This window comes from Podarcis vaucheri (assembly GCF_965113315.1).
Source record: "Podarcis vaucheri genome assembly, chromosome: 9".
In the NCBI taxonomy this organism is placed as follows: domain Eukaryota; kingdom Metazoa; phylum Chordata; class Lepidosauria; order Squamata; family Lacertidae; genus Podarcis; species Podarcis vaucheri.
In genome coordinates, this window is record NC_138767.1 from 33620686 (window position 1) to 33761247 (window position 140562).

Sequence of the window (140562 nt, forward strand, 5' to 3'; positions counted from 1 at the left end):
GGGGGTGGAGATTGTGATAGGATAAACACTAGATACTTTAGGCTTCTCCAATAAAGCCATCTATAAGCCTGAAGTCCCCTCAGCTGAGATCTGTATACAGGGCCAAATGTAAATCTGGGGATAAAATACCACTACTTTTTACTTGTCCCCACAAGCAGACTTCGAATGATGTACCTCTACCACAATGCTAGATGTAATATCACATAGTGAAAGAATCATACTTATTCAATAAACCAATAACAATATAATCATTTTCATTGTGAAAGCAACAACTGCCAAGCCAATTCCCCTATCACTGACAGTATACAGTTGGAAAGACTTCACCATACACCATATAATTTATTACTGCTCAAAAGAATTGCTTCTAAGTTTGGTCTTGTAAATTTCCTGGCTGAGGATCAATATCACTTGTGTAAAGCTACAGTTATTCTGTATAACTACAGTGTAAGCCCTGTCAGAAAATGTTGCGTGTATACAGCCCTAGGGATATCTTTGAGTAGCACTTTTCATTTGGAAAGCCATTTTTGTTGTGTGTATGACTTTTGGAGTGGCTATCCAAATCATTTCTGTGATGCTGGGTATACTGTGAAAACATGCAGTGAAAGCCATTTTAAAACACAATGAATATTTTCTGTCCCTTCATTCAGTGGTGTTATGAATCATAGAATCATAGAATTGGAATTCCAGTCCAACACCCAGTAATACAGGCACCACAACTAAAGAATCCCCAACAAATGACAATCCCACCACTGCTTAAAACTGTCCAATGAAAGAGAGACCACCACTTTCTGAGGCAGATTGCCTTTAAAACAAGACATTGTGCAGTAGATTTTCTCTTTACCTTTCTGTATTACATGCATGAAACTGAAATTCAAATAAATCCATTGTCCAGCTAAGAGATGGAGAACCTGTGGTCCTCCAGGATGTTGTTGAAGTCATCCACTTTACTTTTCAAAAAAGAAATCATTGTTTACTCCCCAATATGCATACTTTTTGTCACTTCATGTCTAACATACCACACATATGAGGAATATTCAGAGGAATGGTCAGACACATGTGGATATCCCATAGAACAAAAGAACAATTATTACCACTTTCCTCAATGTCAGTGCAGTATGTGTTTTTTTTTACCAAAGCTCCTCACATCAAATGCTCTGTTGCAAATGAATGCCTTGTTCTGTGGTTGAGATGGAGAATGATATTCATAGTGGACAAGCATAGCCATGAAATCAATTGTTGGAGGATAAGCTCACTTATCAGTGACCCTATTTCATTCTGCCTATCAAACTGCTTGCATTATCCTCTGTCTGAGTTTTTCATGCATTTTGGTATAGCTATTATAGAGGAATGAACTAGTTATGGCTTATGGTAATATGGCTGTCTTAGTTCAAGCAAGTGAAAAAGATACTTTATCTTTCTAAAATGGAAGGCAGAAGGAAATCTTTATTCCCCTTCACCGTGAACAGATGTGGCAGGCGCTGGTCTGGAATAAATTTCCTTTCTCTTTTGTATTGTCTTATCAACCTTGAATTGGTTTCTAGCAGATGATCTGGCTGTCACTCTGGAGCACATCTTTTTATTGATGAAAAGGAGAGAAAGTCATTAGTAGTAATGCTGGTGAAGGAGCATGTAATAGAAGAAGCACAGAATGAAAAACACAAATAGAATATTAAATCCAACAACTTGTAAAAATTCATGTGTCGCTGAAAATGAGGTTGCCACACAGAGCAGTCAAGATACTGGCTTAAAAATCTGGCTTCAGAAAGAGTTATGGTAGATCCAGTCAAGTTGAGGAACATTTCCAGACTTTTCACTAGTATTGTATTCTCCTGTGTCATTATGTAGTCTTCTGCAGAAAGCCTATCCTACTGAACCACATTTCATTCACTGTTTATTTCCATTGTTCTGTGCAAGTAGGGGCAACCTGTAGCCTTCCAGATATTATTGGACTGATCAGCCCCAGCCAGCATGGTCAATGATTATAGGTGATGGGAGTTGTAATCTGGCAAGATCTTCTCATCTTTGCTCCATAGTGAACAGTGGGAGGAAAGAGGAACTTGGCGAGTTTCATAGCATCTGCAAAAATTAGAAATGGGCATGGCTTCTGAGAAGGTGGTACCTTCAGCCCATTGATTTGTGTTGACTAGTAAGATGCTCATGAATTACATATTCCAGAGGGGTGGCACTGACAATTTTTAGGGTATGAATGTACAGGCTTAAGGCCAAGTGGGTGTCTTTTCCTTAGAATTCATTTTTTGGAGGTAAAGTCCCATCATCTGCAGAAGCTGCTAGCTATTTTGCTGCATGCATTTGTGAGTATGTACCTTGACATGTCATGTTACCCTTCTATTTCTGTACTGGGGATTATTATTTATTATAATCAATTCTTTTTATGACCTGTTTCTGGTGGTCATTGACCTAAATGGCAATTCAACAACTCTATGAGCCCAGCCTCGTGGAACAGTTGAAAGAGCTTTCTGCAGGCCTTTGTTATAAATCAGATTTAAGGTTAATCCTTAAATTAAATCCTTGCAGATATAATGTGGAAATCTAGATTTTAGATTACCTGATTTCTCCCTTTAAAAAAGACATGGAGGTGTCAGTTTTTAAAATCAAGTAGTGTTACTGCTTGAGCAGGGGGGTGATACTTCTCTCTGTTATATTTTACTGGTCTAAATAGTCCCTTGAAGCTGCTATTCTCTTTTGAATAGTAAAAACTTTATTATAATGATGATGCTTTAGTGCTTTTGGTAGGTGGTTAAGATGGGGGGTGGGATGGATAAAGGGTAAAACCCCATCACCATCTTTCTGATAAAAAATAGAGCTCCCAATGGCTGCTTAGGGGAGAAATGGAGATCCAGTCCCTGATTTCTCAGATCACTGATCTGCCATGGTCCTTAGAAGTTTATAGAAGTGAGTCAAAGAAAGCTATGGAAGTAGACAAGGCTCCTATAGTCCCTGAGACACATATAAAAGCAGAATAGCCTCCTTGGCTGAAATCAAGCCTTAAAAAAAAAACCTCTTCAAAATGTGGATTTTGGAGAGCATAGTCTAACATAGAATATTTTAAGTGCAAAACCTAAAAAACTATTCCTTAGATTTAATTTGCTGGTTACCTTTAAAGAGCTGTAGTAGGGAAGGAGCTATAGTTTTGCTTCTGACCACCAAAGGGTCTCCTTGAATTTGGTACCTGTGATATTCACCCTCCTGTGAATTTCTGGTGGGGAAATTTAACAAAGATTAACGACAGGTTGGGAAGGGGAGGGGAGGTGGTGATGAGTCACCTGTCTCCAACAGATGAAGAAGCAAGTAGCCTGATCCTTACCTGGTTTGTTCAGAAGTAAATACTGCAAAGCTCCTTGCAACTAAGACTTTGACAAATGTGTTGAGGACTGAAGCACCTGTTACTTTTGGACTATGTGTTCAAATCAGTCCTCTCACACATTTAGTAAATAAACACGAGATGAGAGCTGGATCATGTCCTCAACCCATGCCCCTACAATGCTTATGCATTCACTGGCAACCATGCCTATGGGGCTAAACGCAAACAGATATGAGAAAGTAAGGCACCCCCATTTAAGAGGCAACTCTGGTCAATAAGAGTTCCTGCTCCCTTAAAAGAGAAGTATCTGTGTACGTCTGTATGAGAGTATGCCTCTATGCTTTCTATTCTATTCTATTCTATTCTATTCTATTCTTACTAACAACAAATGTCTGCCGCCTGGGAAGGGGCATAACTAGTGGACTCTTCAGCATTAGAGATGTGACTTGCAAATGCAATTCCTCTCCCTTTCCACATGAGAGCAATTCATCTGAATTGTGGGCAATTCTGTGTGAGGGCAATTCATCTGACTTTTATAATCTGTAAACACTACATGGCTGAGAGGTCTTCGGCTTATTGAAACCAGTGAGGCTTCCCAGGAGTCCAATGATGCTAAGATACCAATGGAATCTGAAGATAGATAAATGGATATGAACTGCTGCATAATCCATGAATCAAGTTTTGTGCTTAATCACAGAAATCACTTAATATTATTTATCCCATTCTCTCCATTCTCTCTCTCTCTTTCCTCTATATTTCTAAGCAATAAATCAAATAACATTACAAGTAAAACCCAGTGTAGCTGAGCACATTGAACAGCAATCAAAATCCCTTATATAAATAAATGTGCCATAAAAGGAACCTAAGAGAATATTGCTAATTGAAAGCAAATCATTCTTTCTTTTTAGATTAGACATCTGAGATTGTATGTAACACTGTGATGTGACATTTAGTTTAGGATTATAAATGATATTGAATTCTATCATGGGGTCACAGGCACCACATTATTATTTTTTTTCAATTTCTAATCTACGAGCTACCCATTTTCTCTGAGATTGGACAGGTCCAGTCCTATTAAGATTTTTGACACAGAAGGTCAGCAACTTCATCCATATTTTTTTTTGTTATTTTTATTGTGCTTTTGTCAAAAGTTTCTCAGTCATACAGGAAAACTGAAATATCCAATAATAACAACTTTAATGGTTTTCTGCTCATGAGGCATGTTACACTTCTCTTCATTTTTGACTTGCTCTGTGAATAAACAATGGTCTTTTAACCTCTTCTCCTCTAGCCTAACTAGGCAGGGTATGGAAGGGGAAACTTTGTACATGAGAATATTTCACACACTTGCATCATGTGTGCTTATTGAGTGCTTATTAGGAGCAACAGTTTATGCAGGACATACATTGACCTAATTCAGCAGGGAAAATAACCTCCCATGATTGTTCAAATCCAGCAGGCAGGATACAATACATACAGTAACCCCTCCACACACACACACACAGAGAGAGAGAAATAAATATTGTTCCCATTTTGTCCCATTACTCAGAAATGGCAATGTGTAAATAGGCAAAGAACTTTTAGATGTGTGTGACAGTGAAAACTTAACCATGGCTTCAAGATAAATATTCACAAGAGGGAGAACGTGTGAATGAAATCAAGGACAAGAATTTACTCTTGGCTGCCTTTGATAGTTTCCATCAGTAGGGTTTCCATTCACCATAAAATATGGTTTGCCCTACTCCTGTTCCATTAACAGAGTTTTGAAACTTGTCATGGCATAGCTAGAAATACAGGAGGCTGACATATACTGAGTCAGACCATAGGTCTATTTAGCACTGTATTGTCTACAGCAGGCATGGCCAAACTTGGCCCTCCAGCTGTTTTGGGACTACAATTCCCACCATCCCTGACCTGTTAGCTAGGGATGGTTGGAGTTGTAGCCCCAAAACAGCTGGAGGGCCAGGTTTGGTCATGCCTGGTCTACAGTAACTGGGGGCACCTCTCCACGGTTTCAGGCTTAAGCCTTTCCAGGAAATACCTTGAGATATGGAGCTTTAACATGGAAATTTTTGCATGCAAAGCATATACTCTACCACTCAGCAATAACCCTTCCCTTTATTATAGCTAAATATTAGCAACTGATTACAGCAGCAGTCAAAACTTCCAAACACTGCTAAGGGAGCGCTGCTTAGAAGTTGGAAACTCACTGCAGAGGGTATGGGCAGGACAGGACAGGACCTGTACACCAGTTCCAGATTGGACCAGATGCCATTCTGTGACAGCAGTGGGACAAGATTGAGATTCAGCAGACCATGGGCTGCCTCAACTCCACCCTGGCCTCATCCCTTTGCGAGGCTTTCTTCAATCCTTGCTGGCAAAGATGCTCCCCACCTATTCAATGGCTGGTGGGAGGCTGACTCAACCAGTGGACCTCCATGCAATCCAACCTCCCACAGAATAAGGGGGAGTCTATCATCAGTGCAATACAGAATCCTTGCCCTTGTGTACTATGGAATCTCCACAGCTGCACATCCAGGTCTACTGGTTTCCATTCTTATCAAATTTCCTATCCTGTTGAGTGATTTGTGGCTGCTTAGAGTCCTGAAAATATAGCCTCTCTTGTTAGTGTTCAAGTGACTGGAGAAGCTGCAGTTGAAGAACTTCTTAAAGAAGGGGGAGGAATGGGTCTGGAAACCTTACCTGATTCTTCCTGAGTGCCACCCTGCTTTCAAAATCTTTCTAACAGGCAGGAAAATATCAGTTTGGTTCTTTACGCAGAGAGACGAAGGAAAAGATACACTATGACTTCTCTCTCTGCTTATAGTGCTGTGTGATTGCCACACAATCAGAACAACCCACACAGCTGGAATACTGATTAATAAATGAGAGGCACTGGGAGGAATATATTCCAATCACTCCGCAGAGTTAGCAAAACGAGAGGAAATTGATGGAATAACTTTAAACAACAGGGAAATTTGAGGAAATTACAATTTGCTTATGGATATCCTACCAGCACACACAAAAAGGGCAAAACTTGTCCAATAAATAATTCATGGCGGAATATTTGCTCAACCCTAACTGATTTTCCCCTCTTTTATTTCCGTCATGAAAATAGAAGCACTTCTTATTAGCATAGAATTGAAAATGTGTTTTAAATTAAATTACCTCACATTATGCATTCTGCAGTTGACCGTCTCCCTAGGATGGGCACAACACCGTTTTCCTTGTTCTGCAGCTGTCCTTCCTGCACCACATTGTTACTATTGAAATATACTTTTGTTTTGCATCTGCATATGAGGAGTCAATCAAAAACTATTCTTTGACCTGGGTGCCCTGTCAGTTGGAGGTGGGGGTGGAATATCATTTCTTCTGCAAGCACTGTGCAAGCCTTTCTCTGGTTTTGCTTGCTAAATTTTAGTGCATAGTAGTAGTCACAGAACAAGTAAGTAAAAACTAAAGGGCCCCTGGATGGTTAAGTCCAGTGAAAGGTGATTATGGGATACGGCACTCATCTCGCTTTAGGCCGAGGGAGCAGGCGTTTGTCCACAGACAGCTTTCTGGGTCATGTGGCCAGCATGGCTAAACTGCTTCTGGTGCAACAGAACACCGTGACAGAAGCAAGAGTGCATGGAAACACCATTTACCTTCCCACTGCAGTGGTACCTATTTATCTACTTGCACCGGTGTGCTTTTGAACTGCTAGGTTGGCAGAAGCTGGGACAGAGCAACGGGAGTTGACCCTGTTGCACAGATTTGAACCTCTGACCTTCCAATCAGCAAGCCCAAGAGGCCCAGTAGTTTAGACCACAGCGCCACCCACTCCACTAGTTACAGAATAGGCTGGTGCTGACTCCCCTTTCTTTTGATTGCAGAGTATGCATCTGTACTTAAGTGAATGCTTTATTATGGGAATGTAGATGAACCTCTGATTTAGAAAGACCCCAAAGCCAAACAGGAAACTTTTATATCCCTTTGTGCTAAGGAGAGCCAGTGGCCATTCTGGTTGAAGTTTTAATGTCGAGGGAAATGATCTAACCTTAATTCTATTGGTTACCACATAGGACGGTTGTGCTCAGAATTTTGGAGAGCTGATTCTTGATCCAGGAGGTCCTTACAATGTTTAAAGACAGAATAAATTTGTGTTTTTGTGTGTTCATACAATGTTCTTGAAAGGTATTGATCCAAAATGACCAAAATAACCAAATAAATGAATTATTGGTGTGCTCATGTTAAAGTTTTGAGCACGGTAACTTTCTCCAATAAAGCATTTCAACATAAAGTCCATTTCCTTTCTGTTCTTCAGTTGTCCTTGTAGTTTTGTTCTTAACACAAAGCTAGCTGGTTCTCCCTATAATTATACTTGTTAAGAAAAGAAACCTATTTTTATCCAAACACAGGCTAAGCTTAGAGCTGTGCAATTTCATGTTTCAGAGCAGAACTTTAGGTTAGTTTGGCATAGTTGTTGGTATACATAATTAGCACCTGAGCACAAAAATTGGAGCTAATTGAAAATGCCACATTGAAGCTTATTATGCTTTTCATGGATGAGATTACCATATGCTCTAGAACTGATCTGTTGATGGAAATAAAGATAGCTAAAAGTGGAGATTTCTGATAAATTATAAATCTTTCCCTTGATGCATATTCTCCTATGCATGTGATAAATCTAATCTGGTGGGATATTAGGAATAGTACTGCATTGGCTGACAAAACACATTGCTGGGAATTGCACCACAATACTAAACAAGCAATTACTCATAGATGCTCTGAGAAGCTAGTTGTCTGCCAGAAATGGCGCAGGTAGAGAGATGTGTGCTATTTTTGTAATCTATGGCCTACTATGTTACCCACAACAGAGACTAATAGCCTGAAAAAAGATGATGAGCTCACTAGACAGCAATACACTATGGTATGCAACTTTTTGTCAATATGGCCACCCACTTAAAGCAGCAAATAGTAACACAGGGGATAATCAATGACCCATCTACTGCAATGTGATCTTCCAAACATTAGGACGATTACCAAAGAGATTCACGAAGTAGGGACAGTGGTAATATTGCTACAGTTAGCGGTAATATATATTGTAATAAAGTTTTTTTGGGGGGTGATCGACTGAGCTTCCCATGGAACATAGGAAGCTGCCTACCATGCCAGACTATTTAACATTTATCCCAGTATTGTATACTCTGACAGCATTGGATCAGAGTCTGGCATTGGGGAACTGTGGCAGGGCATCTGCCTTACATTCAGGTTCCATCCCCAGCACCTCCAGGTTGGTGTCAGCTACATTCCTTCACTGAAGAGGAATGAGAACACTGGCATAGAGAAAGAGCAGATAAGAATGGAATGCAGAGGGGGAGGGAGAAGGGGCAAGGAGCAGCCATAACTTGATCTCTGGGCGCAGGGATAAGGGAAGAGCCAGAGTGAAAGAATTCAGCTTATCAGCCCAGACAGTGACCCAGACCCAGGAATACCGGTACTGCCCTCTCCAAAATCTCGTAAGATCATGAGACTTTACGAGAAGCGTGAAAAGGAAAGTAAGAGAAGGTGGGGGGTTTTCCTGTTGGGGGGAAAGGGGTGGGGCTTAGTTCCAGCTACTGTGCTATCTGAGGATGATGGCGATTAGCTGAGTTCCAACCTGGTTTGTTTGTTTGAACAATAAATCTGAAATAATTAACTGCCGGAGTGGTCTCGCGTTTGTGGGAGAGGCCCAGGCCATTACACTTGGGCAGTGAATGACCCCTGTCTGAAACCATAGAAAACTACTATCAATGCAAACAATGATAAGCTTAATAGACCAATCGCCTGACTCAACATTAGGCAGCTTCTTATGTCTCAGATCTGGGACTTCCACATAACCTGATCCCAGAACTTGTTGCATGTGAAGCATGTGCTCAGCAGCCCTGATATGATAGAGCCATAGTGCAGAGAAAGCACAAGAGTAAAGAAAGAGCCAATAGAAGATGCAGGGGATGGAAACATTTGGCATTGGAAATGTGGATTTGGTCTTCAGTACATGCCCAGATGGAAGTTTTGAAGAGAGGCTAAGTGTACAGATCTCTCTCCTGCAACCTGTGTAGGCTGGCATCGCCAGTCCATGTGAGAGGTTGCTCGCCCACCTCTATCTGCAGCACAGATTGAAGGGGTAGAGGATCCTCACTGGCAATCTGCATTGAGTAGAGCAGCTATGTAAGAGCTCAAAAGGAAGTATGTCACAGTTTGCAGAGGCAAGTTTTGGTGCTTCACACACAGAGTTTGGAATAGAAGACTGAAATAGAAAGCTGTCATGCAGCATTTAATATTTTAACATGGAAAGGCTGGAATATGCCTGATAAAATAGCAGCAACAACAAAAACATGGTAGTATGCTGTTCAAGGGGTGGGGAAGCATATCTAAAGATGGGCATATCTAAAGTTGCACATTGGATCTCATCCATTTTCTTTATTAAATTTGTCATTATGGAATATTAAAGTTCACTGAGAAATTTCTGCACTCAGCTTATACCTGACCTTTCCCTTTGTCCTAAGCTATGTGTTAATTATTGGATTGTCCTTTACTTAATAAAGGACTTCATCCTATCTACTCAAAACATATCCAGAATCCTCTTTTAGGGTCTAGGAACCTAGATAAGAAGACTGCTAACTGCAAGGCAATATAGGATATTAAATTTCATTGGTGCATTCATCCCTCTGTCCTTAATATATTTTTTTGCTTTAGGATATTAGATATTGTTGGTCATTGAGATATAGCTGTACATTTTATTATTGACTCTTTCCAGTTTTATTTAAATCCTAATCTCTTAATCCCAGCCTCATGGGTGCACAACATGAAGCTCCACCTCATCCTTCGACAGCCTGGTGACTTCAAGATGGGACTGATGTGATTTGCAGTCCAGAACATCTGCATGGCACTGACCTGGCTAACGAAAGCTGTTCTGCTTTGTGCACCTGACTCACCAAAGTCAGTAGGACATAATATGGCACTTTTGAATTTACGTGGGGATACACACATGAAATACAAAGGTCCATAAACTAAAACAAATTTGGGGGGAAATCCTATGTGAATTAAATAATCAGATGATTAGAGTTTACTCACTGATATTTTGCAGGTTTGTTATTGTTGCTGTTTTAACTATGCCACAAGTAGACAATGAAATTATGAAGTGTCATAGACTCTACAACCTTTCTCTGGAAAAGGACACCCTGTGTCTAAATTCAAGCAGCTTTCTCTTATTGTCGTTTCTGATCAGCTTCTTGAGAGCCTCTGTATTCTGCAAGAATCAACAGTAAAATGTTAAGTGTTCAGTCATTAAAAAATCATTTGATATTCATTGAAACACTATTAATCATCACACATTCATTTGGCATTCATGGGGCTGTCACACGGACTTCTCTTGGAGTTCAGTTATAATATGCATTAGCTAATGAGCATATAAAGCATTCCTGAATCAACATAGCAGCACAACATTTTTCTTACTTGCATTATTCATGTTCGGTAGATTTTAGGGTTGCAATAGCTGAGGCATACTTTTGGCTTTTCTGGGGGGGGGGAAATTGAGGCAGCTGCTATCAATATATTTACTTATGAGAGCCCAACGATTCGTGTGTTAGCTAACAGCTGCCCTGCATGCCTGGAACTTTGCCATTTCAATGTGTTTCTGTTGTCAGAATTGAAGCAGAATGTACAATGCAGTATAGGTCTTTAGATCCATGAGTGCCTCTTTGTGGGCAGTCTGCTGTACATCATCAAGCTACTGATGCGATTTGCTTCTAAGTAAGAGGCACTTGCTTTCACAGTGCTAAAGAAATCTTTCAATATTTATGAATGTAGCAATCTGGCTTAATTGTGAAGAAGAATGCTTGTGTTTGCCCCCAGTTCTCTGATAATATAAGAAGCCTGATGTCCTTCATTATGAAAAACACATTCTGGATTCAGGCACATGACCCTTCCTGCTTGGATGTATCAACTGAATGTTTAGTGGTGACCTTTAGAAGCTGCCATTAATCCTTCATCTATGAATGGGGGGGGGGAATAAAGGCTATTGTGCTTTTGCTAACATTTTCTGTAACATTTTCTCCTCTTTGTCTCATAGTGTGGCCGTGTTCCAGGAAAGTGTGCAAGTATGGGTGTTTCCAGACTGTCAATATTTTGGGGTGGAATTCAGACATATACCAGCAAAGTCAGGTTCCATAATTAAAAGTTGATTTAGAGCTCCTGTACAACAGAACTACTTCCCTGCACCCCCTCCCCGCAACCTTGTCCAGGCAAAAATAATTCCACACTTCTTGCAGTAAGGAAAGTGATAAGTAAACACCCTGGAGAGTATAGGATAATATTTTCTTAACACAACATCTCTGAACCTCCCTGCCAAAAAAAATATTAATATATATATCGGAATGAACACCCAATAAATAGCACATTTTGTCTAAATCCCAACTTTTTGCAACCAAATCAGGAAGAATGCTCAGTTAAATAAGCCATCCGGAACCAGCCTAATTCTACCTAGCTAGTAGGGCTCAGTATTTGGTTCTCATAATGCCTAATGGACAGAAAGCATTGTCATTTTCTCCAGGTTGTAAAACCTTTGCAGCCCATGCATCAATCAAAAGAAGCCAGGACAATCTGGTTCAAAATAATTTTAATCACTACTTACAGAATGAGCTGGTGCCCATTACCTTTCAGCTCTGCCTATCTTAGACACTGCAAAATAAATAAATAAAAATCCTTCCAGAAGCACTTTAGAGACCAACTAAGTTTGTTATTGGTATGAACTTTCGTGTGCATGCACACTTCTTCAGATATGCACACGAAAGCTCATACCAATAATAAACATAGTTGGTCTCTAAGGTGCTACTGGAAGGATTTTTTTTATTTTGTTTCGACTACGGCAGACCAAGATGGCTACCTACCTGTAACTATGGAAGGCACTACAAGGGAAGGCACTTCAAGGGAAGTAATAGTGCCACTGTATTCTGCTCTGGTCAGACCTCACCTGGAGTACTGTGTCCAGTTCTGGGCACCACAGTTCAAGAAGGACACTGACAAACTGGAACGTGTCCAGAGGAGGGCAACCAAAATGGTCAAAGGCCTGGAAACGATGCCTTATGAGGAACGGCTAAGGGAGCTGGGCACGTTTAGCCTGGAGAAGAGGAGGTTAAGGGGTGATATGATAGCCATGTTCAAATATATAAAAGGATGTCATATAGAGGAGGGAGAAAGGTTGTTTTCTGCTGCTCCAGAGAAGCGGACACGGAGCAATGGATCCAAACTACAAGAAAGAAGATTCCACCTAAACATTAGGAAGAACTTCCTGACAGTAAGAGCTGTTCGACAGTGGAATTTGCTGCCAAGGAGTGTGGTGGAGTCTCCTTCTTTGGAGGTCTTTAAGCAGAGGCTTGACAACCATATTTCAGGAGTGCTCTGATGGTGTTTCCTGCTTGGCAGGGGGTTGGACTCGATGGCCCTTGTGGTCTATTCCAACTCTATGATTCTATGATTCTATACATTGAGCCGCATGAAATGGAAGTCCATTGACCGTATCTGAAGAAGTGTGCATGCACACGAAAGCTCATACCAATAACAAACTTAGTTGGTCTCTAAGGTGCTACTGGAAGGATTTTTTTTATTTTGTTAGAACCTGCAGACACAATGAATCTTATTTTAGCAGAGACAGCATTATGTTTGACTGTCAAGAACCTGGCTTGAATTGTTAATGGGAAACCTACTTAACCTATACAAAATATTATTCTGCCTACTCAAAATAGTCATGATGTATTTGACATCAAGAAAACCATACTCACCAACTTGGAACACCCCACAAAAACTCTCTGCCCACTCTAAGATTGTTGCTAGTGCCCGGACTACATTAAATCAATCTTTCTTTCTTTCTTTTTTAAAGCTTTTGAAATAACAATCTGACAGAATATTGTATGGAGGTTATTAAAGATAAAACCTCAGAAAGATGACTTTGGAAATATTTATTATTACTTTGAAAATACACATTCATAGAGGCAAAGGGTAAAAATATAATTAAAGTGTGCAGGCTTATCTGTGTGACCTGGGCATGCTTATTTTCTTGTCTCGTCTTAAGCATCACAAAGACGCCAGGAACTGATCCTCTGCTCTTTCTTGTTCACAGGCAGCATTTTGTGTTGTTAACAACTCTATTTGGAAATGGCTCTTGATCTCAAAACAAAATGTTAGCATAGGAAAATAAGAGAAATTAATAATAATTAAAACAACAACAACAACAACTGCCATATGGCTGCATTTTTTGGCATGCAGAATAAAAAATAAGACATTTCTAAATCTTTATTCGCCTGAAGAGATTCAGACTGGGTAAACCTTCTAAACATCTGGGCATTGTCTAAATTGGGGGTGGGGAACCTGTGGCTCTCCCAGTCTTCCTGAGCTATATGTCCCATCATCCCTCATGACTGACAATGCTGGACGAGGGTGATGGGAACTGGAGGCCAACAACATCTCAGGAGTCAGATTTCCTGCTCCTGATTGAAATTGTTCCAGCTCTCAGACATGTTAGTGAGTACTCCTTTTCACAGCTTTGGGGACTGTGTGAAGGGAGGGAACTGAGATAGTACCTGCTATCGTGACTCCCGAAAGCAACATTTCAGAAGTTTTATGGAACATCGGAATAGACCCTATGTGCATGTCGCCTGCGCAGAAAACCTATACACATTCCATTTTATGCATATAGCTCTAATCAGAACATCAGATGTGCAATCTCAATTTACACCCCAGCCTCCGTGCATTTGTTGGAAGTGCAAAAAGTGCTGCTGCAGTTTTATTTATTATTTGGAAGATTTCTATGCCACCCTTCAGTTAAAAACTCCCAGGGAAAGCGTACCAAAAAAGAATAAAAACAGCAACTATATAAATACTCCAAGAATAAAACAGCAGAAGCAGAAATTAAAACAGAGGCATAAAAAAATTCAGCAGAACAAACACAGTCATAATCTAAGCAAATTTAGATTATATAATGAGATGTCCAGTGAGATTTTTTAAAAAGTTGGCCTCAAAATAGCACCAGAGCTCATGCTACGTGTAACTCTCTGAAGAAGTTATTCCAATAATATTCTCTTCAGGGCGCAGTATCCAGAATGTCCCTCTTCCCAGTTACCTATCACCATCATTTTGTAGTCAGGAAAAAGAGAGGTCAATGAAGAGTTTACTCAAGCTCATTGGGTTAGGGGTTTCATTTTCTTTGTGTGTGATAAAGCTTAGGTTTCCAATTGAACACAGTTCTAAGAAAAATCAATACATGCACTTTGACAGACACAGGGGAGCTATTGCAGGAACATATTTTCAAGGTATTGATATGGGAAGGTAGCACAGTGCAGGTAGTTTAGGCCTACACAAATGTGTGACCCACCAGCCATGGAGGACAGATGTGTCAGATCATCACTGTATGGTTATGTAACCCAAGGTGGGAAAAGCAAATAAGAGGTGACATGATAGGGTTGTCATATGTCCGGAATTTCCTCGACATACTAGAAATATTGCACTCAAAAACAGTGTCTGGGCAGAAATTGGTAAAATGTCCAGGAAAATCTAGATGTACGTCAGCAGTGGTTTTTTTGCTGATTTTCTTTAAAAACAGCTAAAAAACAATTTTGCCGATTTTGCAAAAAAAAGTTCAACAACTTTGGGCAAAACTAGAAAAAGCTCAGCAATTTTTCACTTTTTGAAATATGGAAATATGGAAAGTATGAAAGAAGTGTATAAAACATGGCAAGGAGAAAGTAGAAACTTTGTCCCCCTCTCATAACACTGTGTCAGGCTTCAGTGAATTCCAATCCTCTCCCCTCTCGTGGCAAACAGCCAAGGAAGTAGACAAGGAAGCTCTTACCGAGTCTATATTCAATCTTCACAGTGCCTCTGTATGCTGCCTCTTAGGTTAATGGTGTTGGTCCAACAGAAGAAGAGGAGGAGGAGGAGGAGGAGTTTGGACTTGATATCCTGCCTTTCACTCCCCTTAAGGAGTCTCAATCTCCTTTCCCTTCATCCCCCACAACAAACACACTGTGAGGTGAGTGAAGCTGTGAGACTTCAGAGAAGTATGACTAGCCCAAGATCACCGAGCAGCTGCATGTGGAGGAGTAAGGAAGTGAACCCGGTTCACAAGATTACGAGTCCACCGCTCTTAACCACTACACCATGCTGGCTCTTCCCCTCTCCCTTCCTAGCAACAACATGTCCCCTTAAGGTGGCTGCCAGGGGCTAATTGTCTCTGAGTCCTTTACTTTTTCACTTTCAATGCATGCCGGGTTCTGGGAGAAGGGGGGTCAGAAATGCTCTCCAGTGATAACATGTCAGCTAGCTCCGTGAGCCAGTGTAGTGTAGTGGTTAAGAGCGGTAGTCTCGTAATCTGGGGAACCGGATTCGCGTCTCCGCTCCTCCACATGCAGCTGCTGGGTGACCTTGGGCCAGTCACACTTCTCTGAAGTCTCTCAGCCTCACTCACCTCACAGAGTGTTTGGTGTGGGGGAGGAAGGGAAAGGAGAATGTTAGCCGTTTTGAGACTCCTGAAGGGGAGTGAAAGGCGGGATATCAAATCCAAACGCCGCCGCCTCTTCTTCTTCTTCTTCTCCTTCTTCTTCTTCTTCTCTGGCTCTGTCTCCCCCTTCTCTTCTCCCAACACCTCCCAACTCTCCTGTTCACCTGTATCTGCGCTGTGACCTTCCTCAAACCACTGCTGTAATTCAATACTGCCTTCCTCTTTTCTGGAAGGTTCAGGAGGAGGGGGGGCGGTCTCCACCATTCCTCCTCAGTCTCGCCCCCCTCAGTCCAGTCCCTGACACACTAGAACGCTGAAGGTGCATGTTGGAAGGTTGAGGATGTAGTTAAACTATGGAATACCTTCCCACAGGACTATGATGGCCACTAACATGGAGGCGTGCATTATACAAATGCATAGAAGACTATCAATGGCCACTAGCCATGGTGGCTATGCTCTCCCTCCATGGTCAGAGGCCGTATTCTTCTGATTACTACTTCCTGGAAAACATAGGAGGGGGAGTTCTCTTGTGCTCAGTTCTTGCTTGTGGGCTTCTCACAGGCATCTGGTTGCATCAGATTGGTCTGATCCAACAAGCTCTTTTCATGTGTTTGTTTGTCTCTTTGGAGTATTCCAGGGTAGCAACATGCTGAGGCACAAAGCCTAGAGATCATGATATGTAGTTATCCTAAGAGTTGCTGCATCCCACTTCCCATAAATCTACCTTAGCATAGCTGAAAATAATGGTTACCAGCAGAACATCCTGCTGCAATCCTGCTACCCCAGTCTGCTCTCGACAAATACTTTGCATGCTGCTCATGCCATGGATTGGAAAAAAGGTATATATTTTGTGAAATCACAGCAGCATCCTGGAAATGTGGTTTTTCTTGAGCCCATGCTCAGATCTCTCTGGAGAGAGGTGACAATCTGCCTCATGCCTGCCATCCAAACTAATCCAAGCAAAAGACAGTCAATGGCAGCCAATGGCAGCCCAAGCAAGGGGCAACTGGGTATATGGGGCTGACAGTAGGAATGCCAATTAATACATTTCAAAATGTTCCAGTCCTTTCAGAAGGTGCTGAGCAGTTTAGGAAAGTGGACCATAGAGGTAGAGCTCCAGGAGAGCTGAGCAACTGAGGCAGACTGGCATTGATGAAACCTTAGCTCCAGCCAAGGTAAACTCAGACTTCATGGGGCCTTTGGTGCAGTGCTGACAATGCCCCCCACCCCAAAGCAGTCTCACCTACTGGGGCAGGCCTATGGAGGAAAGGGAGAGGCCAAGGGGTTAGAGATATCCTGTTCCCAAAAGCCACCAAACCCTGAAGCCAGACCTGTTGAATAGGAAAAGTTCTCTAAATCAGGGAAAGCCAATGTGGTGCCAGCTTCCACCAGTCCCAGCCAGCATGACATTTGACCACATCTGCTTGCTCAAGTCAATCCTGCTGAATTCTTTCAATTTCCCCATCTCACTGCAGCCACCATCCCGCCCTGCCCCGTCCCCTTGCCCCAGCCTACTTCATTCCACAGGGTCAGGAGTAGTTTCATGGGGGCATAGGCACTGTAAGGGAAGGAAAAAATAGGAAAGTCTCACTGACCAAACAAAATTTCACTCAGTCTTCTATGGATCTAACCCATATAATGCTGATTATAACATTATATTGTGACATCTCATGTTTAGCCATAGAACTCTTAGTATTACCAAATGTAACTTTACAAAAATCAAAATGCATTGTTTAATATCCCAAATTTTGCATAATTTATATCAAAACCAGTGTGTGATAAAATGATAGTCTATTGGAGATAGTGAATGAATCATTATCTTGGGTTTCCCCCCCTTTAAACAAAATCAGAAGAGGGATATATTTGAAAAAGTGTTGTGTATGACTACCATCTAGCTGCTGGCATTTAAAATGTATTCTATTAATCATGAATTGCTCAGACACAATCAAATGAATCTTCAAATTCTCAGTCTCCTGTGTAGTTTATGCATCACTTAAGCAGATTTCCCTTGCTTTCGCCCTAACCTTATGATTTCTTGTTTCCCCACCGTTACAGAATCAATTAACACTTTGTGTGCCCTTTCTACTTCTCTAATGCACTGTAGGCAGTTTAGAAAGAGTTAAGTACAGAACTGACACTCTTCTATAATACGCAATTGTCTAAAGTTGATATAATTCATTTTTACTCAGAGGGAGGATTATAGAGCCACATTTTTTATATAGTGGAATTATATCTTTTAATAATACAAGCAGATGCAAAAGAAGAAAAGAAAGAAATCCCACACACTTCTGTTGTTGTTTTCTTAGTGTACCTTACTTTCTATTTTTTTCATTAATTAAACGTGCGTTCTGTACCTTAGCTATACATGAAGTGAATACATTTAAAATGAATTTGCCTCTTGGATAAAACACAAACTCTTTCCAAATGAAACATTTCAAGGTACATTTGTGGGTGTAATTTTCTTATGTGGAAATCTTCTTGCCTAGAATTATTTTGTATATAATTTTCTTTTTGAGTCTTTTGTTTGTGGATGGCGGCTAACAGATTGAGGTTGAATCCTGACAAGACAGAAGTACTGTTTTTGGGGGACAGGAGGCGGGCAGGTGTGGAGGATTCCCTGGTCCTGAATGGGGTAACTGTGCCCCTGAAGGACCAGGTGCGCAGCCTGGGAGTCATTTTGGACTCACAGCTGTCCATGGAGGCACAGGTCAAATCTGTGTCCAGGGCAGCTGTTTACCAGCTCCATCTGGTACGTAGGCTGAGACCCTATCTGCCTGCGGACTGTCTCGCCAGAGTGGTGCATGCTCTGGTTATCTCCCGCTTGGACTACTGCAATGCACTCTACGTGGGGCTACCTTTGAAGGTGACTCGGAAACTACAACTAATCCAGAATGCGGCAGCTAGACTGGTGACTGGGAGCGGCCGCCGAGACCATATAACACCGGTCTTGAAAGACCTGCATTGGCTCCCAGTACGTTTCCGAGCACAATTCAAAGTGTTGGTGCTGACCTTTAAAGCCCTAAACGGCCTCGGTCCAGTATACCTGAAGGAGCGTCTCCACCCCCATCAGTCTGCCCGGACGCTGAGGTCCAGCGCCGAGGGCCTTCTGGCGGTTCCCTCACTGCGAGAAGCAAAGCTACAGGGAACCAGGCAGAGGGCCTTCTCGGTAGTGGCGCCCGCCCTGTGGAACACCCTTCCAGCAGATGTCAAGGCGATAAACAACTACCTGACATTCAGGAGACATCTTAAGGCAGCCCTGTTCAGGGAAGTTTTTAACGTGTGATATTTTATTGTATTTTTGGTTTTTATGGAAGCCGCCCAGAGTGGCTGGGGAGGCCCAGCCAGATGGGCGGGGTATAAATAATAAATTATTATTATTATTATTATTTCACAATCTCTGGGGCTACCATCTATAGACATAAATGTTCCAGTACCCGACTTAAATTTTCCTAGAGAGATGTGTGGAAAAAATGAGAAATGCAGTATGAGTTGGACTGCATTTGCGATATTCTTTTGTATAATCCTATCTCAGCACTGCAATCACCTTAGGCAAGCCACTAGTTTGCAGCTTCAGTTTAGTTTCAGCCTTTCTCCTTACATAAACTGAATATGCAGGACTACCTTACAAGAATGATGTAAAAACAGTGGCGTAGCATGGGGGGTGCAGGGGGGGCTGGCCGCACCGGGCACAACATCTGGGGCGGGCGCTCGCACTCGCAGCTCTCTGCCCCTGCTAAAATCCACGGGTTAGGGGGTGCAAATTACTTGCCTTGCCCCGGGTGCTGACAACCCACGCTACGCCACTGTGTAAACATTACTGATATATTGGACATGAACCGTTTTAATATAGGGTATATAACTGATTGGTTTAATCCATGAGCAGCTACATAAGATCAATAACAAACACAGACTTACTGGTTAAAAGACAACACAAACAGGGAAAGGGGTGATAAGGGAAGAGTCAAGCAAGCAAACTCAGGCAGCAGTTCCTAAATGGACCCGGTTGCTGAGCAGAGCTGATGGGACAGGCCTCATCTCTTCGTCTGCTGCAACCAAACAAAATGGCTAACACTAAGTGACAGTTGAAAGATGGGAAAAACCAAATAGAGCTGGTTTCTCAGCAGAGCCAAAATACTCATAATGAACCATCACATTCATTTCTTCAGCTCTCAGCTCATCTCTTCTGTGAAGCCGTTGCCTTGGTGTCATCCAGAACAATCTTGAAAGGTTCTGGGGTTTATCAGGGAAGAAAAACCACTGCTGCATCTGAAGCCCTGCCAGCTCCTAACAGTCCAGACAGACCCAAGTGGGCAGGTTTGCATTTCCTGCTACTATTCAGCAAATGGATGGGCAGATGATCCAGGGATCTTCCCAGAATAAGGCCCCAAAATAGGACATTTCAGGGATAGGGCATAGCAGGATTGGCATGGGATCCAACCTTTGTCCGCTTTGGTACACCCTTCGCCTAAAATGCACTATTTCAGGGACTTCTGCTGACAGGATTCCTTCTGTTGAGTATTTAACAATCATCCCATGCCTTTGGTAGGTACACTGTGGCCTTCTGAGGTGGAAGATCTCTTCCCCTGGGTGGTGGAGCCTGGTGGTAGGGAAAAATCAGCAGTGTAGATTGGGTGTTAGGATTATGCCTTTAGTCCAGCTCCTTAACTCAAACAAATGTGACGTACATGCAGCTGCCTTCATCTGTTGTCAACGTCGACCCACACTTTCCTACTCTTCTGCAGTTTGTTTTCTCTTTGTTCCTTCCATTTCCTTCCTTATTGTCATTAACAACGCACTGTCTAAACTGAGATTGTAAACTCATCAGTGACACGCCTTTTGTTTATGCTGCTCCATAAAGTGCCACTTACACTGATGGTGGTATATAAAAAGTTAAGCATGCCTGTTCTTCTCTACTGCCTCTTCTTCCAATCCCACTAGGGGAATTTAGTTCATAGCTGTATGTAGTGTGTCCAGGCCTCTAGGAGCTGAAATGGGAAGTGTGCCCTAGTCAATCATCTTCCTACTCCACCACATTGCATCAGGTTGTTGACATTTTTAAAGGGGCAGCTGGTAGAACAGCTGCATAAATACAGGCCACTGTGTCAGTCTGCCATCCTAATCAGATCACACAATCAGTGTAACACCACAAAACACAATGTTGCAGTGGAGTTTCAGTTATTTTGTCTCTTCTCAATACATTGGTTTGAGCTGCAGGATCAAGTGTTCTGGATTTATTTGCATTTCATTTAATAATGATTTATAGCAGCATGTGGCAGCCTTAGTGATTCCTTTGTCCTTTTTTTTTTTCCTTCCCTGAAAAAAATAAATGTCTATTTCTTCTGTCAATGCTTCAAATTGCTAAGTGGTCTAAAAGGCAAAGAGCATATTTGATTTTCAGTAAGGTATTTTTCTTTCCCATTCCCATAGCAAATTGCTAATGACAATTTCCAGAAAATGTATTCCTTACTCACTAACCTATTGTTACTTGTGTCTTGATCTTGTGCCTTTGTCAGACAGAATTCATCAATAGCCAACATTCTTAAGAGGATGATTGTAATGGATGAATATTGCAACTGCCCAGTGCTGTTTTGTATTTATTCTATTTCAGAGAAACTGTCTGTACCATCTTCTAGAACTCGTATTATGCCAACAATCCAATATTCTTTATGTCCGTAAGTCCAATTGAAGATACCAATTCATATGCATATAACTTTGTTTGTTTGTGAGGGATGGGATTTCATTTTACATTACTAAAAAGCTAGGCTTGATGTGGAAGATTCATGATAAGGAACTCCTGCAGTGTCTTGAAGTTTTGTTTTATTTTATTCATCAAAAGATCCACTTTTTGCCCTTCCTATCTGCACTTCCCCCCATTCTTTCTCTCCCATTAATGAGAAAATGAATTGTCTTCTTATGTGTAGGGTTATGCTTACCTTACTTTTGAGGTGTCCAAGCGGTGTCTGTGAGTGTCTTTTATTTCATTATGCATATCATCTCACCTGTTGCCTGCACTCTGTAGCCTTCCTGAAGAAGAGTTTGGATTTGATATCCCGCTTTATCACTACCCGAAGGAGTCTCAAAGCGGCTAACATTCTCCTTTCCCTTCCTCCCCCACAACAAACACTCTGTGAGGTGAGTGGGGCTGAGAAACTTCAAAGAAGTGTGACTAGCCCCAGGTCACCCAGCAGCTGCATGTGGAGGAGCGGAGATGCGAACCCGGTTCACCAGATTACGAGTCTACTGCTCTTAACCACTACACCACACTGGCTCTCTCCTGGGTGCCCATGCTTCAGTTAAAGCCTGGGAAAATACATCAGGAAGCAACTCCTCTTATCAACGGCAGAGGAAGCTGCTCGGGCACCTGGGGCGGTGCGCTCAGGGGCTGGGCAAGCCTCCAATAAGGATGGGGCGCGCTGCAGAGCCTCCAGAGTCTGCCTGCCTCCTCCTACTCAGCCACCCTACAGGTGGGGGGTGGGAGGCAGTGGGCAGATCGCTTGGGCAGCGCAGAGCCTGTACACACCCAAGCCACCGTGTCTCTCCTAGGAGAAACACATAGCTCGGGCGTGCTGCAGGCCCTGCGGTGAGCGCCACACAACACTTTGTCACCCCATCAGTGGTGACACCCAGGGTGACCCGCCCCCACCACACCCCATTTCCTCCGCCCCTGCCTCTTATTGGGCTTTTTCTGATCAGGAAGTGTGTACAGTCAGATCAGCTCTACACAGAAATGTTTACTGCAGGGAAAAATACACCTACTTCTCTTGGCCACCTTCCAACAATAAGATATACTAAAATTCCACCAAACTGCTAAATAAATTCTGTGGTGCTTGTTCCTCCTACTCTTCTTTATATATTTATCTTTTGATATCAAAAGAAGCTTAATAAAAAACCATATGGTATTTTGAGAAGCATTAAATACAGAAGGATCTATTTAATACAATTCTTCAAAACAGCTGTATGATGCTGCTAATTATAGAAAATGAAAGCTAACCATGGCAGAGCCTGCTCACTGGTCTCCTGTGTTGAATTGATTCATGTCTTTTGTGCCCATCCCCAGAACAGTCAAGTGTTGAAAAGCAAAAGTTTTATTTTTAAGAAATCACTTTTGCCAACACCTATATGGAAGTGAAAAATTAATACTCAGAAATTCAGTGTAATCTAGCCACAAACACTTCTTTATGTAGCATGGGTCATGAATAGTCGGACACGATTAAATGACTAAACAACAACAAAATAACTTTATGAACTGGCTCCCTGCAATTGCTACTGACACTGCAAGGGACCTTGTCAATTTTACTTTCAGTTGGCATGCAAACATAAATTGGGTGCAAAACTCATCTGTTGTCTGGCCTAACATGATCACATTTTAGCACAGAGAAATATGCAGCAATACAGCACATAGTTACACGACAAAAGACAATTAACACCTCAGTCCTAAGATTCCAAGGAAATGTGTTGATAATCTCAGTCTTGGACCATGAAAGAGCATTTAAGATCTACGTGTATATTACAGAGCTTTTGTTCCTTTAGCCGAAAGAATACCTTGAGCTATATCTGTCAGGCCGCTTTTGAAACTTAGTAGGGTTTTTTAAAAAAAGAGTTTGCAATGTTGTACATGCGTGTAAAGGCTCATCAGATTATGCCTTTTTATACATTTTTTTTCAAAGAACCAGTATGTGAAGCAACTCCAGTCACAAGGAGCACTTACATACATCCAGCAGCTGACACATGACTTTTACAGACACTGCAGCAAATGCATGGGCGTTGTGTGCTGCACCAGCATGAGTGTGGGTTGTGGGTTGGCTCCCCACTGCCTCATGTGTGCATTGTACATATAGATAACATGAGAAATGGACCACTATGACCGATATGTGGACCACTGTTAGTAAATAAAATGTATTTCTGTTTCTTTTCCTTTTATGTGGTGTCCTGAATACAGTGGTGCCCCACAAGACGAATGCCTCGCAAGACGAAAAACTCGCTAGACGAAAGGGTTTTGCGGGTTTTGAGCTGCTTCGCAAGACGAATTTCCCTATGGGCTTGCTTCGCAAGACGAAAACGTCTTGCAAGTTTGTTTCCTTTTTCTTAACACCGTTAATACAGTTGCGACTTGCCTTCGAGGAGCAACTCATAGAACGTGGTGTGGTAGCCTTTTTTGAGGTTTTTGGTGATTTTTGAAGCTTTTCCAAAACTTTTCCGACACCGTGCTTCGCAAGACGAAAAATTCGGTAGACGAAAAAACTCGCGGAATGAATAAATTTTGTCTTGCAAGGCACCACTGTATTTTAATCCCTTGAAATCAAAATTTTCTCAAAAAATAACAACAAAATATTAAGCAGGGGCCCGGGGGCCGGATGCGGTCCATTCGCCTTCTCAATCTGGCCTGCGGATGGTCCGGGAATCAGCGTGTTTTTACATGAGTAGAATGTGTCCTTTTATTTAAAATGCATCTCTGGATTATTTGTGGGGCATAGGAATTCATTCATCCCCCCTCCCCCAAAAAAAGTCTGGTCCACCACTTGGTCTGAAGGATGGTGGACTGGCCCATGGCTGAAAAAGTTTGCTGACCCCTGATATTAATCTTTAAACGCTAAATTGCAAGAGCACTAGGATGTTCTGGACCTCTCTGGCTGGCTATGGCCAACAGAAGAACTGCTCTTTGTTGGCTGTCCCAAGAAAAAGCCATTTTCTATTCCTGCCACATGGGAATAACTTGTGCTGCAGAGTACTGAATGTACTTGTTCTAAGATACAACATAACAATAAATTCTAGACTAAAATTAATTAAACCAAAACCAAATACCTCATATTTCCTTTCTTATCCACAGAGTCATTCTTATCCATATGCCTTCCAGTGATAGCATTGGTTTACGGGGCTGTTAAAATCCAGCACAAATTGGTATTTCAAAATGTATTATGTGGAACACCAGTTTTGATCAATCTATTTAAAGCGTTATAACTCTATACCTAACATGGCAAAAGATTTTGCTGTTTAGGTTGCACTCTGTGTGGATGAACACTTCTAAAACAAGAGATGCAAATTTAATCAATGGATTTAAAACTTTACGCCACTTGAGGCCCTTGATGAGCTTTTAATCAGCCTAGCAAAGTGAATGCATCATCTAATTGTTTTTCATCTCCCACCCTCTAAATGAAAGACAAACAGATATTGAGGGGGGAATTTAGGTGCTATTCACATTTTTATTTATAATTTCTCCTACTCTGTGCCTTCTGCTTTTTAGTAGCATACTGTTTAAAATAGGGGGAGGGAATATCCTTCCAAAGTCTTCTTTCAAATTCAAGTATTCAAGTGCTATATTGACACTTCTGAGTCATGTCAAGGGACACCTTTTTGTACCCCTAGGTTAACACAGTTGTGCTGTCTATGAAAGAGGTTTCTATTTTTCTGACACATTCTCAGGGCACTTCAGAATTTATTCAGATTATTGGTGGGTACAGAGTATAGCTTGCTTTATTGTAAGCTGGCAATAGGTTAAACTCCATTCTAGCACCCTGCATTCTCCCTGGCTGCCTATTCCTCCTGTCCTGGAAAAGCCCCATCAGATGGGTTACCTTATAATGCATTATAATGTCTTTCCCTGAACTTTAATTGACAGGTAGGAAGCCTGCGAAGCTGCTTACAGAATGTCTGGAATTAGTGTGCTCAATGATGTTATTTTTAAGAGAAGTCTTTCTCTTATCTTTTATTGTTAATAATTGCTGATTTCTTTAAAAGTACGACGACCTTAAACAATAGGTAACAATGAACAGCTGTTAGGAGCACATTAAGCGGTCTTCCCATTTTCCTGTGCTTACAGGTAAATCCATTGGGAATGTCATGGAATTTTCAGGAAAAGAGAGCACCCAGGAAGGCTGCAGGGTACCGAATGGGAAGAAATGACACTCACAAAACATTGCTCAATGACCTTAAAAGTAAGCTTCACATAACAAAGTCTTGCACCTCACCCATAATTAAATTTCACTGTTTAATCTCCTCTTTTTCTATTTCTTTCCTCATTAACTGATGGAGAATAGTTGGAAAAAAACATGTGGCAGAAAGTTTAGGTTCATCAGCAGCTAGAACAGACTCCGTTGGCTATAAGGACTGGTAGGGGCCACTGCATATTGAAGTCTGGATTTCTTCCTGACTATGGGTACTGAAATAGATTGTGCCTGATTGGGCCATACTAAGGCTGCAATCCTATGCACACTTACTTGGGAGGAAGCCTCACTGAACACAATGAAGCTTAATTCTAAGTAAGCATACATAGGCTTGCACTGTAAGCCTTTTTGAATCATCTGAAGTGCAAAAGACTAAGACCCACTTGTCCTCCCCACAGCTCCCCTCCCCATACCTGTTTCTTCAATATAGGGTTAACTTCCTCATCTTCAGCTAACAGTGATGGCAGCGAAGGAGAAGCTCTTTGAGGTTGGCACTGGATATTGCTATTGTGCATAGGCTTGTTATCATCTCGAAAGTGCTTCTCAACTCCTGCTGCTTCCAGTACTGGCTAGCAAAGAGCTTTAACTGAACGTTTTGTCTAAAATTTAAGTTGTGGTTTGAGGACCCGATCCCCCCCCCAAAGTGGAATGAATACACAAGGACATGTGATATAAGGTTAATGGGCAAGAAAAGGCCGCAACTTTATTGATTACAGCAAGTGAAAAGGTATTGGCTTAGGCATTGGATTACGTCAGCTGACTCCACCCCCTCAGAGAGGGGTGAGTCTGAAACAAGGGGGTTTATTCACCAGTAGGTGTGCTCCCACCCACAACCACTCCCCTCTCTTCAGGAGGAGCGTCTTTCTGGATCTTGCAGTTTGACCCCCACTATCCCCTTGACCCGCAAGTCTTCAGATCTCAACATTTCCAGGATTGAAAATTTCCATACATCCTATGCATGTTACTGAGTAGCAAGTCCCGCTGTATTTATTGAGGTTTACTTGTAGGTAAGTGGGTGTAGGAATCTGGCAATAGTGATACATTTTTAAATAAAAATGGGACAGGGAGCTTTTAGTAATCCTTTTACACTAATAAGGCTTTCTCTTGGGGGTGGGATATACTTAGATCTCTTATTGCTTAGACTGGAAAAAATAGCAGTGAGATGGAAATTCTGCATTGCATTTCAAATAAGCCATTTTAGCCTTCAAATGTGCATGTTGTTAATTACATTTTGTTTTTGTTTTGTTTTGTTTTGTTTTTTAAAAAAACTTATTACCTTCCTATTTGTTATAGTAATGTATTCATGATCTTTTAATGCTGACCCCATGTTGAATACCACATACTTTTGCTTGAATGTTCCATTAACATAATTCATTCTGTAGGCAGCACATTTTCCTTTGTTATTTTGAAGATGCTCTGTTGAAACATGATGCTTTGCCAGTGTTCCAGTCCCCACACTGTTCTTAATTATTGTACAATATTGTTTGAGTATTTGAACACTATCCAGACCCGGTGACCTGTGTAATTCATTCCATGGATATGCTGGAGACTAAAGTGTCAGCTATTTATTTCCTTTCATTGCTAGTATATGAAGTATTGGTTATCCTTTGGCCTTAGTTCCCTGAAGTACTTCCCATCTGTCAGGTGTTTCTGTAGTTACATTTGTTTCTTCTTTACATCCATTTTAAAAAGCAGGCATAAACCCAGTCTTTCTGATACATAAATAAAAAAGGAGAAGTGGCGGCAATTCAAGTTGGCAACTACACTCTAGTATTCTTTCAGTGCAATTCTATGCCTATCTGCTCCAAAATAAGTTTCATTGAGTTCAAAGGAATTACTCCCAGGTGTGTGTAGGATTGAATGTAGTGAGTAGTTTTTCCCATTTTGACTGTGTACTGCACTCAATGTTGAAAATATATATCAAACAGCAGGCAAATCGGTCATATCTAACTTCACTGTATTTTGGGCTGATTGCAAAAATTGAATTGCACAGAAGCCAGATACATATCATTGATAGGTGTATCAAACATTTTCTCCATAGTTCCCTTCCCATCTTCATTTTGTCAATAGTAAATAATGAAGATAATATATTAAGCCATTATAAGATCATTTGAGTTTCCTACATAGTTTATTGTTATTTATTTAGATAGAATTTTCTGCTTCTGTTTGTGGCCAGTGCTCTTCATCCTGTGGTACGCATAACTGCCTGGCATTCTGGGAGTTACCATTGGCTGAAAAGCACCATTTGGTACATGTGTTTGCTGCAGTTAATAAATGGTGGGCCAGTCAATCAGTGAATAACAAGCTGATATAAAGGGAACTGATGACACTAGCACGTGGCTTGCAGAACTTGAAGGTCTGACTTAGTGTGAATTGAATATTATGTGAAGACCAGTTTCACATGTGCTTTCTTAAGCACATTTAGGAGGTAAAAAGAAGAAGCAATTCATAAGAAATCAAAATAAATCATGGTAGCCTTGTTGAGAATCTTAATATATCTCTGCACTGATTATGAAACTCTTGTCCAAAGCTATACTCCCAGACCATTAAGTACACAAGACAGCTATGAAATACCATCTCATCCTTTGTGTTTTATTGTATCGCAAATGTGAGTCATTGATTTTACAGCTACTTTGCACTGAATTGTTTATGTTCCCAGTCAAGCCTGTAAGCACTCCATTTACATGCCTGAGGAGCTGGTTAAGAACAGAAGTGTTGCCATAGAGACAAGTGAGTGGTGATATTATTTCAGGAGGGCTAAGACTCCCCTCACCTCCCCTGGCAGAATGCCGCATCATCCGAGGGATAAGAGGACAACAGGCCAAGGACTGGTCTTTGTTTTAAGTCTGGTCTGAAGCTGGGAGCTTGTTCTCTGTGAGGAATCTGAAGCTGTGACTTTGGGGACCTTACTTGAAACTTAATGGACAAGCAAGATCTGTTGATCAGACTCACAGCATTAACACTCCATCTTATGCTTAGGTTGCATATATGTGTAAATAAAACCATATGCACTAAAGACACTACAATGTCTTATGACCTTCTTTACAAGGAAACTGAACCCTGGATAAGTGCTGGCACCCCTGGAGTCTATCACCACTCAGATATTGAGGCATCACAGACTCCATTCTGATAAATGGTGATGAAGTAACTAGGGCTAACCCACATATGAGGCAAGGTGCCAGGATCCACAGAGGTAGCAGATCCAGACTCCAAGGAATGCAGCTGGTATGAAGGTGTATGAGATTGACGGCAATTCACTCACTACCAAAGGTGAGCCAAACCACAGTTTGGTGAGCTTGATGTTGATACCAGGAAAGGTCTTAGAACAGTTAATAAAACATCCAGTCTGTGAACACTTAGAAAAGGATGCTGTGATTACTAAGACCCAGTATGGCTTACTCAAAAACTAGTCATACCGGATGAATCTTATTTTTTATTTTGATGCAAGCTTATTGGATCGCTTGGTGGATTAGAAGAATGCTGTGGATGTAGTGTTTGCAGCAAGGCTTTTGACAAAGTACCCCAGGAGCTTCTTGCAGAGAAGCTGGTAAAATGTGGGCTAGATGAGGTAACTGTTAGATGGATTTGTGGCTAGATGATTGACTGAACTCAAAGAGTGCTCACTAATGGTTCCTTGTCATCCTGGAAAAAAGTGACAAGTTGGGTGCCTCAGGGTTCTGTCCTGGACAAGTTGTTCTTCAAGGGCTTCATGAATGACTTGGCTGAAGGAACTGAGTGGATGCACATCCAAGTTGCAAAGTGAGAGGGGGGCTAATGCCACAGAAGACGGAATCAGGATTCAATATGACCTTAACAGATTGGAGAACTGGGCCCAATAAAGGAAATGAATGTCAATAGGGACAAATGTAAGGTTCTGCACTGACAGCAATAACGAGCTGTACAAATATAAGATGGGGGATATCTGGCTTGTTAGTGGAACATGTGAAAAGTATATAGGGGTCTTAATAGACCACAAGCTAAACATGGGGAGGATTTTGTGGTTGACCTCAGGTGCTAAAATGTCTTGGGCTGGTCCTGGACGTAGCCACTCCTAAAATTATGGCAATGTTTTTAGGTATTTCATGGAGAAATGTATTTAGCCTAGAAGTTATACAAATATCTATATTCATGCAGGAAAACTAATGATAAAAATAATTTTAAACTGCTAGAAATTGCATGCACACGCACACATTTTTGTAATGTAGCAACATAAAAATACTCACATTTTGCTCCTCACTGAATATTTAATTTGCCACCACATGCCAGCATAGCCTAAGACCCTTTTGTCAATCAATGTAATTGCCTGAAACAATCAGGATCCCATGTTACCTCACTCCACATGTTATAAATTAGTTTATAATGGATCAAATTACTTGATGAGACATTGACAGTATATGGTTATGTGTTTAAAGAAATGATAGACTGTCCAAAGAGAGATGTTCAAATCCAAATCTACAGCCACTGTAATCCCAAGTTATTATTCTTATAGAAAGAATTTTTTTTATATGAAAACCATTATTTCCATCATATTAAATGAGAATATGGATTTGCGACAAAATCCTTATTGCAGAGAAGGACAAACGTGAAGGGGGGGGGGGCATCACTATTTATGCAAGAATTGTTCAAATTGTACCAAAGAGAGTCTGAATAACTATCTTTTCAGTCTCAAATTAAATATTCTATTATATGGTCTGCTTCCTTGTTCATTGTCTAATTTACCGATGTGTTTTAAATCAGGGAAGATCTCTATCTTTGCTTCAGTTGACTGGCACCCCTAGTTTTGATTATTTGTATTGCTGAGCTGTTGTGTGGGGAATGTAGTGGATTTCTGTCGTAGGTAAATGTATGAATTGTTGGCTTGTTTAGATGAAACTTACTTGTTTCTCAGTAGGTAGACTCTGTTGTGGTTCATGTCATTTCACATATTGTTAACAACACTAGACAACCCTCATGTTCACTGCAATTAACAATTCAGGTGGTTTTTAATTGTTGTTCAGTTCTTTATATAATTATTTATTTATGCATTTTACATACCTTAGTACATCAGTTATACAACTGTCATTGTTTATCTTACACTCTTTGACTTCCACACTCATCCCTCCATGGGACCTTATTTTGTCCTTGTTAAGCTGCATCTCCGTAATTACCAGCCCACTTCTGCTTATTTTAACTGCTGCTCATATATCTAACCACAGTTGGAAGTTTATCTGATTGCTATATTTCTTTAAATATTCACCAAAGTATTCCCACTCTTCTCTTATATCAGACTCATCTTGATTTCTTATCTTTGCAATCAACATTGCTAGCTCTGCTTATTCTATTAGCTTATTCTGCCAGTCTATTTTTGTCCTTCCACCATTGGGCATAAATTATTCTGGCGGCTGGTATTTCCCCCTCTGCTATACTCAGTAAGAACATCTCTGGTTTCTTGGGAAATGAGACCCTTAACATCTTTTTTAGTTCTGACTATATCATTTTCCAATACTCTTTGGCTTTCTTGCAACCCCACCACATGTGTATAAATGTCCCTTCAATCTCTTCACATTTCCAACATAAATTGGTTCCCTTTTTATACATTTTTACAAGTTTTCTAGTGTCAAGTACCATCTATATATCATCTTTTGTAGATTCTCTTTTAGAGCCTAGCATGCCAAGAAATGTATTGTTCTTTTCCACAGTTTCTTCCAAGAGGCCATATCTATGTTGTGTCCTAGGTCAATTGCCCATTGAATCATAGAGGCCTTTGTCGTTTATTTTTATAAATAACAACCTCAGCCCAATCTCAAACATATTTACTCTGAATAAAATAGTGGTCCTTATTCTGGAATGTGTTCAATATCAGTGAATGTGCCTTAAATTCATGGGCATCATAGCCACGGTTGATTGCTGGAGATGCAATTTGCCACAAGCAGCCATACAGAAATAGAAATTTATCCAAACAATATCAGAAGCATCAGAAATAAGTGTGCTTTAAGGTTGTTGTTTGTTAAAAAATAAAATAAGGGGAGGGAGGAGAGCTGGGAGTGGGGAAATAAGGAAAAATACTGTTTTACTGTAGTAATGTGAAAACTCTAATAAACTATAGATTTTTTAAAAGTATACTGTGTAGTTCAGTACTATAAAACTATATATAAAGGGGATGTAGAATTATATTGTAAAGAACCAAGAAAAAGTTTTCATCAAAGCTTAGCTTTGGATCTTTAATCAGAAAGGAGTGATAGCTACTGAGTTGCATTTTTTTGCTTACCAAGCTAAATCTAGCCTTACCAGCAGCCGTTACCCCTTAGTATTTTCATCCACCTCATTGACAAGAAACATGGTGTAACTCATTTGATCTATCAGTAATGGAGAAACAGCTTGAAAGACATTCCTTCATTCCTGTCAGAATGAATCAACCTTGTAATATCTCAGAAGATAAGACCATTGATTCATGACTATAATAAATATGCCAATTTCTATTGTTTTCTGTTAGCTATGAATGCATTGATTGTTTAAACTCCAGTGGTAATCTCAATCCCAAATAATGTCCAAGAGATATTTTCAGTGCTTTATTTATTTCTCCAACTGCTTTGCATCTCATTTTCCTATTCCCCCCCCAATGAATCATTTTACTACTTCTAGCATAAACATGGAAAAGAGGAGAAATCTCTTGATTCCTTTCAGTAGTCTCAGTTGCTGTGTGCCATTTATGGCAACATCTGCTTAGATTAGACTTCACTCCCCCCTCCCCATTCATCCCCTGTCATAATAAAATATTGACAGAAACAATTTCTACAGGGAAAATGGAAAGTTAATAGATAAGATGAAGCTCTACATGGTTTTTCATTAAAGTTCTGGTGTACTCCCACAACTTCTCTTGTATTTGTTTAGATGATAATTTTTCAAGTATGAAACTGAACTCTATACTCTTCTACCCACACCACCCAATTCAAAGGATTCTAACTTCCCTATCACTGAACCACCTCTTCACATGTTAGCACCAGTTATCCAGGAGGCTTCACTAATGTGGCTGCATGTTTTATGGTCTTCCTGTGGGGTTTTAAAGCTGAGAGTTTGCTAGCAGTGAGAGACTTCCCTACCTTAAGTATCAGCTTGGCTACATATGAACTAAATCCTACATTCTTGAACTATGGAGCAGGTCTCCTGAGGGAAAAGGGTGAAGGAAACCTGAACATGTGAGGGAAATATTGTGTATATATCTGTTTATGTTTTATACTTTGAAATGGACTTCTGTGGCTTTTGGTGATGTCAGAGTGTAACTTTCAGAGTCCTAGGCCTTGCGCTGCTACTGTGCTGCAGGACTTTTTAGCATTAGCTGATTGGTCACAGGTTCTAAAAGAGAGAGGGGAAAGCTTCTCGCGTTAGAATTTATAGGCAGGGCCTGGATCAGTAAAATGCATTCTGATCGGTCTGGTAAAAAATGGACCCTAACTGTTTGGAGATTCTAGCCAGTGAAGAATGGACAGTTAACGGTTAGCCTGGACTTCACTGGCCACTGTGAATTTCAGTTAAGACACAATAAGGAACTTTGATGGTAAAGTTAGACATATGTCTTGGCATGCTTTGCTTGAAGAGAGGGGTCTTCCAAGGCTCAGGAGGCACCTGTAGCCAACAACATAGACCATGGGGAAGTGCTTGGACAGGATTTGCTCTTAGCCTAACTATATGCCAAAGCACAGAGCTTTATCATAGGCAGAATGCTCATGTATGAGTAGACTGGCCCGAGGAGTAGCATAGAGAGCCAGGCTAGTTCCTTTGGTGGAGAATACAGACAGATTGATACTTCTGCAAAGTAATGCATGTTTGGGTGTAAAATCTTAATTTCACATACACATTCATGGGTTCTGAACTGTTGATGACAAACCAGGAATGAGACTTTGGAGTCATAGTAGATAACTTAGTGGAGATGTCAACCCAGTGTGCAGCGGGTATGAAAGCGGCAAAATCTATGTTAGGGATCATTAGGAAAGGAGCGTCTCCACCCCCATCGTTCTGCCCGGACACTGAGGTCCAGCGCCGAGGGCCTTCTGGCGGTTCCCTCATTGCAAGAAGCAAAGCTACAGGGAACCAGGCAGAGGGCCTTTTCGGTGGTGGCGCCCGCCCTGTGGAATGCCCTCCCATCGGATGTCAAGGTGATGGACAACTACCTGACATTCAGAAGACACCTTAAGGTGGCCCTATTCAGGGAAGCTTTTAATGTATGATATTTTAGTGTTTTTTGGTTTCTGTGGAAGCCGCCCAGAGTGGCTGGGGAAGCCCAGCCAGATGGGCGGGGTACAAATAATAAATTATTATTATTATTATTATTATTATTATTATTATTATTATTATTATTATAAATAAAATGGTACAGTTCTGGTCACCTCACCACAAAATGGATATTTAGAGTTGGAAAAGGTTACGAAAAAAGGGCAACCAAAATGATCAAGGGGGTGGAGCAACTCCCCTATGTAGAAAGGTTGCAGTGTTGTGAACTTTTTAGTTTAGAGAAAAGGGGAAACGATAGATGTTTATACAATTATGCATGGCTTGGAGAAAGTGGGTGAAGAAAAGTGATTTTCCTTTTCTCATAACACTAGAACTCATGGACATCTGATGAAGCTGAAGGTTGGAAGATTCAAGAGAGAGATAAAAGAAAGTACTTCTTCAGGCAGCACATAGTTAAACTATGGTAATCACGCCTGCAAGGGACGTGGGTGGCACTGTGGGTTAAACCACAGAGCCTAGGGCTTGCTGATCAGAAGGTCGGTGGTTTGAAACCCCGCGATGGGGTGAGCTCCCGTTGTTTGGTCCCGGCTGCTGCCAACCTAGCAGTTCAGAAGCATGCAGTGCAAGTAGATAAATAGGTACCACTCTGGCGGGGAGGTAAACAGCATTTCTGTGCGCTGCTCTGGTTCGCCAGAAGTGGCTTTGTCATGCTGGTCGCATGACCCAGAAGCTGTACGCCAGCTCCCTCAGCCAATAAAGCGAGATGAGTTCCGTAACCCCAGAGTCGTCTGCGACTGGACCTAATGGTCAGGGGTCCCTTTACCTTTACCTTTTACTCACTCCTGCAGGAGGCAGTGGATGGCCACCAACTCTTTAGAAGTGGATTATACAAACGCACAGAGGATAAGGCTATCAATGGCTACTAGCCATGATGGCTGGGCTCTGCCTTCATGGGCAGTATTATTTTACTGCTATAAAACAAAGGAGGGGCGAGTGCTCTCCAAACCTGCTTAATGGTTTCCCACAGGCATCTGGTAAGCCACTGTGATAACATGATACTGAACTAGAAGAGCCATTGCCCTGATCCAGCAAGCTCTTCTTATGTTCTCTGCCCTCCAATATTCTTTGATTTGGGGTAAATGACTTGTTCATTGACAGAAAAACTTCACGGTGTCAGAGAGTCTATGTGACATCCAGCAATGGCTGCATCCACTCAAGAGCAGTCATAACTAAGCAAATGAACTGTGAGGTTTTTTCCTGGAATTTTGAGTCTAGGTATAAAAGTGTGGGCATGGGGAGCTGTTCTTATTATAGTTAGTTGGTGGGATATTAATGGACCTATTGGCAAACTTTATGCTCACCTTTCTTTTATATATTTTAAATGATTTTTTTAAAAAACTTGCTGACCTGTTAGTGCTGTAGTGATGTTGTATTTTTTATTCCAAATTTTGTACTTACATCTGTTTTGCTTTTTTTTTTGTAAATCACTGTGGGAAATGTGGTATATAAATAAACTTAAAGTAAAAAAGATGTAGTCCAGAGTTACAGAATTTGGAGAGCTCCAACTGAGCAATTTACCTGGACAAGGTCTAGAGCCCAAATTAAGCTTTTTTTCTGTCTTCCTTCAACACAAAATGTCTTTCTCAGGTTTCACCTCTTTGCTGGACAGTGGTGTATTTAGAAGGGTGTGTTTCTGGCCTGGAGCTTTTGTGTCTTCTCAATTATCACCATACAGTGGAACCATGGGCTACGTACCATCCTCCTTACAAACGCTTCAGGTAACGAGTTCCCCTAACCCAAAAGTAGATGTCCCAGTTGTGAACTTTGCTCCAGGATGTGAGTGGAAGTTGAAGTTGGTGGTACGGTGGCAGCGGGAGGCCCCATTAGCGAAAGCGCACCTCAGGTTAAGAACATTTTCTGGTTAAGTACGAACAAATTAAGTTCGTAACTGGAGGTACCACTGTATTAGTTTTATGTCTACAACTCCAGACTGAATGTCCACCTCTTTCTTGTAGCCACAAAATGTGAACCTTAGAACCAGGGCCTGCTTGTGTTCTTGAGCACACAGTTTGAAAAGTGGAGTTCCAACAAGTTATTTAGTTATGCTATTAAATTACCCTAGAATTTCAACAGGAAATGACAACTTTAACAATGTGAACTGTCTGCCATCATCTCACTTCATTGCTATTTTTTGTCATAAAATAAATTAATTTTGTATTTTTTCTGTTCTCATTACCTTGGCTGTCAATGAGGAAGCTATGCAAGTTCTAATAACACCTGATGTACTTTGATAATTATTGTTCTGTGCTCCACAACTTTTGACATTTTCAATTTTGCTCTTGATCTGCTGAATGGTTTTCTCTTTTCTATATGATTTTAAAGCATGTAAATATGAAATCAGCTCCTTGGCTTATATAAAAAGGGCCATTTTCTCATTAGTCTCCTCCCAAGCAAAACTAGGGCATATGAAAAAGGCAACAGAAAAATCAACATATTGGCTACAGCAAATGTTTTTGCAAGCTTCATTGTTACTTGTTATCATACCAGCTTTAATCATAAAATTAGGTTGATATCAAACACTACGGGTGGTATTCCTCACTAGTCCTACTCAGGGTAGACCCATTAGAGTTAATAGACATGACTAACCTAGGTTCATTAGTTTCAGAGTAAAAGTTATTTCAATGCCATCCTCCATTTGTATCATGTTCAGTACAGAAATCAAATATTATGTTTACACACATGTACAATTCTGTACCTGCATCTTTAAAATAGCCAGTGGCAGATGTAAATGTATGATCTTGTTGAGATTCCTGCATTGCAGGGGGTTGGATTTAGATGGCCATCAGGTCCCTTCCAACTCTACAATTTTATGACTCTATGCCTAGGCTTCCAATTTCAAGTATTATAAATGAACTCATAGTTAATAAAGTGCACATGTGTTCCTCCCTGAGTACAGACTTTAGAGTGTTAAGTAGAGCTGTACAAATCCTCCATAGCATGCTGAGGCTGGGTGCCTTGAATTCTACAAGGTAGGCATGAGTCAAGGCAGAAAGCCCTTGAAGTGCTGTGTCTTCCTCAGGAATCCAGACACTAAATAAAAATATGAAACCAAGTGTCCTCAAAAAATCAATGTCAGGATGTGAGAAGATGGAGTAGCTTTGTAAAATCAAAATTTACATCCCATCCCTAGGAAAATTTCAGGAGGTAGGGGAAACGCCTTCATGACTGACAGGTCTACTTTGCAACCAAAGGGGATTATTTTATCAGTGCACTCCAATCCCAATGCTTTGGAGGAGGAAGCAGCATGGTGGGAGAGCTGTGCTGTGATTGACAGGCCATGTCTGTGAGTACATAGCACAAAATGCTCTGGACCTATTATTCTGCAATTTGGCAGGCTTCTTACCCAATAACACCTCGGTCATGTCTGCAGTTTTCAGATCAAATGGTCATGCAACACCAATGAAAGGTAATTTTTTTTTTTTAACTATCCCAAAATGTTGACAGTCTTCTTGCAGGAAAACTACTGCAGCTATTCTTCTGAAGTTTGCCAGGATTCTTTCCCAAAAAAAGAATAGACTTGCCTGCAAATTTCTTCCAAGTTTTCTCAAACAGTTTAAAAATTGTAAGTATTGATTTTATAAACTACATATCAAAATTTAGATGTATCAAACACAAAAAACCCTGAGGCTGCTGCCTGCAATCCAGCAGGCTTTATCTATTCTGGGGGAGCTACAGTTCCTAAAAAAAAATAAAAAAAATCAATCTACTTTTGCCAAAAGGGTGGGATATAATTTTTTTTAATAAAAAAGAATATTAACAGTGAAATTGAAGGAGGGAAGCAACATGGACTTGGACTGATGAGTTGAACTGCGCAACCTATGAAGCATCTCAGATTGAGACAGTCTGTTTTACAATACAATGAATCCAGATCTAAACAAAATCTGCTCATGAGTGCAACTCCTAGTGTTAAGCTTCTCTTCTGTCATAATTGAAGAGTTATTATATTACACTGACTTTTTAAAATGAAAACCCTACATCACATACTTTATTTTATGCTGAACCAATATTGCATTTTTCATTTCTAAATACTTAAGGTAAATTAAAAAACCTTCATGAATCAATGAGACGAAGCAAGAGTAACTTGTGAAGGGCTAATGTCATAATTTGCCTTTGTCTAGTAGAGTATGGATGCACTGTATGGCACTAGAAAGATAAATTCCCAGATTGTCCCTTAATTCTCTGTTCTGCTCCTCTTGCCGGTACAAATCAGCAGACAGTGTGTCTGCTCCTTTGTAAACAGTATAAATTCCCTGTTCCTTAGTGAATCATTAGGTCATGGAGTACATATCCACAAGGTTGTATGAGTAACATGATTGGCTATCTGGAGCACTCAATAAGCTGTTTTGTTTTTTTAGTCTTGTTTTTATTTTTTATAAAAAAACAAATCAATTATCTTTATTTTAAAGCCCTATTGTATCTGAGACAGCCATTACTGTAACTTTTCAACTGCCAAGGCACATCAAATATATCATTTAAAATTCTAATGGCTGCCAAATACCTTGGCAGAGATCCAGAATCTCTTGACATACTTAACTATTTTACAGGAGCCAGGGGGATGGGGGAATGGTTAAAATAAACCTATTAAAAACACAGATTGCTTTCAAAAAATGTTGAGCCTATCCCCCCCCCCACACACACACTTTTCGTTATCACAGCTCAGTTTTTTATTGATGTGGTGGTTTTTCTTACATGGATTACAATGGTTTTTTGGCTGCCATTTCAAAATTCCAAATGCAGCCTTATACACTATGATATACAGGAGAAAGCGTGTTCTCCCTAACAGAGAGCACGTGTTGCAGTTGGGGGAACAGGCCACCCTGTCATGACTAGGCAAATTTGGTGGAACCCTAGCCTTTAAGAGGTTAATTGGGTTGCTGGGGAATTTTGATTGTTGCCAATTCGGAGGAGGGGTCAGAGGCTTTAAATACAGAGGCCAGATGATGGGACGTCCTCTTGGCCGTTTTGCACCGGATCACCCGCCCTCCCTCCCTTTAATAGGGTGGTTTTTTGTTTTGCTCGCTTGACCTTGCTATGCCTGTCATGGGGTCGTTCGCCATGGAGCGGGGGCCTGGTAGGAATTTTGCCATCTGGCTGATTGGCTGGTGCCATTTGGTTTTTGCCTACTGCGTAGCAAATCGTCACAACTTGTAAGGTTGGCGGTTAGGCATTGGTTAAATTGGTGCTTGGAGGGGTAAGTGCCTATCCCTCCAAATGATGCGGAAAGGGAATTCTGTTAAAGGAATCCAGGGGCTTGCCATTCTTTTCGTCCTTGTCCGTGGAACCGGACTTGGGCCGTGCAAGCCCCACAGGAACATGAGGGTGAGAGGTGTGGGTCTGTGTCCCAGCTTCATCTCTCACCCAATACTTGTTTCCCACACTGGCTTCCGTTGGTGTCCGGAATGCCAGCTCTGTCCCTGAGGGCATGGACAGATAGTCATAACCAATGCCTAAGCAACCACTCACATTTTTTGTATTTGAATAAAGTTGTGGCCAAAATTATGCCAAAAACTTAAACAAAAATTGCAGTGTGCAGTGTGAATTGTTTTTGGGGGTGGCATTGTGGGACTCAACACGCAAATAGCTTTTTTCATACTTCAACTTAGGATGGGCAGAATTCACACTAAGAACCCCTCTCTCCTTGTGCTGCTGTCTCAATGGAAATCACTTCCCCACACCCATTATTTATTTTAAATCCCTGATGCATTTAGCATCCCATCTAGTGTGACCCTTGTTTTCAAATGTTGCAAGTATCTCTGCTTTCCCATAATTATCATATCACATGAGGATGTTGGCACAGACTTACTTCACTAACTTGATAAGCATCTAGTAGGACTCTTTGCAAACATCCTGGAATAGCATCTGTCAGTTCAGTGGCAGCTCAGATCATGTTCTGGCATGCAGCAAGCTGGGCCTTTAGTAATTTTATGTGCAGTCAAGAACAATTAGGTGCAACTGTGAGATTTGCCAGTGCCTTCAATTCAACTGGTAAATAAAAGAGCTATTTAAAAGACGGCTCTGAATATAAAATTCTTTCTTAAATTTGGTTAAGCGGCCGTTATAATAGCCAACCCAAGTAAATATTTCCTTTTTGTAAGTTTTTCTAGCAAGGGTTAACAGCATCAGGGGACATGGTGAACCTTATACGCCCCGCAATAAGCTGAAAAAAATTGATATATATGTAGAAACCAACCAAGTATGAAAAGTGTGTAAGAAAGAAAAATGAAATGTAGGAGGGTCAGCCACAGCCCCATGTTTACCACTTGGAGGCAGTCTTGTTCACTGTGTAACATGGAGGCAGTCTTGTTCACTGGTGGCAGTAGTGTTGTGGAGCGCTTTGTTTGCTTGCATCTGTTTAGATGAGCATTCTCCTCATCTCTTATTTTTATTCTTTTAACCGCTGCTTTAATTGCTGGGCTGTTTTTAATGGCCTTGTTTATTGCACATTTTAATTATGTGTGTTTATTCCAATGTTTTGATGGAACTGTTTTATAGTGTATTTGAATTATGTGCAGCCCTTATTTTAAAGTGGTTTTATACTTGCAAACCACCTATTAGCAATTTTGGCAAGTAAGCAGCATATAAATTAATACAGTAGAACCTCTACTTACAGCCACCTTCACTTGCGGATGTTCCAAGTTGCGACCACAGCAAACCCGGAAGTAACCGGCGGGTTTGCCGCCATTCGCGAATGTGCAGGAGCAGCAATTGCCTGCACCTGCGCACAACGGTGCCTCTCCCAGTGACCCATTTTGCCATAAGGACGGGCTTCTGGAACGGACTGTGGTTGTGAGTAGAGGTTCCACTGTAAATACTTTTCCTGCAGAGTTGATTTTTCTGAGAAAAACCCAAGTTTTTTATCTCTCACATTACCCTTTTCCAGACTTTTTGCCAAATAGACTTGACTATCTTACCTGGTGCCGCCACCCCAACATACGCCCGCCCAGTGATCTGGAATGATGCTTGATTATAAAGGATGGAAAATGGTGGCTCTTCTGCTAACATAGTTACAACTTCTGAACCATCTTCAGGGGAAGTCCCGTTGAGAGCTTACCATGGCATGGATCATGGTTGCCAATTCCCTCTCCAGGAAGTTCTATAGATGGTGCTGGACATAGGCATGCCTCGCCAATGGGACCTCTTGGACGTCAAGTGATGGAGACAGATCAATGAGTATCCCAAAGTGTTGATATCCTCTTTACCCTCTATGACTTGGAGGCAAAGGTCTGAAGTGGGGATCCTCCTCTACTAATGGAGTTTCCCTGTGTGATTTATAACCCTGGAAATCGGGGGTTCTAAATCATGCCAGGCAGGGAACATCTACAAATAGAGGAGGCTTCCTGCTTCATATTTCCTGCTCCAGCTCATGGAGACAGACAAGTATAATGATACTGGGGTGTAGCCTTTACTCATGAGCAGCACACCCCCAACAAGATTTATGTTAAAATGAAGGAACTGGATTAGCAACCCAAAATTTGCGTTGTTGGTAACTCTGACATTTTTGGACAGGTTTAAAGTAATAAAAGGTGCACTTTATGCTTGTCTAAACAAATCCAATCCAAATAACTGAAGCGATAAACCTGAAACATCCATTTGGGGAGTGTGGGGAAGAGCAATGTTCATCTTTTAAACTTAGCTACAGGCCTGTGTACAAATGCAATACAGCCAAAACTAAAAGACTTATGTTTCTTCCTAAATGTCATTGACACCATGCTGAATTTCACAAAGCACATCACTTCTCTTATTATTAATCTTGCATAAGCTACACATTTGAAAATCTTCCTTTCTTTAATTGTTTCTTGGAGCACTAGTGCCAACTAATGCTGTATTAACTTAATGCTCTTTGCTGTTCATGGGGGCGGGGTAATCTGTAGGCCACAATCTGTTTGTTTTATCCCATAGTGTATATTTTGCTTCAGGTGAAATCAGCAGATGGTTATTTCAAACGTTCCTATTTGATTTACTGTATTTGGTAGTAATTAACTTTGCACTCTTTGTCAAATGTCGCGAAGAAAAGGACATCTTAGCAATATTTTCTGTGAAGGTTTGCAAAAAAAAGTACTTTTGTGTAGCTCCGTTTTGGTTCTGAATAGTTGTAGATGAAGATTTCTCTTTCTGGGCTAATTCATTGTCACAAAGATGTTACTCTCTATGTAAGAGACAGTTAAAACATAATAGGAAGAAGCAGAAACAGGTGGGGAAAAGAAGGACAATAGGTTGACTTGTGGGGTTTTCTTTTGTTTCCTCACCCTGAGCACAAGTTATTGTGTTTGTATCTGTGGGTTGAAGGTGGGGAACCTGATTCCCGGGGGCCAAATGCCGTTCTCCAACCCCTTTCTACATGGCCACAACCACTTTCCTCATGCCATCCCCTCACTAGCCTTGTTTCATATCCTCCTGTCATATTTTTGGTCAGGCTAGAATGTGTCATTAAACTCCAATGAAGTTGCTTTCTTCAGTTGAGGATAAAGAGGGTTGGTGTAGAAATGAGCCTACGGTATACAAAAGTAATATTTGCATTCGTTGCTTCACCCACCCCACCCACCACTGTGGGATATTGCCCCCAGATGGTTCCCCAAATCGTAATCCAGCTGTCAATCTGAAAAAGCTTCCCCTGCTCCGGAACTTTCTTCTATTGGTCTTTACCCAAAGACCAATAGGCATTGTAGAATGATACTCAGAACACCAATTAGATTAGTCCCTATTAATGCTCTGCTCTGTAAATACCAGTGTCATTAATTTTTAGTGCTGTTGACTTCCAGAGGTGCTGCTTTCTACAGTAACTGTTACCACGGTTTCTGCTAGCAGCTGAGACCCCTTATGCTGTGACCTTCACAGGGGTCTGAGGCCTAATCTATCCCAATACAGTTTTTCTTCATGTTTCATGTCATGCTGGGGTATCTAACCACAATCCAAAACTTGTTATAATTCATAACTCTAAACACATAATAATTTTACATTAAAATAGTACTAAAATGCGCTCCCCTCACCACAGGGTCATTACCTCCTAGTGGTGCAGCAATAAAACCTGCTAGCACATTTGCGAAGCTAAGCAGGGTCTGGTATGGTTTGAAATTGTATGGGGGAGGTTGAAATTGTATGTATGTTGAGATGTGTTCCTGCATTGCAGGGGTTAGACTAGATCATGGGTAGGCAAACTAAGGCCCGGGGGCCAGATCCGACCCAATCGCATTATAAATCTGGCCCATGGATGGTCTGGGAATCAGCTTGTTTTTACATGAGTAGAATGTGTGCTTTTATTTAAAATGCATCTCTGGGTTATTTGCGGGGCATAGGAATTTGTTCACCCCCCCAAAATATATATATATATAGTCAGCCCCCCCACAAGTTCTGAGGGACAGTGTACCAGCCCCCTGCTGAAAAAGTTGGCTGACCTATGGACTAGATGATGCCCGGGGTCACTTCCAACTCTACAATTTAATGATTATAGGATTCAAAACTGTGCCTCCTCCACCTGCAATTTGGTGTGATACATCCCAGCATACCACCTTTAGGAGTTCGTTCTGCTGCATGTATAGATCAGGTCACAGACTGTGCCATTTGTGGGCAGCAGCTCACCATGCAAACTAGAAGATATTACTACTACAAATGTGTATTTTTACAACTAGGATGACTATACCTAAGTTTGCATCAAATGCCTCAATAAAAACAGCTTTACATTCAGTTGCATTTGGTTGTGTTACAGTGAGATGGAGAGGAAATACCCCTTTCTCTTGTTTGGAACTGGCACTGCTAATGTTTGCTTTTGTACCTTCTTAATACTTATTTGACATGTACGCATATTTTTTAATGAGCAGATAGTGACAAGCATTACATAAATATCCAGCAATTTCCTCCATAAAGAAAACTGAATACCTGACTGCCTTGAATATTTCTAAACTCTACTTGATATTCTTGCTGAGTTTTTTTCTGTCCTTGCTCAGATGATTCAGAGACACTAATATGCATATCCTCTCCAGAAAGATGTGCTCACTGAATCTGAGCTGCCATTCATTTGTATCTTCTCCCCGTTTTTCCTACATTTTTTTCCCATTCCAAAGCTCCAGGCAAGATCATGTTTGTGGTAGAAACCTGGTCTCAGTTGGAGAACTGGAAACTGCAATTAAAGCAACAGATATCCACCATCACAATCCGTGATCAGCTGGAAACACAACATGCAAAAGGCTCTGCCCTAGGGCAGTAGCACTGTTTTCATAATGCAAATCTGGCAGAGATGGGTAAGAAAATCTGATCCAGATTGCCAGTGATGTTTCAGAGATTTAAATAAAAGTAACACCATGCTTAGCACTGGAACATGTTTGTGTTAAGAAAAAAAACAAAGGAAACAATTACCTTTTAGCAATCTTTTAGCATTTTTAAGTCAGCATAAAAATTACCCATAACATTATTATTATTTTATTCATCTGCCTTTATAATGACCGACAATAGTGAATATTCAATAAGGGTGTTTCAAATGATTCTTAAAAAACAATAATGTGACTGTTGCGCTGGACAAGTTCAGAAAATCTGCAAGGGGGAAAAACAAATGCAGCACATCTCATATCATAGTATTTCCACATGTTAGATCCGCAGTTTAGCAATCCAAACTATAGGAATACAGCTGGAGTAAATAATGGCAATGTAATGTACCACTATTCCAAACTCGGGTCAGGAGGAGGGTTACTACCACATAAGCAAGCCCAAGCCTAGCAGAGAAAGAAGAAGCATTTAAAATAGAGTTTGATTTGCACCAGCCTTTTTTCTAGTGTAATGTCCAGTGGGTCATGTGTGACTGAGCAGAATAGAGTTTGGAAAAGGGATATGTTCCCCTCTCTTCCAACTCCAGAACACCCTTTCTGCAGGACATATACCAGCCTCATCTTGGTTGGCTCTGGCTCAGCTGCAAAGGAGAACTTGCACCACAGTATCTACTCCCTCCCTCCCTCCCTCCCTCCCTCCCTCCCTCTCTCTCTCTCTCTCTCCCCCTCTCTCCTGGAACCCAGGGTCGGTCAATAAAGCTGAATGGTAGAAGATTTAGCACACATAAAATGAAGTCCTCCTTCACTTAGTGCATATTTAAACTGTGGAGTTCACTTCCTCACTATGTGGTGACAGTCCCAAAATTGAAGGAAAATTAGGCAAGTTCATGGACAAGAATGCTACCAGTGGCTCCTAGTCTTAACTGCTGTATACTACCTCCTGAATCAGAGGCACGTTTTTGTTTTTGTTGGCATCTGTCCATCTCAAGAGACAATGGAGTGCCCCTCTAGGGATGAAGTCAAACTGTTGTGTTGGCAGCACCAAAATGACATCCCCAGGATGCAAGCCTGGGCAGTGTGTATGGAGGTCCTGGGATGCCCAGATAACAAGACATTCCTCTTTGCTTCACTGATGTAGACCAAATGAAAGCAGAGCAATACATTAAACGCCAGCTGGGCTGAAGGAATTGCTGAAAGGAGACATACAATGTATCATCCAACCATCTTAGGGACTCCTTTCTGGATTTTTTTGTAGGATTTACTCATTAGCCTTTTCTTCTCCCAAAGACATCCCACAGGGCAGTGGAAGTTTAGGGTAAAAATTTTCCTTCTCCTAGATGAGCTAGTTTTCCAGGTTTACAAGCCCTACCTGCTCCTCACTTCCCTCTAGAGCACATGCAGAAACCGCCTTCTTGACTATTGGACCCAGTATTGGTCTTGTCTGCTTAATTTGCCTGTCTTCGCATTAAGGGGGAGTCCCTAACTCACTGGTTTACCCTCACCTAATATACTCACTCGTAACCCGCACCTAATTTAGCCAGCCAATCAAAGCCACTGTCCCATGCTTACATCTAGGAGTTATAAGTGAGAGCTGAGTGCAGGGTGGAGGACCAAAGGTAAACAGACTATCCCAGAAGGAGCGTGGCATGTCCCACCAGAGGTACTATTCCTCCCCTAATACACCTGACATCCCATCAGAGGTACCATTCCACTGAATATCAGTTACTGGAGAACAGCAGCAAGAGAGAGATGCTATCCTCACCCCCTGCTTATGAACATCTCACATATCATCTGGTTGGCTACTAGGGAAACAGGAATTTGGCCTATAAAAGTCTCTAATATGATCCAGCAGCGCTATTGTTTATGTTCTTAGGATTGGTGCTGTTAACCCTGTAAATAAATGCCTATTCAATAGGAAGAGAGGACTAAAGGCATAACAATATTATCTTACACATTAAGACTTGGTACCAATGAAACATGTATAGGATTTTAGTCTTGAGTAATGATCTAGCCAGGTTAAGCACTTTTAAGGTCCATTCAATTCGCTACAATGTGAGAAATGTATGCATATGCCTAATCTTCCCCCATTAAATTCAATGAGATGTAAAAATTCTGAATTTGAGCTCAGTTGTGCCTCAAACAGTTCATTCCTTTTACAATAAATTATTCATGGGTAGAAAAATGAAACTGTGTCTTTTGTGAGGTTTATTTTTATCTTTAGCAAACAAACCTTCAATTAATTCTTCGTCTTCAAGGCTATGAAGGCTTGACAATGGCATTAGGGGATTATTTTTTATTAACCTCCATTAATTTGGTATTCCATAAACTTCTGAGAACATGGGAATGCTAGAAAGGAAGCACAAAATGGGAGTTCAAACTGCACTAGAGGAAAGTGAGGGCCATATGCCTCTCTCACACTTTTTGCATGCCTGGAAAAGCAGCCAGTCATTCTCAGTGGCAAAAGAAGATGGAAATCCTGGAACTCACAGAGCAGTTCTCTAACCATCCCAGCAGTAGACATGAGTCAGGCACATTAGAGAATATAACGGGGTCTTCCTGTCCCAAGACCCAGACATAGATGTCTGTAGCACAAAGGCTTCAGGAGGAGCTCTAGCCTAGTTTACATGCACAGGGCCCCAGCTTTACAGTAAATCTAGGGTGTAAATGCCCATTAGACATGGTGGTGGGCTGGGCCAATCAAGAGGAGCACCACATGGACAAATAGCCTGGTTCCTTTGTGGGCTAACCAACCTTTTTGGACCACCTTTCTCTTGGCAACTCTTGTGATCAATCATTCCTGCTATTTGGCCTAATAAACATATTAAATATATAAAAGTATACAAAGTCTATAAAGATATAATATCCATAAAATGATATGGTTTGAGTGCATTGCATTTAAAATGCTATGAAGAAAAGTTCTTATTAGGAAGGAGGTTTCAATCTGGCAAAAGCAGTAAGGAAAGGTTGGGCATTTTTCCATTTCAGTCTTTAGGTTAATTGATGACTCATCACCAGAAACCCGAGCTGCAGATCTCTCACACCAAGAAGGTGAAACCTGAGAATTCAGTCTCTTTGCCATGGATGGAGCCAGCAGCAACAGTAGTAATAGCAAGTAAGCTCATTGATGATGATACAATCGAGTTGCTTAGGATCTCTCTTTGGGACCAGAGAAAGGAAAGTATATTGAACTGCATTAAGGAATCAAAAAGAAGATGGGGCTACATCTTGTAATGTTTATTTGTAACAGATTTAACACTGTAAAGCTTTGTGGTGGAGAACTTTCATTTCTACACTGCACAAAGTCCGAATCACGGATTCCATTGCAACGACTCTAACATGCCAGGGAGTATCACAAAAGTACTCATTGCCACTTCCTCATCATTCCTTCCCCCCAACAGTCTTGCCCTCAGGGAAACTGAAGCCAAATTAAATTGTGGGGGGGGGATCATCTCTGTCTACAACTCCATGTAACCATGATCAGCGTTTTGAGATGGAGTGGCTCCTGAAAATGTTACATGCATGGGGTTGTAAACTGCACACCCCATCAGGGCTCCTTTGGCTTGGACAGTTGTTCTATAGGCAGCAGGGTAGCATCTGTTGCATGTCATTAATCATGCGTGGATATGGGTCTAGGTCAATAGGGGAACCACCGGCAGAAGCCTAGTCACAGCTCCTGATCGTAGGATGGGCTGCCCATATATCTGATGGATAGTACAGCAGCCTGTGGAATATGAGACCCACAGAGAGAGTGATGAGCCTATAATCCCTGAACTTGGCCCCATTCCCTCCAGTGAATACTTCTCTGTGATCTGTGCACTTGGTAGAAGATAGATGGCATGCTAAGTTTTTAACATAATGCATCCATACCGGCACAAACACATATTTGTTTCCATGCACAACTTTTGATTGCTATTCTTTTAATGTATTAGCTATCTTTTGGTTTCAAACTATGCTAGCTTTTAATTCTGAGCAACTATTTTCATCTTCAGTGTTGCCAGCAGGAGATGAATAGCATTTAGGTGTTGCAGTAAACTCACAGTCAAATGACATAGCATAAACTGACAATAGCATTCAAATTGCCTAGCTGGCTGGAATGTTGCAACTTGCCTAAATCACTTCCTTAATTCTTCTTAATGGCCCATCTAAAAATCTATTGCAAAGCAACTGAACTATTCAGCGTCAAACTTCATTAAACAAATACGCTAAAAAATTAAGCAATGACAAAAGTTCTCAGTGACGTTCTCAAAGGGATACTAAGCTTAACACATAAATTGCTAATCTACCAAGCAGAAGAAAAACATCTGTCCGTATGGAAGTTACTCCTTGTTAGTCAGTAGGTCATATTTTCAGGTTCAATTAAGTGGATGAAGCAGAAGACAATGCTGTCAATTTTAAACAAAACACAGCTTGTTACATTGTCAGCCACTGGCAGGGTCTCATTATAGCTTTTGTTTATTTTCCTTGTACAGTACCTAGCACAAAATTCAATTCTGTAATAATAACCAAGTCAAGGTGCAAACCTAATATAATATGGCCCACATAATTTGTTTCACTACATGAGCAGCACAGGAAAAGATGTTCAACTTTGACAATTACAATGCTTTCATTATTTCAGGGGTGTTGCTGAGAAGGTTCGTAATGCAGCCAGGAAATTATTTAAAAATGATCAAAGGTATGATCAGATATATCTGTTGTGGATCTGTGTGTGTGTGTGGCAATTTGCACTATTGTTTTGCGTTCTAGTAATTCTAATCCATAATCTGTTGTTAGTGTACAAATATTTCCACACTTTATAGCATAAGGAGTTGACTGAGAAAAATATTCTTTATTCTCAGAATATTGTGCAGGGCTTCTAAAAAACCCAAGAGACCTTGATAAATAATAACTGGGTTAGGAGAACAGACCATCTGTTATTTTGGGTTATCAAAGAATGGAATTCAGATGAGACTCTCATTTTTGCTCAATAATAGTTTAAAGTTAGCATTGGGTTGGGGGGGAGTGGCTTGAGAGAGCAGTAAAATTCACAGACTTACCTCTTAATGAAGTGTGAATGATGACATTTGTAACAAGGTTTTTTTAAAAGAAAAGAAAAGAAAAGAAAACATATTTATATCACATTTGAATAATGGCACATAAGAAAAACTTTGCATTTATGGAGAGAGTTCTGTTGCATTTTTAGCCTCTGCACCCTGAACAGTGTCATGCTTGAGCAAACATTCAGTCCAAGCACTTTCAGAGCCCTTGTCTACTAGCAAGGACTATTTATCAACAGTTATTTCCAACAACAGATTCATCCCATGGATGCCCAAGGCTGGAATCTGAGGGTCATCACATGCAACTGGTTAGCAGCAGATTCAGCACAGACAAGAAGAGGTATCCTCCTTCATACAGCACATAGTTAATTTATAGAATCTGCTGCTATGAGATGTGGTGATGGTTACTAGATTCAATGGCTTAAAGGGGGATTAAAATTCATGCTATACACTGAGTTGATGAGCCCACCTGTGCCAGGAACTGACCAGACCCAGACCTGCTGAACTTTAGCAAAGATGCTACATTTTACACCTTCAGACCATTATCAGGGGTCAATGTGTTCTCTCCCACTGTTGACTGTAGCAAAAGAAAAGTGTTTGTGGAATGTACTCCATCGGCCACAGGCAGCAATGGCAACATAGCATGAGTGGGGTTCTGATAGCATCTTCACTACGTCATCTTTGTTTTGCAAACAGAACAAATAAATCACTTTCTTTCCCCATTTTGGCTTTACTTAGCACATCAAAGTTCAATGTGTGCATTGCTTTAGACAGTCCAGTGACAAATCCCACTCAGTAAATTACATTATTCTTCCAGTGATCAGGTGGTGCCATGTTTAATGTTGTCTGTTAACTATTCCATTACTGGATACTTGGAAGTGATCATCATATAGACAATGCCTGTTGCAGCATTAAAAAAGTCTCATTGAGGTTCTGCAAAATGGAAAGATTGTTTTGTTTCCAGTTAAACAAGATAATTCTGTTGAGAGAAATAAGTAATAACATGTTACAAAATGAGACCTCTCATGGCCTAAATTAAAAATATAAAGGCTGAACGATGCCTAAGTATTCTTACATAACCCGATGAGGAAGCAGAATTCTATACAATTAAGTATACATGCAATTTATAAACAACAGCATCTCTCCTCATAAATCTGCAAGTGCAAGAACATAAGGCCTGAAACTATTTCAGTACCAGTGTTAATTGGTCTAATGTTTACTGCAATATTTTTAAAAATGACCTTTTAAAAAAATGGTAGAGGTGTTCAGCGCCATACATTTTTATTACACACACTCCATTAGAACAGATGGAGTTCTTGCTATTTCAGAAATCTTTTTGATTACGAATTTCATTTTGGTAAACTAAGTTAACAAATCATCAGGGGAGGGGATGGATAATGTTTAGAGAAAGTGACTGAATTATGGGAAAACAGGGGCATGGGTGAGGAAGAGTCATGAGCTCAGTTTATAGCACAGTAATATATCATAAGGAAGGTACAATGCTAGGGTGCAATACTATTTTAAAAAAATAATAATAGAGTAAAGTGGATTAAACTACATTTGACAATTTGAAATGGACTTGTTCAAAAAAGAAAGAAAGCTTTGTTGCTAAGGAACTACAAATAATTAGGTAAGTTTACTAAACAAATTTGCTCAATTTTCATTCTATTTACCAAAAAATGAAGTATATAACTACTTTGTATCATCAGGTCCTCTTTTCGAATGACCTTTCTGTTGCTGAAGACAGCTACAACAACACACTGGTGGTTTTTGTTGTTGTTAGAATCCATCTATTTCTGGAGACAATGGAAGAATGTGCCTTGGGGGGTAAAGTCCCCCAAGGCACATTCTTCTTCTCTCTGTTGGAGAGTTACAGCACCTGTTGTGGCTGTAGAGACTGATATAGGAGAGACATGTTTTATTGCAGGTGGAGCAGATGAAGTCACCTGGTTTTGCTACATTGGGTGCATGAAATTTCTTCTCTCTGCGCTCTTCCCAGTGGTCATTCCTCCTCTGGTCACTGCTGTGGATACACAACCTGACTGTATTGCACTTATATCACTTCATTTTCCTCCACTTGAATTTTGTACATTTGATGACTGATAGCAGAATATGTGGCATGACTCATAGTATCATGCTAAGATGATATGAAAATTATCCATTTTTGTATTTGTGGTGTCCCACTCCCACTCACTCCATCTAAGGGTAAAATATATATTTTCCATTTAAGGAAAATGTCAGCAGGGAGAGAGAACAGCCTTGCAAAATTGAATCTTATGTATCTAGCTTAAGTAAAACACAAGAATTGTGAAGTGGAGGGGGAGCTCTTTCATGACTTGTAGGTCCAGCTTGTAATGAGAAGAATTTTCCTTACAACACCTTTTTGGCAGCTTAATTCTGTCAGGTCAGTAGATCACATGATAGAGCTGAAAGGGTTTGGAATATGTATAAGTCTCTCCTTGCTCTGTCCCAGCACCAGCATGACCCTGCCACACATTTAAAACACCCCTTTGGGGGGACTGGCATTACCTTAAATTCCACTGGTTCAGCCAGGGTGAAGAATTTACAATTTGTGAGCCCCGACTGAGCCGGAAAAGGCCAAGGTTCACCAAATCCAATCTCTCTCATCCTGGTGGATTTTGAGTTTTGAATGTTTTGTTAGTTCTTAAGGAAGCTAGAATAAATACTGCTTTTACTGTGCATCCCCATCTACACTTGCACACAGATGTACATGTGTATGCAACTGACATGTCTGAGTCTTTAGCTAAGGGTCCCTGTGCACCATGAGGCAGATTACATGAGGGGGAGTTAGAAGTCAAAGAAAATGCTGGAGCTTGGAGTAAAAACTAAATGCAGTTTATTGGGTGGAAGTTCCTAACCTTGATAGCTGCTAGTGGCTAAGTACTTATAAATATGTTTGCTGCTGGGGATAGCAGTGTTTCAGGTATGCAGTGTCCTCAATTTGGGCTTTTGAAATGTCCGAATAGTGGGCACAACTTGGGCAGTTTGACTGAACTAAAAACCAGGCATCTGCATATTCTGGGGTTATTGAGCTTCTTTGCATAATTGGCAAGAACCACTCCTGAAGTTAAAGGTTGGTCTTTGTCCTGGTTCTCTAAGACATCACTTAGTTCACATTCCCTAGTCACAAAGGAGCTTCTTAGGGACAAGATGTTGGGGCATAGTTAAAACTCTCCTAAGTGAGAATCAGGGTGCTTTATAACCCTTTTTACAATACTGCTCCTTGTGATTGATGTTGGCTCCTCATCTGAATCGTTCCAGCCATGCTCATGTCTTGTAAAAAAATTTTCAATAAAAGGGAGAAAAAGGCTATTTCCTCACTGGCAACACTTAACTATCATCCACTACCATTTGTTTTCCTTTTATCCCATACTTATTGTCAACCCCTGACTGCTGCTGAGAGTGACCATAGCTTACCAGTATTGTGTGTTCTTTGCATACAGAAGATCCTATGTTCCCTCCTGGAGCCTAATTTAAAAGGTTCAGGGAAACCTTTGCTGGCATTCCTGGGAAACTGCTGCCAATCAGAGTATATTATACTAGGCTAAACTGACAAATAATTTGATCCACTATAAGCCAGCCTCTTATGATCCTCTTCTCCACCTAATATACATTGTAAAGGCTCTGGTTTGACATCTGTGTTCTTTAAAGTGCCTAGCATCCTGTTGAAACTCAACAAATATTAAATATTATTTGTCCTGTTAAATAATCAGCTGTAATTACTTTACAGTTGTAGTCTGCAGGATTTGCCAGAAGAAACTTGGATCAGAGTCACATTAGGCTTATTAAAATGTAAAGGTTCTACAGCAAAGATATTAGCATTATGTATGGAAGGAATTAGTGGCTAGACTTCATTTATTGTAGTTAGTTGGGTGTTGGCTGGAAGAGCTGCGGGTGTTAATTTTATCTTAATGCATGTGAAATGTTTGGATAACCACCAGCAGCTACTAATAGCTGAAACCATAATGCTGTGAACATTTCTCACAGCCGCACCCTTTTGAAAATGTTAGTAAAGAACTTGGTGAAATCCTTGAAGTATGTGGGAGTTTCCAGTTTGTTGTCATCCAAGGAATGAAGCGTCCTTCATGTTACCTGCCATGAGACTGTATTTAACAATACGGTTCTCTATCACTAATATAAAGACAGAATTTTCAATGAAGCCAGTGCAGATTCTAACTGGAGGGGAAGTGGTATCTATGATGGTTTGTTTTATTATTTTGGTGGAATAATTCTGTGATGCTAAATTCTTTGACAGTGCAATTTTATTATGGGCAGCTGGTGTAAATGGCCATACCTTCATGCCCATTTACTGCAGCTGAGGACCTCATCCAGCATGTTATGCACATTAGGAGGGAAAGATTTGCAATTCCATTCCTGAATATTGCTGGTTATTTGAAAACTCTTTTTAAAAGTGTATGTTTTATAGCATATATTTTCTCCTTTGACTCAAAATTGCTGCACTGATCATTCTTCACTATTTCTGCCTATCCTGTTGACACACTATTAAGGATATACCCATCCATCATGCAGAGATACACCCAAGCACTTCTCATGTGGTATGTCTGGTGCTTTAGTACTAAACCCAGAGTATGAAAATACACTCCCTAAGGAAAAATAAGGTACCCTGTTAAGTAGTTTTGTGCAACATATTCCCTCAATATATTAATTCCTGAAGGGTAAAGTGTGCTGTTGAAGCCAAAACGTCATCAGAATCCTATGGCACCTTTAAGACCAACAAATTAATGCACTACTACATAAAAAGATTAGAGAGAACATTGCGTCTAAAAGGATGGGAAGAAAACCAGTTTTACCCAGTAGGACTGAAAAACAAAGTGGAAGAGTCAGCAATACATGTTTCCTCACAATCCTATACAGACTCAAGATAAATGGGAGAGTCAAGAGTAGACCTGTTCCACTCCTACAATAATCAGATAATATAGTTTACCCCCAACTAGTGACTATACTAGAGGTACAAATCGGATTTGGATGAATTCTGCATCCTGAGCCAAAGCAAGATACTTTGCAGATATTTTATCAGAAGCAAATTGGAATCTGCACGAGTACAAGGAAGGGCCCCTGAACTGTTTCGTGGCACCTTGACAGACCAGACTTTAAAAAAAATAAAGTGGAGGTAAGTGTCTGCTGAAAATGAAAGTAATATCGCTAAACTTACCATAAAGTTGGGAAGGGATGAAGCAAACACCAGAATGGGAAGGGGGCATGGAGAAAGAGCTCCACTGTAAGTCTAATTTGTAATCAGAGAGAAAGATATTGCCAGCACTCTCTAGCACTGATCTAAAATGACCAATTTCCAGAACTCTTAGAATAAGTAGAACAGATATTTGGTGAATTCTTGATATTTCAGTCATAAGAAAGATATACAAATCACCTGGAAACTTTCTACTTATTAATAGCACATAATGCACTCTTTTTCCTTTGAGATGCCAGCCTGTATTCTCAATACAACCCCCCCTTAAAGTGTTTGCTCCTCCTTCACTCCATTTTTGTTTTGTAGCATTCCAGTGAGAACACCATCCATCTAGAATGTCCATGCCAAATCTTGTATGGCAACAGAAGCACAATCAGATTTATTGCTTAGGCATAATTACTGTCATAAAGCAACATTTTATTTATGCAAGATAAAGTGTGGTGAAACAAGCAGTTGGGTTTGATTTCAATAGAACAGTCAAGATTTTCAGGAAGCACGAGTGTGCTGTTGTGATGTCATTGATAAATACCAGTAGATAGATTAATGTCACTTTGAAGCTACATTTAGCAAGTGCTGATGTTGAGGAGAAACAGCTTCCTACATTCGGAAGTTTAATAAAGTTGTGGCCTAATTTTAATTCCATATACATTGTCAGAGTCTTTATTCCTTCCTTATGATCCCCGGGGGCTGGGGCTGTCACCGCCTGGTCATGCAAAAGTATTTCTACAGAGCAGCAAAGGAAACACAAGCTTAGCTGCCAGATGTCCTTATAGGCAAAAACTATATTCATTAATACCTAGAACTAACTAAGACTGCTTGAGCTGTGCTTGCATCATGAACATGTTCTTTTCTACTAAGACAAAACTCCCAGTGTCCTGGAGACATTCAATGTCAGACCACTGGCACTAGCTGGATTTGATTGTCACCAGGCAATCAGCACTTAACTGTATTTGTGTCACATGGACCTACCACAATGCCAACTGCAACACAGATCACTCCCTGGTGGCAAGAAAGAGCCATCTCCAGTCAGAGAGGGTGCATAGCAAATAGCAGAAAGTACAGACTTGAATCAACACTGTGACAACTGTCATACCTGAACTCTGTTAATGCTCCTCTGATTCTGCCAAACAAGCCCTACTGAACTGCCTCAGATATAGCGTCAACGTAAGGTTGAACCTCAAAAAAGAGGGAATCTACAACACAGCTCTGTCTGCCTTTGGCCAAAAAGAGCAGCAGATCCCTGACTGGTTTGAGGCTGGGAAAAGGAACATTGATGCAAAGCGCAAGGCTCTTGTGAACTACCAGCATGCGCCCTGCAAAAACTGAGCTACACTGAGAAAGCCCAGTGGGTTGCCAGATGATGTGCCAATGACTACTGGCTAAAGCTGTGTGAGAACACTCAACTCGCTGCTGATGCTAGCAATACTCACAAAATGTACAAAGGCATGAAGAAAGCCTTTGGACCAACAGTCAGAAAAACTGCACCCCTGAAAACATGAAAGCTGGCTTCAATTCCTTTCTCATGACATGCCTCCATGGCCTACTCTTGTCGTGTTGGGAAGAAGGATCTCTGCCACAAGACATGCACAACTCCAGCATTGTGACCCTCTGCAAGAACAAAGGTAACTGCCATGATTGTAACAACTACTGTGGAATCTCCCTGCTGAGTACTGTGGGTAAAGCCTTTGCCCATGTATTTTTCAAGAGATTCCAGTTGCTCACTGACAGGATCTATCCTGAGTCACAATGCAGCTTTAGATCTCAGAGGTCAACAGTCTACATGATTTTCTTGCTGCTCCAGCTGCAGGAGAAATTCCAACAGCAGAGCTGTCCCTTATACATCGCCTTCATAGACCTGATGAAATACTTTGACCTCATCTGCCATAAAGGACTCTTCACACTGCTCAACAAGACAGGATGCCCACCTAAACTTCACAATATTATTGTGTCCTTCCACAAGAACATGTGTGACACCATCCAGTAAGTCAGCTCATCCTCTGAAATATTCGCTATAAAGGTGTGGAAGAGGGCTGGGTTCTTGTCCCAACTCTTTGGCATATTCTTTTCCCTGCTGCTCTCATATGCCTTCAGCTCAGCTGAAGACGGTGTGTCCATCCATTCAAGGAGTCACGGGGGTCTGTTCAACCTGGCATGTCTCTGTATCAAAACAAAAGTGAGAGATGCAGATAGAACCTGCTTATTTTAGTAGATGTAAACTATTGTTCTAGCAGAGAAGTGAGACTTGTGAAAGCAGATGCTGCAGCAGAGGTTGCACAAGTTTGCAGCAATTTGAATTAAATCTCTGGAGGAGGGTTTCTACACTCTGGTATATCAAGGCTTTGTTCCTTTCCCCCACTCCTTTGTTGAGCATATGCTCTTTTTGCCTGGGGCTTATTTTCAGTACTGTCACCAGGGGAATGGAATTATGCTGTATGGCTAGGTAACAAATACTAGATTATCTCCAGAAGTATTTAAAGAGTGGAGGAGTCTTTAGGGAGGCCAGATACAATAATGGTTACAATCCTTGTGAAACATTTCCCCAATTTCCCCACCATACTTGGATGCCACAACTATTTTAACCATGGCTGGATTGAAACATCTGGAGGCCCATACAATATCTTGTAATATAACAAGACGTGGTATAGTGTTTCCCTTTTCACATGACTCAGAGCATCAATCAGTTGATGGGAACTCAAAATGTTGATGGAATACCCTTTGTATGGCTGCTATTCAGATTAGACTGTGCTCTGATCTATGAAGAGCTTTGAGAATGGTGTGTAGCCAAGCTCCCTCTATGCAGAAATGCCCTCCGATAATTTCACTACAGCCAGGGACACTGCAAATCTGGGGACATAAATCTCTAAAACATACTTAGGCTGCCTGTCTCTTACTTAGAGCCAGTGTGGTGTAGTGGTTAAGAGCGGTAGACTCGTAATCTGGTGAACCGGGTTCGCGTCTCCGCTCCTCCACATGCAGCTGCTGGGTGACCTTGGGCCAGTCACACTTCTTTGAAGTTTCTCAGCCCCACTCACCTCACAGAGTGTTTGTTGTGGGGGAGGAAGGGAAAGGAGAATGTTAGCCGCTTTGAGACTCCTTAAAGGGAGTGAGAGGCGGGATATCAAATCCAAACTCCTCCTCCTCTTCTTCTTCTTCTTCTTCTTCTTCTTCTTCTTCTTCTTCAGTAGCATTTTTCATTTTGGGGATTGTATCCAGGGTTAGCCATACACAGAGCAGACCCATTGAAATTCATGACTAACAGGTGAATTGATTTCATTGGGGCGGAGTAGAACTTCAGAGGCAGTATGGTTCTGAATACCAATTATTGGGAATCACTGGTAGGGAGATTTCTGTTGCAGTCAGGTCTTGCTTTTGGGTTTCCCATAGGCACCTAGTTGGCAACTGTGAGACTGTGATGCTGGACAAAATGGGTCATTGGCCTGAGCCAGCAGGTCCTATTTATGTTCTTAATTTAGTTGGATACAACCCTTACATTCTTAATTTAGTTGGATACAAATTTATCTTTTCTCAATGAATATTGTTCCAGAAAAATATTGACATGCACAAAGATATCTAAGTGCCCTGTGAAACCCCATTCAGTTCCCCAGATCACCTTGATGCTTGTGCTCTGCTTGAGATATGTTTTTGTAGAGGAAGGATGAACCGAGCCTTTTTCATCCATTCACTTTTAATGGTAAAGGTAATTTTCTCAGGTGGTCACCAAGTAGCTGCAATTACAGCTTCTTGTGCTGGAGAAATTTTTCTAAGACACTAATGGTAAAAGACATGGGAAGAGCAATAGAAACTCAGCATGCTTCTCAAACTGGCTACTAGGTACACAGTAGCAGACCTAGAAATATGAAGTCTATGCCAATTCCCCCCACCCCCTTTTGCAATATAAAACTGCTGACTGGGGTTATAGGAAAAATGTGAAAGCCTTTCAACCTGTGGACACTGAGATGACAACCATTTTCATCAGAAAAAAATGAAAAGAAAAGGATGAAGAAGCACTAGTATGCCACTTATGGGTTAGAAGCCATGCTGTGAAAGAAATTCCAGTAAGAAAATCATTATACAGCAATGCACGCAACATGCCGATTTGGAAATCCACAGTGGTGGAAGATTTTGTAATTATTTGAAGCTGGATTTGTGAAGAGAACCTGATTCCCTTCCTCTGTCTATCTTGGAAAGAAGGTAGGACCTATAAAAAGTAGTGTGTACACACAGAGGACAATCAAGTAATGAAAATTAATCACAGCCCGCAATATTAAACTCCCCTGACCACACATTAAAAAACCTTTTCTCCCTCTCTTGTTTATTTTTTAGCGGGGGAGGGGGCTGGAGGGGCTCTCGAGGCTACCAGCATGAGTTTGACCAAGCTGTGGGAGGCAGTGGGAGACAGGAGTGCCTGGCGTGCTCTGGTCCATGGGATCACGAAGAGTCAGACACGACTAAATGACTAAACAACAACAAAAGTTCTCCTGTGTTCAGTGGGGCTTAATCCCTAGAAATTGTGCTAAGGATCACAGCTAAACCGTACAATCCTATGCATGTTTACTGAGTTGTAAGGCTCATCTTATTCAACTGATCCTTATTCACAGATAAGTGTGCAGATGACTGCATTCAGATTCTGTCAACTTTGGGTCTTTAGGAAAGGCAAGAAGACCTCAAATTTGCTTCAAACTGTTTTGGTAAAATAGATCAAGAAACAATATATTCCATGAATAATTGTACCATATAAAACAAAAGAAACTTCTTACACTTGTCTATGTCAATATGTGTTCCACTGAAGAAATGGCACTTACTTCAGAGAAAATTTGCATAGGATTGTCTATTGTCATGTAAGACTTGCACATGTTTAAGAACAGAACTTTATTTCATGATTTAGTCAACAATGTGCATAAGACAACTAATTTACAGCAGCAAATATTGCTTTAGACAAATGTTCATTAGCTACCACTATAATGTGGACTATCTCTTCTTTAAATGTTAATTTGTTCATTTACCCTTTTATGTCTCCTGAGTGGTGTGGCATTTTTTAATGGTGGTCACCTGACTTGTCCCATATGCTTTGTTGTTGTTGTTTAGTCATTAGTCGTGACCAACTCTTCGTGACCCCATGGACTAGAGTAATGGGGGACTTCAATTACCCGGATATTTGTTGGACGTCAAACTCAGCCAAGAGCATAAGGTCAAACAGATTCCTCACTGGCCTTGCAGACAACTTCATTGTCCAGAAAGTGGGAGAAGCAACAAGAGGAACAGCCATTTTAGATCTGGTCCTAACCAATGTTGATGACCTGGTTAGTGGGGTAGAAGTGGAAGGATCATTAGGCGCGAGTGATCATGCTCTTCTGAAGTTTACTATACAGCGGAAAGTAGCAGCCAAGCATACTAGGACTCAATTTCTTGACTTTAAGAAAGCCGACTTCATAAAACTTAGGGAAGTGCTGGGTGAGATCCCATGGACAACAATACTAAAAGGAAAGGGAGTTCATGATGGCTGGGAGTTTGTTAAGAGGGAGATACTAAAAGCACAACGTCAGGCAATACCAATGAGACGGAAACATGGAAGGTGCCTAAAGAAGCCAGGGTGGCTATCTAAAGAACTTTTAACTGAATTAAGATTAAAAAAGGATGTGTACAAAAAATGGAAAAGGGGGGAAACCACCAAAGAGGAATTCAAACAAATAGCCAGCACGTGTAGACACAAAGTCAGAAAAGCTAAAGCACAGAATGAACTCAGGCTTGCTAGAGAGGTTAAAAGCAACAAAAAAGGCTTTTATGGGTATGTTCGTAGCAAAAGGAAGAGCAAAGAAACAGTGGGGTCACTCAGAGGAGAAGATGGTGAAATGCAAACAGGGGACACAGAAAGGGCTGAACTCCTCAATGCCTTCTTTGCCTCAGTCTTCTCCGATAAAGAAAACAATGCCCGACCTGAAGAATTTGGAGCAAATGATTCAGCAAAGGAAACACAGCCCAGAATAACTAAGGAGATAGTACAAGAATATTTGGCTAGTTTAGATGTATTCAAGTCTCCAGGGCCAGATGAACTGCATCCAAGAGTATTAAAAGAACTGGCAGATGTGATCTCAGAACCACTGGCAGTCATCTTTGAGAATTCCTGGAGAACAGGCGAAGTCCCGGCAGACTGGAGGAGGGCAAATGTTGTCCCTATTTTCAAAAAGGGGAAAAGAGAGGACCCAAATAATTACCGCCCAGTCAGTCTGACATCAATAGCAGGGAAGATTCTGGAGCAGATCATTAAGCAAACAGTCTGTGAGCACCTAGAAAGGAATGCTGTGATCACCAATAGTCAGCATGGATTTCTGAAAAATAAGTCATGTCAGACTAACCTGATCTCGTTTTTTGACAGAATTACAAGCCTGGTAGATGAAGGGAACGCAGTGGATGTAGCCTACCTTGATTTCAGCAAGGCATTTGACAAGGTGCCCCATGATATTCTTGTAAAGAAGCTGGTAAAATGCGGTCTTGACTATGCTACCACTCAGTGGATTTGTAACTGGCTGACTGACCGAACCCAAAGGGTGCTCATCAATGGTTCCTCTTCATCCTGGAGAAGAGTGACTAGTGGGGTGCCACAGGGTTCTGTCTTGGGCCCGGTCTTATTCAACATCTTTATCAACGACTTGGATGATGGACTCAAGGGCATCCTGATCAAATTTGCAGATGACACCAAACTGGGAGGGGTGGCTAACACCCCAGAGGACAGGACCACACTTCAAAACGACCTTGACAGATTAGAGAACTGGGCAAAAACAAACAAGATGAATTTTAACAGGGAGAAATGTAAAGTATTGCACTTGGGCAAAAAAAATGAGAGGCACAAATACAAGATGGGTGACACCTGGCTTGAGAGCAGTACATGTGAAAAGGATCTAGGAGTCTTGGTTGACCACAAACTTGACATGAGCCAACAGTGTGACGCGGCAGCTAAAAAAGCCAATGCAATTCTGGGCTGCATCAATAGGAGTATAGCATCTAGATCAAGGGAAGTAATAGTGCCACTGTATTCTGCTCTGGTCAGACCTCACCTGGAGTACTGTGTCCAGTTCTGGGCACCACAATTCAAGAAGGACACTGACAAACTGGAACGTGTCCAGAGGAGGGCAACCAAAATGGTCAAGGGCCTGGAAACGATGCCTTATGAGGAACGGCTAAGGGAGCTGGGCATGTTTAGCCTGGAGAAGAGGAGGTTAAGGGGTGATATGATAGCCATGTTCAAATATATAAAAGGATGTCACATAGAGGAGGGAGAAAGGTTGTTTTCTGCTGCTCCGGAGAAGCAGACACGGAGCAATGGATCCAAACTACAAGAAAGAAGATTCCACCTAAACATTAGGAAGAACTTCCTGACAGTAAGAGCTGTTCGGCAGTGGAATTTGCTGCCAAGGAGTGTGGTGGAGTCTCCTACTTTGGAGGTCTTTAAGCAGAGGCTTGACAACCATATGTCAGGAGTGCTCTGATGGTGTTTCCTGCTTGGCAGGGGGTTGGACTCGATGGCCCTTGTGGTCTCTTCCAACTCTATGATTCTATGATTCTATGATTCTATGATTCTAGAGCACGCCAGGCACTCCTGTCTTCCACTGCCTCCCGCAGTTTGGTCAGACTCATGTTTGTAGCTTCGAGAATGCTGTCCAACCATCTCGTCCTCTGTTGTCCCCTTCTCTTTCCCAACATCAGGGTCTTTTCCAGGGAGTCTTCTCTTCTCATGAGGTGGCCAAAGTATTGGAGCCTCAGCTTCACCATCTGTCCTTCCAGTGAGCACTCAGGGCTGATTTCCTTAAGAATGGATACGTCCCATATGCTAGCACAGCCAATAAAATCCCACTGAACACCACTGGGTTTACTGATGAGTAAAAATGTCAGACTATGAAAATAAGAATTTGGAGCATGATTGATAGAAAAAGTTAACAGGAGCTAATAGAGATTCAGATGTACAGTTAAAAAGTAAATATAGCTTCCAGAATGATGCTGATTAATAACAAATATTGACTGAATGTTTACTTATTGTGAACTGTTTCCTAGACAGTGCCTGAGATATACAGAAATTCAAACATAGATTCCATAGATTGAGTTGCATTGACCTGCCCACCTCTGAGATTTGTAGTTTAAGGATATAAATTACACAACCACATCATAGTTTTTATCCCTGAGGCAGGGATAACTGGATATCATTTTGTGTCATTCAACTATGCATTAACTGGTCTTTGGGCACATTTCTCCTTTCTGCATTAATACAGCAGATCCCTCGAAAGGGACATCAGAGATTTTAGTGCATGGAAATTATAATGGCATTTAATACAAAATGAAATCATCTCTCTATCACCTGATCTTCTACAACTCACCTAATTATCCTACTTGGCACTAAACTCTCTGATAATATCAAGTGTCATTCTTAGAAACCTTTAATAGAATAAAGAATTGATATCTCTCATTCTCCCACTTCCAAAAAATGCCCCATCCACATCTGGTGCCATTGTTAAGATTAGTTTTATAAAAACTATTTTCAATCACTTCTAACTTTTCTCAACTACAGAAGCATCACAGGAGCTAAATATATACATTTGCTAACTGTGATGGCTTCAGTTTCAAAAGCAATGAGCACCAAGAAACTCTGCTAATGTCAACAGGAGCTGAAGACCTTGATCGTTTGAAAAATACGACCAATATATAGCTTCTAATGCCTGCAGTTTTCAAATATGAGCAAGCGTATTATCTGTGACTGTCATTTCCCCAAAGCCTTAACCATTGTCTTGTTCTGAAGAGATTATTGGCACCATGTTCTAGGTCTGGTGCAGAGATTGCAACATGTGAAAGGTACAAAAGCATAAATGTTCTGGAGTATCTATAGATTGCCATCTGTAGACACAGATTAAAACCTCAAAGTGGTATTCTACAGTAGTTACAGACACACACCTGTGAGAAATTTCTTTATATGCTTTCTTCAAAGTAAGGACATCATTCTTTACAGGCCTACACTTTGAAGGCAAAACTTTGCTGATTTCATGAGGACTGAGCCTGGTGCTCCATCAGCAACTTGTAAAAGATGGATTGCACATTTTTAAAAGGACACCCCAAAATAAGACAGCATTTTTGTTCTAATGAGTACATTGGCACTTACGTTTCTCTATGGGAAATAAGAATTTGATGTAAAGCAAATTAAAGGTATGGAAGAAAGTGATCTATAACTGAGACTTCTGTGCTGTGAGGTTTCTGGTCTCATTTTCTTCCTGCCATTTAGCAAAAAGAAAATCTGACAGTTTTAACACATTTTGAGATCCCAAACTAAAATCAAAAGTAGCACATGCTCCATTTAAGAATATCATTGTTTGAAAAATGATGCTGCAAGGGCATTCAATAAAGAAATCAATGGCTATATTGTGAAATTTAACCTGCCTATATAGGACTTGAAAAAATTGGTGCTTAGGATTTTGTGGACCTGTTAACTGAGAGGTTAGAATCTGTCTATAGCTTTGAATAAGGTTGCTTGAATTGGGCTTGCAGAAGGTGCTGTTTCACAACAGAAAGAGGGCTGAAAGCAAACTGATGTGGTATGAAGTATAATTTCCCTGTATCTTTAAACAAACCAACCAACCAACCAACCACCATCCTCTTCCTCAACCTACATATTTTTCTATAGAAATATGTGTATATCAGCCCCATCAGTTTAGGAAAAAGATCGTAGCTCGGTAATAGAACTGCTAATGTCCCAGGTTTAGTCCCCATCATCTCCAGGCAAGGTTGGGAGAAAACTCTTTCTGAAATCCTGGAGAGCCATTGTTAGTCATTGTAGACAATACTGGCCTAGACAGACTAGTAGTCTGATTTAGAGTGAGACAGCGACCTTTGTTCCTATGTTTTCCCATTGGCCAGAATGGAGTCAATTAAGGATACTAGGTCTATAGAACCTATTAAGGGGTTAATTTGCCCTGCCTTGATCACCATACATCTTGTCCTCCTGTTTTCTGATGAGCCTGTCCTATGGCAAATGAAAACTTGAGGCAAAATCCTCTCCTGGGGAAACAGAAAAATAGTGAGGTCTTTCTAAGTCCCATTTTATTGCTTTTTGGAACAAAAGAGCTTTGCTCATTTGCCTTCTTATGTGCCTGACATTTTGAGCTCAGTAGTTTGCCAGCCATTGGAACCAATGGAAAACACAGAAGAGTGAATATTTTCTGTGAATTAGGGATGGGAGATAAACTCATTCCATTCACAGTTCCGTTGCATTGCCTAAACCACTATTATGAACCAAAACCCAGTTGTCCTTATAAATTTGCACTTTTGTAAATTTTGTGGTGAAGTTCTCCAAACAAACAACCAAGCTTATACATTCATGCACACAAAAATGTGTATCTTAGTAAAAACTGTACAGAAAAAATGGGATTATGCTAAGGAAAATTGCTTGCAAAAATATGCATATTAGAAGAAATATGCATTAAAACAAGAACAACATTTTGCGTGGACTTTTGGAGAGGGAAGGGTGATCATGAACTAATGCAGAAATGAGGCAGATTGAACATAAGGTTGTAAAAACGGTAAACAGAGAATAGGGTTGCCGTATATCTGCCATACATTTCCTGAACATATCCAGAATACAGTGTCTTGGCAGAAATTGGTAAAAAAAAAAAAAAGTCCGGGGAAATTAAAAAACTTTGCCCCAAAATGCTAAACAACAAACTTGCAACTGCAGCGGCAAGAATGTTACTTGGCCAAAAATGTAAAGATGAAGAAGTTGCTGGAAACCAGTTGCTGGAAACTACAGGAGGGAAGAGTGCTCTGTTGCTTGAATCCTGCTTAAGAGTTGCCCACAGGCATTTGGTTGGCCACTGTGAGAACCTATACAGTGGTACCTCAGGTTAAGTACTTAATTCGTTCCGGAGGTCTGTTCTTAACCTGAAACTGTTCTTAACCTGAAGCACCACTTTAGCTAATGGGCTCTCCTGCTGCTGCCGCGCCACTGGAGCACAATTTCTGCTCTCATCCTGAAGCAAAGTTCTTAACCTGAAGCACTATTTTTGGGTTAGTGGAGTCTGTAACCTGAAGCATATGTAACCTGAAGCATATGTAACCCAAGGTACCACTGTACAACATAGGTGACTGGCCCTGTTTACATTATTATGCTCCTAGCGGCAGTGATACTACACCAATTAGACACTACCATTTGGGTCACAGGGGCAATGAGAGCAGGAACGGGGGGTTTAAGGGGGGCTTTGCCCCCTGCTACTCTGGCACCATCATTGTTCCCACAATACCAAAACTAGTGTCTCACTGGCAGAGCTCACTGCCACTTTTGCACTAAGGTTAACTACAGTCATACCTCATGTAGCGTCCGCTTCATGTTACGTTCTTTCAGGTTATGCCGGAAGTACTGGAAATTCTTACTTCCGGGTTTTGCCACTCGCACATGCGCAGAAGCGCAAAATGACATCACGCGCATGCACAGAAGCAGCGAATCACAACCCGCGCATGCACAGATGCACCGCTGCGGGTTGTGCTCTTTTCATGTTGCGAACGGGCCTCCGGAATGGATCCCGTTCACAACCAGGGGTACCGCTGTATTCTTAAAATGATTATGAGGAGCAGCTGGAACCTCAGAGGAGCTGGCTGGCACAGCAATTTGCTTTGCAGTGCACACCAGCCAGAAGCTTTGCTCACATGTTCCAGCTTCCCTACCTGCCACCCAACTAGCCAGCCATCGAGGGAGAGAGGGAATAGTTTGGCCATTGTAAATTCCAACAACCACAAAGGTAAAAAAGAAGAAGTCAATAATAGTGGGAAACAAGAAAAGAGTACAATAGTCTGTCATCTCATCCCCCTCAAGCCTAGAAGCACCCCTGATAAAAAGAAACTGAAATTGACCAATTCAGTCATCCCTACTGTGGATTTTCTCCTTACAGTCTATCAGTAAGGCCTCTTTTCTTTGGCATAGCCAATTTAATTTAGGTCTGCGCAAACACAATAGATTGTGCCCAGCATAACACTAGTCAAAACTCATTAACTTCAACTGAATTTGTAACAAAAGCTACATGGAAAATAATGTTTATGGAGTAGCAATAATTCTTAGCAGCTACTTAGGTTAGCCACTGTATAACAACTTCTTTATGCAAGTAATTGTGATAGACATTAAGGATATCTGATTTTAGATTTGCTGGTGGTCATTTACGGGGCAATCAATTTTTAAAAATCAAGAAAATTGTGAGAAACCATCAAAACAATATATAGTGTTTTTATATTGAAATACAAGTACCAAATTGAAAACAACAATGATTCTCAACTGCAGTTGCATTTCCAACAAAACATCTCAGGGTGTGATTTACAATTAGCAACATCTTGAAAATGAGCCTTCCTTTTACATTTAAAACTGCAACCACTCAATCCATCAAGTCTTAAAATCTTGCTCTTGATTAATTGCATTCTCTTATGCCATTTCTCTCAAGAAGGCTTCATAAAATCAAGGCCACATTATTCAAAGCATTCTTCAAATGAGATGCATCCCCAGCTAGCCAATTCAATCACTACAGAGCTCGCAAACAGTAGGTGGTTTGTGTTTTTGCAAATTTGGGATTCATTACAGAGGCATTAGGATATAATTTACTATGACTTGGGCATGCTTTTCTACCTTCGCATCAGGATTCAGCTGCCTCACTCTGTGGACTAGCTGAGGGGATCTGGGGGTGTTGTGAACTAAGCACATCACACTAGGGAGAAAGAAGCTGTTTCACAGCAAATCACTCAAATTGATTAATAAGCTGCATTGATTGGCTCCTGAGCAGAGATGTCCAGTTGCTCTCCAGTGAGAAGATTAGGGTTTCTCAAAACAAAGTACAGTGTGGAGAGAAGCCTCTACAGGCCTCAGTCAGTGTTGCTGGTAGAAACTGATTTTCCTACAAAGAGAAACAGCATTTCAAATACTGAGGTACCATCTGCAGGTCATCAATGCAAAAACTGGAAACAGGAGCTATGAGCTGAACCATATCTGAACATTATATTGAACAGGTGACATATTATTCTTTAAGATATATAAATAGATGCTGGCATTAGGAATGCAACAATTTGAAAGGAAAATCCAATTTTAATAATAAAATGTTGACCTAGGTAAGCATGGTAAGCATCAGAACTGAAGCCTTTTTATGAAAATTGACAGAATTCTGCAGCACATAAGAGCATCTGTGCTTAAATATATTACAGAATATAAATGGGTTTTTAGAATGCTACTCTCTTTGTAGAAAACAGAACAGCTTTAGAATATAGCTAGGTAGGACTTTTTCCTCCTGGAAATGTTCATAATGTTGCTTCAACTGCCATAAGTGAATTACTGAGATATGCTGTGGGCACAAATATCACTCTCAAATGAAAAGCTCAAATGCTTGATATTTGGAGACAGAAAGGACACATTTAGCCCTATTAAACCAAGATAAATGACTGGTTCAAAGAACATTCATTGTCATTCTCCATTTTCCTTGCAGGTCTTATCCGAATTCAAGGAGGACTGGAAATTCAAGGTGAAGCTTAAAAGTTCTCCTTTCTGTGTGAAGAAATGGTTTGAGGTTTGATGTCTAATGGTACTGAATATTTTAGAGAATTATTTTGGATGCAGGACTGTTCTCAGCACTCTTGATCTCTTGTATGTGATCAATCCAAATATATTCCTTGAAGTTCTCTATGTTTCCTCGTATCAGCTCGGCCTACAAGACTTTTGGTCTACAAGTTGAACACAGCCTAGTTACCATCCATAATATTCATGGGACTCAATAAAGCTACTAGTTTTTACTTCCTATCTGGGACTGCAAAAAATAGGAGGGTTGCCAAATATCTAGCAGGCCATGATAGATTAAGCTTCAGGGTTATGCAATTCTGTCTTTTTCAGTTTTCAGACTATGCCACCTCAGGGCCAGAGGCACTATGTAAACATCATAGGCCCCAATTCTAGGGGGCAGAGTCCATTTGCCCTCCCAATACTTTTCTTCTGGGGGCACAGCCCCCTCAATATTTTTTATCCCACCACCTGCCTGCCTGCCTCCCTCGCTTCCTACAAACATGCAGACAGGTGAGCCAGTGGATGTGGTGCTCTCCCGTGGCAGGGAAAAGTAACCTCCTCAGTGGACTTCACCCCTGAAACTACTGCAATGGTGGCCCAAAGGCTGAAGAGTGTGCCTGTCGAGCCAACCAAGGGAAGGAGGGAAGAAGGCAGAATGAGTGCCCCAACCATGCTGTCGATGCTCGCCGTGCCTCTCTGGGTGCATGACAGGCTAACCACCCCACCCAACCCCCCGACTGGAAAGGAGAATGGCACTGGCTCCCCTCAATGTTTTGCTCAAGTTGGTGCCATTGGTAAACATACTTTTCCAGACTCTGCTTATTGTTAAGTGTTTGCTGGTGGGACATCCCAGGAGCAAAAAACTGAAGTTCAGGCAAGAGGAACATAAGATATGAAACTGTCAGACCCATGGTCCAATGAGGTCATTACTGTCTACATTGTTTGACAGTGAATCCAGGTTTCAGATAAGAGTCTTTTGCATCCCTGCCTAGATATGCCAGAGGTTGAACTTGGCACCTTCTGCATGTTCTACCACTGTTAAGCCTTTCCCAGCTTTTCTGATGTATTATCAGAGTTCAAGGACACATTCCAGAAATAGTCAAGGAGGATGCCAAGCAGGTGAGGGGTGTTGCATGGGCAAAGGGTGCATAGCTGAGGAATGGGGTGTAGTATGGGTAATAATAATGATGCTATATTTGTTGCCTGCCCTTAACTAGGTGGTTCCAGAGTGGGTCATCCTCAGCATACAATGAGAGATGAGGATTAAACAGAGGCTTGGAGGATTGCATTTGGTTCCTGAGATCCCCTACCCCTGCACTAGTTCAAGTAGCAGATGATAACAACAACAACAACAACAACAACAACAACAACAACAACAACAACAATTCATTTCTTATACCCTAACCAATCTGGGTGACTTCCAACTAGATACAGAGGGTCTGGGTGAGAGACACATCAGACATTAAAAGTTTCCTGAAACAGGCCTGTTTTTAGATGTTGTTTAATTCTTTGACATCTGACAGAAGGGCATTCCACAGAGTGGGTGCAACTACCAAGAAGGCCCTCTGTCTGGTTCTCTGTAGCTTCACTTCTTACAATGAGGGAACCACTAGAGGGCCCTTGGAACAGGACCTCAGTATCCAGGCTGAACAGTGGGGGAAGAGACACACTTTCAGATATACAGGTCCGAAGCCATGTAGAGCTATAAAGGTTGACACGAACACTTTGAATTGTGCTTGGAAATGTACTGGGAGCCAATGTAGTTCTTTTAGGACTCATGCTATATATTCCCAGCAGCTGCTCCCAGTCACCAGTCTGGCAGCTGCATTCTGGATTAATTGTAGTTTCTGAGTCACCTTCAAAGATATCCCCATGTAGAGTGCATTTCTCTGGTTCAATCACGAGATAACCAGAGCATGCACCACCCGGGCAAGAAAGTGGGCAGGAAGGTAGAGTCTCGGCCAACAAACAAGAATGGTCCATTGTCTGAAACAAGCAGTTCCTCTTCTTGAGAAGCTTGTCTTCTGATTCAAGGACCTCCCTAGATTTCCCAGAAGCAGGAACAGCAAAGGGTCAAGATGCTGTTTTTCTGATATTTATTTGCCTCAGTATCACAGCTTTGAACATTTGAGAGGAAGGAAAATGTTGTGTTCCGTATTGGCCATTCCTAATGGCTGCCATTCAGTCTTGCCTGTAGGATAAGGGTTTGCTTCCACATCTCCTAACATGATTATCGCTTTGTACTGCTTTACAATGACATCTAGAACAGCCTCTAGCATTGCTTTCTAGTACTCTGTTAACTTTTATTCACCAACATTTAATCTTTTGGGAAGAAAGAAGGAAAAAAATATTGCCTCTTTTCTCAAAAGATGTATGCACATCTAAATTACAAAGTAAAACTTTTACTCTTCACTTTTTCCTGGTCTCTTTTTGTTTGAAAAACTTGTCCAGAGGGATAATACACAGGGCTCCTTCTGCATTTTAGCCATTGCCTGATGATTCTGTGAGTTCCAACTGAAAAGCAATGGCACAAAATGCAATCCACATCTGACTGCATTTTTGCATCAGCCTCACTGCAAATAGGAGATTCTGTATGCAATTGAATGTGTACAGCACACAGAGGAAGCAAAGGCAGATTTAAGGGGGGGGGGTGCTTGGTTCAGTCATCATGGGGGAAAAGTTACAAGTGAGGTGCCACAAGTTTCTGTCCTGAGCCTGTTTTTATGTTTATAAATGACTTGGATGAAGGACTTGAGTGTTTGCTATCAAATTTTCAGATGACACCAAACTGGAAGGGGTAGCTAATGCGGCAGAAGACACAATTGGGATTCAAACTGACCTTAACAGAATGGAGAATTGGGCCAAACTAACAAAATGAATTTCAATAGGGACAAATGTAAGGTTCTACACTTAGGCAGGATGAACCAGCTGCACAAATATAACATGGGGGGACATCTGGCTTACTAGCAGTACATGTGAAAAGGAGCTAGGGATCTACTGATTTCAGTGGGACTACTCAAAATATGACTTTGTTGGATGTAGCCTAGTATTCTTGCCATTGGTATTTTCTTTAAAACCATTGATTCATTTCAATTAAACTTCTATCAAGGTGGTTGACAATCAAGTGGGTACCCATAAACAGATTGGTTTCCATTTGTTAGAAACTATTTGTAGATCACTGTCTAGCCTGAGAGCAAAAGACAAATGAATAATGAATTTGAAAAATATGCATGCAAGCAGGGACAAGCTAGTGTGTCTGGTATGCAGAGAGTTTTGTTCTCTGTATTCAGAAAACCAGATAGAATTTTGCAGTTGAAATGGAAGAGGTGTGGTTCTATATGAAATACAAGTGGGTTTTTTAAAAAATAAAAATCTGCAATACCTTCAAGAGCAGTAATGACAACTGATACCCTAGAAAAGAAGGAAGTTACAGGAAGCAGAGTCAACAATAGAATTACATTTTTTTTAAGGGGGGAAAAAGAACCAATTACATAAAAACCTTCCACATAGTGAGCACGTAATTAGAACTGATGTCAGGCTTCCACGATAGATTGTCAGAGAGATTTAACGATCTTCCTGAATGTAAGAATAATGATTAAAAGAAAGAAAGAACAAGGAACACGAATTAACATGTTCCATTTGATATTTTTTTTTATAGAAAAGACAAAAGAATCAAGCCTCTACCTCAGTTATGCCATAAGTTGGTGATCACTGGTTAAAAATAGAAATAAAAATGCTTATAACATCCTGATTTGCATTCCCTTCTGTCTGCTGAGAGAATGTGAAAAAATAATAATAGAGCAACTGTTTTTATATAAAGTATGCAGCAAGGGCATGATATAACTCCCGGTGGAAAGACAACTATTGATTTCAGCAGGTTTGGAATGAGGCAAGTGTTAATCATCTTATATAACTGTGTCCACCCAGAGGAGAGACTTACTATTCTTCCTACAACATTTGAAATATTTCAGAAGACACTCCTCTATGTAATTCAAGTTGTCAGTATAAAAGTATCTAGCAACTTTGTAAAAAGGCTGAACTTTGAGACAATGATGTGGCTTGTAATTACACACACACACGCACGCACGCACACACACACGCGCGCACACACACACACACACACACACACCCCAACAGGTGTTTGTGTGGTGATGTGATGTGAGAGTGGAAAGTTTAATTAGAGACAGGATCATTCCATTCAAACATGTGAAAAGAAATTATCCTAGTTGTGAAATGAAATGATTGAAATATTCTGAAGTGAATTTTTATTTTCCCCCGTAGCAATGTAACCTTGATCCCACGTTAAGTGTTTCCTTCATTTCCTGCCATTGACATGGAAAGTTCTTTGGAAACAACTATGCATGCTTAGTGGAATAGAAACTTTCAGAAAATAAAGTAATTTCTCCATCTCCTAATGGCTTGACAAGGTTGGATCAGCTAAAGGAGTTATAGAGAAGGTTTAATTATGTAGGTGTGATAACAGTCCAGTTAAAACTGACTAGCAAAATTAACTGATCAGCCAGCTTTGTTCAGATTGCCTTACATTAAAAAATAATAATGAGACTAATCCATACAGAAGATTCACATATGGTTACCTCTACCACAATGTAGTCTTATGAAGCTTAGCCATGCAGTTTTGATGACTGATCATCACAGACATACGATGTGTAATCACAGATTCATCACATACACTCTTCACTCCCAAATACAATCCATACTACATAAAATTATATATACCCTGTTACCTTTCTGAATTTTCTTTGGCCCTATTTATACATTATCCCAACCATCAGGTTGTTGACCTGCACAGCTAAGCACTTGTGTTAAAAAATGCCCATATAACCAGTGGCACCAGGTTGCCCCCAAGCTCAGGGGGTGCCTGGCGTGAATCACATGCATGTGATGTTGCACATAGTGGAGGAGTCTGAGCTGCTCTGGAGGAGCTGGCCACTGGACTTGTGATGCACGACATGTGCAGGGCTGCCTCAAGAATGAGCCTCATGGTTACAATGAGCCTCAGTTTCATACAAGCCACTTCACACAAGCAGCCAGTTAATGTTTGCTATTTGAACAGGCCAGATACCATCCCACTGGGATAACAAGTACATGTGGCCTTTAACATGTAGGATTACAGAAATTCACATTCCATGACCATAGGTTCCTTCTACTACTGCACTGAAAAATTCTTCTGTATCTTTCTAGGCTGTTCTCCATCAGTTAAGAAAAGAAACTTTAAAAAGAGAGGGAGAAATTGTGGTGAAACATCCAAAGGAGTGGGTTTTTTATTGCTTAAGAATCCTGAGCAGTTTTGTGAGTGTACTTCATTCTACAAATCATCTCTCCAGTGATCTGCTTTCTGCAGCCTTCCCAGGTATCTGCATTTCCTAAAAATCACATTACATCCTCAGCTGGACTTTCCTGTAATCAGAGTTCTCCCATCCAACTGACCGCTGTTCATTGCTTGCTTTTGTTTTGTTTTAAGAAAAGTCTTTTTAGGTTTTTTTTAAAGGGAAGTAAGAACTTCACTTAAAAACAAAACCAGTAAGTACAAGGATATCAGGTGCTAAGTAATCGGCCCCAATAACCTCCCACATTTCAATTAAAGCCTGTGGGGAAGCATCATGAGGTAATTTCTCTCATGGGGCTTTTTCCAATCAGGAAATGAGGGCAGCCAGGGAGGCTGCAGTGCTGGATAAATGTTTAATGGAAAGAAAAACCTACACACTGCCCTTGACTATCTCAGGATGATAAAGTTAAACTCAATGCTAAAAACATTCTAAATGTGCCCTGTGAATGGAACACAGACAAAGAGAAGTCTCTTTCATGGAGAACAAAGCTTTTTTTATAAATTGGAAGACAGGTTTTAGCCCAACCCCTTCAATTAAGTCCTGTAAAAATGTTCATGTGCTTTAAAGTATTTTAAACTTCTGGTTCTCTTTTCAACAGGCCTTGTTTGCTTTCCTTCTAGTATGATGGGCTATTTACCCTTTTAAATCACCCCAAATATATGCTGCATTGCATATTTAGAAGCAATCATTGCTTTAAAGACAAATGTCTGGCTATGGAGAACAAGCCTGTGCTAGTTACCAGATATTAACTAACTGGAACTGCCTGGAAAATAGACCCTTTAGAAGCTATGATTTTATGTACCCTGCAGGAAATTGCTTTACAGAAGCTCGTATTTTTAGAAATCCCTCCAGATTATTTTCTTTAATGGCAGCCACTACATTCACATTTATTAGCACATTCTAAATCAAATCTAGAGCCGAAGTTTATTTGTGAGACTTTTTCCTGCTGTTTGCAATTACCTCTCTGAGCTAAAGTCAATGTTATATCAGCAAGCATCTGTAGATTTTAAAATAAATGCCATCAATTGTTTCTTGCACTTCTGTCGTTTTCTTTTTTTTGTAATCCATCCAACCAATCAAGCACCCAAAAGTGGAGAGCTGTTTAAATATGCACTGAAGATGCCATTGCATACTCAGCCATAAATGCTTAAAGAGAAAATGATGCTAACCAGCGAAACACAAGAATAGCTGTACAGAATGTGAATACCAATAATGACTAGACAACTGAAATGTGATGAATTAGAATTATGAGATAATTCTTCCTATATTGCTCTCTTCCCTGTATGCTAGTACAACATGACCCTAATTGTTTGGACTAGAAGAAATAGGCGAGTTTAACATCCATGTTCTACCTTCATTATCACAGGCAGTAAGCCTATGGATTACCAGTTACAGTGGTACCTCGGGTTAAGTTACCTTTGGGTAACGTAATTTCGAGTTACAAACATTGCAAGAGTTCACCACAAATGCATGCACAGAAGGGCTCTGTCACACCGCAAATGTGCGCAGAAGCGGCACCTCCAGATACGGACTTTTCAGGGGAAGTGCGGACCCCTGAAACAAATTAAGTTCATATCTGGAGGGCCCAGTGTACTGGGAATCACTAGTGGGGGGGGGTTGCTGTTATACTCAGATCTCATTTACAGGTTTCTCATGGGCCACTGTGAGAACAGAATGCTAGATGATGGTGATGATTATAGATTTATATAAAGCCTGTAATCACAAGATCTCAGAGTACTTCACAAGATAAAAATAAAAGGTAAAATCACAAATAAATAGTTAAAACAAAAACAACAAAACAATTACCCCCTTCCCACAAATACATTTATTAGGCTGTGGGATATTAATCAGCCCAAAGAAGAACGTTTTCACTTGACACCTAAAGATATATAATGAAGGTGCCAGGAGAACATTCCTAGGGAGAGCATTCCGAAAATGGGCTGCTCTGCAGAAAGATGCTGTTCTTGTGTTGCCACCCTCCAGACCTCACTTGGAGGAGGGACACGAAAAACAGCCTCAGATGATGAACGCAGAGTCCAGGTCAGATCATATGGGGAGAAGTGGTCCTTGAGGACTAGATGCAGCAGGTCTCTTATGCTCTTATGAAATAAAATCACCCCCATGTCCTCTCCCAACCCCAACCCCTGCAAATTAAAGTATCCCTTTCCCTTTTCCCCACTTCTAGCACATCTTGGAATTGGCCTTGGATTGGCTTTCTGCCTTCCCCTTTGCCTCACTTCTCAATCTCAGTTTGGCTTTCTTGTTTGGGAAGATTCATCTAGATACTATTATTAATTTATGTATTATTATTAATTATTATTATTATTATTATTATTATTGTTGTTGTTGTTGTTGTTATTATTATGTTGTTGTTGTTGTTGTTGTTGTTGTTGTTGTTGTTGTTGTTGTTGTTGTTGTTGTTGTTTTATACCCCACCCATCTGGCTGGGTTTCCCCAGCCACTCTGGGCAACTCCCAACAGAATGTTAAAAATGTGATAAAATATCAAACATTAAAAACTTTCCTAAACAGGGCTGCCTTCAGGTGTTTTCTAAAAGTCAGATAGTTGTTTATTTCCTTGACATCTGTTGGGAGGGCGTTCCACAGGGCAGGCACCACTATCAAGAAGGCCTTTTGCCTGGTATAGCCAGAACCAAGATTCTCTGGATGGTTTACAAAAACCTCCCCCACCCTTCAATAAAAATAAAAAAGTTTTTTTTCCCAAACGGTAAGCATCAGAGAACAAAATCAAACAATACAAGACTCACAAGCAGATCTCAACACTTTTGAAAGCCATTAAGAACCTCTAAAATGCCCTGTAATCTCCTCCCCTTTAAAATAAAAAATAAAGTTTTTCTGACAATGAAAATAGTACAAAGTGGGTTCCATATGAGCCTCTCTTGAAAGGTCATCCCATAGCTTGGCTGCTACTGTGACTGCTGTAATTCACTTGGTATAAATCAGGCATGTCCAACAGGTCTAATGTAATCTACTGGTTGATTGCGGGATGTCCCTGGTTGAGCCTGGTTGATCTTTTGATCAATGACTCTGGCTCCCTAAAAAAAGCTCAAAAACTCTGACAATGGGTAGATCACTGCCATTCTTTATACTGTGAGTAGATCGCAGTCTCTTGGGAGTTTGATGTCCATGGTATCAATAATCTGGCCAATAGCCATTTAGAACTTTACATCAGGAGTGGCTAATCTTTGACCCTCCAGAAGTTCCTAGTCCTCAATTCCCATGAGCCCCAGTCAGCATAGTCAATGGGCAGAGAATATGGAAGTTGTAGTTCAGTGACCTCTGGAGGACCACAGGTTAACTACCCCTGCTTTACAGCCTAAAATCAACTATAAGCTATGGACTAATTTGGAGGTATTGCTTTTCAGATGGTGATACAACAAAGAATTACTGCCTGAAAGTAGAATGTTTGTTAATTAATTCAAGTGTTGCAAAACAGCTGCAAAGGTACATGAATTTAGTAGAACCAGGATAAAGCAGTACCACATGAGCGGAGGAGAGAGAATGTCCAATTAGTCTGTTGCTGCCTGGTTCCTGTTGGGGCCAGTCTCTTTGATCATTTCTTCTCTTCTTTGTTCTGGAATAAGGCCCTAGGCAAGGCTTGCTTTGATAAGTTAGATGAACAGAGAACATCTCTTTTTGTTGTTGATTTCAAAAGGCATCAGAGACTCTGGTCTAAGATGGGCATCAACAAGAGTATACACTTTGCAGAACAGATTATCTCCAGCCATGACTTCTCCCTGTTTTAAAGTGTATAAGACCTCTTATTATTAACCTCTCTAGTCACAATTTTTGTACAATTCATCTTTCCAGGTCTTTATCTTGACAATCCCTTTGCAGCACTGGGAGCATTGACCTTCATAATCAAGTCTCCAGTTCGCATCTCTTTCAGGCCTGGGGAAAGCAAGCAAAGTCCATCCCATCACATTTTGCAAAATAAAGGGTTTGCATGCATTTCCCAACATTATCTATTTATGGGGACAGCTTCTCTATAATGTAAGAAAAGCTTCATTAGCTTACATCGAAGTCACCAAGATATGCAGTTGACTTGACAGAGAGAGCAGCAGGACATTTATGGGGCATTGCCAAAAAAAAAAAAAAGGCTTATCTTTTATTTTAGATGGATCAAATCAGACATGACTAGCAAGTATTGTCTGAATGTGATCCCTGTTTTTTGGGATTTTTTAAAATGGAGATAGAGTGGCTACATTAAAGATGCACACTCATTCACTGTCACAGTCAAACTGTAAGCACTAACAAACAGAAATGAATTCTTCAAGTGGAGAGTCATTTGTTTTGTCTTTTATGCTAGTCAGTTATATATTAAAATAAAGCATAGGGATTGATGACTCATACACACAATGATTTATGTCACAGTTCTTTATCTTCTGGTGGCTTTGTGTATGTGTGTTGTTTGCTTTTTGGCAGTGCTGTGAGTACTTTGAAGCTATCACTGCAAAATGAAATGTCTGATTTCTGGTTCCATCTGAGCTATACTCAGGGGGTTCACTGGTGTGCAAGAATGGGCTGCAACAAGAGAATGAGAGCTTTATCTTTAAATATGCCAGTGATGTGGCAGACAAAGTAATCACTGCTACCCCCACCAATCCTTCTCTGGTGCTTTTGTCTCCTTGGTCCTCTGCTTTCAACAGCTTTTCTCCACCCTAACAGAGGTGGAAAAGTTTGTGAAAAACAACAGAGTTAGGAATGGGCAGGAACATCTGCTACTACTTTGTCTCCAGTTTGATTGGTGAGGTTAAAGCTACCCGCTTTTTCTCCAGATTATCACCTGGAAACCTTGCCTAAATGAAAGTAAGGATAGGACAGCAGCACAGAAAACACTGAAATATAGGGCAGAAACTTATGGATTTTTCATAAAAAGTGATTCAGCAAAATGGTGGAAATTTCAAAGAAACTGCTAGGGTGGAAATAGCACTCTCTGATTTAGTTGATGGTAGGGATGGCCACATCTATAAATTTCAGTTTCTCTTATCCCCTCCCCAATCTTAAGTTCAGGTCTCTAATGTTCCATGCATTTAAAAAAATGTTTTCATGCAAATTCATCAGCAGATTCTTCCTAAGATACACCTGTTCACATGAAATTTTCCGTCATATTTTTATATTCTTTTATTGCTTGCTGTCTCGGGCTCCTTTGGGAAGAAAGGCAGGATATAAATTAAACTGTTTTTAGCAGTGTTTCCCAAACTTGGGTCTCCAGCTCTTTTTGGGCTACAACTCCCATCATCCCTAGCTAGCAGGACCAGTGCTTAGGAATGATAGGAATTGTAATCCAAAAACAGCTGGAGACCCAAATTTGGGAAACATTGACCTAAAGGATATCGCCTGCTCTGCTGTTATTTCTCTCCCCATCTCTGTATCCCTGAATGAATTTAGTGTGCCATTGCACAACTCTTGTTCATTTCAATGGGCAACTTGCAAAGGACAGCTCCCTAATGGCTTGCTCTCAATAGACCACAGTGCAAACTTTGAATGCTGCATATATTTCTCATTCGGAATAAGTATGCTACCACCAAGATCATAGGCAGTATGCTTCCAAATACTAGTAGCTAGTCAGCTGCAAGAGAGAGCTGTTGCCCTGATGTTCTGTTTCAGGTCTTGCCAGAGGCATCTGGTTGGTCACTGTGAACACAGGATGCTAGACTACACAGGGCTTTGGTTTGATCCAGAAATGGTCTTTCCTATGCCATTGATACATGTCGCTTCTTCATATATATATTTGGTAACATTTATAGGTATCATATCTCTTGACATTTTGATTTTTAGGTTCTTCATTGTAAAAGCAGCCAATGAAGTGGGGTCAAGGTGCCATCACTTTGAAAACCATGCCAATTCACCTCATGTTTGCTTGAGTTAAACATAATGGGGGAGATTTTAGAAGGTCTGCAGGAGCTACATGTTCTTTCTAATCTGTCACTGGAGTCTTACTGGATTTTTAATATGTTGGCACTATTACTAAATATGTGCATATCTATCTATCATCTATCTATTTATCTATCATCATCATTATCTATCTATCTATCTATCTATCATCTATCATCTATCTGTAAATTTATCTATGTGGATTTGCAAGCCATTCTATGATCTCAACACTTATAGACTCACTTCTGACTCTTATCATACATAAATTACATACTGTACTGAGAGAGTATGAATGGCTCTTTTTAGAATATAAGGATTTTCCAAAGCAGAGTGTAGCTTGGTTAAGTGCACAGTGTAAGACAAATTACTGGCCATAAGGTGTGAAGAAGATTACTGAAGTTAGCTTCAGCTGGAGTGGTGTTAAAAGAAAGATAATTTACAGTGCACACATGCCAATTATCTGTGGAGAGAAGGCAGGCAATTTACTTGCATGTATAGTTGAGATGGATGCCAGTGACATCAACTCTCACAATTGACTAATGTCTTCAACCTTCGGTGGTATGCTAGAGACATTTGATTCTGAAAGGATGGATGGCCTTGAAATAACGTGGGTTATCTTTAGGAAAGTATCTTTTATTTCATTTGCAGGCTTCAAAGTCATCTTTCCATTTTTCATCAGAAGTAAAAAAAAAAAGAAACGAAAGAGATGAAATCTGGAATGTAGAGGCTGCTTTCAGATCACACACTCTTATAAGCCTTCTTCAGGCACTCTACTTGCACCTACAAGCAATAAACAAGCTGGACAAATGTGCACACTTCTGACCTATTTAGAATTCACATCATCCTCCATAAATTACAGAAGTGGGGAGCCTCCTGTGTTCCTGGAGGCTCTTTGTGTGATCTAGAACTCTGGAAGATTACCTTATACATTGCTTATGACAGTGATTTGCAAATCAACCTTCAACTTAGGAATCTGTGCAGATAATTTTCTATCCTATCTCTTGGATAAAAGAACTGATATTCATTGTAATTCATCTCACCTTTATCCTATTCATTCTCCAGAAAGCTCAAGGCAGCATATATGGTTCACTCTCTCTACTTTATCCTCAAAACATGTTAAGTATGTTAGTGTGTCCCAATGACATCAAAGGAGCTTCATGACAGCGTAGAAACCTGATCCTGAGTCTCTCTGGTCTTAGTCTGACAGTTTGTTGGGTTCTCTGTCTATCTCAGCTGATGAGTGGAGATTAAATCCCAGTGCCTAACCTGCATGATTATGTTTCCTGCTAGGAACAGGGTGGCACTGCCAATGCAGGATAAAAACCTGACCTTTTGCCCATCAGTGACGTCAGCTGATAGGTGTATGCACTTGGTTTGGGAAAAATGGCCTGGCAGGCCAAGATTGGTCTATAAGTCATTCCCCACCTCTGTACCTAAGGTGTATGCACTCTGTAAAGTGTGCATAAAAATGTATCTATTTCTGAAAATAACATACAGGAATGTATTATGTTACGGGGAAATGATTTGCAAACTGTGTTATTATTACTAATAACGAGTGCTTTTTCCAGGGGATACTCAAGGATACACAGTGCCCTTTTTTGTTGTTGAAAAGTGTGGCACTTACTATAACAACTTCATGGTGAGTACCAGCACCTATTTTTCTAGGTGAAAAAAGCACTGGACTTACCGCATCTATTAAAAACTTTTCATTTTGTCTCTTAAAATAATGGTGCTGACCATTTGAAATAACATCACAGCGTTTGCTTCTTTGCAAGCAAATTTTATCCATCGCACATTGCAGCACCCCGCCTCCAACCAATGAGACAATTAGGCCATTGTCTCCTATTATGAGTCCTCTTCCTCCCTAAGAACAACTTTGCTTTCTTGACTGTATCAAGATTGCAAGGCACAATTAAAAGGACATACAAACTGTGGTTTGTCTAAGCACTTTGACTTCATGTGATAATAAGTACCTGCTGCTGTGGATGTTGCAGATGCTGACATTTCCCCATACTTCTTTCCCTGTAGTGTTGAATGCACAGCAAACAATAGATCACACTCTTTTCTCGTTGACTCCAGCTTTCTCTTCCAAAATAACAGTGCCATCTGCCTATGAAAATGTTGGTTTTCTTTACCACAAAAATTAATGAATCGCTTGAGCAGCTTACACATCATAACTCATGAAAGATTAATCTATCTTAGGCGTGTGCTCATAAAATGGTTTTTAAAGCATGCCCTATCATTTGTGTGGAAGTCACTGTGTATCTAAGGCTGCATTCACACTGCAGTTTATTCTGTTTTCTCTAACATTGCCCTAACTCTTCATTTTGGCATTATATTTCACACGATGTAAATGCCACTTCCAGAAATATAGCAGAATATTGCAGAATTTCGGTGTTCATTTATGTGTTATTTACAAAGGTATTTTTCCCCTAAAAGCAAATAACACAGAAATGAGTGCTAAACTTAGCTCAAATGTAATGCTGAAATTAACTGTTAGGAAAATAGAATAAAACTGTTATGTGAAGGCAGCCTAAGTTTATATATAAGGCTATGTGTACCAACAAATATTATATACACACAAGGATATATCCTCAAATTTGGATTGTTGCTGCTTTTATCTAACAAGAAGCTATTTGTGAGGAAGTGGTGAAGATAAGTTTCTAAAAGGTAAACTAAACTTAGTGTTATTAAAGTTATAGAACATTTTTCTTCCCAGGTGCTGTATTCCCTTCTAGGCAAGTTCCCAGGGCCCACACGCCAGTAGTGAGTGGAACCCAAATCAAATGTGGGTAGAGTAATAATTGTTAAGTTATTCAAACATTCCTCTCTAACCTTCATCCAAGCAAATTCTAGCCAGGTAAAAGCACTCAGGTGGGGTTAAAAGCAGGGCTGGTGAGGGGTGTGAGAAGGTCCTAAAAGAGTCATTAGGGCTCAATATTTACAAATATTGAACCCCTAATTGCACTAGATGTTTAGTTTCACAATTGAAATGCACTTTTATTTCCATTTACTTTCAAATTCAATAATTCTGAGAGTTAAAATAATCATATTTAAATATGTGTGCTTCTTGAATGACTCATGCATTATATTTGCTTTGTCACAGATTCAAGAATTTTCAGTTTTCTTGCACTTTGAACATAAATCTCAGTTGGGATATAGAATAGACTCAAACACAAGACTTCCTCTTCATCTGCACTGATACATGGTAGACTAGGCTGCTCACATTATTTCACAACTGTTTTGAGAGACAGTATATAAGCTATTTCATCTCTTGGCATGAAAGATCTCCAGTGATATAGCCTTAAACAATTACTACTCAGTACATTAATTTATTTCAACATACAGCTGCCTGGCCAAAAGCCAGATAGTTAACTTGTCATATGCACACAAAACACCTGATTTGCATACATGCATATTTTGCCTAATTTTGAAAATCTGGTTCTGCACTTCTTTAGCACAAGCCAAAGCCATAATATACAGTCATGTGTTTTCCTGTAGAGAAAGAATTCCCTTTAAAGCTTAGAGGGATCCCATTCTATTCAATCCAGATCTTCAATAAGACTGGCAAATGCTCCCTCCCAAGCTGAACTATAAGTCTCATTGCAACAATGCAATGTGTACAAAAATAAATGTCAGAATTTTTATAGATTTCCCAATGGTTCATAAAAATTGTAAGCATTACCAATAAATGTCAACATTTACCAGGTTTCTAATGTTCACTGTAATACACATGATACAATAAGACCCTGTGTTAATTGTAAGCTTCGTACGCACAATATTTGGATAACCTCAGTTCTGAATGAATGGGAATTGTTTTCATTTTGTGTTCTCATGCCATTGGAGGAGGAATTTATTTAGTCCATTTCTCAAAGCAGTCCAAACCAATCTGAGATTGAAACTTGCTTTCAGAATAAAACACACAGTCAGATTATGCATGTTTCCAGATATCAAAATGCAATTTCACTGTACAAACAGTACACACAAAAATGAGGCAGATGTATTGGGAAAACACTGGGGAAAGTGTATTTATGTATAGCTGCATATTTTATGTAAAAAGTGTAAAAAAAACTATACAAAATCCACACAAAAATGCCTAGTTTGAATTCATATGTTTCATGGTTTTAATAATAATAATAATAATAATTAATACCAAATGAAATACGTGGAACAGATTTATGACTGAGTTCCAATTAAATTGAAATATGGTGGTACCTCAGGTTAAGAACTTAATTCGTTCTGGAGGTCCGTTCTTAACCTAAAACTGTTCTTAACCTGTGGTACCACTTTAGCTAATGAGGCCTCCTGCTGCTGCTGTAGCACGATTTCTGTTCTCATCCTGAAGCAAAGTTCTTAACCCGAGGTACTATTTCTGGGTTAGTGGAGTCTGTAACCTAAAGCGTCTGTAACCTGAAGCGACTGTAACCCAAGGTACCACTGTAGAATGGAATTTGGCTTCTCAGTCCATCCATACATGACACATGGAGGCAATCAACATTTAGATAACCTTAATAATTTTATTTATTTATTTTTTACTGAGAGTCAAGACACGTTTAATAGTAGCAATGGGGGATATTTGTTTGGATTGTCTCCACGTTGCTTGAAAACAATTTATTTTTGAACATAACATTCACAAGTGCTTATTGTGTGATGACCTCAACATTCATGTGCATGCACACACAAACTGCAAAAGATTGCTAAGGCATGAATATTCATGACATGATACAAGTGTTCTATAGTGGGTACACACAAAAATTACTACAGAAAGGTGATGCACACTCTAATCTAGTATCTAATAAATATCCATTGTGTAAATTATTATAAATACACCCAGTGTATTTAGTTACGGCTGCCCTGGTGTCAATCTTCTTTGAATTTCTATTATGTTCTGGATTCACTATATGCTTTAGTTAAATAATTATTAATATTATAGTGATAGATTTGATGAATTCTAGGACAGAGTGTAAATGTTCAGTTTTCTTTGGTAAAGTGTGGGGTTCCAGATTTGTGTTGCAGTGAGGCAGAACATGAAGTAATTATAAAGGGTTCTCCACCACCATCAAAGAGAGAGACATATTAATTGTTATGAAAAGAGGTGCAATGTTGTGACAACATTGTATCTTAATTTGTGTTCTGATTAGGTCTGAACCAACTAACTAATAGCTTAATTATGGAAGCCAAAGGCAGCACTAATGTTCACAATGCATTGTGATATAGTAACAGAAGAACAGCGAGTAATATCTCTTGAATCAAATGAGTAATTTTGTGCTATCTGGAAGAGTGAAAGAGGGACAAAGTTTTATGCAATTATGAGTAATGGGTCTTAAAATAAACAGTCTAATGGGCAACTCTGAACTAGTTTGTCGAAATGATGGAAGGCAGGCCTGAATTTGATGCAATTAAGCATAAATTATTTTCATTGGGATTGCAGTTGGAGATGAATCAGTTTGATAGATTTTTTTTTCCCTTTAGGAAAGAAATGTCTAGATTGAGGGGGCTGTAACTCAAATAGTGCTGAACCATAAACCCATAAACCTGTCATCAGTAGACTGTATATATGCATGATGTAAGACTGCAGTGGATAATAAGTTTTCAAATACATAAGAAGAGCTTGCTGGATCAGGCCGATGGCCCATCTAGTCCAGAATCCTGTTCTCAGAGTGGCCAACCAGCTGCCTATAGGAAGCCTACAAGCAAAACCTGAGTACAGCAGCAGTTTTCTGAAATGCTTAGGATAGATAAACATACTTGTGAGGAGTCCAATTATGGCAACCTTTAGGTGGTACTGGCAGGAAGATAAGTGGTATTTACACAGATGTATTGCCATGTATACATGGCAGTTTGCCTGACAGCAGGCAACTATGCACATTTCCTGATGGGAATTCTAATTCAAGATATCAGTTCACCTCCATGATGCATGCTTTCTTGAGGTACAGGTAAGAAGTGTGCATGCACATGAAATTCATACCAATAACAAACTTAGTTGGTCTCTAAGGTGCTACTGGAAAGATTTTTTATTTTATTTTCTTGAGGTAAATATTGTGTCATTGGCTTTGAATTTGTGAACAGGTGTGAGTCAAAGTTCTAGTTTTGACTTCAAAAACCCTAAGATAAATAATTGCTAATCTTTTAATGATTGTTGATGTATGAATCCTAGCTATTAGAAATAAGTTTAACAAACCTAGAATGAAATACAGATGCCCACAAATGAGGTACTCTTCAATATAATTCTGCGATTTATATAAAAGTGTAGGTGTGTTGCCTTGGCCCTGTGACAACGGATGCCCAGCGCATGCTGTGGCTCACTGTGGCATACGTGAGTGATGTCAGCACAACCTGCGGCATACCTGAGAGGATTTGGGGGGGTAGCCCCTTCATTTAAAATTTGTGGGTGCTCAGGCACCCAGGGCCCCGGAAGGTCAGCACCCCTGTAAAAGTGTCTGTATATTTGTCCAGGTTCCAATAATCACTTACCACTCAGGCTGGGCTGAGACTGGGTTGGAACTTCCAAGAGCAGGAGCTGCTATTTAAAGATGGGCTTGAACACTCACACCCCTTTCTTTTGAACAATAACTATTAAGGCCATTCAAATAAAAAAATGATTCTTGACATAGACTGAGGACTAAACAATTATATTTTAATGCACATATTATTCAATCCACTATTTCTCGGAAATGTTGTGCATCTGAACATGTGATTATTGCTGTAAAATCACATACAGTTCAAATTACTGCCAAGTCCGTCTCCCTCTTGTCATAGATTAGCAACCTTTGGGATGCTGCCTAGACCAGAACAAAGAAACTGCATATGTCATTGTCTGCAGGGGGAAAACTGGCAGCAATGATATATACTGATGGCTCTGGAGGAAGCGGATAGCTACAGGCCTTGCTTGTGCAGAAGCCCCAAATAATGCAGTCCCCAAAGCTGTGACAATCTATGAGTCTATTAAGTATCCCTAAACCGAGAAAATTAACCAGCTTTATTCAATGCCTCTGCTCGTATCTTAATCTCAAACACATCCACAATATTCCACCACTACATGCGCACATGGCATTCCCAGACACACATATTTCACAATTAACCTCTGTGCCGGGGACAGCTCCAGCCATTCAGTGAGAATGCTTTCACTGTGTTCTCTGTGACATGGGAGTCCATGGCTGTTTGTCATGAAGAACGTCCATGTTCAGAGGCACTATGGTTGCTGAGAAGCAGCAGCCAGAGAGCGCTACTGAGCCCTGCATGAGGATGGAAAAAGAAAAGTGATTTCTATTTCCCCAGCATATTTACTGCACCACCACCCTCCCCACAACCACACTGCAAAGAGCAAGAGAATCAACTCTGCTGCGTTCTGCAGGGAGTGCACTGGGGAAATAGGCTGGATTTTTTTTCTCTCCTGCTGGCAAGTGGAGGACTCAGTCCTGCTGGCGGCAGGGGACTGCTTCACCTGTGCATTCCCTGCACCGTGTTCCTCTGCAGTGCAGTCACACAGGGATGGAGACAATGTGTTTCCTCCCCTCTCCCAAATTAAACATTAGCCTTTCCTGCAAATTGATTTGAGGCTGGACCCAGGTTGGCACAACCTGGATTGGGTCACTGGAGCTTCTGCAGCTCTATTGTCCACTGTAAACTGTTGTCTGTATACATACCACTGTATACACAGAACAGGGATAGGTCAGCCATTGCTAAACTCCTGCTCCCATCATCACTGTCCTTTAGTCATTTTTGCTGGGGCTGATGGGAATTAGAATCAACAATATCTGGTGGACCACAAGGTGCAGCAACACAGGCATAGAAGAACTGTGAATACACACATAGGTTATGACTTTAGTGCCGCTTTGGAAAGAAATGCAGTCATATATATATATATATATATATATATATATATATATATGCTTTCGTAGATTTTCACGGGTACAGGAATGCAGGTTTTGGTGTCTTCGGGTGTCTTCCCGTGTAAGAGTCGGGGTGTCTGTGCGACGTTTCGACGAGGTCTCACTCGTCATCTTCAGGCTGGTGCTTTCGGCTTCTTGTTACTGGAACAGAGCAGAATCTGGTGTTTGAGTTCCTATAAATACTGTTGAGGGGTGTGGTGTATAGCCTCCAACGTTCTGGGCAGAGAGGAAGTTCCTAGATTAGTGTGCCTCTTCTTCTTTTGTTCCACAGAACGCCGTCACCAATCAACCACACCAGACCCAAACCCAGACCCTCTCCACAGACATATTACAGACTCCATCCAGTAGCCAAACTATAGTGGCACCTCCGGATGCTGCACCCCCCTGCAATCCCTACACAGATCTGGCTGGCACAAGGCACAAAACCACAGCTCGCCCCTATACACGAAGCCAAGCCAGAGCACAACTAAATGCAGCACAGCCATCTTCTCAGAAAAACTCTTCACAAGCTCAAGAGGTCAAGACACAAAAGCTTTAGCAACTAATCTACACTTAATGACCCACCCAGTGGTATTCAGAATATCACTCAGGAAATCACTCAAGATATCCCTCAAGTAATTAAGGAACAAAAGAAGAAGAGGCACACTAATCTAGGAACTTCCTCTCTGCCCAGAACGTTGGAGGCTATACACCACACCCCTCAACAGTATTTATAGGAACTCAAACACCAGATTCTGCTCTGTTCCAGTAACAAGAAGCCGAAAGCACCAGCCTGAAGATGACGAGTGAGACCTCGTCGAAACGTCGCACAGACACCCCGACTCTTACACGGGAAGACACCCGAAGACACCAAAACCTGCATATATATATATATATATATATGCTTTCATATATATGCGCAATATTATGTTGATATTAGGTTTATGGCATGGAATTTGGTGTCATTGAACTACTTTGAAGCAGCACATTTTTATGTTTACCCATTTATAATTTTAAATCACATGGCAAATCCAGGTATCAAAGCTTTGCAATCACAAGGTGTTAGAATGCCACTGAAGCGGGAAGATTACTTTTGCCATCTTTGAAGTAGCAACAGAAGATGGACATCGCAGCAGTGCTGAAAGTGAGAAAATTGAGAAGCACGTGTAGTGTTTATCAGTCTAGCATCTCAAGCTGTGGTTGACTTTGGTTGCATTTAACAGACAAGTGCTGACAAGCTTTATCAGAGAGACCCTTTGTGTCAGAATTGCTGCTTATCAAAAGGTTTTGTAGCTCCTGGTTGTGATTAAGTGATCTCACATGTTCCTTATGGAGCAACCATATATACACATAATATGCCTAACAATGAAAAGAGAGGCTATCATTCACTTTCATAGCTTTCTAGAGAATGTTATGATAGAAGGGCTATCAGGAGAGGTTGCTGCTACAGTTCACTAGGTGAAACTGCCAGTAGTAGCTGTGTGTCAATCAAGGAGGAAATTAGAATTCTTAACTTCACATTTAGTGAAGGATGGAGGTGGCGCCAGCACCGTTCAATAAATAGTTGCTAACTGAATGGTCCTGAATGATACCAGGAACAGCTATCCAGTCAACAGTGAAGCACTTACTAACACCAAGATCTCCCTCTATCAGTGTAAAAAAAGTATAAGGATAATAGTTCTCCCTTTGCAACATAATGGCTGTTTACAGTTTTGCTGAGCAAAACCACTGAAGGTTACTCAAACTTTACCAAGACTCAGCTTTTTCAATGTTATATTTTGAAAAGGCTATGAGTCATTCTAGAATTTACCGTACTTGTTTCTTTTTGGTGTGGATAAAGAGAAATGGAAGAATAATTAGCATACAATTGCTACACTTTTCATTACTTTTTGATTAACCATCTCTACTCTCTTTGTCACCATAATTCATGGTTTCGGTTAATTACAATTTAATTGTTTTTCTTTTAACAAAGCTTTTGGGTTTGTTTGTTTGTTTGTTTACTGCAAACAAGACATATGTTTCCTTAGTGAAAGTACTTTAAAAAGTAGTGTAATGCATATTTTATATTTTAAAAAATGCAAAACATCTCCCTAAAAAGGTTTCTTTTATTAACTTTATAATTTCTCCTTAAAGGCATAGCTTTCTGCAAACTGCTGTGTTAGATTCTGCAGTAAACTTGTGAGCATCAAGTTACTTACAAATTCAAATTTCAGTTCCAACAGACCAACTAAAGTGAAATAGCGAGCAAGGATGGTTCATATAGACATTGCCCTTCTAGATCCAGTCTCACATATCCTAACGGTACTGCATGGTGTTTACCACCCACATGTCACAATTCCATAGAGAGATCAGGACCCAGTGCTATTTTTCTAGAAAAAGAGGTGCCAGCAGGTCACCATGAACTGCTCCCTCTTTCTTTTAAAATTGCAATTGGCACCTGCCTGAGAAGTGCCGGAACTCACCTGAGAGCAGCTGGAACTGAGTTCTGGTGAGTTCCCCCTTTTTTAAAAAAAAACCCTGCCAGGACCTCAACAAGATAGCCTGTTTTATTCACTAGAAAATCCTTCAATTCAGGAATCTGTTGGAATCTATATGTCTCTAAAAGGTAAAGGGACCCTTGACCATTAGGTCCAGTCGTGACCGACTCTGGGGTTGCGGCGCTCATCTCACTTTATTGGCCAAGGGAGCCGGCGTACAGCTTCCAGGTCATGTGGCCAGCATAACTAAGCTGCTTCTGGTGAACAAGAGCAGCGCACAGAAACACTGTTTACCTTCCCGCTGGAGTGGTGCCTATTTATCTACTTTCACTTCGTGTTTTTGAACTGCTAGGTTGGCAGGAGCAGGGACCAAGCGATGGGAGCTCACCCCGTCACGGGGATTCGAACTGCCGACCTTCTGATGGGCAAGTCCTAGGCTCTGTGGTTTAACCCACAGCGCCACCCACGTCCCTATATGTCTCTAGGAGAGGACAATTTTAAGGTGTCCCGCATTCCTGCTATGAGCAAATGATGTTGTAAAGCCAAAACGCACCAAGAAGTGGCAATTCCATTTTGAGAACCCCTGCTAAACTACAGTATTAAGGCATGAGATTAAAAATAGCTGCCAGATTTTCCAACTTTTTTCCTATAAAGGGCTCTTCTGCTTTTATAACAGCTATATATCAAAACAATCAAACAGCAGGGATCTTTTTTTCTCAGTCAGCAAATCTCTATGCCAGAAATGAAAAAGTCATCTGCTTATATTTGCCACCTCTGAAGCTGTTAAAAGACATGGGAGCCCTACTGGGATGTGGGGCAGCTGGATATCCCCAGAAACCATTTATTATTTAGACCCTTCACAGATGATTAAATAAAATAATGGTCTAATTTGTTTTCAGTGCTACATCTCCCCCGGTGCTAATTACATGGATTTCAGCTGAATTAAATATTATTATTTTATATATAAACAGATTTCTCATGGTATGTTTACACATTGCTCCAGCCCACTGTAACAGCCTTCGGACGCCTAGATGCAGAAGCCCATTTTCAGAATTCCTCTTCTGAGCCTGCTTCATGCTCAGCAGTGAAATAAAAGTCTCTATAATCAATTTATGTTTCCTTCAAGCAAATCTTAAAATGCTGATCTCAAGAGGGTTGTCTTTAAGTGTTGCATTGTGTTGCGCTGTCCTATTAGTCAAATGCTCCCTTTAGATTTGGCATGGCTTTGCCACTAATGATTGCTAGTTAATGGGCAATCACAATAACTGATCACTTGGGCCATTTGGATGGTCTGTTCAAGCTCATCTCCACTATGGGAAAAGATTGTTTGAGCAGTCACAATATGAGCTAAAGGTCAACATACCTGGAATCGAAGGCTGAGTTTGGATCTGGATGGTGAAACAGAAATAATTTATTTAAAGCCTGACGCTGTGGAAAATTGTTCCTTTGGTTTTGGGGTTTATGGGTCTGCCTATCTATGTATTGCTACCTGCATATTTGTAATGTTCAATGTGTATACATTCGTACCTTGGAAGTCAAATGGAATATGTTCAGGAAGTCCGTTTGACTTCCAAAATGTTAAAAAACCAAATTGCGGCTTCTGAATGGCTTCAGGAAGCTCCTGCAGCCAATCAGAAGCTGTGGAAGCCCTGTTCAACATTTAGGTCCCAAAAGAACGTTTGCAAACTGGAACAAGCACTTCCGGGTTTGTGGTGTTTGGGACTGTATTTATTTTTAAAACCATTATGGAAAGCCATACTGGAACTTCCTATTTCTTGAGTCACTAAGAAGTAGGAAGCAAATAGATTTGAGCTGAATTTTTACCTTGGAATTTTTTCAGGATTACTTTGGAGATGGGACTCTACAGGAAACAAATGAATGTACAATCCATTTCTGTGATAATGAAATACAGCAAGACAAACAGAGGGAGAAAATATGTGATCTCGTTTGGGGAACTTGTTTGGGGAACTTGTTTGGGGAAATATGTGATCTACCTGCATGGCAGGGAGCTAATCGAACCAGAGCCTATGCAACCACTCACTGTAATCAATAAAGTTGTGGCCTAAATTCTGCCAAAAACTAAACTAAAATTTGAATCAAGTGTGAATTTATTTAGGGGGGAGGTTTCTGGGTCTGAACATGCTAGTGCCAGTCCAGTTAACTCTGCAATGGGATCATAATCAGCACCTAAGCATTTTCATCTCTCTCTTTTTTTAGTTCCCCAGAATTACCAGTGGTTATTCACAATAGGTTTGTGTACACAAACACCACTTTGGCTTAGCCCTAGAAACAATTTAAAAGAAGTTTTGGGAAAGTAAAAAAAAAGTTGGGATCTTGCAAATGGGATGGAAATGAAAAGGAAACATGGGCAAAGTTTTGCTCTTCCTTGCTTTTTCTATATGTTTGTGAATCTTGAAACCAGCAGGGTCCTCCCTCCATATTCCATGGCAATAAAATGATAAAAATATAACTGGTACTTTGCACTGTTGGAAGAAAGATGCAAGCCTGCAAGCACCCGTTGCAAAGTGGAAACTGTAGGCCTACAGCTGTTTTGATGTAGTGAAGTTAAAGGGTCAGTCTCTAAAAGGCATTCTGCAGAGGTGGGACTTCATATAAATACAGATATCGATATAGAACCTACTATTTCTACCTTGATTCAAGTTGGTTGCTGATTTGAGGTTCACAGCTAAAATGGGTTTCCATCTATAAATAAACAGATGTTACAAAACTTCACAGTTCTACAATGCTGCCATCCAAAACTATGATAGTAGAGGAGTATACAGTGATAACAGAAGCGGTAGCTTCAGAGGGATCTGTGAATATGCTTGTTTTGTTTTATTTATTTCACACAAATGATATACCATTTATTGTAAAAAAAACAACAACAACCAGCAACCTCAAAGTGGTTTACAAAAAGAACAAAACAATAAAATTATCAGAACACCCCTCCCCCTAGATAAAAACAACTTGTTCTGTTGTCTTCATGATTTATTTATTTTTTTTAAAAAAATGATGGACTAACTTTTGAAATAAAATGAATGTTTCTAATCTGTGTTTATCTCTTGTGGAAGAGGAGAGACAGTGAATAAAAACATTAAAGTAGATTCAGTTATTTCACAAGGATGCAGTAGGATTTGCTGATGAACGCTGGTGTTGACACCCAAAGATTGAAGATAAGGCTTGGGTGTTTACCTGCATATGAAAGACAATGATCTTACTAAGTGACAATGGTAATTTGAAGACTATTCAGGTATATCCTGCCAATGCTTAAGCAGAAACATTCCCGTAATGCACAAATGACAGGACACACCACTAACTTGCTGTATTCCAAAGCTGTCTATTGATGCTATCTTTCTTCTGGGATAAATGGGATAGAGAAAACAATTATACCATAATGCCATGTCCAGATAAAAATGGTTATAGCAGCAATGGTGGTCAGTATATATTTAAAAGGGATGTCCTGGCTCATCACAGTAGCAGCTACCAAGAACAGGAATTCTGCCCCCAAACTGGTGGGTGGTGTGTTTTTTTGGGGGGTACCCCTTACCAAAGCTCTGTCTCAGCCCTGCCTCTCTTTTTCACTTGATTCAGGTGACACAGTGAATGTGCTGAAATCCATAATGGGATAAATCAGGGTCAATAAACTATCAGAGATGGTATTCTATCAATGATAGTGTTCAATATTTTCCAGATGAAACTGTGCTCCCCCTAAAAGATTGCCATTGTTGATGGGGGTGGGGAGTATGTATGCAGATGCTCCTTGATCCAGCCTTGTCATTGGAGAATGAGATACTCTTCATGTGCCTTACATTATCTTAGGTTGGTATTCCAACTTCAACCTCTGCTGTCCATCAATATCCTCTGGAGCCATGTAGGACTGGCTACTGTAATGTCCTTTTTGTGGAACTGCCTTTGAAGACTCCTTTGAAACATCAGTTAGTTCAAAATACAGCCATCAAGCAATTGACTGAGAACAATTGGTGGGAACATAGCTCACTGGTACTGACAGGACTTCAATGGCTTCTGGTCGATTTCTGAGCACAATTCAAACCATTTCTATGCATTAGGACACACAGGTACTTAAAGGAATGCCTACTCTCATATCAACCCACTCATTCTTTAAGGTGTCCCTCCAGGTGTCCCTGGCATCTATGGTAACCAGAAAGATGTATGGAAACCAAAGAATGTTTGCTTGCTCAGTAGGGTCTTCTGTTTGTAGGATTTTTCTTTCTAGAAAGGCCCTCCAGGTGCCAACCCTGTTCAGCTTTTGATGCTAGCCAAAGATGTTTATCCAGGTTTCTTAAGTTTTTTATTTTTGAAAACGTATTGTTGCTTCTGCATTTTATGTTGCACTTTCTAATCAGCTTGAGAAGTATATCAATGCATTAAGAGAGTACCCAAATAGAAACTTCATTAAAATATTAATATTTTAAAAATAAAATATAAGAATTAATTTTATACTTTTTAAGAAAGTAGTTTTGAAATCATCTTTTTAAGCAATGCCACCTTTCTTTGATTAAATTTCCTCTTAAAAAGGCTTCCTTGCTGTAAATATTGAATAATGCACTCAACGAAGAAACAACCATTATAAAAGTGGAAGCATAATTAATTTCCTGAACCAAAAAGCGTTGCTTAGACAAGGAAGCACCCCTTCATAACACTACAGATTTCACGAATGAACTCTCTATGCCTGAGAGAAAGGTTATACATGCACATGTCATGCCCTCCGGTACTTTTCTGCAATGCAAATGAAGCAAATGCTTCAAGAGGTATGCAGAACTCAGAACCCACACAAGTAGAAACAGAGCTGACAATTGCTAGGTGTGATATAAGATTATGAACTCTTGATTAGGAAATGCAGATGATAATAGCTCAAGATAATTGGCTTTTTTAAAAAGTGACACCTGCCGCCGCCACCACCAAAGATCCAAGTGTCTTGCCTTATTAATTTAAACTTTTGTATTGTAATTTTTAGTCCCATCCTAGTTTTCTAATTGTAAATTGTTATTAATTTGCATTTATTTTTTATTGTGGTACCCCACCCTAGGATCTAATGGGGTCTGTTGTTGTTGTTGTTACAGATTTCATTGTGCCATCATTATCAATTGAATCACATCTGGTATTAATAATATTGCTTATATTTAATTGGACTTAATATTATAAACAAGGCTGTGTAGACACCACAAATTTAAAACACATTTAAAGCACACAACTTCTTTTTTCTTTTTTTCTTACTTCTTTATTGTGTTGTTGTTATGTTGTTGTATATTCTCTTTTTTGTTGTGTCTATTGAAAACTAATAAATATTATTGTAAAAAAACAACAACACACAATTTCCTGCAGAGAATCCTGGGGAATGTAGTTTGCCCCTCACAGAAGTACAATTCCCAGTACCCTTAGCAAATTACATATGCAGCCTAAGAATTTTTTGTTGCCTTAGCCTTGTGATTCAGGTCTGTGCCTAAGCAAGTATAATAATGTAGTTCTGTGGAATCAGGAAAGTGGATGTGGGTGTGGGTGTGAAAGTGGCATCTGATCTTCCTACGTATTCGGTGATACACAGTGTTAATCATTCTCAGAGCAAATTCATTGACATCAGGAGAATTAGCTCTACTGATGTCAGTGGATCTACTGTGAATATGAGCTACTTGGAAATACACATACAGAAATGTTCAACTTGCAACCTTCCAGAAAGAAATCTGAGTGTGTCTAATACTACACACGAGTGTAACCAGAGTGTTTCATTTGTTTTTAGTGACCTCAGATGTTGCATTTTGATGAAATTATGTAAAGCTAATGTTCTCTACAGGAAACAAATGAATGTACAATCCATTTCTGTGATAATGAAATACAGCAAGACAAACAGAGAGAGAAAATATGTGATCTCGTTTGGGGAACTTCTCTATTGTGCACAATGGTACATCTCCTGCCAAAGAAAAAGCTAGTGCTGTCAAATCTGTTTACCTTATGAGAAATGGGAAACTTTACAGGCTGCTAACAGGATTTCCTAGGCCTTCATTTGACTTTGCAAAGTAATTTTTGGGGGTGCATTCAAGGCCTCTTGACTGTCCCTCTGAACTCCTCAGCTAGCAAAATTATTCTAATTGTACCTCATGCCTGTGGCCCCAAGTTTGTTTATTTCTTCAGTGTATTTGCATCCTCCCTTTCCATTGTAAAACAATGCATGTGGAAGCTCACATAGTATGAAACAATAAGAAAGCGAAGACCTGAAGCAGGTGGTGGAACTTACAGGAGGCTGGGGGAGAGGACCTGCCCAGCATTTCTCCTTTGCTTCTGTCATCTTCTGAAGGTGAGAGTGGGCACAGCTCACTGTGGAAAGGCAGCACCTGAACCCACTCTATCCATAATAATAATAATAAATCACAGAGACAAAACAGATTAAAGCAACCTTAGGGGCAACTCAAAACAAGCCATCAGAAACAAACATTTTGGCCAGGGAGAGGACACTTCACTAGACAGAAGTTCCATAGCCTGGGCATGTCAAAAGCTAAGGGCTGCTCCCATTTTCCAGCTAGTTGCATTTCTACATTTGATGAAAACTTCAGCAGCACTAATTAAAATACCATAGGGAAAGAGGCAGACCCTTAGGTCTCCTGGTCGCAAACCATTTAGGGCTTTAAAAGCAGTAAACAGTTTGAAGCAAACTGGAAGTCAGTCACATGCTCCTAGGAACTAGCCGTTGTCGATATCCTTGCTGGTGAATTCTGGGCCAGCTTGTGTTTGCAAAGACTCTTCAAAGCCAGCCCCTTTTAAAATACATCACAGTCATCCAGTCTGTGTGTAACTAAAGCATGTCAACTTTGATCCAACCCACACAGAAATGGCCCCAGCTGGCACACTAGCTTAAGATGAAGAAAGATACTCACACACTGGGGCACAGCCACCACTTGGGCAACAAGCAGCAAGGTTGTGTTGAGGATACCACTGGACCTGATCTTTCAAGGGGATTACTACCTCATTCCAACACAGGTTCAGCCCATATTTCCAGATTAGTCATTTCAGTCTGTGCCTGGAATAAGCATCCCTCCTACAAAGACATCAGCACGTGTGCACCCCAGGTTCTGAAATGTTGACTTGTTCTTACTCCCACGCATTACCTATTGCACAGATAGAACATGCCTTAAAGTCTAGTTTCATATGCACCATCCTCACCCTTGCTTGATCTGGGTGCATTCAAAGACATAGTCCTGTCACTTCCATTGACAGCCCAATATGCAAATCAGTTAAACAGAAATGAACTAAGTTTTGTATCTAATAAATTCTTGGGGCAGTAATATAAAACACATGCTTAGCCTTGTAGCAAAAAATGAGAGTCAGAGTCCAAAGGCTTTCCCCCATCTTCTGCATTTAGTTTAATTAAATAGTCAATTAAAGCAATTGTAAGTTTCTCTTGCACAGGATCACATTGTTTCAGGGGAAATTATTTCAGACTAATGGTGCAATGTAAGCAGCTCAAATTTAGATGACTGAACTGGATAGGAAATAATTGCTTTATGGGTGGCAACAAATAATATGCCTTAACATGCCATTTAAAATTTCACAGGAATGCTAGCAGATCCTGGCAGTGATGTGTGTACTATTGAGCAATTAAAACTAAACACAAAACCTTGTTTATAAGCAAAAGTGCTATTTCACAATGCTAGCATTTCTGGTGGTTACACCCATTGCTGCGTGTGTTCTCTCTTCAGAGAAATCATGCAGAACAATCCTAAGCATCTTTTACTCACAATTAAATCCCATTAAGTTTTATGAAATTGCTCCATAGCATGTTAAGGAATGTGTCCTAATTATCCCATATATGCCATTCATATCTGCAGTCACAATGCTGTAATAGTTTTCTGAATACATTCACTTAACACTAACTTGTTCGCTAATCTATACTACCTTTGCAAGATACCTAAACTTGAAATTGGATTGTTAAAGATGCTTCTGTGCTATTATAACTTCCCATTGCTGCCTTGTGAAGTTCTTCATGCTATCTTGATTTGACTAAAGGCATTTCTTTCCAACCCCAGTTCAACCATAATATACGGTAGATGCAGGGCCAGAGTACAGAGGGCTCCCAGCACAGTGCTGCCAAAGGGCCTCGCACCTGGGCTTATCTTTCATATGTAGATCCATAAAATCTATAGATTGAGTCTACTTAGTTTTTGGTAACATGGTGGATGCCTTCCCAATGCTGAAATGGGTCCAGAGGTCCAGCAATGAGTGCTGAGTGGCAGTGAGTCCCTTCTGTTTGAGGTTTGCAACCCAAATTACAGGTGCATATTCTGTTAGACAAGCACAGGGCTAGTATACATAGAGTTCTTGAACTTCCTAGAGATGACACTCTGTGTGTGGTCACTTCCTTTGCCTCTTCTGGGCAGGAACTCAGCAACAAAGGAGATGATCCACCAAATTTCCTTCTGCCTGTGAGGAGACTCTCTCTTTCTACCATGCCTCCAAGCTGACCAGATATGCATGACTAAAGCTCCTTGTAACTTAGAAGTATTTATTGTAACTTTAAAAGTATTTTTTTCTTCATACTACTTTTGTTGTATATGTTGCTTGCATTGCAATGTAAGTAAACTAAAAATGTGTGGTTTGTTCTCTGAAACTGGGGTGCAGAGGGGGAGGTCAGCAGACCACAAATGTAAGGGATAAAAAAGTAACTGTCTTTAATAAGATGTAAAATTTATAAGTGTTTTACTCTGCTGGAAAGGCTTCACAGTCAGATTACCTTTTGTATTTCTCCCACACATGAGGGATAAGAGGTTTAGATCTAAATCTACATATTTAATCCTCAATCCATTTCCCACATATTCTGAGCCCCAGGGACCCTTGGTCAGTATCTGGCCTGGCCAACTTCTGATGCTGGTCCTATGTGGATGCCCTACCCTAACCATAATTCAAATTACCTGTTACCATAACCCCCTATGTGTTGAAAGAGTATGTGAAAGAGGTTGTGACTTTATGGGCTAGCCCTGTCACTGCACCACTTCCACACATACAGCCTACAGAACCCAGACATTTGGATGAGATATTAAGGAGCAGTGTGCTACCCTCCACTCAAGGGAGAATCCTCTATCTGCACAGAATCCCTTTACATGCCAGATGGCTCTGTGGGGGTGGGGGAACAGCATGGTCATTGGACACATCACAAATGGGGCACAGGTCTAGCTTGCAGAGCCCCCAAGCCCCCTTCTTGTGCTCTACCCTTTCGACATGTGATGGAGAGGTCACCTGAAGCTTCATATTTGTATAAACAATTACATCAATTTATGTACTAAGCATGACCAATAGGTACCTGCAGCAAAATGTTGTGGTGTGGAAAGCTCATCCTAAGTATGCCAGTCAGCCCTGCCCTTTTCTAAGATATCCCATCCCACTCCTCTTTCACCTTCTTTTCATTTCCTCCCTCCAATAGTAAGTCAGCATTCCATGGGCACTGAGCATGCTTAGTCCTCATCCAGCTGCTCTCTGTTCATATTTTTATTCCTCCTGTCAATGATTTTGTTGTACTTCTGCAAGCCTTCAGGTTCCCCCAGGTCTGCCAGTACCTACCTTTAAGTGTATGGATGGTGCACATAAAATGAGCTTGCTAGTTACGTGTAGAATGCCAAAGGAAGCTAAACAGATCAGACTCTGATTAGTACCATTATGGGAGATTGCCCTAGAACCTTCTGTGCTCTACACAGCCATTATGACATTATGAGAACGACTTGTTACAACTAATTCAACCAATTACCTAATTTCTATGTAAAGGAATAGTTGGAGGAGTATGTACTAGGGATATGTACTTTTTAATTAATGTGATAGTTGTAAGTAAAGTAAAGTTGTAATGTGGTCTGAAGAAAAACTAGTTTGTGAGCTGAAGGACAAGGTGTGGCAAGAAATATGTTCTTTAAGTTGTGACATGTTTAGATAATAGGAAATGCAAGAACATCAAGGGTGCATCACCAGTGGGAAAAGACTCACTGATAGATGCATTGTGCACTGCACAAAAAAGTTGTTAGCAGCATGAACATGATTGCATATTTGAAAGACATTTAATTAATCAATATTTATTGCTTCTATGCCACTATGTGCTGTGGAACGAGTGACAGCAATGATGTCCACCCATTTTGGCATGGAATTCTGCTTCTGCAATAGGACTCCCCATTTTATTTTATTTTATTGTCTCTCCCTCTATCCAGCCCCCCCTGTGTGCCCCAAAATCTGATAGGCCCCCAACCCTCTACAACAGAATTTTGAGTTGCGCATGGGCTGTAGGGGCAAAAAAAGGAAGAAACAGTCCCATTGCATGCATGAACATCCAACCTTGCTATAATGGATCTCAGCCGATGGACCCAATCCATTTTAGCTTGTGCACAGCGGACATGTATAGGAGGGTAAACACAGGACTCAATAGTTCTAGTTCCAAAGTCCACACTTTGGTGCTGGAACACAGCACATATAGAGCCATTAAGGGGGTCATGAGGTCTGTATACCTTCTGTTTTATTTGTTTCTCTTTAGTAACATGCTCAGAGGTTGAATAACTTGCACCAGGCTGAAGAAAGTCAGTCCCCAGTCAAGTGTTTCTCAGGAATGATGCATACTCAAGATCACTTTCACTGTTAAGTGATACCGTGATGTTAAGCGATGCCAAGGTTGCCCTCTTGTTTTGTAAATTTGAAACTCATTGGTGTACCTCAAGGCTCCTTGTAGGCTAAAAGAAAACACAGCAGATCATGCAAGAATTAGCACATTCATGGCCTATGGACTGTGTCTACTATAGAACTGGATTCTGTCCTATTGGGTCTGTAAGTTATTCTTCCATTCCTTGAATGGACTAGAAGGCGAAGGCTGTAGCTGTGGGGTAGAAGCTTTGCATGCAGAAGGTCCCAGGTTTAATCCCCGGGATGCCCAGGTAGGTCTGGAAGAAATCCCTGTATGAAAACCTTAAGAATTGCTGCCAGCCAGAATTGACAATGCTGAGCTAGATGGAACAATGGTCTGGCTCAGTAGAAGGCAGCTTCTTATATTCCCATGTTGTAGTTCACACTGCAATGTGTCTTGCCTCTTCAGCATGCATTAGAAATTTCCATAGCACTATGACAGTTCACCATTTCCTTCTATCATTTTAATCATGGAAGCAGCAGAAGTCACCAAAGGTCCCATAACTTTCATCTGCCTTAGGGATGCTTGTCAAGCATTGGAGTCATGTCAATGACTCAAAAGGTAACTTCCCATTGGGATGCCAGAATTCTGTAATATGCAGTTTGAAAATAGGCCCCAAACGACTTCAGACATCTGTGTGTGTCCTTTCTCACCGTCACCAAGAAAGTGTTAAGTACTTTATTATAATAGAGCCTCTCTGCAACAGCAAATAAAGAGAAAATAATAGGGGCGTAGCCAGTCTGACATGAAAATGATCATCTGAGAAGCATGTATTGCTTAAACTCATCTTTTGATGTCTTCCTTTTCTCCTGGATTTGTGAGATAAGCTGACAGCCTCAATTACCTTCCTCACAGATCATTGGCAAAGCTTTTGTGAGATAAACACAGAAAAACATGGAACTCAAGAGAAACTTCAGTATTATGAGATAATTTTAGTAGTAGGGATGGTAAATTGGCAGAGCAAAAGGTGGACTAAGTCTTTCAACACAGGGAATCTTTGTAAAGAGAATTCCTTTGTAAGGCTGGGTTCCACCCCACCCCTTGCCACGCACACACACACACACACACACACACACTTTCTTTTCTCTGTGTTACCATTTTGGGATTTTGTTTCTGAATAAGAAGAAATGTTAGTTTACCACCAGTAACATAAAATAAAAAATGTTGCAGCTACAAGGAAACATCTTAACATCTTATTTCACTAGATTTCAATTACATTAGTTTAAAAAAGTACAGAGCAAGTTTTTTAATAACTTCATAGAGCAGCTATGTTCTAGTGCTGAAGGTTTGAGCTTCAAGTCAACCATGCTGTTGTGTTATTTCAGCAGAGGTGAAAAATGACTTCCTATTATAGCCTGTTTTATTTTCCTCCCTCTGTGCATTTATTTAGATGCCAATTAGGACCACATGCTATTGCTTCTCAAATATTCATTCCTGTTTACAGGATTCTGTTGGGTCACTATTAATCTCTACAATTTCCCATGACAAGAGGTACAAGCCAAGATTTAAGTAAGAATTGGCCCTTCCTAAGAGCAAGATGTAATCTGCTGTTACAGTTCTACCCATGGTGAATTAAAATGCATTCTCAGATAGACAGCCATGATGTTCCCCAAATAACTCTGAGAGCTGTAGTTTATTAAGGATGCTGAGAGTTGTTAGTAGGCCTTATTTCTCTCACAGAACTACAATTCCCTAGTTCCTTGGAAATAGGTCTTGCCTGTAAACCACTGAGAAAATGTGGGCTGCATCACAGTCTTTCCTGTTATAGTAGGGTTGCCATATTTCCAGAGGTAAAAATCTGGACAAAGTAAGTTGTTGAGGCCACTCCGGCCGGCCATTACCACTGAGACCAAACCCGAGTCTGAACCACCCACACGTGACAAAGCCCAAAACAGAGCCAGAGCTGCCCGAAACAGAACCAGAGCTGCCTGTGCCAGAGTCAGAGCCTGAACCCGAACTGCCTGCATGCACACACAAACATTTTAAACTCCCCCCCAAAAAAATCCAGACATTTGCTTACAATTGCAACACCCCCCCATGGGCACGTAGGCCCCCCTAAAGAAGACATGTCTGGGATTTCCTGGGTGTATGGTAACCCTATGTTATAGTGACTTGTATTGTACTTCAATTTAAATTGTAGGATATGCCTCTGTACATATAAATTAGCATATGCAGATTTTATGCAGATCTGTATCCTCTTTTGATCCGATTTTTTATGATGCATTTCCTCTCTTTGGACAGCCCAGTTCAAAATTACCAAAGAAGTACCCCAGAAATAAGAATAATAAAAAAGCTCAAGGAAATACTAAGAAAGCTTCAGGAAAGTGGTAAAATTAACATCTGTACAGGGTATAGAAATTAGCATGCTAGCCCTGGTGCTGTAGAACAACGATCTTTCACCAATGGGAAATTGCACTGGGAGTTTTTTTATAGCATTTTTATAGCTTTTTCCAGATCAGTGTAGATCCAGCCCTGATCACACATCCCTGTCATCCTCAATGAGTTGGTGGGTAACTGTGTGAAACAGGGAGCCCGATTCTCCTTGTGCAGGCTTGCCATATGATGTAAAAGCCCAAATAAACGTGCATCCAAGATCTGTCTTCTCAGGAAAGCCTATTTAGAGTAGGCTAAGGAATTTATTTTTGCTATTGAAGCTTTAGCTAAAATGATGTTAAAGTGGTTTTCTTTAAAAGGGGGAGGGGTTAAACTCTTTTATTTTAAGCCACCCTGAACATTGTACAAAAAGGTAAAAATATTTTTTTAAAAATCAAACAAATAAACACATGTGTATGTGTGTTACTTCTGTTCAGAGCTTCAGCACCACATAGCAAGTCTCTCACTGTGATGAGAATTCTTCCCTTTTGTGGCTTTAGCATAAGCAAATATAGAGCCTTGAGTTATGTCATTCAGGCTCATAGGAAACAAGCAAATATGATCCGGAACACAGCACATTCATCACGCTGTTCATTACAAAACCTCTTTCTAGATAATTATATATTCACCAAAAGGGCAAGGTAATTTGAGCATAACTTTTTATTGGTTGTTCCTTTTAAACTTCTGCCATTCATATTCCAAGTAACAGTGTGTAGTAACATGAGGTGTCCTTGGAAATCTTTGAGGAGGTTTACAAATAATCATTAATTTTTTGTGCCCATGTTCTGCCTCCTGTTTCAGTGATAGATAGACATGTCATTACCTTTCTAAAATATATTCATGATTTTTAACTGCAAAGGTCATTGCTTTTCTCCTCTCCTGATTTGCAAAGTATTTGCAGTTTGTGCAGCAGCAGATTCACCTTCGCCAAACTTTCATATTTCAGGGATCTCAAACGAAGTGTACTAATGAATGGACTTTTAAATCCAGATAAATTTGCTTCCCTTGAATGGCTCTTTTCCCCCTCATAATACTCTAGCTGAGGGCACACAAGTATTTACAGAGGCATTCCATGGCACCATCAAGGCATGCTCTGCTGCCCCCTTCTGCCACTGAACCAAGGCTTGAAAGAAGCATTCTGTTGTAGTCACTCAAATAGTCTGCAGTGAGTGCTTTGTTGTGGTTTGCGTAAGGTGTCTACAACTTAAGTTTGCAAATGGGCTCAAAAGGTTTGGCCATTTCTGCTCTAGGTGTTCAAAGAAGGTGCATAGGAACAAAATGTGGAGAAAGCAGGAAGGTGCCCATACATTATCCCCACTCCCAACATCTCATGTTGACCTTTGTAGACTGAGACCGAAGGCATGAAGTGGAATTATTTACTCATTTGGCTGAACATGCTTAGAATTGCCCCCATGATTGGCTTCCCAGTTTTAGGGAGGATTCCTAATATATTTAGTCAAATGTGTGGCAAATCCCATTTTGACCTCAATGTGGTGAGATCTGGAATGGAGTGTGGCTATTTAGGATAGTGTGCTGGCGCCATGGTCTCTCCACACTTTGTTCCAACATTTTTTTAATTTTCTTTTTCAGCGCCTGTGGAAGGCTTCTCTCCATCTCTCTTTCAGCTAACAGTTTTTCACCTCTGTCCTCCTGGCTGGCTGCCACGTAGCTTCTACTACTGGCCTTGCAAGTAGCATGGGATGAGCTAACCTGTCTGGGAGATCAGAAAGGGGGATTGTGCTGAAGCAAGAGAAGTACTTGCTATACCTATGGGGCTTCACTACCCTTCTGTCATTCTGCATATAAAAAGCTCTAAGCCATGAAGCCACTTTATGTTGACAGATTACTGCCATGTAATGATGTTTCACCCCTTCTCCTCTTCCCTTCACCTTCCATCCCAAATAAGAATTGTTCTGCCCTTTGCGGTAAGTGCAAATAGCATTCAAGATTTTGTCCATTACATGTCGTTCAACCTGATCTATCCTTCATCTAGGTAGGTCATTGACATGCTCTTGTTCTGTGGTGAAACTGAAGTGCTTTGTGAGAGAAATGACCCTCACAGCCTGCAGTTGCTTGTTGCTTTAAGCTTCCATGAACCTTAAAGGTTCATCTTTCAAAATTTGAAATGAGAGCAATGTGGTACCTACTCTCTATCGCTGGAAACTTATTGAGGAAACCCTTATTCTTCTATTGCACTAGCGGTCACAGACCCTATTATTCTCATATAGTGGCAGAAAATCATTGAAACAAAACTCTTCATTGCCCTGCAATGATAAAGAAAAGTGCAATTCATCCCTGAGCCAGTGTATCAATTGTCACAGAGCACTGGCGGTATATGAAATGCTCGCCTGCTGAGCCCTGAGTCATCAGTCTGAACTTTTGCCATCCTCTTACTACAGGCACTTTCCTGGTATTCAGTCATTTGCCATCTTAGTGAGAAATGAGAATCTCAGTTAGTTTCCATTGGGGGGGTCATCAAAACATACAAAAGACACACAAAACAAAGGTGGATAGAAGGCAACAGACATGTACAACGAATAAAAATATCACTGGAAATAAAATTGCATGTACATTTCTGCATTGTATATTTTCATGGAGTTATTTGAAGGAATTCCTTGCCCAGTTTTATTCATTGATAAAAGGGAAATAGGCATAAATCCAAAGAGATTCAGATCACTGGCAGTATAAACATTGACGTTTCCCTACCATAAAAGCTGGTAGTGAATAAAATGAGGCTGAAAGCATGGAATTAGTGCCTTATATGGAATCATACCAATGGTCTCTCTAGCAGAGGCATGTACAAAATTTGGATAGATATCAAATCCTGAACCAAATTGGGATGATTTGAAAATATTTGGCGCTATTGCCAATTTAAACGAGATACCTCTGAATTTCTCTAAACTCAATTGGAAGCCTCCAAAGCATACTGGAGTGCTGTAGGAGGCATATCTGGGCCAAACAAAAATATTTCTCTCAAAGCTTGACTTATAAGTAAAATGCCAGAATGGAAAGATGGTGGAGAACTAATGTAATAATGCCATTTTCATATGAAAATCATAGCTCACAAACTCACAATGAGGGAAGTGATTTCTTTTTAGTTCTCCCCCTCCACTCCCCAGTTTTAAATGTTCCCAGCATGAAAACCCCTGGATTTCATATTTTTATGTAATACCAGAGATTTCTTACTTAGGGATAATCTTTATGAAGTAAGCATTCCCATACAAGTTGTGAACAGAATAATATTCTTTCATAATCAATCCTTTTATAACCAACCAAAAACCATAAAGATAACCCTTGCAAATAAAAAGAAGAAAAGAAATAAAACCAAAACTTTGCAGACATCCTTTTGAAATATGGCAGGATTCATCCCTACAGAAGGAGCTACTATGTTGGCAAATTTCATTCAATTCTGCCAAAAGGTTGTTGATAGTTTCATTTAAAACACCCACACACACAAAAAAGCTTCAATGAATTCTACCCCACCCCACAATGCAATATGCTCCGTATCCTTGGGGACAGACTTAGGGGGGCTGATTTATGGAGTCCTGTAACCTACAACCACCCTTTTGTAACTGTGTTTACAGTGCACAGCAACCAGTCTGAGGCAGAATGAATTAAAAGGAATAAATTTCATTCCTTATTAGCATGAAAATGAATGCCACATTTTAATACTAAATAAGCACCATTTCTTTGAAATAAGGAATATGTGGCAAGCCTGGTCCACTAACACATCTATTCCAGCAGACAGGTTTTAGAAAGACTGATTACCGAGCCCTTGGATTCAAGTTTATAATTATTGCTTATTGTCCTTATTTATTTTTGCTCTTTTTTTCCTGCTAAAAAAAGCTTCAAAAATGTATTTTAAAAGAAAGAAACACAGGATTATAGTCAGCTCAGTTCTGCTGAGAGTAGACCCATGGAAACTAATAGGCATAAGTTAATTATATGTATCTATTTCAATTGGCCTGCTCTAAGTAGGACTACTATTGGATACATTGGAGACAAAAAATGGCAGAAGTCCGTTTGGCTTCCGAAATGTTCAAAAACCAAAGCACAGCTTCTGATTTGTGCAGGCGCCCCGGAAACAATAGCCGACAGCCACATTGGATGTTCAGCTTCCAAAAATCTTTCGAAAACCAGACACTTATTTCCAGGTTTTCAGCATTTGAGAACCAAGGCGTTTGAGAACCAAGGCACCACTGTATTAAACAATCCACGGTCTTCAGTAGCAGCACACAAACAGTTCCAAGCCAGGACACCAAACTTTTAAATCTGATGAAATGATGAGATTCCTTCTCATTCACCACCTTCTGATGTTTGCTTACCCTGTTCCAGCCTATGCAGATTGCTTGGTTTTTTTATTTGTTGAGTCTATGTGTACCCATGTTTTATGCACAGAGGCTTCTATGTGTGTGCAAATGGGGTTTTGTATGTGTGCAAACGTCTTGCATTTCAGCAAGATACCAGAATATGATCTACTGCCATGTTCTTAATTTCCCTTTCTGTTACAGCTTTAGAACAGCTGAACTTATTGTTGAAGGATGGTTTGGCTATGAACCTTTGAACCTCTACTGCAAGAACTTCTACAGAGTCCATAATAAGCAGTCCTATCCTGATGGACTATATATCTCACATTTTGAAATGTTTTTCCCTCCCCATTCTGATTAATTCTGTTTTCTTAGAGTTTTTGAAGGACTAATAAAATAAAATGGAAAATATATGGGAACTGTTTTTAAGAGACTGCCAACTGGTTGTTTGTATGTCACTGAAAAATATGCTGTATTAACGATGTGCTCAGTATCGACACCAAAGTATCCATGAATCATTCAGCCACAAAAGCAGAACTTTTAAAAATTAGATGTTGTAACATTATTCCAGTATGAAAGGCAACAAAGATTTAGGAAGACACTAAAGAGTCGATTGCATAAAAGTGAGACATTACTGAAAGCCATTCTGCTTTTTTAAAAGCTTTGTGTATAAAAGTGCAGATGTCTTCCAATAACTCAGAGGAAGGGAGAAAATGGTTCTTGTATAATAGGAATGAGCAAAAGGCTGGCATTTAAGATGTTGCTTGATGTGCTGGAAATCAAGCTGAGACACAGTTCAGTTCTCAGCTTGAAAGAATGAGGATACCAAAGTCCCTCACATGCAGATCCTATGATCTAGCATAGATTCTGACAAAGGAGAAAGGTGTTCATTTGTTAACCCTAAACTTCAAATAAAGTTTTTTTGACAATGAAGTTCTCCTTCTGTGAACTAAACTAAACATGAGAATATACATCTAGCCTTCCTTCTGACATCAATATATGAACCCCATGTTCCCCCTTTGGGCTCATTGGACCGTCTAGCTCAGTGTTGCTCTCCAGGTTTTCAGGTGAGGTCTCTCCAAGCCCCACCTGGAGATGCCAGGAGTTAAGCCTGGGACCTTCATGCTCTACTATGAAGTTATGCTGCTCCTTCATACAATTGGTTGCTTCTGGTAGCAGGAGTTGCAGAATGGGGTGACATCCAGACACATATTAAGACAGCTCCATGTCTGAGTGCACTTTTTTTTTTTTTTTGCTCCAGAGCTGCCCCCCCCCTTTTTAAAGCTGAATTAGAGGAAATGGCTATTTGGGTTTTATGTCGATTGCTGTTTGCTCTGATTCAGCTTTAAAGAATGGGTTTTCATGGGGAAAGGTCTGGAGGAAAACAAACAAACAGGCACTCTGAACTGGAGGTTTAAAGTGTGGACAGTACTAGGAAAGCACATAGGACAGGTAAGTGTGGCTAAATTTTAAGTTCTACCAAACATTGCAGAAGTAATCTAGATAGGTGGCTGATGTTTCTGGAAGTGACCACGCATCAGATATTAGCATCCAGATATTAGCATCTGCCAAGAATATATGAAGGCAAGACATGACCAAACAGCTATTAACACTGTTTTAACAGTTGGATATGAACACACAAGGATTTCTTTAGGGATATTATTTATCAAAATTCCAGGAGGTTCTCTGCCTACACACAGAGCCAAATGGCTATGGGCAGCCTGCTCAACACCCCCAGCTAAGTGGTGTACTTCTATTTCTTAATGTGAATAAGATTAAAAACTGGTTCAAGAAGTACAAATTGCTGGCTCACAGAAGTCCCAACTGCAGCTACTTGGAGAGGGACACTTTGTCTGACATTACACATGTTGGTAGACATGTAACTGACCTGATGGTTAAGTTATCTTAACAAACTCTAACCTACCTCACTGTAACAAGACTGTGGACTGGAGATGTACTTTATTCCAGCTTCCCTCATTTAATCAAGCCTTCTAATATCTGCATCTGTAGGGAGAAGTTCCCAACGGAGTCCAGTTGTTGTTTGTTTCTGATGCTGCCTGGTCTTAAAACAAAATAATCTCTCCCCAGTCTTCAACAATATTACTAAATAATTGCAAATGAACAATAACGCTGTCAGTATTCAGGGAGATAAGACAAATGTTAAGTAAATTACACAGAGTAAATGAAAAGCAAGAATAAATACAGTCTCCCTCAGTTGACAGTATCTTGACTTAGTCTACAGTTCGATTGCAATTTAGAGGGAAAGGGCAGGATACATTATTTGGGTATGAGAAATGCTATTTTAAAAAGAGGCAGATTATAGGACTGGTAAATCAAAGCAAGAGTGTTAGAATGAGAAATGGACACGTCCAGAGAGATAAATTAATCAAATTCTGGATAATGTTTATTCAATATTGAAACAACAAGACAACAGCAAGAACCCACTGATGGCATATGAATTGATCTGGCTTACTTGACCCAACAAGCTCCCCACCCCCTCACAAATGCAAACAAAGCTCACTGCAGCCAACCACAGACAACCGACCACACCCTGCCCCCAATACCTCTCACTGCCAAGGAAATGTAATAAGTGAATAGAAAGAAAACTGACCCCGTTGACGCTGACACCAAACCCCACATGTACACTATATAAAAGAATATAAGTTTCACCACCCCATCCCTCCTCTTCCCCCACCTTATACTGTACTGAACACTAATGTCTCATAACAAAGGTAACTGATCTGTAGAAAAGATTTTACAACCTGAAAAAGAGACAATGCACATAATTTTGTAAACCAAGAAAAAAATTAATAAAAAATATTTTTTAAAAAATATTGGAACAACAAGCATAACATCTTTTGATTGTAAAGGATGGTGAACGATGCACATGGTAAGAAATGCTTGAAATGCATGTGTGGTTAATACACACACAAGAGGGTAAAGCAAACTGTATTTGGGACATGAAGCACTGCAGCGTCCATCCACTTTGATCTTACGATTCTTTTTATTTTCTTATCATGATGAGCACATCCATTTTAAATCAGATCTTAGTATGAGAAAAGAATTTAGGAAAGAGTTTGCCTAGCTGCACTTTCCTGTAAGTCTCCACTTTGTTGAATGAAACACCAGAAGATCAAGAGAGCCTGGGCAATTGAGTGGCTCCCTCCAGCACAATGAGAAAATTCAGAATGGATATGATTGCTGTGACTGTGAACGTCCACTGAAGGAATGAAAATTAAGGTAAATGGGTGGGGGATTTTTTGCCTCATAACCATTCAATTTCCCCTCTGAATTTCCTGCTCTACTTAGGTTCAAACCCAAACAGGGCAGCCTGTCAGATGCCCAGTGTCCAGCTCAGGGTGGTCCAAAAAGGTCCTTGAGGCCTTTTTGGGTGGTCCTCAGCTACTGTACATTTGACCACCACCACCCAGCCCTTGCACTGCCTTCCCAGGCCAGCTAATCAAGGTTCCCTGGTCTAGCTCCTACTTTGTTGGAGTAAGTAGGAGCTAGACCAGGTGCCTTCTTCCTTGACCTACCACTACAGGACTGTCTAGAAACCATCTTGCCCTGAGGCAATGAGGGACCCCACCTGTCATATAACTGAAGTAAGCAGCTTGGAAAGTGCAGACAAGAGTATCAGTTTAGGCTATTGATTTGGCTGTGGCAATCATGAAAGGCAGCTACATCAAACAGAAATCTTTTTTGGACCCTAGTGATATATGTATTCTCGCCGCTTCTACTACACCTCAACTCAGACTTTGCTTGGTGGAGAGTGAAGTGAAATAAACAAATGCCAAACACTTTTGCACAAGGCCCAGTGAAATGAACTGGAACTAGGCCTTAAACTGGTGCTCAATTCCCACAGATGTTTATAATTTTAACTCTGCCCTGGATTACGAACTGAATTTTATTTTGTGCTGTGATTTCAACATTTGGCATGTACATATTTATAAATGACTATATACCACTGTGAAACAATGTAAAATGTGGACTAGAAATGCTCTAATTCCCCCACTAATAAATGCTCAAGGTTGCGGCAAGTAGCTTTCAGCCAACTGATGGGCTGAAGTCAACTTTCACCTTTCTGTCACCATGGCCATTACCTGTCAGAATAGTGGTGGCCTCTTCCATACTGCTGCTAACATCGGCAGCATCAGCTGAATTCAGGCCCCATTCCCAGTACCCAAAAGTTGGCTATCCCTACTTTAAGCATGCATAAACCATGCCACACAATCATGTTGTTTTAAAGTGCTCCTCCCTCACAAAAAGACACCTCAAAATTCAGTATTTCTGCAGGAGTCTCTGATATGGTTTCTGCTTCAGATATATTTATGTTTGATGCATTCCATTCATTTCCTGGCATGCATTAGTCATTTAAAAACCTGTTCAGAAAGGATACATAAAGTCTCACATTTGTATGTGGGTTGGTTTTTTTTTATAATTACAAACCTCTGAGTTCAATTATTTTCCCCTGATCCAATTTCTGTATGACAGCAACCCATACAATAAAAGCAAATTGCCACCATTCCTTTGTGCATTTAATTTTCTATTTCCTTTATTATGCTGTTCATAATTTCATATACATATATATGGGAAATAATACCTGTTTACCAAAATGCAGTGATGTAATATTGTGTGGCTGTTATAAGCACAGCAGCTTTCCATTTTGCTTACTATTTTCAGGATTTCTGTCTAATCGCATAACAATCATTACACTAATTTCCTTTGATACCTTAAAAAAAAGCTTTAGGAAGCAAGGAAAAACGCCGAAACAAACAGGTGATATAAATGGACTTTTGCAGCATTAGAAACTAGCCATCTAGCAATTTCCTATCTGTAATTTCCTTACATGCAGAGTATTAAATAGGGACCTCATCTTGGTTCTACCCTTTGAAGAGCTAACAAGGAATCATAGAGTGCAATAAATTCCCCTTATGGAGAATATAAATACATTGGGATGTATTATGCTATGCATTGATTTTTTCGAGACTTTGCTTTAGTGTGCTTATGGTAATTATGTCTGGCTCCAGATCACAAATCAATGGGAACAAAAGTAATTTGATTTCTCCCCCCCCCCCTTTGGTATAAAATTAAAGGGTTTCCCACCCCCAAACAAAATCTTCAGGAAATATAATTTTGTTTCCTTGGCAGCAAATACATGAAACTGTGAACCAATTTGTACTATCCATCCAGGGACAACCTAAGTCATTTTGCTGCCTGAGACTAAACAGCAAGTAGATTCACACACGCAAGTAAATGCATATGCTAGTCCAACTCATTCTTTGGGTACCGGTAATAGACATGACTAAATTTGGTTCATTGAACAGGATTCATCTAAATAGTCACACAAATGAGAGCCAAAACAAGTCCTGCTACTGCAACAGAGTTTTCCCCCCTCTGCTCCCCCCCCCCCGTGCATGCCCAATGTGACCAAATCAGCTCTCGGGGTGAGGATAACCCCCCCCCAACAGCATCTTGTGCGAGAATAGGACCATCCATCCATCCAGCTCAGATTTTCCTACACTGACTGACTGTCTGGCTTGTGGGAGGGATTCAAGCAAGCTGGAAAGTTGAGTTTCTGCAGCTAACTTGGATTAAAGGGTTCTGCATCCCTAGTGCAACAAATCTGCTGTGAAAGAATTGGGCATTTTGCAGTTTGGAAAGTGATGAGGAAATGCATTGAAATGCATTGAAAAGTGTTGGTTGAATAAGAACGAGGAAGATGTCTAAACGCCCTTTGAAGCAAATTAGGCGGGATGCAGGGCAAATGCTCATTGTCCTATAATTGTCCTGCAAACAAATAGGAGTGTATGCTTAATAAAGACCAGATAGAATCTGACCTAAATGAAAGCTTTGTGCAAGCAAATCAGGACAATTCCTTAATAAACCACTCAGGGGCCATGGGCTTATCTCCAAACTCCAGCTTTGGGGTTGTTCTCTGCTTTCCTCTGTAGTTTACCAATTTGGTCAAAGGTCCATGTTTTATTTCCTACTTAAAGAAAAGTAACCTGCCATATATAAGTAGTTTAGCATAACCCTTTGAAATACTTATATGTGCAGGAATTTTGTCTTATCTGACCATGGAGAACATGAAAGATTAATACTTTTCTGATCACATAGAAAATGTTTGGGCATTCAGTAATAAATAGCCTATTTGGACATAATTTATGGCTGTTGGGTCACAATGTAGCATATGGTTTCTAGGTAGTACAGAAATTGCACTCAAGTGACCTTTGATGTCTACCGTGCTCAGCTAAAGCCAGCTTGAAAGAAGTTTTTGTAATCTTATTAGAGAGGAACTGGTTTATAAATCTAGCAGCTGCTCTAAATCAAGAAACATAATTGATTTCTAAAGAGTTGGAGGAACACCACAATTAGTAGACAAAATAAAAGGAAAAGATCAGGTACTATGAAAGGAGTGGGCCATTATGTTCAGTGCAATAATGTTATAGTTATGCATTTGAAAAGTTAGCTGATTATAATCTTGAGAGCATGTATAATTTCCAAGTAAAGCAGATACTCACTACTGATGGGGATGTACAATGATAAATACAGCTGATGATTCATGCACAGAATTTGAGTTGCATATTGCAAAACAAAGGACAAAATCCATTATCACACTGGCACCAAATTTACCAACTGAAGGGGGAGGGCAAGCATCAGAAGCATTTTCCAGACCAGGGGTGGATGGGGGAGGCTTTGTGATCATTTGCTAGATAAGTAAGGGCAAGACTGTTTCTCCTCTAACAGCCATTTCTTAAAGGCTGTACACATCACATGACCATGTTAAAAATTGTTAAAAATTCCTAAGCTCAACCACCTGGAAATAATGCTGAGCCTGTTCTGCATTTCACCTCCTAATCAATACAGTGCAGCCCCTTTTCTATAGAGAATGATGAACCTGCATCCCTCCAAATGTTATAGGATGCCAGTTTTCTTCAACAGTATGTTCAATGACCAGGCATGAAAGGAGTTGGATCCAACAACATCTGGTGGGCTACAGGTTCCCCATCGTGCTATAGAACCACCCCACCATGCCCTGTTCAGGTACGCTTTTTCAAAGAAAAAAATACTGTATTTTTTGCACCATAACACTCACTTTTTTCCTCCTAGAAAGTAAGGGGAAATGTCTGTGCGTGTTATAGAGCGAATGCCTACGGGTGGCGGGGGGAATCTGCTGTAGTCGTGAGCAGAGGATCCATGGTTCCCCTTTCTTCCCTCCTCCGTGGCTCGCTTTGAAACAGCAAAGCGGGAGAGGAGCCACTTACACAGGTGTAAGCAGCTCCTGTCTGGTTGGCTGCTTTAAACCGTGCTCTCTGTCCCTCTCTCCTCCCCACTCAGCTCGCTAAATAGAAGCAAAGCTTTTCAGCTCTCTAAGCTGTGGAGGAGGGAGAGAAGCAGAGCCTGCTTGTTTTAAAGGAGCAAAGCGGGAGAGGAGAGGAGCCTTCTCCCCTTATACCCCTCTTCTGCATTATTAGCAGCATCCTTCTCCAGACACCCCACGCATACTCCTTGTCCCTTGAGTGCTTTTCCTTCCCTCCCCACTTAAAACGTGGTTACAAAGCACGGATCCACATGGATCCTCAGGATTTTTGCATTGGGCTACCCCAAACTCACCGTCAGATCACATGTCTATGGCCACAGCATGAACCACAAAAATCATACATCCACTGTTTCGTTTGGAATATTTTTTTTTCTTGTTTTCCTCCTCTAAAAACTATGTGCGTGTTATGGTCAGGTGCGTGTTATAGAGCGAAAAATACGGTATTTCAAGTGTTAGCAGCACCAGCAGGAATTTAATTTACAGCACTTTCCCTTTCTCCATTGTTCTTGGCTAGGTTTGCACATACTGCAGTGTCATTACCTGCCACAGGTACATGCTTCCCATGTGCAGATCCAACCAGTGTGGTGCTCCTGATTTATCACTTGCATGCAAAAATAGGCTTCATCCTAGGACAGGGGTCTGCAACCTTTAAGACAAAAAGAGCCACTTGGACCCGTTTTCGAAGAAAAAACAACAACTGGGAGCCGCAAAACCATTGAGACATTTAAAACAAATATATCTCCGGAGCCACGATCTGACAGCGGGCGGGAAGGTGACGTCGGGCCGGTGCGTGACTAACGCACGCACCGCCCCCATGTGATGTCACAGCCAGTACAGCGCCCGCCACAGTGAGGAGTGTCGGGGCGCACAATGCACCTCCTCCCCTCGCTAGTATCTGCCCCGGAGCCGCAGCAAAGATGTAAAAGAGCCACATGCGGCTCCGGAGCCGCGGGTTGCAGACCCCTGTCCTAGGACAACTGATAGAGCAGGTAAACAAACTTCCTCACAGCCATTGGTGCTCTGAACTGCAAACATGGTCTGTATACTCTGAGGTGTTTGCTTCATAATTTTATAGAATTATTATACAGTGAATCAGAATATCAAGGAAGAGGAATATCAAGGAAGAGTTGTTCACCCATGTTGGAATTCTTTATTTGCCTTGCTAGCCAGCTCTTGCCCTGTGATAACAGCACTGCTAAGTCTTGCTTGTTCAAAGTACAGTGGTACCTTGGGTTAAGTACTTAATTCATTCCGGAGGTCCATTCTTAACCTGAAACTGTTCTTACCCTGAAGCACCACTTTAGCTAATGGGGCCTCCTGCTGCCACCGTGCCGCCGGAGCACAATTTCTGTTCTCATCCTGAAGCAAAGTTCTTAACCTGAGATACTATTTCTGGGTTAGCAGAGTCTGTAACCTGAAGCGTATGTAACCTGAAGCGTGTGTAACCCGAGGTACCACTGTATTCCTAAATCCCTGACCCTGCCAAAGATCATGTAGGGCAATGAGAGAGCTCCACAGAGCAAAATCTGTTGTGGACTTTTTGCAAAATAGCCAAATAACTAAGCTGAACATCACTATTCACTCTGGGTAATGTTGGTTTTTCTCCTCCATTCCCAAAATTAGCACTTTCTTAGAGTTAGTGACAATGTGTTGATCAAAGTCAGTCTAAAACAGCTCCAGTAGCTTCTGCATTAGCAAATATTTTCCGTGCTTCCTCATGCTGAATTGCTGGTGCATTTTTTTAAAAAATATATTCTCTGCAGTCTCTTCAAACCTAATGGGCTTATTCAGGCATGCAATGAAGAGTGACCCTACCAGGCAATTGGCTACAAGGTTACATGAGCAAGCACATGACTCTCCAAAACTTGTTTTCCTTGATTGCCTGAAATGGCGTACTGTAACAGGAACTCCAAACATTTTCTTTTCAAAAAAAAAAGACAGTGTTTTCCTTGACAGCACATTATTATTGGCTCTAAAAGATTTTCTTTATTTTTTTGCTAGAAAAAGAAAAAAGAACACCATATTATATTTTACATCAATTGCATGGAACACATGCACACAAAAGTATTCCATGTCAATGATACTCCACATTTAAGCAGCAGTGGTGATTAAACAGATCTTCTTAAATTCAAATATTAAATTGAAATGAAGTAATTGCATTTTCACACCAAAAGCTATTTCCCCCCCCCCCAGTTTCCCATTTTGCAGGCATGTTGCTTTCTAATGCACATTAATCCATATAGCAATTTGCTTCTCAACATGTTGACACTAGAGTATACTATGCACAGACTTCAATACATGACACCATTTTCATAGATTCAGGTGAGGCAGTAGAGATGCTAGATTGATGTATTAGAAGACCAATGGACTAGATAACTCACACTCAACCTAAACAAGATTCCAACTAGTTAAGAAATGAAGTTGGACTATCCTGTGAATGTAATAAATAAATGTCAGATTCACAGATTATGGGGTGCTTTTAATTTCAGCCCTACCACTGGAGGCCCAAATCAAATCTCTGGTACTCAGCATCTTCTACCAGCCAATACTGGTGCACCAGTAGTGACCACTTCTGCACAGAGATAGCCAGCCCACAATTTACCTATGTCTTGGCAACCTCCAGGTTAGACTACTGCAACATATGCAAGGTTGTCTTTGAAGACTTCTCATAAACTTCAGGTAGCTGCAGACTGCTAACTGGGACCTTTCACAGAATATATATTTCACCAGTTTTTTAACATTTGTACTGGCTGGTGATTCATTTCTCTGTTAGTCAAAGTGCAGGCAATTACCTTTAATTCCTTAAATGGCTTAGGGCTTTAGCTACCTAAAGGTCTATCTTCTTCAGAATCATGCTTGAACTTTATGGTTATCATTGGAGGCTCTCCTTCAAGCCCTTTGAAGTTTGCCAGGCAGTGACTTGCAAGAGTACTTTCTCAGTTCTGATGCTTCATATGTGGCACTTCATCCTCAGGGAGGTTTGCCTGGTTTCAAATCAGATATATTTCCACTGCCAGGCAATGCCTTTTTTTTATTTGTGCAGGTTCTTCAGCATATCACTGTAGATAAACTGAATGTGTATGCACTCAAGACTACAACTCTGTTTATCCCTGGTCATGGGCCACGCTGACTGGGGCTAATAAGAGCTGGGGGACACAGTTCCTGCCATACTCCTGCCATAGATGGTTTGAATTTATAGTTTTATTGGTTCTCTTCTGTTTTATCCCTCAGCTGTGCTTCTGTTGATTTCTGTGGCATTTATTACTAGGTTTTATTTTGTATTTATTGTTGTTTTATTGTTTTTATGTGATTGTATGAGGTGCCCTGGAACTTTTTATCTGACGAGTGACATGTACGCACCTTAGATGAATCAACGGAGTATATGCAACAAGAAAACGTTTCAGATAAACATCTTCCAGGAAGCCACATCCATCTCATAAGTCAATATGGTTTTGTCTTATAAGCATGGCTGCAGAGTCCATTCAATATTCAGATTTCTCTAATGATGCAAAATTAGGCTTCTTCTGTAGCATATGGGGTCATATCCTACAGATGTTCCACTATCATTTGTGATCTCTGCAAGTACAGTTAATTGGGTCAAATATGACATTGTTCAGATATGCCAATATCCGTCAGATGTTCCAATAGGTGGCTGGACAATTATTTAACAAGTGCTAAATAATAAGTTAATAAGATGATCATGTAGCTCCTTGGTAAGCCTTTTGTATCATCTTGCCAAGTGAGAAGGACAACTGGTCATCTGCAGCCTATGTGTATCAGTCTTGAAAGACTGACATAGTGTCAAACATGCGGGTGCATTTTTGGGGGGTTAGTTTAAGTTTCATGTTTTGTTTTTCATATATCAGACTTCAAATAAATTACACAAGGCTGGCTTGTATATGTCACAGAGTAAAAGATGAAATACAAAAGGTATGGGCAGGACACCCCCTAAAGATTTCTGACATGGAGTTGGAAATATTAGCAGATTTACATCCAGCAATACTGAGAAGACAACATGAGCTTAGATTCTTGACAATCTGCATAAGGAGAAAAAAATAAAATACAGATGGGGAATTTCATTTAGTCTTACTGACAGTAAGAGCTGTTCGACAGTGGAATTTGCTGCCAAGGAGTGTGGTGGAGTCTCCTACTTTGGAGGTCTTTAAGCAGAGGCTTGACAACCATATGTCAGGAGTGCTCTGATGGTGTTTCCTGCTTGGCAGGGGGTTGGACTCGATGGCCCTTGTGGTCTCTTCCAACTCTATGATTCTATGATTCTATGATTCTATGAGTGGTTAGGAAAGAAATAAGCTGTTGTGCAAAATATTAAAGGAGATCAACATCTGTTAAAAATCACTACAAGCTCAGCAAAAAACCCAAACCTGTTTCTCAAAAAAAAAAAAAATCTTATCTATTAATTAATCTTCTGTAGCCCATTAATCTAGACAGGAGTGCAGTGTTCTATACTCTCCCATACTATTCATATATTGCCGGAGTAGCTGGTTCAATTAATGTATACTAGGAAGAACATGGATGCCTTTATGTTGTACTGGTGAAGGCCATAATGAACCTTATAGTAACTCTGAACTTGTCCTTACAAACCAGATGCAGGGGAACCACTGTGGTAGATTTGACATGATAAACAGGATAGTGAAAGTGTTAAGCACCTCGACTAATGCAAATCCATCCCCCAAATGATATTTGCCTTTCTAAGGTATCAGACCATGGTTACATATGCTAACATGTCGGGATTGGGGAGGGATTTGATTCACTTCACATGTAAAGGTGAATTTACCTGATGCACACTTTCTAAAACAAATTGCAGTTTTTTAAAAACAACAACTGGTGTTCTTTGAAATTCAAACTTCTCTGGATTTTGCAAGGCACTTGTCCAGCCAAGTAATGTATACAAAAGTACATACTGCATATTGTCGGTTATGGTTGGTTTTGGCTAACAAAAGAGTTTGCCCCAGACACGGGGCAAACACTCTCTGGTAAGAGAGCCCCAGCAGATATTTAAAAAGCACAAAACATGCAGCAAAGCATGAAAATGTAGGCTGTTAGACCTTTAAAAGATCCCCTCTTGAAGTCACTTACAAGGCTTCCCCTTTCTCCCTCTGTAGCATAGAAAAGACCACACAGTTTGGTAAGCTATCAAAATGATTTACTTACAAACTTGTCAAAGGTCAGCTTAATGTGTTTTCCCATGCAACAGATCTTAAGCAGAAAACCTTAGTTACAGAAGTTGGTAAAATGTTTCTAAACTAGCTGATCCTCATTCAACAAGAGAGGGCATAGTCAACCTAGTCAAGTATGGCAAAACAGCTTACTCTATGGTCTTCACCCCTTTTTGCATTAACAAGAGCTAAGAATGCTGGTTATATGAGGCTGGATTTCCCACATATATTAGGGTAAATGCGCGTGAAAATACACAAATCAGTGAAAATAACATGCAAACCTGTGTTCCATTAGGGGAAATTGCTTTGCAAAGATATGTCTGTTAGGCAAAATTGCATACCAAAAATGTGCAGTTTAGGAGAAATTCACACTAAAATGTTGGTGAATTTTTATGATAACTTAAAAATAAAGAATCACAAACTGATGTGAAAATATGAAAACAGAACTTAAATTCGGGGGGAAAGAAAAAAGGCAGAAGTTGACATAATCACTCATCCCTGCTAATATGAAATGTAGCTGCATCTAGTATATCTATCTGTTTCTCCCCATCTTTATAAGATTATTAGCATTCCTTTTTTAAATAAATGCTTACATTAGCACTGAAATAATATTAGATATCAAATAATCACTATTTAGTCTTTCATTCACAAGCCCTGCTTTACCAGTTTTAAAATTAATTCCCCATTTCCACCCTTTCTGCCCCACCTTGGGTTTCCATAGAATCATAACATATGAAAAGTATCTCTTACATCACTCATTTCATTACTAACACATTTTTTTTTAAAAAAAATATTAAACCCTCAAATTGAAGTGATGCTTTACTTACTAAAAGCTCTTCATCTTACTCATCTCTCACGAATAACTTGGTTAATTTATGCTGATGATTTTTAGTATCCCTGAGAGCCAAACTCTCAATCTGCTTAAATTTGCTGTCTTAGTGGCTCTGGGATTTCTACATCCACCAGCATGCAAGGATGGCTAGGTAGGGAGGTGGGGATGTAGCTATTTATTTTTAGATTGATATTTTGCTTTTTGAACACATATCCCCAAGGCAGTTGATGCATTGCATATCAGGAGTTAGAAAGATGGATTGATTTATCATGACTTCTCATGCAAGGTAGCCACATGTTATGTGACAGACTTTTCCTATCATGATTCTTGACCCATCTTTAATATGTACACCCATTCTGCTCATCATCTGATACAACTATTTTTCCTCTGACAAAAAAAACCCCAAGCAAATTACTGGGCAGCCGGGTCTTTTCTATATCTGCTGATTTCTTCTTTGTGCTTTTCATCATATCCCATCAATAAATGAGAAAACAGATTGCATTAAAAAATAACAAAGGAGAGAAAGTGCTCATGGCTGTGGCAAGAGTATTTGTTGTGCTGAGTTAGGAGTAGCAAACAAGGCATCTTCTAGATGTTATTGGAGTACAACACCCACCATCCATGGCAATTGAGGCTGAATAGGAATTCTTTGTTTATCAGCAATTTGGCTCATGTGGAAAGGAAATTTATGCTTCCTTTGTGCTTACATCATGGAGTTAAGTGTGTTAGAAGTGAGTGTTGCGAAACAAGCTAAATTGGTCATATTTTGGCAGGTAGGTAGAGATGGGAGGATGGTAAGATGAACAGGTGAGCACCTTTGGAGATGAGGAACGTACTAGGCCGTTTCAGGTTGTGTGACTTGTGCTGCTTCCTGGACTCACCTACCAGGAGTTATGTGCTGCTGGGCTAGGGCTGGAAAGTCTCCCTATTGAGGCTGGGCCTTGTGCAAGGGGCTATGATCAAGTCATGGCCTTGCCCAAGTTCTGTGGAATTAGACTTGCTCCCACACACAGTTTACCTTCTGGTGACATTTGAATAAAATAAGACCCTAGTTCAACCCCACATACGGTACTTGAGTCCTGCCTCTTCTTTATTGGGGGCCTAATCCGGCCCGCCGGTCAGTTTAATCAGGCCCCTGTGGCTCAACATCTTCAATCCTAAAAAAGGTCAACAATTTTGGCTGACCTCTTGGTTGGTCCTTACGGCCCTTCACTTCATCAAATCTGGCCTTCTTTGAAAAAAGTTTGGACACCACTGTATTTAAACACAATGATACCAATTCAGACAGTCATAGCTTCCACCAAAGAATTATGGGAACTGTATTTTAATAAGGGTACTGAGAGTTATTTGGAGATCCCAGATACCCTTCCAGAGCTACATTTCTCAGGCTGGCTTAACAACCAACTCCTCTTCATAGGAACTCTGAGAATTTTGGTTCTGTGAGAGAAATGGGGGTCTCCTAACAACTCCCAGCAACCTTAATGAACTATAGAATTCTTTAGGGAAAGCCATGATTGTTTAAAGTGGCATCATAGCACTTTAAATGTATGTTGTGAATGTGGCCTTAGGCATCTTGCAATGAAAATGCAAGCTCAACCCCACACCCACTAGAATTCTAAAATAATTCAGAAGCACCCTGCATCAGAAAAACAGAAGCCTCTTCCACAGATGAAGAAAACTTTGTGGAAACTGGAGGCCAGGTTGTAGCACAGAACTAATAAAAAGCAAAACCCTAACCTTTTCTAGCAGTCAAGGGACCAACAGTGTCTTTAGCCTTTTTCCTTACTTCCAGTGTCCTCGTGGGATCCCACCTCCCCCGGCACACATTTCTAACATTGCTTTTTAGCTTTATAACATTTTGTATTCTTCCTTGCTGGTATTGCAAATGCATGCTTGCTCTATCTGTATGAGGTTTGTGTGTGTATTCTATGGTAACACATTCAAGGCAGAAATGAGATCTCATTGGCACAACAAACAATAGTTAAAAAGGCAATTGTGGAATAGAATAGAAAAGGCAAACAATGCACAGTACAATCACCAACTTGTGTGTGCATAAACAAATGAAAAAGTCACCCAAGTGAATATTTCTGGGATGTTCTCCACCTCTTCAACATTAGCATGGCAACCTTACCTGGACAGTCTGCTCTGCATTGATCAAGATGGTACAAACAAGCTCTAGAGCAGCCTTCTCCAATTTGATGCCTCCAAATATTTTGGACCACAACTATAGTGAGAAATGGCCAGGGATGGTGAGAATTGGACTTCAAAACACATGGAGGGTGGCATGCCAGGGGAGCTGCAACATGGGTGGAAGTAGGGTGTCCACCTGACTGGATCTGATCCCTGCTGAAAGTAACAGGGCTCACATTTGGCTTTGCTGCTAAGGAACTATTTGCATTCAACACAATTTAAATCCATCACCCCATGCAAGTCCTGCTCTCAAGAGGTGCAGTCTTCTTCCATATTCTCTTTGGAGAAAGCTCTGGAGCAATAGCTTCAAACTCTGTGTTGCCTCTGGCTTCAAAGTCCTCAGTGGGTTTGATTAAAGCTTCTTTCTATGGGCTTTTGTGGGGACAAGGAGAGAGGAGAAAGGAGTCTGATGTGTAGGATCAGTCTCTCCGGAATTGGATATTTAGGATAAGTCTCTCCTGTGACTCATGATACCTTCACACTCATTTCTTTCCTCCCCCAACTATTTTCACAGGATAATGTAAGCCCATTGACTCCAGGAACCTTTTATTAGACCTTTATGGCTGTAGCTGGTCCATGTCCAACCGGCAGAGTGTGAGAAAAAGCCTCACACCACCTCTTGCTCTGCTGCATCCAAGGTGGACTGCAGCCACTTTAAAGAAACAGGTGACCCTGAAATAACCAAGGATGCTGTGAACCCCAGCATGTCCTGACAACACCCTATATTGACACTTGTACTCAACATCCCATTAACTTGGTAGACATATGTTTTGCCACAACTTTGCCAGAAAATGGTAATACAGCAGGCCATTTATAGGAGCAAACCAACAGGTAATAAGGGGTGTTTAACTCTTTCCCTACCACACACAACAATTCACCCCTAAAATTCTCCCTCCTGGTGGTTTATTTCTGTTCTTCAATCCAGCTGGAAGAAATGCAGAAAGAAAGAAAAAGCTGGCAGAAGGGAATAAATGGTGGGATAGGACTTTAAAAAACAAAACTAAAAAACTGTTCTCCAGCTTGTAAGTTAGCTATGCAACTGTTTCCCCTCTCCTGTTTCAATGACCTGAGATAAACACAGGCATGGAGAGAAATGTGTTTATTGGATAGCTCTCTGGAGTGTACCTGGCTGGAACCATCTGGTCAAACCCTTAATGCCATTACAATGAGATGCCCCCCCTTTCTTCAAAGAGCAGGCAATCTGAAACATAAAAGGGAAATCTAAACACTGAAAGTTCAATCCAGAGCAATAACTAAATAAAGGTAAAGTATTGTTAAATATAAGCAAAAGCAGGAAATCAAATTAGCTTAAGGGCTTAGCTACACCCCAGGAATAAAGGTTAGTCATTGTTTCAAATACAAAGCAGCCTCTGACTAGTCTAATTAATAAATAGAATTTTGAGTCGTTTACAATAGACCTTTCAACTCTTCCTACGCTGCAGGCTCCAAACAGTATCACAAGGGGGTTCAAGGTCTATTGAACTAAAATGGCAGCTGTTCTTTTGCTCTGTTTGTTCCATACCACCATTGTAAAATGACATGGCCTGACTTAATTTTTCTCTCTCAAAAAATGTTATTCTCCCTTTGAATTTTCCAAAGTGGAAGGAATTGCATTTCCCCCTCATATCAATTCCATATTTCAGATTTTGAATCATTATGATACTATTGTCAGGAGTACAAACCTAATTGTACAAATTAGCAGAAGTGTATAAAATGGGCAGATAGGTACACATATTTCCTTTCTGTCTGTACATCTAACTATATTAATACTATTAGTATTAATATTACTATTGTTGTTGTTGTTGTTGTTTAGTCGTTTAGTCGTGTCCGACTCTTCGTGACCCCATGGACCAGAGCACGCCAGGCACTTCTGTCCTCCACTGCCTCCCGCAGTTTGATCAAATTCATGCTAGGAGCTTCAAGAACACCATCCAACCATCTCATTCTCTGTCGTCCCCTTCTCCTTGTGCCCTCCATCTTTCCCAACATCAGGGTCTTTTCCAGGGAGTCTTCTCTTCTCATGAGGTGGCCAAAGTATTGGAGCCTCAGCTTCACGATCTGTCCTTCCAGTGAGCGCTCAGGGCTGATTTCCTTCAGAATGGAGAGGTTTGATCTTCTTGCAGTCCATGGGACTCTCAAGAGTCTCCTCCAGCACCATAATTCAAAAGCATCAATTCTTCGGCGATCAGCCTTCTTTATGGTCCAGCTCTCACTTCCATACATCACTACTGGGAAAACCATGGCTTTTACTATACGGACCTTTGTTGGCAAGGTGATGTCTCTGCTTTTTAAGATGTTGTCTAGGTTTGCCATCGCCTTTCTCCCAAGGAGCAGGCGTCTTTTAATTTCGTGACTGCTGTCACCATCTGCACTGATCATGGAGCCCAAGAAAGTAAAATCTCTCACTGCCTCCATTTCTTCCCCATCTATTTGCCAGGAGGTGATGGGCCCAGTGGCCATGATCTTCGTTTTTTTTATGTTGAGCTTCAGACCATATTTTGCGCTCTCCTCTTTCACCCTCATTAAAAGGTTCTTTAATTCCTCTTCACTTTCTGCCATCAAGGTTGTGTCATCTGCATATCTGAGGTTGTTGATATTTCTTCCGGCAATCTTAATTCCGGCTTGGGATTCATCCAGCCCAGCCTTTCGCATGATGAATTCTGCATATAAGTTAAATAAGCAGGGAGACAATATACAGCCTTGCCGTACTCCTTTCCCAATTTGGAACCAATCAGTTGTTCCATATCCAGTTCTAACTGTAGCTTCTTGTCCCACATAGAGATTTCGCAGGAGACAGATGAGGTGATCAGGCACTCCCATTTCTTTAAGAACTTGCCATAGTTTGCTGTGGTCAACACAGTCAAAGGCTTTTACATAGTCAATGAAGCAGAAGTAGATGTCTTTCTGGAACTCTCTAGCTTTCTCCATAATCCAGCGCATGTTTGCAATTTGGTCTCTGGTTCCTCTGCCTCTTCTAAATCCAGCTTGCACTTCTGGGAGTTCTCGGTCCACATACTGCTTGAGCCTTCCTTGTAGAATTTTAAGCATAACCTTGCTAGCATGTGAAATGAGTGAAATTGTGCGGTAGTTGGAGCATTCTTTGGCACTGCCTTTCTTTGGGATTGGGATGTAGACTGATCTTCTCCAATCCTCTGGCCACTGCTGAGTTTTCCAAACTTGCTGGCATATTGAGTGTAGCACCTTAACAGCATCATCTTTTAAAATTTTAAACAGTTCAGCTGGAATACCATCACTTCCACTGGCCTTGTTATTTACAGTGCTTTCTAAGGCCCATTTGACTTCACTCTCCAGGATGTCTGGCTCAAGGTCAGCAACCACACTACCTGGGGTGTACGAGACATCCATATCTTTCTGGTATAATTCCTCTGTGTATTCTTGCCACCTCTTCTTGATGTCTTCTGCTTCAGTTAGATCTTTACCACTTTTGTCCTTTATTATGGTAATCTTTGTACGAAATGTTCCTTTCATATTTCCGATTTTCTTGAACAGATCTCTACTTACTTACTATTAGTATTGTTAAATCTATGTTCCATGGGTACCATGCCCAATACATTGGTAAAACAATAGTAGGCATTTATACATGGTTTAGATAGAACAAGTGGGTCTATGTATATAAAATGTGTGTGTGTGTGTGTGTGTGTGTGGTGCACACATGTGTGCAAGCTGTTTTAAGACTTTTCTCATAGACACAACTTATCTGACTTAGAACTATTTCCTACAGAACAGGGTTGGGGAACCTGCGGCCTTCCAGATATTTTCAGACTACAACTTCCATCAGCTCCAGTCAGCATGGTCAATGATCAGAGATGGTGGAAGTTGTAATCCATCACCTTCTGGAGGGCCACAGATTTCCCATCCTTGCTTCAGAGCAACCATCAAATCAAGGGATATTAGAAGGAAAATAGAAGTTTTAGATGTATAGAGTAAAGGTTCCTATCAAACCAGGAACTTAAGATTAAAGACAACACGTGTTGTCTAATTTTCTTGTACATACCACAATTCTTAGAGATATTCCATCCCAAATATTAATCCCTAATGTTTTGCTGTGGAAGGTGGAAGCCAAAACATGTAACTACCCTGTGTCTGATCTATCTCAGTTTTAACATTCACTTGCCTTTCATACAGTATTATTAAGAGATTGACAATATCCTTCTAGGATAGATAGATCCAAACTTACCTTATGCTATACACCCCCATTTTGAACAGTTTCATCTGTCAAGGTGTGTCCAAAATGAAAGAGTTTCATGCATATTTTTGTACGAAGTAAGTAGTGAAATAGTAATTATCTTATTTTAGAGTCAACATATTGACTACACACACTTAAAATGAATATGGGGTGTTTTTCCTATCCAGTAGGACAGAGGAGGATGAGATGGTTGGACAGTGTTCTCGAAGCTACCAGCATGAGTTTGACCAAACTGCAGGAGGCAGTGGAAGACAGGAGTGCCTGGCGTGCTCTGGTCCATGGGGTAATGAAGAGTCGGACATGACTGAATGACTAAACAACAACAACAACAACAACAACAACAACAAAGGACAAGACTGGCTGCTACTTCTCTCTACTTTTCTTAACCTTTCTTAATGGTTATAAAAACTTTGGAGAGCATAATATGACATCTTCTCACCCCTGGTTCTGAAAGGATTTCTACCATGAACACATTTATATATGGAAGGTCCCAGGTTCAGTCTTCAGCATCTCCCTTCACCAAGGTCTTCCATCTGAGATCTTGGCGTAGACAGTGCTAGGTTAGATGGACCTCACCAGGGCTAGCCCAAGATATTTTGCTGCCTGGGGCTAAGGATAATGTAGAACTGTGTTCTATGTTCTGTGTTCTGTTCTGTTCTGTGTTCAAAAGCTGACCAGACTGGTAGCTGAAACATGCTTCATCTCTGGCAATGGGACCACACCCAACGACGGCAGGCTAGCTTGGGTGACTCAGAACAAGTTGCGCACACAGCTCTGTCTTCTAACAATTCACAACTACTCTGCATTTGCCACATGAGTTGTGCTCCTCACTCTGCCTAATGTAGGGTTGGCTCAGGCTCTGACTATGTTTGAGAGAGTTTCACATGAGAAGGAAAACTATTTCTTTAAAGAATCATTATTTCCAATATTTGCCGAGGAGAAGAGACTGTAATTGAAGCACATCACCAGTTCATAAGCATAATGCTTTTTCCTGGATCAAAACGCTGCAGACAATAGGAAAATACAATATAGCTAAAAGAATGCAACTGTTTCTGAGCTCTAGTTAATTTCTGCTCAGTCTCCCTCAGTAGTGGAAAATCCACCTGTTCGGAAGAAAACCAGAAAGGTTTTTAAACTCCATAAATGTGAATTACTACAATTAGGATTCAGCTGCTGGCTGTGCTCTGGTTTTTTAATAAAAACTCGAACACACATCTTAGCAGCTGGCTGACTCTATTCCAGTTGCAGGGACTGCTTTGCTGCTTATTCATGATCACATAACAACTATAGTGGAGAATATAGAAAAGTGTGTATGTGCTAATAGATGCATACATGATGTGAAAAACAATGAAATAGTGCTGCATCCACCTGGATTTTAAATTCTCATGGGATGCAATCACACACACCTACTCTGAAATGTATATGTAAATAAGTGGCTGATAAAACAAAGCTTGTGGCACTGGGAGCAAAACCAGCACCACAACCTACTTTCTCATTATTGACACAGAAGCTTAGCATCAGAGATGGAGAACCTTTTTCTGGAGGCGACATGTCAGTGGTGGCCAAGGTTGGGTGCAGGTGGGAGGACCAATGGATGTGACTCTCTTAGCTTTGTACAGTAGATTGGAGGCTTCTGCACACATGCTCCCCATCTCTCCATCCCCCTTTCAGGCAAGCAAGAGTTCAAGGGCATACTCCAGCCGGGAAAAGTACTCAAGGATGGTATGACCCATGGGGAGGGGCATTGCATGGTGTCAGGACTGAGACAGCTCTAAGCGAAAGGTTGCAGTCTGCTGAAGAACAGAGAGAGCCAAATCACATGCAGGCTGAGCAGAGTTCACATCAGACAGGGGTAACTCCACCGCTCCTTGGAATGCAGGTTGGCAAGGGAACTATCTTGAGTGAGCAGGATCTCAGCCAGGTCTCTCAGGGGGAGGGAAAAGGCATGGAAGAGAAGATTGACGGTCTGTCTTCTCAGGAAGAAGTTGGAGGGGATCCAATGAGCCCTGAGAGTTGTCGCTGGGGGAGGGTGTATGACAGGAAACAGAATCAGAAATGTAAGCATCATAGGTTCTGTTTATGTTGGTGTAAGAGGAAAGACTCCTTCGAAGGGTCATCATGACTGATGATGGCAGAGGCTGTATTAGAGCTGCCCGGAGTTATCTGTTTGTTTTGACAATAAATCATCCTTTTAATGAATTATGTTCACTGTGTTATCAAGCCGGGGACTGGACTCCTGACATGCGGGCAGGGTTTCCAAGGCCAAATAGAAATGTCTTCCTGAAAAACTGCATTTGACCCCTGAGATAGGTGTCCCACCCCTACATGCATATAATATGTAAATAGGGTTAGAGTTGGATTTCAAACTGAGCACTGGTAACCAAGGCAATATTTCTAAGAATCTTCCTGGAGATAATACGCAGGATAGTGATATCTCCCACATGTGATGTAGTGGCTAGAGTGCCGGACCAGGGCCTGGGAGACCAGAGTTCAAATCCCCACTCAGATGTAAAGCTCGCTGGGTGAACTTGGGCCAGTCATGACCTTTCCACCTAATCTACCCTAGAGGGTTGTTGTGAGGGTGAAATGGAGAGGGAAGTAATGTGTAAGCCACCTGGAGCAACTTGGATAAAAAATGTGTGTGCGTGCATGTACAATACAGGTTGTTTTTTAATAAAATAAAAAATGTGAAAGTTGAAGTATTATCCTCCAGCTTAGGGCACTTGGTGTTTAAGAAATGTGCCCCCTGCCCCGCATTTGTCACTAGTCCAAGATTGGATGACTTTTCAATTAGGAATGCTTTTTTATATCTGAAAGGATACGGTCACTTATATTAAAACGTCTTGCAACAGGCTGTTCAAGCATTTATGCTGTGATTGCTGACTTGTGATTTCCGCATGGGGCAAAGGTCCATAGATGTTTTCCTAGCATACTGCATGCGACATCCAGGGCATTTGCACTCTGTAACATATATTACAACGCTGGGCTTGCAGGTGATGTAATAGGTCTTGCCAGCCATTCTGCTTTTGAAGGTGACCGTTTTCCTAAGATAAGTTCCCCCTAAGATAAATTTGGCCATTGGATTTATAATTATGCCATTCAGAATTTATGATAGGCAGATTTGGTTCAGCTCTAACAAGTCATTTGCATAGATCTGGAGACAAGGAGAATGCAGTGAAAGGAAGCATACCTATAGCTTTTTTAAGATGTTGTGAATTGGCTGCCAAGGGGTAGTTTTCTGTAATTGCAAGAGTTTAGTTAGAAGATACTGGATGAAATTCTATCGCAAAAGGGACACAGTTGTTCCTTTTTTGTAGTTTTTGTTTCCTTTGTGGAGGAAAGTTTTAACTATTTGTTTGTGCTTTTATATTGTATTTTTATCTTGTGAACCATCCTGTGAACTTTTTTATGAAGGGTGGTGTAAAAATCTGCTAATGATGATGATGATTCTCAGGATAGGATCCCCAGCTGATACTAAAGTCAATCAATTGGATCCAGACTTACACTGCTATTCCAACCATGTCTACTCAAGTGCACTGAATTGAGTGGGGCTTAATCCCAGGTCAGTGGGGTTAAGGTTGGAGCCTGGGTCACTTTTAGAGTAGACCCACTCTAATCGTGACTAAGTCTGAATCCAGACTGGGGCCAGGAAGCAGATATTATCTGTGCAGCAAATATATCTGGGATCGTTTGGAGTAAATTTCAAGGTTATTACATAAATTATTTTGAGGAGTTTGTTACTATTGGGTTTTTTTCTCCCTTCCTGAACACAATACCCAAGGCAGTTAGCAACAAGCAAAGACAGTACCATAACAAAACAAACAAAAAGAAAAGTCATAAAAACATATTTCTTGATGCTGTGGAAATGCAGGAAGTCTAGTTTAAGTAAATGTTTACTGAATAGATCCATTACTGTTATTTAGTTCTGGGGTGGTGAGGACATTGACAAAAAGAGTGAGATTAATTGTCAATGGTGCTTTTGTGGGGAAAGTTGACTTTTGGGTGGAAAAAAATGGAAAGAGTTTGGAAATCTTCTCAGCACTCTCTCTCCCCTTCCCATTACAAAGCTGTAAACTGTGTATCACATTGTGTATCACCACAGTGTTTGGTTTGTTGGTGGACGCTTTAAGGATGATGTGCTTATGTTTGCTCACTTAAACACTTGGCCCAATGTTAGTGAGGGGGTGGGTGATGAGTGTCTCTGTGTTTTATGGAACTGGAAAAATATTCACAGCAAAGTTAAATTTCACCTGATTTCATAAGTTTACAGGTGCAAATTAAACTTTTCCACACAGTCGCTAGTAATCTGCATTCCCAGCTGTTATGCTTTGAACCTGAAGGGAGTCCATTTCCATGTTTCTATGGAAAACATTTTTGTTCCTCTTTAGCAAAGCAAACCTTGGTCCTTCGCAATGCATTAGTCCAATTCTTGTATCAATTACTAGGAGTTGCCTTAGCACTTCAGTTGACTTAGAATTCAAAGTGGCTTCCTCGCTAGTAGTACTGAATAGTCGGTGTCCTTACCTCTGCATTCTGAGATTGATTGCTTTTTGAAAGGATTGCAAGCACTTCCTGGATATATTTTGTACCCCATTATACAGAACCACCACCACCCATCAAGCTGTCAATACTGTGCTTGTTTTCTGCCTGTTGCTGGTGACCCACTGAAGGAGGGGAGTCTAATTATCGGTACTTTATTATTTATTGGGCTTACTAGTCCTTTTTTCCGAAATGTTAACTGAAAGCCACTTACAACTCAACGTGACTGTGAAATCTGCATGACCTACTTCCTGCCATATCAAAGCAAAGAACCTCCTGGGAAAAGGTCACTTTGTTTATGAGTGAAGTCTTCCTATCCATTCCACCTGCTTCCGGTTTGATGCCAAAACACCTAATCAATAGTGTATGTACCCTTAATTGCCAACTTCAGACATTCTTGGATTATGTGGATCCCAGGTTTGGTACTGATACTTAGTTATCCTGATAACCTAGGTTAGAAGAACCGAAACATGCAGCCCTGAAAATTCTCCGGGGCCTCTTGGCAGCTTTTGATACTACTGGCCATGCTCTCCACCGTTCTGAACAAGTTGTATTGGATGGCAATTGGTTGCACACTGACAGCCAGTTCCAGGAAGTGGTTCTGGAATTTCACTGATCTGCCCATGATACTATGTGCTAATTACACCCAGCTCTGTTTCTTTTTATCTGATTCAGGTGATGCACTTGAAACATTACATCAGATCTGATATGCATAATAGCTTCAATAAAGGGCAATAAAATGAAGCTCATTTCAGACAGGATGGAGGTAAGGTTGGTAGTGAACCAAGGATTGAGTTATTCTGGATTGAGCTGTATATTTACCTAAATGATGAATTTTCAGGTTTGGGAGTCCCATTGTTAGATCCAGCTTTGTTTTTGGATGCCCAACTGGCATCTGTGGCACTGTGAGTGCTGTGCCAGTTGCTGCCTCCACCTTATTTGTGCTCTTGTATGATCCTGTTTAGACAACTGAGATTCATTATATGTGTGGTGCTGCATTTTGGAACTACTTGGATATTTCAATAGGTCCTGAACACTGCTGATCATTGATAGTTAACAGTAAGACAGAACACATGACTGCAGTATTTAAATAGTTTTACAGGCTATCAGTCCATTTCACAGAACAATTCAAAATACTGGTCTTAACATTTGAAGCTTGTGCATCTAGAAACTCCAACATCTAAAACATCTGCCTAACCCCCCACAAGCTGTACTAATATCATGTGCAGAGACCCTTCTCTGGGTATAGTGAGGAAAGTGGCAATCAGGGAAAGGGCCTTTTCAGTAGTGGCAGCTCATGTATGGAACTCTTTCCCACAAGATCAAGGCCTGGAGCCAAGTCTTTTGGATACCTGGCAAAGACCTTTCAATTTACCCAGCTTCACCTAGATCTTTCCTTACCCAGATTTTTAAATATCTCATCTGCTATTACTGGAAATTGCAGTTGCATTACCTTTTTAGTTTGCTTCTGTTTTTATCCTTTAGTTTTTGCTTTAATTGATGTTTCAGTCTCTTTTATCTCTTTAATTGTATGCTATCCTCAATTTAAGCTGAAGGGGGGTATGCTAAATTATGTGGGTAAATAACCAACCAAACAACTTTTTAATATATGGAAGATTAACACAGGAGAGTGATTTGTCAATTTAAGGAAAGATGGTAATATTCCAATTCCATTTTAAACATATGACCTGTATGTTAAAGAGAAGATAAGCCCTGGTTTATTGCCAACTTGTGATCACTTTATTCTAACTCCCTATTCACAGGAGATAAATGGATGTTTACTGCAGAATAAGCCCTAGCTGATCGTCTTTCATCAAGAATTGCACTAGCCTCAGCTTTGAGATGCCTTAATGCAAAAGCACCATTTTATTTTTTAAGGAATATATGTGTGATTATTTTTATATCCTCTTTATATAAACAGCTGCAAGGAGACTAAAACAAAATTTCCAAAGAAACAATCTGTTGGTAAATCTCCACCTTCTCCCATTTAAGCAGAAGAACAAACACCTTGCATAGTCAGCACCAGGCATACCATGGTACAGTTGCAGTCAGCAGTTTGGAGAAGAATGAGAGGCTGATCAAAAGCCCATTGGCATGAATGGGAGTTTTCTATTGATTTGAGTCCACTCCTCAGCAGTCCCATTAACTCAGCCACCAATGACAGTGAATGGAGAGAAGCAATTCTGTTAGAACTATTTGAAAACAATTCTGGGTGCGTACCAGAGGGGAAAGAGTAGAACTAACATATTATATATTTCTTATTATTTAGTTAACTGTTCAAGAGTGTGTGGGTTTTTTTTAAGAAATATAGTCTTTAAGCACATTTGTGTACCAGAAATACAGTCTTTAAGCACATTTGTGTACCAGGAACTGGGAAGAAAAACAAAATAGGAATTGATGAGCCTTCTCCACCACTTTCAGAAAGGCAAAGCTGTACAACTGCTGTTGCATTGGAGCACCTGGTCAGGAGGCTCAATGCAAAACAGTTGGATGAAATAATAAGCATCAAAGTGTCACTGCAGCATTGGTGCTGCCATGTAACACTCTCTGGTCAGGATAGAGTCCCTGCTTTCTTTTCTCCCAGACAATACACCAAAACAACGTCTAGGCACTCTATTGAGCTGCCCACCTCTGACTCGCCCTTGCTTCGCTCATGCTTATTCTGTGGCTTCTTAGCCACAATTGCACTCATGCAGGGAATGCCACACAATTAAGGGGAAGTGGAACTGTGTATGCCATCTCCAACCCAGAATGTGCCTCCTTGCCCCCTATCCTCCAACATCTGCACATTGACTATGGATAGTTGAATAGGAGAAGAGATCACACAGAAGCTTTTGCACCAAGAGTTCTTCTTTTTAGGCATCTGTGCTCAACTTACAGAAGTCTGGGGGCAAGGAAGCTCATGAGCTCAGGGCAAGGGGAGCAATGTCGCCCCACTTCCTTTTAATCACATGGAGTCCCCTTGACATTTATAGGACATGAAGGACACTTCTGTATTAGCAGAAATACAAGCCATAGAACAGGCTTCCTCAACCTCGGCCCTCCAGATGTTTTGGGACTACAATTCCCATCATCCCTGACCACTGGTTGTGCTAGCTAGGGATCATGGGAGTTGTAGGCCAAAAACATCTGGAGCGCCGAGGCTGAGGAAGCCTACCATAGAATATACAGTACAAGAAAACAGAGAAAGGGCCTATTACCAAAATGAACTTCAACTTTTGAAGTTTTTTTCCAAGTGGTTAAAACATTTTTTTAATATTTTTTACTGTATTTTTTATTAAAGATTTCTTGGTTTACAAAAGTATGTGCAATGTCTTTTTTTTCCAAGTTACATTTTCTACAGATCAGTTTCTACATTGTGAAGGATGCTGTCAGGCATATTTCCCCTGTTTTACACCTTTACCATATTGATTTCCATTTCACTGCTGCTGGTAACTTGGCTTTCAGGCAATACTCTTAGGAACGAAACATTGTGTGGTAATGGAACGAAGGCCTTGTGTGGTAATATGTGAAGAGGTAAAAAATATGACATGGCAAAAAGGTGGCATGGAAGTGGGGAGCTTCTTCTCAGTAGGAATTAAGAAACTAACACATCAACATCCTTTCCCATCACCACCACCATTTCCAACATTTTTTTAATTTGTTGCAACTATCAGCCTGCATTTAAGCCCCACCCAATGCAAACCATTCTCAGAAATTCTCTCAGGAAATTCAATCCAAACAACTTCATAGACATCAACAAGCACCCACTGAATATATCCCCTTTTGCAGCCAGAGGGCCACATTCTCTTCCAGAGGCCACATGCTGGTGGGGCCAGAGGGCAAAGGTGGGCAAAGTAATGAATGTGTCTCCGGCTTTTTTAGCGTGGGCTACCTTCCAGTCAGTCAGAAGTCAGAGGTGTTTACACCCACACGCGACACATGCCTCTCTTCATCCAACCAAGCCAGAGGCATTAATGCAGTTGATGGACACATTTCGACCAAGAAAGAACCCTGGAAGAGTGTGTCAATCAGGACCGAAGGGGGTATGGTATGGTGAAAGGGGGCTGTCCTGGTATGGGAGTGGGGTAGGAAGAGTTCAGAGGGAGATGGAGATAGATAGATGATAGATAGATAGATAGATAGATAGATATAGATATAGATAGATAGATGATAGATAGATAGATAGATAGATAGATGATAGATAGATGATAGATAGATGATAGATAGATAGATAGATGATAGATGATAGATAGATAGATAGATAGATAGATGATAGATAGATGATAGATAGATGATAGATAGATAGATAGATAGATAGATAGATAGATAGATGATAGATAGATAGATAGATAGATAGATAGATAGATAGATAGATAGATAGATAGATAGATAGATGATAGCTATGGAAGGCCACATTTAGCCCTCAGGCATGAGTTTCCCAGTTCCCAACTCCTGGAATAGATGGTTACTCCTGGAGAAGATGGATATCTGGGGAGCAGCAGATATAGGAAGATGTGGATTTGGGACTTGTGGCCACATTATACCATAATCAACCCCCTCCTTAGCGGTTCTTAAACAAGCACTGTACTTCTTTCTGACATAAGGAATCTGCATCAGCACCTGAGCTACCTACACTGTCGCAGCCACGAGTACAATTTTCATAATGATAAATAATGAGAGTTCATTTGTGCTATCTTTGACAGAGTAATGTGAACCCTGAAAGAAAAGCAAGCAATTGAAATGTTCTATGAGCCTTTGAGCCTCATTTGCACTCTCCACGTTCAATGAAGTAACCTGAATGTTGTTCAGATTTCAACCATGATTGGGTGGTGGGTGGGAAAGAAAAGTGTATTAGGCTGTACAGGTGCTAAAGTGGTTGCCTGAGTTATAAACAGGAGAAATGTACCCTATATACCCTTACCTGGAGTGAACCACTATAGCAATACATATATCACTCTATGCTACATTCAAATATCACTCCCATATCTGGCCCAGATCCTGCTTGTTGATGCACCTTTGGGTGGAGCCAGGGCCAGTTCCAAGACATTTTGCCACTTGAGGTGACTCAGCAGCAGGAAAGCCCCTCGCTCATTGGCTGGGGCCAGTGCTGGGGGCTGGCACAGATGACAGTGACAGGAATGGTAGCAGCTGGGGCCCTCATGTGTCTTCTCCACCTCTGACCTGTGGTGGCCCCTGTAGGAAGCCACAGGCTGAGACAACTGGAGAAAGCCTGTGGAGCCACCAGGCCCAGATCCCTCCCAAGGCGGGCAGTGGCAAGATCCTTGCAGCACTGCATCTGCAACTGAAGGAGTGGAAAAGGTAAAGGAGAATGCATCTCTCTTTCCTTTTCAGGTCTGTCACGGCTGCCAGCTCTCCTGAGCCTGCCACTTAGGTGACTGCCTCAGCAAGGCTTATGATCAGGCTGGCCCTGAGTGAGGCATATTGTGACACAGTACAGTGCTGGCACCTCTATGGTGGTAATGTGATTGTGGAATGCTCTCCCCTCTGAAGTGCATCTGGCACTGATGCCATTTGCTTCTCTGTACTGACCGACGCCATACCATTCACCCATGCATTCTTGCAAGACTGGTTGTTAAATAACTGGCTTTCCAGCTTCTTCCATTACTGACTGTTTCATGTCTTTGTCCAGTGCTTTATATTTTTAGACTTGCCTTTGACTCTTTGTGTAATTGTTGCATATGTTTTATACTGTAGCCCACCCTATGAACCAATGAAGCACAGGCTAGAAGAGCCTTTCTCAACCTTGTGCCTCCAAATATTGTTGGACCGCAACTCCCATCGTTCCTAGCTAGCAGGGCCAGCAGTCAGGGATGATGGGAGTTGTAGTCTAACAACATCTGGGGAAGTAAGGTTGAGAAAGGCTGCTTTATAATAAAAGGGATGTTTACCCGTGCATGCATCCCATCTTGTTTCTTCATTAAACACACAACAATTCACAGTTAAATAGGTAATTTAAAATGTATGTTATCTCAAAATACACATATTAACTGCATATCTGGTATGTTTTTGAGCCAAAATGTGTGTGGCAACCTTCAGAAAAATGAGAAATCCAATGGATAACTTTGTCGCTATCTGTACATTAGTCTGGGAGGTGCACATTAGATCTGTTCATCCTGTAATTTGCAAAGATCAAAAGTTCCTCAAGCATCCCTAATTGCAGGCAACAAAGATCACCAGCTAAGGAAATCCACAGGACAAATGCTTCATCCTGACCTTTGTAAGATCTTCTGGGTCAGGTTAGTTCACCAATCTGAGCAACAAAGATATCAGTTCTTGCTGTCTGCTGACTCCTTGACCTCGACACACCCTTTGCTGCCAGGATACTGCCTCGGATCTACAAAACTAAATTAGGTTATAAAAGCCATGCTGTGACATGTGCTAAGCTTGAGCAGGTCCATGCACAATACGCTTTTGTGTTTTAGTTAAGTATTTCCTTATTAAAAATGAATTAACCCTAAAGATTAAAATGAAAATAAAAGAATGGACTCTAATTGCCGATGATAAAGTTATACTCACCACGTCAGGCCACTTAGCTGCAGGGCAGACAAGGTTCACAAGGGAAAACTCGTTCATTAGGCAAACAGTGATACATGCTCAGTCAGGTTCCTGTATTTCTTATTTGCATTAATGAAACAGGCATGTAAGAAACATTTTGTTGTTAGAGAACACTTTCATACAAGAGAACAAAATGAATGCAACGATCCTATTCTTGTTTTTCTATTGCTCTCATTTCTCCTCTCCTTATAAATTCACCAATGCCAGAGAGAGAGAGAGAGACAGATTGAAAAGCAGATGTATAGGGGGAAATGAAGTGTTTTGACAACATACATATGATTTGATACTACAGTTGTGTGGTCAGATGCAAAAGGGGGCAGGGCTTCTGCATCTTTAGTAGTTGTGTAGAGCCCCATGCTGGGCAAAAGATTACTGCAATGCAGGGGTTTGGACTAGATGATCTTCGTGATCCTTTCCAACTCTATGTTTCTAATATATATATATATATATATATATATATATATATATATATATATATATATATTTGCTTTCGTAGATTTTCACGGGTACAGGAATGCAGGTTTTGGTGTCTTCGGGTGTCTTCCCGTGTAAGAGTCGGGGTGTCTGTGCGACGTTTCGACGAGGTCTCACTCGTCATCTTCAGGCTGGTGCTTTCGGCTTCTTGTTACTGGAACAGAGCAGAGTCTGGTGTTTGAGTTCCTATAAATACTGTTGAGGGGTGTGGTGTATAGCCTCCAACGTTCTGGGCAGAGAGGAAGTTCCTGGATTAGTGTGCCTTTTCTTCTTTTGTTCCTTAATTACTTGAGGGATATCTTGGGTGATTTCATGAGTGATATTCTGAATACCACTGGGTGGGTCATTAAGTGTAGATTAGTTGCTAAAGCTTTTGTGTCTTGACCTCTTGAGCTTGTGAAGAGTTTTTCTGAGAAGATGGCTGTGCTGCATTTAGTTGTGCTCTGGCTTGGCTTCGTGTATAGGGGCGAGCTGTGGTTTTGTGCCTTGTGCCAGCCAGATCTGTGTAGGGATTGCAGGGGGGTGCAGCATCCGGAGGTGCCACTATAGTTTGGCTACTGGATGGAGTCTGTAATATGTCTGTGGAGAGGGTCTGGGTTTGGGTCTGGTGTGGTTGATTGGTGACGGCGTTCTGTGTGCCTCTGGTTCTGGTGTCGGTTTTTGTGGGGAGGGCTAATTTCCAGATGTCTGGCAGGCGGGACGTGTCGTCACGCTTGTTCATGTTGTGAGGGTGTTTCTCTATCTCGATGGCTTCCATGATTATTCTCTTGTGGTGATGTTCCATGTTAAAGAGCAATTTGGAATCTGCAAAATTAATTTCGTGTCCTGTTTCTTTCATGTGTTGGAAAAGAGAGGAAGTTTTTTCTTCTTTTTTGATGGCATTCTTGTGTTCTGCGATACGTGCATTTATTCGTCTGTTTGTTTGACCAATGTACGTGGCTGGGCAGACTTTGCAGGGTATTTCATAGACCCCTTGGTGTATATATATATACACACACACACACACACACACACCCCTTTGTGTTTTGATCAGTGTAGTCATAATAATAATAATAATAATAATAATAATAATACCCCACCTAACTGGCTGGGTTTCTACAAAACTCGGGTGGCTTAATGTCATCAGCCTCATTATTTTCTACTTACAGTGCTATTTTGATAATAACTAACCATTCGGGTTCTCATCTAGAGAGAAAAGGAAAGGAAAGGAAAGGAAAGGAAAGCAAAGGAAAGGAAAGGAAAGGAAAGGAAAGAGGTATTTCTAGGCAAGCTGGACTCAATTGAGGCACTCAAACAATGCAAAACCTGAGATGACTAGTCACTTTGGAAAACCTTTGTCACCTTGTCATCAGGCATCATCAAAATGTCATTTGGAATACTAAAGATATAACCCAGTTCTGTCACTCTTATTTATATTGATGCACACATCCCAGAACATCCTCTTTCACACACACATATGATTGTGCACTCTCACACACTCCCCTGTTTGGAGAAAGATAAGCATCATTAACTTCATTTAACTAACATTTAAGCTGTAGCATGGAATTAAGGTTTCTTCTCCAGTCCTATTTTGAGAGTCTCCCTGTGTATACAGAGTTCACAAGCAGGACCAGACAAGATGTTTTATTATGTGAAATAAAGGACGAGAGGGTGTCTCATCCCCCAGTTGATATACAGAAGCCAACTGGGTTGGCTGTTGAATCTGACTTTAATGCTGAGGCCAGGGCAGTGTCCTCCATCATTCCCAGGGGAAGAAAGCTAGCTTAACCCATGTATGTCCTTCAGCACCTTACTGCCGCTGCCCTGTGCTCAGCACTGGCTGGCTGAGACAGCCACCTTGCTCTTTCTAATGGTAGGGCTTGCTTTGCCACTAAAGCAGGAGATAGATCACAAACCTAAGCTACCAAAATTTGAACCTAACAGCGTTACTGACTAGGCCACAATAGTAAGGACAGAAAACATACCATCTTGGGTAAATCAGATTGAAATAATTGCTTGTAGTTTCTGGAGTACAAGGGCATTATTCATACAGGAACTATTTACAGGATGTGTAGAGAAGAGAGAGAGAAAAGGCAGATATCTGGTATCAACATGTTGGGAAAGAGAACCAAAAAATGGCTCAGGTTTAGTGGTGGAGTTAAACTGGACAAAGAGGCTACAAGCAAGAGCTGGCTAGATTACTAGACAAACAGTCTCCTTATGT

General features: G+C 40.7%; 1 long non-coding RNA gene across 2 annotated transcripts; it reads left to right on the top strand.

Moving 5' to 3' along the window:
* The first annotated feature begins 8736 nt into the window (after positions 1-8736).
* On the top strand, positions 8737-107401 carry LOC309540718. Of its 2 annotated transcripts, XR_014223424.1 has the most exons (3): positions 8737-8872; positions 68055-68090; positions 107263-107401. It is a non-coding gene; the product is annotated as an uncharacterized lncRNA (long non-coding RNA). The 2 variants fall into 2 exon arrangements; XR_014223425.1 differs by lacking the exon at positions 107263-107401 and having other exon boundaries at positions 68055-68247.
* Positions 107402-140562: the final 33161 nt, after the last annotated feature.